General features: G+C 39.1%; 7 protein-coding genes and 5 pseudogenes across 8 annotated transcripts; 8 read left to right on the plus strand and 4 right to left on the minus strand.

Annotated features, from left to right (window-relative positions):
- The first annotated feature begins 10,265 nt into the window (after nucleotides 1-10,265).
- Nucleotides 10,266-14,105, plus strand: LOC148739394 (uncharacterized; annotated as a pseudogene).
- A 7,880-nt stretch (nucleotides 14,106-21,985) lies between these two features.
- On the minus strand, nucleotides 21,986-23,357 carry LOC148739395 (uncharacterized protein KIAA1958-like; annotated as a pseudogene).
- Nucleotides 23,358-24,040: 683 nt separating this feature from the next.
- Nucleotides 24,041-26,615, plus strand: LOC148739396 (uncharacterized). The gene has a single exon (XM_088751140.1). It carries the CDS (start codon nucleotides 24,913-24,915, stop codon nucleotides 26,557-26,559), a length of 1,647 nt encoding a protein of 548 aa, XP_088607266.1. The 5' UTR covers nucleotides 24,041-24,912; the 3' UTR covers nucleotides 26,560-26,615.
- Nucleotides 26,616-29,146: 2,531 nt separating this feature from the next.
- Nucleotides 29,147-115,767, plus strand: LOC148739397 (uncharacterized; annotated as a pseudogene).
- LOC148739398 (uncharacterized) lies at nucleotides 58,298-67,260 on the plus strand (annotated as a pseudogene).
- LOC148739399 (P2X purinoceptor 7-like) lies at nucleotides 61,135-62,529 on the plus strand. Its single transcript, XM_088751244.1, has 3 exons — nucleotides 61,135-61,371; nucleotides 61,778-61,910; nucleotides 62,292-62,529. The coding sequence occupies exons 1-3, from the start codon at nucleotides 61,146-61,148 to the stop codon at nucleotides 62,512-62,514; spliced, it is 582 nt and encodes a 193-aa protein (XP_088607370.1). The 5' UTR covers nucleotides 61,135-61,145; the 3' UTR covers nucleotides 62,515-62,529.
- LOC148739400 (uncharacterized) lies at nucleotides 62,563-64,293 on the minus strand. The gene is made up of 2 exons (XM_088751165.1): nucleotides 63,514-64,293; nucleotides 62,563-63,196 (listed from the first exon to the last, which is right to left on the minus strand). The coding sequence occupies exons 1-2, from the start codon at nucleotides 64,153-64,155 to the stop codon at nucleotides 62,912-62,914; spliced, it is 927 nt and encodes a 308-aa protein (XP_088607291.1). The 5' UTR covers nucleotides 64,156-64,293; the 3' UTR covers nucleotides 62,563-62,911.
- Nucleotides 74,990-81,411, minus strand: LOC148739401 (uncharacterized; annotated as a pseudogene). Its single transcript, XR_015996384.1, has 6 exons — nucleotides 81,121-81,411; nucleotides 80,713-81,020; nucleotides 77,591-77,701; nucleotides 77,156-77,279; nucleotides 76,299-76,532; nucleotides 74,990-75,426 (listed from the first exon to the last, which is right to left on the minus strand). The product of XR_015996384.1 is annotated as an uncharacterized LOC148739401 (transcript).
- Nucleotides 115,768-115,878: 111 nt separating the features above from the next.
- Nucleotides 115,879-117,063, plus strand: LOC148739402 (lactadherin-like). Its single transcript, XM_088751265.1, has 2 exons — nucleotides 115,879-116,184; nucleotides 116,862-117,063. Exons 1-2 carry the CDS (start codon nucleotides 115,921-115,923, stop codon nucleotides 117,000-117,002), a joined length of 405 nt encoding a protein of 134 aa, XP_088607391.1. The 5' UTR covers nucleotides 115,879-115,920; the 3' UTR covers nucleotides 117,003-117,063.
- Nucleotides 117,064-133,939: 16,876 nt separating this feature from the next.
- LOC148739403 (uncharacterized) lies at nucleotides 133,940-135,472 on the plus strand. The gene has a single exon (XM_088749471.1). It carries the CDS (start codon nucleotides 133,940-133,942, stop codon nucleotides 135,470-135,472), a length of 1,533 nt encoding a protein of 510 aa, XP_088605597.1.
- A 327-nt stretch (nucleotides 135,473-135,799) lies between these two features.
- On the minus strand, nucleotides 135,800-138,589 carry LOC148739404 (uncharacterized). The gene is made up of 2 exons (XM_088749472.1): nucleotides 137,327-138,589; nucleotides 135,800-136,975 (listed from the first exon to the last, which is right to left on the minus strand). The coding sequence occupies exons 1-2, from the start codon at nucleotides 138,587-138,589 to the stop codon at nucleotides 135,800-135,802; spliced, it is 2,439 nt and encodes an 812-aa protein (XP_088605598.1).
- A 115-nt stretch (nucleotides 138,590-138,704) lies between these two features.
- Nucleotides 138,705-142,356, plus strand: LOC148739405 (lactadherin-like). The gene is made up of 4 exons (XM_088751239.1): nucleotides 138,705-138,911; nucleotides 139,227-139,349; nucleotides 139,948-140,276; nucleotides 140,955-142,356. The coding sequence occupies exons 1-4, from the start codon at nucleotides 138,827-138,829 to the stop codon at nucleotides 141,093-141,095; spliced, it is 678 nt and encodes a 225-aa protein (XP_088607365.1). The 5' UTR covers nucleotides 138,705-138,826; the 3' UTR covers nucleotides 141,096-142,356.
- The last annotated feature ends 1,823 nt before the right edge of the window (nucleotides 142,357-144,179 follow it).

Raw genomic sequence — 144,179 nt, forward strand, 5'->3', positions numbered from 1 at the left:
GCAACAAAGCCGATACCTTTGCTTATTTTCATGGAAATGTAGTTAATATGGTGCTTCCAGGAGAGATTAATGTCAATTAGAACACCTAGGTATTTAACATATGTCTTACGTTCAAGAGATACCAATTGTTCCGAGTTATTATCAAGTATTTTAAGGTTTACTTCTCGGTATAGTTTGTGTTGATAAGGATGAGAAATAACGAAATTAGATTTAGATACGTTAAGAGATAATTTATTTGAATTCAGCCATTCACACAGCTTTAATAACTCTTCATTGACGATAACTTCAAGTTTGTTTAGATCTTTTTCTGCATATAGTAAATTGGTATCATTAGCAAATAGGTAAAAGTCAAACTTTTTAGAGGAACGATGCATGCCATTGACATAAATTAAGAAAAGAAGCAAACCAAGTACAGAACCTTGAGGGACTCCACCCACTATTCTCTCTTTGCTAGAGACAACAGAACCGCTTTGGGTTGATCGCATCCTGACAGACAAGTATGACGACAACCAGTCATTAATCAATCCTCTAATTCCATAGTGGCGAAATTTATTTAACAAAATCGAATGATCAACCGGGTCGAAGGCCTTTTTCAAGTCAATGAAAGTGCCACAGGAATATAATTTTTTATCAATGTTGTTTTGAATTGTATTTAGAATATCTAGAATTGCATGTTGAGTTGAGCAGTTCTCTCTAAATCCATATTGCGATGTGAAAAAATATATCATTCTTATTTATAAAAGATTTTAGGCGTTTGTACATTAGCTTTTCGAAAATTAGATTAAACACGGACAGTAACGATACTGGGCGATAATTGTTTGAGTCAGTTTCATCACCCGCTTTATAAATTGGAATTACTATAGCGTGCTTTAATTTGTGGGGATAGATACCAGTTGAAATGGACATGTTCATTAGTTCAGCTAGGGTATGAGATTTAGCTTGATGTGCGGACTTCAAAAGACGAACTGGACATGAATAAAGTCCGTAGGCTTTTTTTGATGGAGTACTCAAAATTTCCATTTCAATTTCAGTAAAAGTGACAGGGTCAAAGAAGAAAGAATTGGTGTAATTTGAATTCCCTTGGTAATCCTTAAAGTCCCTGGTGGATAATGGTATGCTATTTGCAAGTTTAGGTCCGATGGATGCGAAATGATAATTCAATGCATTAGCCATTTCTGACTGGTTTTGTGTTGTACCCCGGTTGTCTGGAAGCTGGGGCGATAATACGAGCTTAGTCTTTTTGTGCTTATTAATTAAAGTGTTAATCCCCTCCCAAGTTTTTTTCATATTATTTAGGTTTCTACTAAAATAGGATTGATAGTAAAGTCTTTTACTTTGGCGAGTAAGGCTTAAAATTGTGTTCCTGTACAGCTTGTATGTAGCCATGTCACCAGAGTAAAAGAGATCGTTCTTTATTTTTATTGATCTACGTAAACCTCTAGTTATCCACGGTTTAGATAGTTGCTTGGCTTTGCGTTTTAATAGAATTTTGAGAGGAGCATGTCCATTAACAAGTTTATTCAATTTGTTGTAGAACGAAGAAAAGCGTTTGTCAAGAGAGCCATTAGAGATCAAACCGGTCCAGTCAGTTTGAGAAATATCACTAATAAAGTTTTCTTCCGAAAATCTCGAATAGTCACGGATTTTAGTCCCCTGATAGCGAGATTTTAAAGATGAAGAATGGATGATGCAAAATTGAGAGTAGTGGTCACTTATATCTGAGACAATGTTGCCGCTGGAGAGTTTAAAGCCAATTCTGTTAACAAGAATATTGTCAATAAGTGTGGCAGAATTATTATGGACTCTTGTAGGCTTGTCAATTGCTGGAAAAAAAAGGAGTAACTTTGCAGGGATAGCAGAAAGTTATGAGAAAAATCACAGTTTTCAGATTTGAGGAGATCAATGTTGAAGTCGCCCATGACATATATCGGTTTATTAGTAGAGCTTAGTCTTTCTATTGTCATATCGAAATACGATTGAAATTGTTCAGGAGAAGTATGTTGCCGATAGATTACACCACATATAACATTTTCACCATTTAAAAACTCGAGTTCAATCCATGAGGCCTGGTAAGCCTCGTTAGAGGTTTTTTCGAGGACTGTGTAATTTAAACTGGCGTCAACATACATACCGACACCTCCACAAGAAAGAGGAGTTGGCAACTGTTCGAATTGGTAATTAGGTATAGGTGGATTAAAGTCTATTCTGGCCGAATTTGTAATTTGTAATTAATTGCTGCAGGGGAATTTGTGCGAAGAGGCACAGGTTCAAAACTGTTTCATTCTACTTTTGCATGATAACCTGTGGAACTTTCGTTAATGGGCGGCAATTACTCTCGGCAGGTGAGTGATCATAAATATTTAAATCGATGTTCTTAAAAGAACCTGAGCACTTGAGAATTCTTCTTGCCTTCCTCCTCGACAAGAAATATTAAGGGCGAAGTGCGACATATCATTGATTCATAAGAAAGTATAACTCTTCATGATTAATTAAATTTACAAAAGAAAAGAGAGTACATTTTATTGCGCCCAGGACACGCCATATTAGCTTACAAAACAATGAGGAAGAGCCGGGTTTTGAGCACGAAAGCCTGGGCCGAGTTTCTATAAGCGCGATTACTGCAGAGTATAACTGCCAATCAGAGGGCCTCAAAGGGGCGATAGCTTTCACAGTTGACGGTTACGATTTGGGCCATTTTACAACCAACAGTTAATATCATTCTATTATTGTCACTAGAAGTCTTTTTTGCAGTTAATTTCTTTTTACGACGAACGTTTACAATTTGTCAATTTCTACGCCTATTGGCCGAATTGGTTAGCCGTTTTACGCTGTATCGGTTAGCCCCATTAAAGGTAGATATCTTAAAACTCCAACAATCCCTCAGGAAAAGCCACTTAGTGTCCTCAAGCATGAAAAACGCAAATGACTAAGGAGTCATCGACTTTCCGGCAAGTTTGCATCTGGTTGCAATTGGTTAAAAGAGAAATCAATGAAATTCTCGATCACTTAAGCTCACCATATGAAATTTCCTTTATGTCACCGACGTTCACAGGCTGGCGATATTAAAAATACAGGTGCCACCTTAATTTAAATTGAAATTCATCTTTTTCAGTGGAGAAGTCCAATTGCTGATGTGTGAAGAAGAACAAGATACATCAAACATACAATTGATCTGCGCACAATTTACCTGAATAAGAGGTTTAGTGACGAATAAATGTCAAAATGAATCCAATAAGGGATTGCCGTGGTTGTAAAAATTGGGGGCAGAGTCTCTCATATCTTCGTTGTGCTTTACAATGAGATTCTAACTTCACTAGCATAGAGCGAATTGCACCATTTCTTTTTGTCTCTTGGATTTACGTCCACGCATGCTCACTTCGAATTACTATCATAGACCATCATGATATTCAAGATTTTTACAAAGTGACGCTCTGTTATGAGCAAGCTTGAACTTCTCTCTCTTTACTCAAGTCTCTTTCGAACCGCTTCTTGAGGTGTCACGCCTCTGGGCGATGCGAGACATCTTGAGGAATGGCAGCGAAGAACCTAATCTCTTTTGAGCATGCGGTGTTGATTTTCTCGTAAAGTCGATTCGAGTGCCCCTATCCTATTCTATCTTACCCTGCTCCCCTGGGGGAAACACCAGCGTGGTTTCCGTAAAAAGAGTAGGTTTGTTTCGAGTGCCCCTTTTCCTATTTTATCCCTCCTACTCCTTTGGGGCAAGCACTGGCGTGAGAGCTCAAAATTATGTCTATATGCGCTGATCGTTTCCGCCTAGAGGAGGAGAAAACAATAGACGTAAACTTTAATTTGCTTCCTATTACGGCTTTGTTCCTTATCAGCCCTGAAAAGAACATGGGCTGTAGTATTTTTACAGCTTCCTATTTATTTGGTAACAGATATGTTTAAAAAGAATCAAATGCGGTTCAGCCCAGCGAAAAGAATAAAGGAAAATATAGTATTTTGATGTACTAGGCAGGCACACCAGTTTCCTCTTGTAAAAATTTTGTCTTTTGGCCCTCGATTGTCGTTTTTGTTTGTAATTTAAGGCGGAAGAATTATTTTTAAAACAGAATTTTGTTTTTTAAATCGATTGGTCAGTGCGCGTTTTTCTTTGAGGAGATCTAGACTTGGATCAAAGAATGTCATGCGACTTAAAAGGGATCGGTTTGTTTTTCTCCTTTGAAGTGCTTTGCGTGATGCAGAATGTGAGTAGACGTATGAATATTGTAAACGATCTCCAATCGTTTTTCGGCGAGGGTGGGTTCTGCATACATTGCCACTTAAAATGCCATACCTTTTTCTGTTCAGTTGTAAGCGATTGTGACAGTCTCCGCTACGCCTGAGGGCAAATAATCCATCAGCAAAATTTAATTAATGAGATAAATCAACCAATTCCTCAATCACAATTCCTCAACCATGTACTGGTGCTAGCGAGTGCAACCAAACGCCAGTCAAATTGTAATGAACAATTTCCCACCACTGACGTGCTGTTAACCCGACAGAAGATAAAGGTATTATGTTACCAATTTAATTTGGTAAAACTTTGCTCGACAACCTTCCTTCCAAAGGTTCTCCCATCGAAAAACAAATTGTCGCCCATTTTTTATCCTTTATTAAACGAAGGGATAGAGAGAGATAGAGAGAGAAAGAGAGAGAGAGAGAGAGAGAGAGAGAGAGAGAGAGAGAGAGAGAGAGAGAGAGAGAGAGAGAGAGAGAGAGAGAGAGAGAGAGAGAGAGAGAGAGAGAGAGAGAGAGAGAGAGAGAGAGGGAGAGAGAGAGAGAGAGAGAGAGAGAGAGAGAGAGAGAGAGAGAGAGAGAGAGAGAGAGAGAGAAGAGAGAGAGAGAGAGAGTCCGATTCGAGTGGGTATTTGCTACATTGATTGCGTATTTGCTACCGTAGCAACTACCCACTGAGTATTTGCTACGGTAGCAAATACCCACTAGTGCGTATTTGCTACCATTGATGGGTATTTGCTACCGTAGCAACTACCCACTGAGTGTTTGCTACGGTAGCAAATACCCGCTAGTGCGTATTTGCCACCATTAATGAGTATTTGCTACGGTAACAAATACTCAGTAGGTAGTTGAGTATTTGCAACGGTAGTAAATACTCAAATTAAATTCTAACTACTACCAAACTGCTCAATACCTGAAAAACACACATCTACGTCGTTTTATCGTATTTCTATTTTAAATGGATAGTTTGCCCTCTTCTCGGTGCCCCTGTGTCCATGTTAATTGTATACGTCCTACGTTTTAGTTCCTCTGAGAGTGTTCTATCCTTTACGGTTGTAAACGCACGATTTAACAATAAGCTTCTAGAAACATGAAAGTTTAATGAAAAGGTTGATAACGTGCACATTTCAAAGCTATAACGCGGAGTCTTATTTTGCTCTGAAATGCTCTCCACTACACTAAAATACTCTGAACTGTTAAAGAATGTCAACTAGAGGTTAATCCTTGGAAAAGGTGTGCGCGAGATGGTTTTGCACGAGTTGAGAAGTATCAAGCCGGGTTAAACGTTCCAACTTTCTTCGATAAAATTTGTTGATCTGACATTATTGGGGCGTTAAACATCCATGTTTGTTCAACATTAATTGTTGGACGAACGTTTCATAAGTTCTCAAACATTAGTCCTACAAAAAATGTTGGACAAGCATATATGCTAAATGCTTTAACATTATTGAGTCAACAAGTCTTCGATGACAATGTTGGAACGTTTAGCAGGGGCCTCAGAAAAAGAATGAGGGTGCGAAAAGAACGAGAGAGTTTTCTGAAAAATTTTAACGAGTGAAATATTGAGAATCGTACAAGATTAGTTCGTGCCATAATAAACCGTCCGCATTGTCACCTCAAAGCGCAAAGGTGGTAGATGGTTGAAGTAAAATAAGCAAATAATTTGAAACGTGATCGTCAGATCGAAGAAATCGCAATGGAGATAAACGATTATTTCTCAAGAACAAAGACTTACAGTCACAGGTAGCGTCGCAACTAAAAAAATTCTTAAATATTTTCTAAGCAGTGCAATGCATTGTATGCTGAGCTGTTCACAACTATCAAATGTTACTCAGCAGTGCGCCATACTGTACAGACTGCACTTACAGAACATCTGAACTGAGTAACAACACCGAACTGGGAAAAAACTCTTAAATATTACTATATAGGGCGCTACACTGTACTATTCAGTGTATTGTTGTTCGGTACAGTGAAGTACACTGCATAGTAAGATTAAATGTTACTATGCAGTCCTTTGCATTGTGCTCAAGAACACGACACTGAACTGTTGGAACTGCTAAATCTTACTGTGCAGTGGGCTGCACTGTACACTGAACTGTTGAAAACTGTTACATGGTACTATGCAGTAGGCTGCACTGTACATTTGACGCCAAAACTATGAGAACTTTTCTCGTATGAAAGTAGTTCTACTTTATGGATTCTTATTTTAGCGTTCACGAATATAAAAAAAAAAAATCACTACGAGGTGGGTAACATGTGGTTAGCCTGCAGAAAGTCAGGTATAAGTTTAAGATACATTTCGGCTCCTACTGAATTTGGATATAACGACGCTCCAATTTCAACTAAATAGCGCTCCACGGTTTTTGAAGTTGTTTTTTCAAGAAGATCGAGATATTGTTGTTCTTATCAGTAAGCGTTTGAAATTCTAGTCGGTTTTTAGTAAAATGATTTATTTGGTCGTTCTCGTTCATATATGTATAGTTGCAATATTCTATCGATTTTGTTAAGAAATCATCTTTTCACAATGGTAAAGGAAATAGAAGTTCATAAAAAACGGGAAACCCTATAAGTGAAAGGGATAACAATTATGATGATTACATGTAATAATATCTGACTAAGAGTTAAAGGACTGGAACTGTTTTCTTCAGATAATTTCAATTCTATTCTTAGATTTCAACTTGAATTTCGTTTCAAAAATCAGTTGCGTTTAATCCCAATGATATATCAATTTGTATGACGTAAAGTAGCTAACGAATACATTGTTACTGGTGTTATTGTTGTTGCAGTCCTGTGTTTGTTGTTTCTCCCTAGCCCAGCTTGGGAATACCCTTACCTAGGAAGATAAATGCCCAATACCCATGTTGGTTGAAGACTGCGTTCGTTTGTTGGTATAACTAAGGGAATAGTTGGTGTTTATCATTTAAAAAGGGACCCTTCGATTACTATCAGCCTGTAAAATCAGCCCTAAAATACAAGCTTTCTACGACTATCTTTTCTTAATACTTTATTGCTTAATGTATCTTAAAGGAAACAAGTTCGTTAGATACGACTCTCTGTGGCCCTGTTTTTCTGCACTTGCTAAATGCTATCTAAAGTATAGTACGTAGCAAATAAAGACCATAACGAAATGTAAAGAGTGAATGAATCAAGCATCAGGCGAAAAACAAGTATTTGTGAATGAAGCAGTACGTTATTATTAAGTGTTGCAGTCATACAGGAAAAAGAACTCATGAACTATATGTGTTCATCTGAAACTGGGTGTGTTGGAAACTAGGCTAAGGCCTGAAACTAAGCCCGCATTGGAACTGACTTACACACAAGAATTTAAAACTGAACTAGGAGTACACTGCATACAAAACTAAACTCACATTCTAACTGAGCAATATTCACATTTAAAACTGAACTAGGCATGGACTGATGAAGCTCATATGATATTAAAATAATAATAATAATAGTATGGTATTTATATCACTATCTAGCGCTATTTCTATCACTATCCAATAGCGCTGTACAGTAATTTTATAAATCGGACCGATAAGATTAAAAAACCATAAAAATCTCTAAAACATGAGTAAAAGAAAGTAGCTAATAAGGTAGTCTGTAATAATGAGGGTAAAAACTTGAAACTTATATTGAAATTAACTAATTTCCTAGCCAATTAACCAGCTCACCAACTAATCAACTAATTTACTAGTTAACTGGGTTATGCACACAAAAAACTAAGTTTGCATTGTAATTGAGTTGTAAGCTCATTTAAAACTTAACTTGATACACCCTAGAGACAAACTAAACTCACATTGTAATATATGATTTATGCAAGTAGTTAAAACGGAACTTGGTTGACACAGTAAACAAAACTAAGCCCACGTTGTAGCTAAGTTTTACATGCATTTAAAATTAAAATCAAGGGTATATTAGAAACAACACTAAGTTTACATTATAACAGAGTAATGCCTACCTTTGAAACTGAACAAGGCGTATACCAGAATGACTTAGATCCCGACGTATCTTAGTAATGTGTACAATTAACACTGAACTTAGCGCACATTGGAAGTAAAACTAAGCTTGCATTGTTAGAGAGTTATGTGTGTATTTTAAACTGGACTAGGTGCATACTGGATACAAAAACTAGCCCACACTGTAACAGAGTTATGCACGCATTAAAAACTGATCACAATAGAGACAAAAGTAAACTTGTATTGTGACAAAGCTATGCGTACCGCTTAAAACTCAACTAAACTAAGCATAAACTAGACAGAATACCAAGCTCATATTGTAAGTGAGGTACGAGTCCATCTAAAGCTATATCACACATAGACTGGAAATAGGCTAAAGTCACAATGTGAGTTATTTTCGCGCATATAGAACAGAACAAGGCTTTTACAAAAAGGCAACTAAACTTGTATGAATAGAGTCGTACGGGCATTTAAAACTGAACTAAGTTTAAACATGAATGAAAACTAAGATTACATTGTAACAAAGCTTTGCGCGATTTAAAATTCAATTAGTTAATATAAGTTAACGTTAGGTCTACACTAGAAAAAAGAATAAGGTTCACATTCCAACAGAGTTATAAATGCAGTAAAAGCAGAACAAGGGTAACACTGGAAAAAATTTGTCCCTTTCAGATTTGAATAAGGATTGATTGCTGATGCATGTTATGCTATCTAAAGTAACACTTGAAGGAAATTTTTCACACCACAATAAGCGCTCGTAATCGTTCAAACTACCTACGTAAAGTGCAGCGTTTATAAGATTAAGATGCTATCATGATTTAACTAACATAAACATAACAAAATCCTTTCCACAACACTTTTAATTGCTTAATATTTCAGCCATTTGGAAACGAAACTATTTCTTAGAAAAATGCGCGTGTACGCTTTTTTAAATTGAAAAATACAGAGGGATAGATTGTTCTCAAGCAATACCCAAATAGTTCCTTAAAACTTAATCTTTTACCAAAGAAAATGTTTCTCTGGAGCAAAAGAAGTAGAAATGGGTATTTGCTATATAAAGTGGGTACTTGCTACGTTAAATGGTTATTTGCTACGGAGTGGTTTTTGTGCAATAAAATCTTTTAATTGTGACATATAATTGAAAAACAGGTTTAACATGTTTTCTTTCACAAGCGCAGAACTTTCCTTCCATAAAAACGAATTTAAAGTAAAATATAATGATTTTATGAAGAAAAAAGATAATTGACCTTCTCAAAAAATCTGTCTTGTTAAGTCAAGTTGATACTATATGTGGGAACGCAGTTTTGTTCTAAAATTAAGATGGTGTAGAAAGTAAAATATTCCGGATCCCAGAGGGGTTTTACGGCAATAAAAAAGAACTTGAAGACCTTTAAAGTCCGTCAAAATTTTTTATTTTCGTGATTTTTTCGATATGTGTACCAAAGATTGAGTATTTGCTACATTGGTCGTGTTTAGATTGATATACTGACTAAAGATTTCGTATTGGTCGGTAACTTTGAACAGAAGTATTCTAAGTGAAAAATAGACTGATATATTCCACTGTAAAAACGGGAAAATATTGGAAAATTTTATATCAAAAAAAGAAGAGGAGAAAAGGTAGCAGATACTCAGCCTTGAATCTGGAGAGAGAGAGGGAGAGAGCGTTTTCCTCATAGAAGCTCAGTCTAAAGCCTAGCGAGATGAAATAATAATCATTAAGCTTACTTTTCAAGCAGTTTCTGCTCACCACAGGCATAGAAAATGATCGGGTAACAGTGTGGAGAATTGGAATGTTAATCTAGAGGTTAATATTGAACTCGACAGGCCGCGCTTTAAGGCAAGATTCTTGTGTCTATTTCAGTATCCATTATTACCCTATGGGTATGGAAATTTAGAATTCTAAAATATGGATTTTTAATGGCTCAATTCCCCCGTGTGTTGACTTTTGATGTCAACGTGACAGAAAGGAAGTTAATCTGCACTTTGGTCAACAAGCGATTCGTATGTCAGTATTACATTTCGCGATCGTACGTGTCTCGGCTGGTTTTCAAAACATGTTGGAGCGTTACAAGTCGGTTCAATCCTAACAGCGTTTTATTATGTTTCAAAAACAAGATCGCCCTTCTGTTGGTGATGTGCCCAGCTGTTCATCCAAGTTTGCTTTTCCAGTATACTACCGCCTTGGTTCGTGTTGAGATCATAAACCAGCGAGTTCATAATGTTGAAGATGTTATGGCGGAAGTGGGGCGAATACATGAATCCATGAGGGATTCTACCGAAGCAGCAGGTACTCAACCTTCTGAAAGCACTGGTTTTGTCGGGAACTTTGATGGCAATATTGCTCAGGAGAGTAGAGATATGACCGAAGGTAGTATGCTTTCTCTCGTCAACTTATAACTTAGTAAAGGACCCTCGCTTCGACAACGATACGAAATACAATTTTCCTGGCGAACTCTTTTCGATCCTTTGAATTTTGCCGAGGCTTACTTTGGTGAAAAAATTGGGAGTCACAATGGTGCTTAAAGTGGCTAATGAATTTGTCTATTTTAGTAACTACATAAACTCACTTCTGAGGGGTCGATAGCGAAAAAGTAATAGCGGTCATCGTTGTAAAAGTTCAAGAGAGCAATCATATGAGTAACATTATGCAATTGATCATTCAAAGATATTCCTTTTTCCCTAGCTTGGATTAATATATTTGATGTATTGTTGGCCAGATAAACCCTTCAGGAATATGAAGGGTCCATCGTTGAATGACTAAAACAACAGTGCGACGTCTGCTGTTTATCATAATAACAGCACAAAAAGGTCTTGGATAGCTAAACGTTTTGAAACGTGAGGAATGGGTGTGGGGGGGGGGGGGGTGGGGGGTGGAAAAACGTGAAGTACTCTTGCGTGCCACAAGGAAAGGTTGAGCTTAATTTAGGTTCTCGTTTAAACGAGGCGATCGTACACGTAAAAGCGAGCGAAAGAAAATCAGTGTTTGCTCGAGAATAAGGCAGCCTCCTTTCATTATTTGCCTGCACAAATTTTCAGTGACGGAAAGCTTAGTAAGAACCTGGTAACCGTCATTTAGACGAATCTGGTTTGGAGCCAAAGGTTGTATAAATAAACCACTGTTGAGATTATTGTCTGGTAAGGAGATTTAAAAGTGTTACCGCTTTAATTTTCAAACACTTTTTGAAAAAAAAAAAACTATTTCCAGTTAACGCCAGAAGCCGTCGCCATTTCAAGTTACCTGAGAAAGGAGCCAACCCTGGTAAAGTTACGATAGAGGTGGTTAGAAGTGAGATAAACAAGACCATGAATTCATGGTCACCACGATCATTTTGTTCGCCCAAAGAACAAATTTGCGTACAGGAGCTACCAGGATTGCAAGGACCAAAAGGATCACGGGGAAGGAGAGGTCCGCGTGGATCTACAGGAAGGAAAGGGTCACGTGGTTTTAGAGGAGAACCAGGGCCTTCCGGAAAGCAGGGAAATATCGGACCACCAGGTCAAAAGGGTGCACAGGGTATCACACGGGTTCCGGGTCCCAGGGGGCCACCCGGAGTTAAGGGAGAACCTGGGGAACCTATCTCTCTCCCTCTAGTTGTTGTTTCTCCAATGAAGCAAACACTCAGAGAAAATCAAAGTGCAGTGTTCCAATGTTCGGTGAGTGGAAATCCTCAACCGACTATGACGTGGGTGGGGACAAATGGCACTCATCTCCAAAGTAATTCTCACCTTGGCGCTCGGGGTGGGAGATTAGAATTCCATCACGTGACTCTTAGCGACGCTGGAAATTACACTTGCGTTGGAAGAAATGTTCTTGGTTCCGAGAGTCAGTCTGCGAAGCTAATCGTTGAAAGTAGGAATGGGCATGCAGAAGAAACTGGGTGTGAATTTATTTCATCATCTGTTTTTTACTATTCTTTAATATCAACTATTTAAATCAACTCCATTTAGCCAAACCACATGTTCAACTTGCTTCAGGTCCCACTCATGCAAGGGTGGGACAAAATATTACGCTACCTAAATGTCACGTGACCGGCTTTCCAAAACCAGTCGTGTCGTGGAAGAGATTGACCGGTGCCTTGGCTCAAAAGAGGGCAGATTACAATCAGCAGGACTTGACACTGCTTGATGTGGAAAAAAAGGACACTGGAGCGTACGAATGCAGAGCCAGAAACCATCTTGGAGAAGGTTCTGCAGTTACGACCTTGTTTGTTTGGTCGGCACCAAAATTTGTCTCAAAGCCACCCGACATGCTCACCAATGGGGTTGGTGGGTCAGTGTCTCTGAACTGTTCTGCCACAGGGGAGACTGTTCCTCTCGTCTCTTGGAAGCGAGCAAGAGGGGCCTGGGACGAAAAGAGAATGAAAGTAGACAAAGGAACCCTAACTATTTCGGTTCTGAGAGAATCAGACTCAGGAATTTATGTGTGTGAAGCCAGAAGTCCGCAATTTACAATCGAGGCAAGAACATCGCTGAAGGTGAAAGGTTGGTTGAACAGTGTGATTGTTTGTCTTTTTTTTGCATCCATGTTCGATACAAACTTTCTGGCCGTATCACACGATTATGATCACTTCTCCGTCTGTAAAGGTAGGAACTTTATAAACATTTTATTTTCGGTTATGCACTGAATTTTGGCCAAAACAATGAAATTTTTCTAACTGCCTCTTAAACGAAGCCTTCTTAACTAAGTAACGACTAAGAACTCAGTAACTGGAATAACTTTTCCGACAGGAGTCCGATTAACGTATTTGTTAAAACACTGTATCCTTTTTACCCTAATTACCGAGATCTCAGCGTTACGACCTCGAGCCGAATAGTTTCCCGTCCGGCCCTCCCATTACGTCAGTAAGTACATATTACGTCATTTTCTTATAGCTCTCCTTTCGTTTACGCCTGATGGCCGCAAAGGGAGACTCGGTATCATTCAGAATTTCACCGTTACAAGAACAGCTAAATATCTCATCAAAGCCTTTGGTGCTCGGGGAGGGACACATTCTTACAATTATGGATACAGACCAGGAACTTATTACGGCGGTTATGGTGCAGCGATAGAGGGGACATTTCGACTGACCAAAGGTACTGTTCTAATTATTATTGTGGGGCAGAGAGGAGGAGATTCAGTGGAGGTGAAAGGTGGCCAAAGCACGACCATGACAGCAGCTGAGCTCGGACTGTCTGTCGAAGACAACGCTGGCACTGGGGGAGGGGGAGGAAGTTTTGTTTATACCACAAATGATTTGCTGTTTTTAGCTGCTGGAGGAGGAGGGGGCGCGTCTGGTGGATATCATGGTGTGGATGGTCAGGCAGGAACAAGTGGAACCAGTAGTGAGGGGAACGATCCATCACATGCAAAGAAGGGTGGTACCATGGGTCAGCCAGGAGAATGTAACAATTATGACGCTAGTTACCATGGGGGAGTGGGTGCGGGCTGGAATGGCCGAAGTTGTTCCAGAAAAGGATCTGAGCACGGAGAGGGAGGTGGGTCGCGTGCTCAAGGCTGGATAGGAGGTCAAGCAGGAGCTATGAACAGTGGAAGTAACGGCGGACCAGCACCAGGAGCAGTAGGAGGGTTTGGTGGTGGAGGAGGAGGAGCGGAGGATAACGGCGCATCGGGTGGAGGTGGAGGGTACTCTGGAGGAGGCAGCGGTATCAAAGATAAACAAGCCGGGGGGGAGGTGGTTCGTATTGCGCCGGGGAAAATTGCCATGGTGTGACTGGAGGCAACGTGGAAGAAGACGGCTTGGTGCAAATTATAGAACAATGAAAGAGCTTCCTTCAATTGTTCTTCAAGAAAGCAAGGATTAAGCGACATTACTTACGGATTAGATAACGTTATTTTAAAGCGATTGGGTCTCTTTCATAACTTCTTCGCGAAGAAGTTTTAACATAAACAGATAAAAGCAAATCAAGATATGTATGCCTTTTTTGTTGTTGTTGTTGATTAGTCTATTACTTCTAAAAGCGATTAAGATATAATCCTTTATTCTCCTATTTCAAGGTATGAAGGTATCGATATCACAAGGGGAAAGCCTACTTCTCCCTCTCCCCCTCCCCCGTGCGTACCAGCGCGCGGGCCCGATAATAGCTCAAATCCATCTGCCGAATGTAATCTAGACACACGTAAATTGACTCTACTTATAGCAGCCACAAGGGAAATTATGAATCACAATTTGGGCAAGTTGTAGGAGAGCCTCAATGGGGTGATGGCTTTCAGGTACGGCTAATGGTTAAATACGGATACCGGTTAATTTCTTTTCATTAGTATTAAAAAAAAAAACATATATCTATATATATATATATATAAATAGAATAAATGTTTGAAAAGAAAATTTGCCCTGAGCGGGATATATATATTTATTAAAAGCTGGATCATTGGATAATGCAAGTCAAGACCTTTCATTGGCTTAGCCTTTATGGTATATGAGCCAATATACCATAAACTACGATATGGTAAGCGTACGAATAAGCTTAAAATTGAAAGGGAGCTAAAATGTAATAAAATTTAATAATTTAATGTAGCGACTTTAATAAGACAATTATTCCACTCGCGTTTGTTGGATATGAGATGATTATGGCCAACTTGGCGCTACGCGCCTCGTTGGCAATCTATCATCTCATATCCAGCGCGCGCTCGTGGAATAATTGTTAAATATATATATATATATATATATATATATATATATATATATATATATATATATTTATATCTAATAGATATAAACGAATAAACAAGAAATAAAGTTGTTTCACTTATCCTTGAAGTGCTTGATGCAGAAATGTGCAGAGCAAAATACAAATGTGAAAGAAGGAAGTTATTACTAGTTACTCGAGTTTCACGCTCTGTCCGATGATCGCCTAGAGCGTGAAACTCGAGTAACTAGTAATAATTTCCTTACGTATGATGCACGATCCTCGCAGTAGAGAGCGCTATTTATGCAGTAGCGAAAATCAGACCTGAGAAAATCAGGCCTGTACGAGATTCGAACCACTGACCTCTGCGATACTAGTGCAGCGCTCTACCATTGAGCTAACAAGCCAACTGGGAGCAGGCCGTTAAGTTGATTCGTAATAAACCCGTAATGCATAAATAGCGCTCTCTACCTGTATTGCATAAATAGCGTATTGCATAAATAGCGCTCTTTACTGCGAGGATCGTGCATCATACGTATCTATAACCGCAGTTCAAAATATATGGAACTTCATATATTCATCGTAACCAAATAATCTCCTTGATAACCATTAGCCGATTAGGACAGTGCGCAGTGGACAGAATAAAAAAGAAGGGCATTTTTATACCTTAAACTTTCTTCTATAAACCATTGTATACTCTGAGTCAACACAAAGTACTTGGGTTGATTGAAAAACATGGCTTTTACACCATAGAGGACCTGCTTGTGGCTTTAAGGTTACCGTGCACCTTCAGGGGTGTCTGGCATGCAAGGATGTAGCGCGTCCGGTTTAAACTGTAGATATCTAAACCCCTAAATCAAATTAAAGCTTATAGGACTGGCTATAAGACTATTGTTGTAGAGCGTTTTCAAGGCTCGATATTTCAAGCATTTTTAGGTTTAGCTTTTGTTTTATTAAGTCTCGCCTTTTCGCCCCTACGTGCTATTTTGATGAATCTATAGTTTTGATGATTTATTTTTAGTGTGTGCTTGAACTTGGCTCAGCACTTACCGTGCTAGACATTTTAATCCCTTGTTATGGTTGAAGATAACTAGTTTGCTAGGTGGTCATGTTTGAGTTGGTAAAACTGACCTTGAGTTTTACCCACACTGAACATCCTGTTTTGGAAGTTCCCACGGTTAGCTAACCCAAACATGTCTGTGATTTTTGTATTTAATACTGGAGCACTCCTTGCTGAAAGTAGTAGAAATAAGTAGTAGGAATAAGTAGTAGAAATAAGCAGTGGAACAAGGGAGAGAATAAAGAAGAAAATTACAGAGTCTCAGTACCTCTTGTTAATTTGCCAAGCGAGTGGTAAAACCCCTCAACACTATACCAAAAAAATTGAAAAAAGTTAAATTGTCGAATTTTTCACGACTTTTAAATGGGAGCGCCCGAATCACCTTTTGAACGTCACATGTTAAAGCGAATTTTTTTTTCGCTTATTGAATGTGTTCCTCCATTTCTGGGGCCAAAGTGCTAAAAAACGTGTCTGCGATTTGCCATATTTAATTTCAGTGAAAATTTACAGAACGTTTTTGAAATAGGATTAAAAAAGTGTGGAGTGATCGTACAAAAATCGCTCTTGAAAAAAAAGTATTTAGAAATAAAAAATTCGGAGTCACAGTTTTGTTGTTTATATGTAAAACTAGCCACTGTCAAAATTTGAGAGCAATCGAACAAATTCCCTTTGACTTGTAGCTCTTAAAAGGTGATCCGGGCGCTCGCCGTTTAGGAGTCGTGAAAAATTCAACAATTAATTTTTTCAAAATTTTTGGTATAGTCCGATAGCCAGTTTTATAAGCTTTAATTTAATATAGTGGTTTAGATATCTACAGTTGAAAGCGCACGCGCTACGTACATCGCTTGCACGCGAGAGACCCATTAAGGTGCACGATAACCTTAAGTATAATAAAGCTTTCAACAAATACGTCAATGCAACACGCGAAACGCTGTAAAAAAGCATGGAGATGTTGTGTAACCAACTTTCTACTATGGAATTCATTGGCTGAGGTTAATTATCTCCTACTTTGATCGCCTTGTTTAAGGATAAATCTCGAATTTAACATGATTAGTTCAACTGGTTAGCTTCCTTAATACTTTAGTCATACGATTTATTATATAGTTTGCAGCGCCCACGGGCATGATGGAGCAAATCCTGTACTCTGATTGCCTACCCCAGCGGTCAAGATGGGCCCGTCTTGACCACTCGGGATTCCTGCTTTGATCTTGCGCAATTTTGGATCTTAGCCTCGTTCTTTCTTCTGCGTTTTTATGGACTTCGACCATAACAACTAGATTACTATTATTACCCAACTACACTCCGTAGAGCACAAATAACACCTAAGACGAGAGCAAATATCACGCGGTATTTGTATTCCATAGAACCGGTTAGACAGGTTTTCCCGCGCAAGCGACGAATTGGATTGAAGTTCCAAAAAAATTGGCGTACAATTTAAATCATTTTTCTGAAGACGAAGAGTCAGAATGGCTAGCAAATATTGATCCAAGTTTATCAGATAAATCGAACGAAGAACGCAGTTAGACGACAATGAAATTTCATTATTTACTGAAGAAAATAGAAATAGCAACACGACAACGCGTCAATTCCGTTCCGTTTCGCATACTTCTGTCACGCACTCCTCTTAAATAAACATCCGTGAAATTGGCCCTCACTCAATTAACAATTTGGCGTGTTGAATAATAAATAACTTACTAAACGTTTCGGTCTGTCGTATCTCGGATTATTTTTAATCATCGTTGTTTGTATATTATTCATATTATTTTCGTCAAAATACGGCACAAATCGAAAAAATACTCGGCTATGCTACACAATAAAACGTCTAATAAGATGTACTCTTACTATTTCTGTTCGGTCTCCATTCACCCAGGCGGTGTGCGCACTTCGATTGCATTGCATTGTGGTAGCGTTATTTTCAATATGGCGGTAAAAGCGGTAGAAATGGATAGAGTTTGACTGAATATTCCGTAAAAGTAAGGCCATTTCTTTATCCTTTCACTATAGGTGAACATAGTTTGATATAGTCCGAACGTGTAGAAGTATTTTTCGTGCGTATTTGTCACGTATTATATCGTTCTCAAGAACAAACGCAAGCACTGTGTTTTAGCATGTAATATTAGACAGGTTTTCGAGGAGATCAAATTCGTTGTACGTCGTAGTTTAAAGCCTTTCAAAGATTTATATGGCCACTTTGATCCTTGTTCAGCAGCTCTGACCAAACGCGCTCAAACAAACTCCAATGGTACAAATGTTTTAGGCATTTTAAGTGATAGTGTTTGAGACTCTTTTGTGGAGCGAAAAGGCCCATTGTTGCGTTAAGTGTGTTGCGTTACATAGCGTTACTACTGCAAGGGCATTTATCAATCGTGTTGTAAATCCACTTTCCTAAGTTAAGGAAAATTAAATAATAGCGAGTGTTGTGGGGTAAATCTTCTATCTTGATAACTGAATGAAGGACAGTTTAATTAGAGCAATGAAAAGAGTCTCTTGATCCATAAAAACCCCTACCTTGCATGAGGCGACACGGCGGAAAGCCGGAAAGCAAAACGCAGACGACTGTTGAAAGGTGTTGATAGGCCAGTGCGTCTCCTACCATTTGCTAGCGCTTTTAAACCTTCTACTCTCAACGTTTAGCTCTTATTAGGATATCTTTTGATGACTTTCCTTTGCGATGTGATAATATGGGTCAGTTTTGAGGTGTCATAATTCTCTTTGGCGAAGCCGGATGAGATTGTGTTACAAAAGGCAATATTTTCTTTTGTGCGCGCGCTATTTTCTTTGAAGTAATGACTCTAGAGATACGTTCTCAAAACCCTCATGTAGGTTCCTCTATTCTCGAAGGGTATTTTGAAACTCTACGTTTTTACTAAACGTGGAGCGCGACAAATTCGTTCTTAGGAGACGTGGGGCTTCTCCTTTTACAAATCCCGTATTTACGCTCAGTGGAAAAAGTTCGTCTAGTACAAGGTCTTTTTCTCTCTAATATGCGTTTGCATGTCAAGGGTTAATTCACAGTTGAATAACTCGCGTCTTGGAATATAACTACTGACTTTGAAATTACTCATCCCGCCATCGGTTGTGAACGTAACTGTTGCCATTTGTGTCGAGATTCTTAGGCAGATTGCAGTTTCGAATCTTTCTAACTAACGTCTGTTGCCTCCTAAGAACGAATTCGTCACGGAAGAAGTACAGGAGTCGCACAGGCCCGTCAAACGATTTAACTTTCGAAGGAGTGGCAACAGACAGTGAATCCCCATCAAAATCCACGCATATTCACGCCGCATCTCGCTGCCACTAAAGATGTTTACTCTAACGCGCAATGCTCAATTTTTGTTTTACGACCATGATGCAACGCAATCAGAGTGCGCACACCACCGGTCAAGAGGGGCAGAGGGAAACTGGTAATAACCTTTTGTCAACATGGCGGACGAAGCTGATGAAATAATTGCGAATGTGATCGTGTGAACCGTTATTGGTTTCCTTACACGTAATAATGAGGTCAGAGTGTATATTCAATTTAAAACAACATGAGTGAGCAACAAGCAATTTCTGACCGTCGAACAGCTTCAAAAACGCCTTCAATCACTCGGTTCATTCGCTACGAGCATCTTGTAGCCGGCGTGTCCGGAGGGGTCACTTCAACTCTTGTGCTGCATCCGTTGGACCTGATCAAAATTAGATTTCAAGGTAAGGCACGGTATAAAATAACATATTAGGAGACCACCATCAGTTTATTGTGAGGCGAGGTTATTTTGAAAACGGGAACATCAACAGCGATGTAAAACATTCCTGTCTGAGTTTATTTCCGCACAGATAAGCCTATTTCATTAAATTTTCACCTCTATTTAATGAACGAAAGTTTCCGCACATTTTTATATCAATTTGAACTGACGTGAGCAATTTAGATGGTCTTGAAATAATTAAATCTTCCCATATACAGAACTGTTTTCACCCTCGCTTTAGCAAAAGCATTCAAAAAAGGAATTGATTACTGCAATGCTGTGGGAAGTATTTGAAACTTCCCATTTTACGACTTACTGGAAACTTTAATTTACTGAAAACTCTTATTGTTTAAACTTCATGAATGGATGTTTTATTTCTAATTTAGAACACAGCTAGCAGAACCGCACAATCAAATTCAATAATTATTTGTAAGCGTGCTCAAAATCCCGATAGTGCACGCTGACAGCGTCAGCAAATCGCTTCGCCAGAGATTTTTTGTTTCACGCGAGCAGCCATTGTTAGCGCGGGGAAAAATAATATATTTCGGGACAATAATGGATACAAACAGAAACTTGGCCTACTAGTTGGAAAACAAAGACAATGTTTCAACCTCTTCCCTTGGGCTAGAGTTCTTAATGAGGCAGAAAAGAGAAAAACAACGGAAAAGGAGACTTGGCATCAGTGCCGTCACGATTTGCTTCAACTGATATTGTTTCCGTTTCTCACGTCGGATTTGATGCACAATTCCACCGGCTATGTTCTAAAACAATTGGTTCATGCTTTCAGCTGTGCATTATCGAGTTATGGAGCATGTGGGAAGTTCGGAGAGCACTCAAGAAGCTAGAGTTGCCCTCGGCTATCGCCTCGGGCAACTCTTACGCTTCTTTCATGGTCTCCAAACTTCCTGTGTGCTCCATAACTTGATAGTGCATGCTAAAGCATGAACCAATTGTTAATTAAAGATCCCTGTATTAGTGTTGGCTTCCTTATTAATTTTGATTTAGTTTATGGTGATATATGCGACAACCACTTGTTAGGAATAGGATATCATTTTTACTCACAAGTTTTTAATACTACTAAGGGAGTCTTTAGGTAGACGAGCCACAAAATTTGTATTTAAGGGCCTATCTGCACTAGCAAAAAAATTGTTTATTTGTACAAATTTTAATTACTTTACAAGTGTGGATGGTTTGTTGTGGCTTGACAAATTTTGGCTGAAGCAAACAAATTTTCAATGGCATTGCTGATAAAATTTGTCCTGGGTAAAACCTTGGCAAAATCATTTAAATAAACAAAACTGTTATAAACTGGTTGACCATTTTGTTATAAACACCACCAGTGTGGTAATTGAACTGAGTTTACTTTACCAAAAAGTTGCAATAATTGTCTTTCATTGCAAAACTCACGGATTTTACAACTTTGAACAACTTAAGATGAATCCTGGTGATTGGCCAGGAGTTTTAATCCATTGGCAAATTATAGCAGCCAGTCTTATGAGCAGGTCAGGCACTGGATGCAGCTAGGGTAAGATTATAATAATGGTGGAATAATTTTCCAGTTGCCACTTTATCAGTCCAACAATGAAGCAGTAGATGTGGCACAAGATTCCGAAGTGCCCACTCCAAGCAAAGGGAAGGGAAAAGCTAAATAGAATAAGATTACTTAGTTCTTATTAACCGAGTGGGAGGTCTGTATGGGAGAATCTTGACTGAGGTCACCCGTACAGACCGAACGCAGTGAGGTCTGTACCAGCGACCGAGGTCAAGATTCTCCCATACAGACCAACCTAGCTCGGTTGATAAGATGTTTATTATATGGTCGTGTCTAATATGCCAATTTTTTATATTCTTTGTACCTTTTTTTTCTAGACCGGTCTAGATGCCGAAAAATCTAGACCGCTTTAAATATTGTTTTCAGCCAATCAAATTTGTGAATTCGGTAGTTCCCAGTCCTTGTGAGACACAGCCATATAATAAATAATGGTAATTGAACTCGAGTGGAGTGCAATTTGGGCTGAAATCATACGCGTGATTTCAAAATCGAACTAGCGCGCAGCGCGAGTTCAATTTGAAATCACAAGTATGATTTCAGACCAAAATTGCACGACACGAGGTTCAATTACCACTTTATTACATCCATTTTGAAATCGCCAAAATACAGAACTTGGTCAATTCAAATATTTTATTGGTGCAGAACTGAGCCGGTTTTTAAATAAAAAGCGGAAACGGAAACACATTTACATCTTATTTTGTATGCAAAACAGAAAGACTTTGACGTCATGTGTCAAAAACTCAGTCAAGCGTATCTAAAGAAAGACAAGTATCATTCAACAAATTCGAGAAGTCCTCAATAACTCAGAAAAATAGTGAAGCGTTAAAGTTCAATCCTCGTCGTGTGATTCAATGATGTAAGCCCTTCGTTTCTTCTGTGGTTGGGGTGGAGAATTCTGGCTGTCTCTGGAGAAGAAATTGAAGGTTCAGCCTGTGTTATTCTGCGATGGAACGGGAGCAGCACAACTGAAGGCTTCCATGCGGTACTGCGGAGACTGTAATGGAAAACGTGGTTGAAATCCTGAAAATTCAGCTGGCTGAAAACCACGATTGGAACCCATGGCCTGATACATTTGGCCTTGTTGTTGGACGTGATAAATAGGAACCAGAGGTGTTCGTTTATTTTGGACTGCAATCTCCTGATTTAAGGCTTGATATGCAGTGTTTTGGCGGGTGACTTCGTTTGCTTGATTTTCGTTTGACACGTCTTTATATCCACTGATAATGTGAGACAGTTCTTTCCTGTGATTCTTGTCTATTTTATCGTAGTCGTCTAACGAAGATTCACGTACATGGCCTGTTATTTCACAGATGATATTGCGCGGTTGACCTGATTTCTTCGGTTTTGATACCAATGTTTTCCTCATGCTTTGGTTCGTCAGCTTCTTAATCGTCCTGAGACAAGAGGCCATAGATTTCATTTAATTGCCGATGGTGTTTTGTCCCATTTGAACTTTGGTATACCAAACATCTGCTGATTTAGGACGATTTATGATGCTTAGATAGAGTGGCCCTGTGTTCTTCATTCCTTCCGGTCGCTTGGACAACCAAAGCTTGAATAGCCGCACTGGATCGCTTTTTCCGCCATCGGTGCTGAACATTGTTTGCGGTGTTGTTCTTCGCCTGATGGTGAGACCACCGCTCCGTGTTTTAGTGGGACCATATGGTGGGACCTTCTTTGAACTCAACAACTTCAGTTCCATTTTCTCGCTGTCTTATAATTACATCTTCCACGTACGCATCGTAGTGTTCTTGGCGACCACGAAATCCCAGTTGTTCCGTCAAATTTTTAAAGTTGACATTGGTCAAGACCTTTCCATTAAAATCGCCCAACTGACCTTTTTCCCACAGGGCTGACTCTTCTTCAGATGTGATTGGCTGAGCTTTGTTGGGTCTCTTTCCCTTTCCTTGTTGACGCAGGGAAATTGCTTTCGCATTGAGGATTTCTCGTGAGGAGTGAAACTCCCTCGATTGCACGATGCTCAATGGATAGTTGTTCTCCTTTAGATATCTTTCTATGGCACTCTGCATGACTTTAAGGGATTCTGGCTCGTAATCATCTCCGTCCTTTTTTCTTACTTCGGCGTAAAACTTACTCAGGACTTTGTCAAGTTCTTCAGGCGCCATTGTTTCGATGGAGACTTATTCAAGGTGGCGGCATTGACACCAGCTTCTGAAAACATTCATCCATTGTTTTGTGGAGCGGGACGTATTTTTATTGGAAGTGACAGACTTACGCTCATGTATTTTATCGCTTGAAATGATGGGAAATCTTGCAATATCCAACTCTTGTAGTGGCTTTTGATTTTCTTCGTTTGTTGTTGACTCGGTGGACTCGGGATCGCGCGGATTTTGAGCTTGAGAAGGTACAAAATCGTCAAAATATTCACCAAAATGTAGACAAAAAGTGGGAAAGTCCCTGGCATGTTGATCTTCAGCCTGAAGAATCTCATTGTCATCATTCAAAAACTGGATGAAATTAAACTCATCCATTTTTGGGGGAAAAAAATAAGAGTTTTGGAAACAAAAGTTGCAAAATTTGCCAGATGATACTCCTTGTTTTTCATTTTCCTGCAATTTGATTGGTCACTTTAAACAAGCCTTGAAATCTGATTGGTTGTTTGTTTTAAGTGTAAATTCCTCATTCTAATCAGAGAATGTTTAGAAATACATTTGATAATAAAAATTAACGGTAAAAAACTACGACGTTTCGAAGTCTGCATGACCTCATTATCAAGTAAAATGTTAAAACTGATGTAAAATTGTAGCTCAGAGATTATATACAAATAATGTGATAACTCTGATTATATACAAATAATGTATATAATGTATATATACAAATAATGTATATAATGTGATAACTCTGATTATATACAAATAATGTATATAATCTCTGAGCTACAATTTTACATCAGTTTTAACATTTTACTTGATAATGAGGTCATGCAGACTTCGAAACGTCGTAGTTTTTTACCGTTAATTTTTATTATCAAATGTATTTCTAAACATTCTCTGATTAGAATTCTAAAACGGGAGAATCGACTGCACTTGTTCAGGCGTCTTGAACAGTTAAGCAGTAAGCAAATCAAATGTGATGGAGCCATTGAATTTCTTCGCCTTTGCCAGAATGTAGATCTTACACCAACCTTCGCCAAAGTCGACCAGACGAAGTCGAAGAACTGGCAACAATCATCGAAAGCGTTCTCAACAAATGTCATCGCCGAGGAGCTAAGATCAAAAGTGAAACAGAATGCTATGTTAAAGATGGAAATGAACACCATCTATGACGAAATCCGCCAACAATGTTCACCGCTACAGTACATGCTTACCTTACGCGTTATGACAGATCTTCGAAAGAAACTTTACGAAGACGTAATGACCAACCACACGAGCAAGATTGCAAGGTTAATTAACAAGGAATTTGACGTTGACGAACACATTACAAACATCTCATCGTACCGACTGTCATTCTTTGAAAAGTTAGTTCTCTGCCGTGGTTTGAAATTCTCCATCGCTCAACCTGTGCCAGCTCGTGATGTAAAAGCCAGCTTTGAAAAAGCTTACTGGCGACTTTGAACCCACATTACCGGAGGACCAAAAAGAATTAGCCGCCGCGACTCTTCGCTCGATTGCCCTGAATTATATTCAAAGGAGAGGCCCAAGACCACCCAAAGCACTGCAACAAGCCATAAATCAACTTAGACGAAGGGAAGACATTGTCATTACAAAACCCGACAAAGGATCTGGCGTAGTAGTAATGGACAAGACAGAGTACATCCGTCTACTAAGTGATGCTTCCATCAAAGACACAACGAAGTTCACCCCTATCAACACAGAAAGACCAAAAACACGCGGCCGGCCTCCTAAACACTACCATCCCTTACTACAAAAAGAAAAACAGCTGGAGTCCGTCGTCAGAAAAATCCTGTTAAAGCCGATTGCTGACACAGTTTGTCGCAAAGGTTCCCGGCTTGCTCACCTTTATGGTCTTCCAAAGACTCACAAACAGCAACTATCAATGCGACCGATATTATCATCGACTGGGACCTACAACTTCGCCCTGGCCAAGTGGCTTGAAGAGAAGCTTAAGCCCCTTTCATTAAATCAGCACACTATCTGCGATATCTTCTCCTTCGCCGAAGTGATAAGGGAAACACCACTCAACCCGAATGACATTCTCGTGTCGTATGACGTATGTGCTTTATTTACCAACGTGCCACTCGACGAGACTATTGAGATCATCGCTGAAAAAGCCTTTAAAAACAACTGGTTTAATGAAACGCATGGTCTCAACCTCACAAAGACAGGTCTTACCGAACTTTTAAGAATAGCAACCAAAGATCAGCTATTTCAGTTCGACGGTCAACTTTATGAGCAGGTGGACGGTGTGGCCATGGGCTCGCCCCTGGGACCCCTTATGGCAAACGTTCTCCTGTGCTCCATTGAAGAACAACTGGATCGCAACAACAAGTTACCAAGTTTCTACAAAAGGTACGTCGATGACACATTAGCCACGATGCCAAATATTCAAGCCGCAACAGCTTTCCTTTCAACATTGAACGAATGCCATCCTGCCATACAGTTCACAATGGAAATTGCTGAAAACAACAAGCTTACATTCCTCGGTATGATGATTGAGAAAAACGGTTGCCACCTGACAACAAGCGTATATCATAAACCAACTGATACAGGACTGCTCTTACATTACCAGAGCCATGTCGATCAGCGTTACAAAAGATCTCTGCTGAATACAATGCTGAACCGAGCTTACCGCCTGTCATCAACGAAAGAATCTTTTACGAAGGAATGCCAGCATCTCAAGCGGATGTTTACTAAGCTTAAGTACCCAGTGAAACTCATCAACTCAGCTATCGCCTGGTACACGAGTTCTACGATCCAAAGCCGTCACGAAACCCCAACTGAACTTGACGCGGCTACACAACAACCTGTCAGAATAACTTTACCATTTAAAGACCAAAAATCGGCCGACACAGTAAGACATCAGCTGAAAGATCTTGGCCGGAAAATCGGAACTGTCCTACAACCAGTTTTCACGAGTCGTAAGATCGAGGGAAAGCTCAAGATACAAGAAGAGAAGCCCGCTTTAATTAACCACCAATGCGTTGTTTACACTTTTAAATGTGATTCGTGCGATGCGGATTATATCGGTTATACCACACGCCATCTTCATCAACGCATAGAAGAACATAAAGCCTCTGTCATTGGCAAGCATCTGAAAGAAGCCCACAGTGTAGCGTCCACTAGCCTAGAGGAAATGTTTTCCGTTCTCAAGAAATGCCGCGGGAAAATGGACTGCCTAATTCACGAAATGTTATTCATTCGCGAACAAAAACCAAAGCTAAACACGCAGTCTGACTCAATACGTGCAAAAGTATTTATTTAAACATATACTGCACGATCTGACATGCTAAACACCAATACCAATGAACGCTCATTATTCTAATGAAGTTATCACATTATTTGTATATAATCTCTGAGCTACAATTTTACATCAGTTTTAACATTTTACTTGATAATGAGGTCATGCAGACTTCGAAACGTCGTAGTTTTTTACCGTTAATTTTTATTATCAAAAATTCCTCATTGGCTGGAAAAAAAGATGCGATTTAGAGCAAAAAATGGTGCGATTTGGGAATAAATCGCACCAATTAGAGCCAATCAGATTACAGGGACCACCAGTGATTTCAAAATGAATGTAATAAAGTGAAATATGGTATCGGTCTTATTTTTGGCTGTTAACCAAATTTGATAGTTTAAGCAGCTTCAACATTTTTAGTGTAGATGCAACAGAGGAGACAAAAATTTGTCATGAAAAAAAAATGTGTCCTTTGATGTTGTCAGGGAAATTCTAGTTTAGTCTCCTTGTGCAGATACTGGTCCTAATGGAAACTTGTGGATAAAAGTCAGCCTCATGCCTATAATTATTGTAAATGTGAGGTGATTGGCTTTTCTGCAAAATGTTTTAGCTTGTAAAATCTTATTGTCCATGTGTTGGTAAGTTGGTTGGGGTGACTGTTATTTCCACAATCTTATGCTGATGATGCATGTGGCAATTTTATTTGGGGATCGCAACAAATTTCATAGCTGTGATTGGCTTATTGAATCACTGATATTAGCATGTTCGAAATGCGGAGACACACCTGGTGATTTTATACGCCAATCACAGTGATCTGCAAATATCACGATTGCCATACCAAGCATACTCGGTGATTTTCGTTTTAAATGGCCCAGTGTGTCGCAGACTTTAATTGAAGTTAGCATGCGGAGTCAACTTCCATTAAGGTTGTCAAAACATCAATTACAAATACCAGGAACAGTCTTTCTCAAGAGTATTTACTGCAAGAATGTGTTTGTAGTGTACATGTATGTGACTGTATGCAATGAAACATTTTTTAAATAAATTTTTCTTAGTTAATGATGGAAGTGGAAAGTTACTAGCTTACAAAGGACTTACTGATGCAGTTAAGTCAATTGTGAGAACAAACGGCTTAAAAGGATTATATCAGGTACTTTCAGTTAAATAAAAAGTATTGTAATACTGGTACAATTTGTGAATCAACTAACTAATTTTGGAGGTTAGCAGTTTTCTTTTAATCCATGTTTACCACTTTCAAAAATTCGAGTATTGCCCTTTCTGCTCACCATACAATGCAAATTTTTTTCCTATCTGGAGAATTTGGTAATAAAGCAAGTAATGCCCCATTCATTTAAATTTTCTGCCCTGTCATCACCTTTGCTTGACAGTGTGTTGTTATTCTGAGGAGAAATTAATTTTCAAGAAATTACTTTACGCGAGACATGCGCGCCACGCGGACGTCAATGTGTTTACTTACAATGGGGGAGAGGAGGAGGGGAGTAGGCTAGCTTGAACAAAGTGCGATGAGAATTTTAAAAAATAACGAAATGATTTAAAGAAAAAAAAAACGCGCAGTGATTCCTATTTTAATGACACCGAATAAAAGGAAAAAATCAATAAACACGCAGTTCACTTTCATCCTGTGCAGAGACTGTTTTGCCAGTATTTTTGGTTGTGTCAGTAGTAGTGATAAGGGTTAAAAATGGCTTCAATGCAGTCATTTTGATTATAAAAACTTACAGGACCTTGTTCTGAGTATTGTATTTGCTAGTTATTTTAAAGATTTTCTACGTGTATTATTCATTTTGTTTCTAAAAATATCGAATTCAAATGGAATTGACGGGGAGATTTTATTTTCCTTCACTTTCTATAAAATGCAAAGTCAGCACTTTTCTCACATTTCAAAGCCAGTTATCTCGTAATATTGCGTGGCTACCACCAAATTTTTTTTGTATTGGATTCTGATAGCCCTTGATACGATACATTTTGATTGCATAGGCATTGGCTGGGGAAAGTTAGATTGATTACGAGGACGCAATACAGGGCTACTAGATCAAAATGCTTTAAGCATATCAAATTTATCATTCCACAAAAGCTGAACTTGAAGATCCTTCAAAACTAAAACATTCAAATATAGCAAATTACGAGTAATTTCGTTCTGTTCTCACAATTTAAAGTATGGAGTGTTTTTTAAAAATTTTTATAACATAACCAAAGTAAAGCGCGCGCTCTGATTGGTCAATTTAGCGTCCCCCATTTGCAGATGGGTGTACGCTGCTGACGTGAGCAAATGCAAAGACTATTTTTCCGCGCGCGCTTGTTTTTTCTGGTCGCGTAAGATTTGTTAAATAAAAGGAACTCTTTAGCTACAGTGCATCAATGTTATTTTATAAAACAAATGGTAAACACCACAGCGTACACTATTGAGTTATGGATGCACTTGGGAGGTTTGCTAAGCACTCAAGAAGCTAGAGTCGCTCTCGGCTATCGCCTTGAGCGACTCTTACGCTTCTTTCGTGCTTAGCAACCTCCCGCGTGCATCCATAACTCAATAGTGTACGCTGTGGTGTTTACCATTTGTTAATTTTAGGCAACAATTTAATGTGGAAGTAATATGACTGTTGTACGTCTTCATCTGGCACACAATCATTTCTTCTTTGAGTGAAAAAAAGATTATTTTGCTTCAGCGCAAGCACTTACAATGTATTCATGTGGTCTTATACTCAATATTTTCAGATTTAGCTCAAGAAAGGAAGTATTTGGTGGATTTTCCGCCATTTAAGACTCGCCCCTCTCGCTTCTGTGATGGAGTTTGTCACAGCTAATGATCAATGTAGGACAGAAGTAAACATACAAGGAATGGCTCTCAAGCGCTCTGTCTTCAAAAGATGGTCAGTGGCGGCTCCTCGCCTCTGCAATGTCAAATGTGGACATGAGATCACGTGCCAAAGCTATAACTACAATCGAAAATACCAAATGTGTGAACTAAATAGCCGCACCAGGGAGGCGAGACCAGGGAATTTTCTTTCAACCCCTGGATGGTTTTACATTCAGCGACTGAACGGCAAAGGTATGAAATCAAAAGTTTATCTCTATGTTTGGTTTGTATTCCTTGAATTATTCTCTATCCTGGGCCGATCCGGTTCCTTCTCACCTGAAAGAACTTATAATATAAAAAAACTAAAATATCTGCCTTTACTGCAGCTCCCTTAGGTTCTATCCCTGAATTACCGGCGCTGACTTGTCAAGAAATATAAGCAAGTAAAGGTAAATACACCATGGACAGAAAGTATTGGCTGGATCCAACTAGGAAAGCGAAGGCAGTACTGATTTACTATGTTATGGTTAACGAAGGTAGGTCCTATAAGTTTTGTTTGAGTTATTGTATTTTAATGAATAGTTATCAGTATCATGAAAGTATTATAAATTATTCATGTACTATCATTAATATCACTATCGTAATATTTGGTTTGGACCAGTTCTATGGTGGATGCCTCTCGTAAGTTACTCTACGACGCAGCCCCAAACAGTTTCTTTCGAAACTATCAGCCTTTATTACTCTAACTTAGTCACTTCTTCTCTTACTAAACTGTAGATATTGATGAATGTAAATTTAACATCAGCGGCTGCGACGTGAATGCAGACTGTACGAACACGTATGGTTCTTACATTTGCACATGTAAAGTGGGATACACTGGCGATGGACACTCATGCTCAGGTAATTTTGAGGATGATCTAGTGGATGCCTTCCGAATAACTGCCTTAGCATTGTTTTTTTTTTGGTATATCGTCCCATATCATTATACAGCATTACCCATGTATGTTTTCGTAAAGTTTCCGTGATGTGCGTCTGGCTTGTTTCAAAGTTGTTGTGTTGATAGATTTAAAAAAAATCTTTGTGCTGAAAAATACGAACAACAGATTGTATACTTGTACTTGTCACCACGGATTTACAGGAAATGGACGCAACTGTACGGGTACTAGATTCCTTCCTTGTTTTAAACCCCTCATATTAGAAAGAAAAGTACTGTCATCTTAGCAAGACTTGTTTTACCAGCATGCCTTAAAGAAAATAGCGACGGGTGTAGGCCTGAAGACAATGCCGACAATAACACATGTATATTAAACAAACATTGCGTGATAAAAAATCTTAATGACACAAATCATTGTATTAGTGGTGAAAAATCTCAACTGGTAGAGGGCAGACTAGATGATTACTAGTGGGTAAGAACTACGTATGTAAATTTCAACCTGGATATGCTGGAAATGGACAAAACTGTACAAGTGAAGTTAGTCTCATTGCAATCAAATCATGACCAGAATTTTCCAACATGACGCGTTGACTATAATGCCGCGCTATTCAGCCGCGTTACTAGAGAATTAGAAAATATATCACTCATGACCCGTTTAAGTTTAAGGAGCCGTCAGGGACTCTTAGGTTTTGTTCCTGACTTTTAAATGAAACATTTTAATAACTGATGCATTGTTATTCTGATTTGAACTTGGTCAGTAAACTAAGAGCAGAATCAGTTTATACAAAGTTTGGTTCCAGGACCTTAAACCTTCCTTTTTGTTTGAATGCTTTCTCCGTGTAATGTTTTCTTTCGACAACTCTCTAATTTGATGTCGATGAATGCAAAGGCAGCAATAACCTCTGTAACGAAATTGCAAATTGCTCCAATACTGTTGGGTCTTATAGTTGCACCTGCGAAGATGGATTTACTGGAGATGGACACTCATGCTCAGGTAAAATGAAAACCTACAGTCGTCTCGAAGTACAATACTCAAATCGTTTCGCACGAAGGCAATGGAGATTTTGAGAAACAAAAAACAAGACAAAACAAAACAAACAAAAAAACCGGGTTGCTTAACTTAATTCCTGGTCATTCACTTTATTTTTGTATCCAAAAGGTTACGTTGACATTCCTACTGCTTCCAGATATAGATGAGTGCAGCAATGGAATCCATGTTTGTGATATGAAAGCCAACTGCACCAACACTAAGGGCTCTCGTAACTGCACCTGATACAGGTTCCAAGAGACCAAAAAAAAAACAGTGGGCTTAGTATTGATTATTTCTAGTGCAACCATTGTGGGAGTTACAGGCCACGCGCGCACGACTGGAAAGAGAAGAGGAAAGCCTTAAGGTAATAGTTCAGGTCAACGAAAGAAATTCCTACTTTGTACGCATGTCATCTCAAAATGCCTGTTTCAAAACTAAGAGAAACCTAAAAATTACCTGTCATAAACATCATTTTCATTTATCAATGCTACAGGAGATATTTATTTACCTCTCTTTCTGCGTATCTTTCCGCCATCTGTCTGTCTTTTTCTATCAATAATGTATCTTTACTTTATTGTACTAAACTTGCATTTAGTGTTAATAATGAAATACTCTGTATTTTAGTTTGAACAGGAACCTGTAGGATAGAGAGGAACTATACTTGCACATTTAGTGTATCTAAACTAACCGATAGCAAAGTAAAAGTGGAGATCTGCCATACCCAAGGCTCATCATGGCCACACGAGGGACATCTAGCATGTGTGGCTACCAAAAGGAAAAAGGCAAAGGCTTACGGCAGAAATTCAACAGGGGGCTCAGAGAGAGAAAATTCTTGACAACACAAGAGATAGCGTAGTGAATGGTAAACACCTTAGCGTACACTGTTGAATTATGGTGCACGCGGGAGGTTGATAGGTACGAAAGAGGTGCAAGAATCGCGCGAGACGATAGCCGAAAGCGACTCTACCTTCTTGAGTACTTAGAAAACCTCCCAGTGCATCCATAACTCAATAGTGTACTTTGTGGCGTTTGATACATTAATACATCGTACCAAAAGAGTTTTCTTTTATTTAACAAATCTTACATGACCAGAAAAAACAAGCGCGTGCGGAGATTAGTCTTTTCATTTGCTCACGTCAGCAGCGTACACCCATGGGCAAATGGTGGACTTTGAATTGACCAATCAGAGCGCGCGCTTTACTTTGGTTATGTTATAATTAAGAATTTGTTCATGCTTAGCATGCGTGCATCCATAACTCGATATGCGCACAGCTAAAAGCATGACGAAATTCTCTTAAAACAGAGCGACAACAAGGTTTGTGCGAAGAAGCTTTTTTTTATTGTGATAGAGTGCAAAACTTTCACAACGCATAAAAAAAGTAAAGAAACGTCCCTATTGGCTGGCCAGAAACACGCCACATTTTATACTTTTGTTTGAGCGAGCGCAATTGATCCAGTTAATCGATAACTTTGAAGGAAAAGCTAAAAGTTAACGGGAAAAATGGAGAAAGTCAAAGCTAAATGAAGTCGTGTCACTATAAAATGTTTTAAAACTCAACGATCCGACAAATTTGCGAAATGTGCAACTTGCAAGTTTTTGTCGGCTTTGTTTTTGCTGCTTGTTGGATCAGGACCTTAAAGGACCTAAAAGGTCAATGTCGATAGAAAAATTTGGCAGTTTTTCGCTAGTTTCTTCCATAGTTTAAAGAGAAGGAAAACTGCATTGGAGCTAAACAGGAAGGCAACTCTAGCGATCTGCACCCAGGTAAAAAAAAGCTCACGTCATCTTATTACGCACAGGCGTGCGTAAATAAAGATTTTGTTCATAGCGGCTCAATAGGACTTAGTTGGGGCAAGCACGCGCGCTATGTTATAATTTGTTTTGGTACATGACGCGCTCGTCCTTCAAGGACGTCTTTCACCTGTAATTCTAGATGCTTGTGGTTCTTCGTTTTCATTTGTTACATATATCTTATTAGCCAAGCGCGAGGGCCGTACTTGGAGAATATCGGCCCGAGGTCTTGACAGTACGGACCGAGCGCAGCGAGGTCCGTACAAAAAAGACAGGGGGTCGATATTCTTCCGGTACGGTCCCGAGCAAGCTTGGTTGATAAGAGATCTATTATGCGACTGAAGTTGAAAGGGACACAAGTGCGGTATCATTCGGGACCATTCGGGACAGTACCCGGCCCAATACTGAGAGAATATTGACCGGCAATAGAGCATTTTGATTGGTTGACTTTAGTTATTGGCCCTCTGAATGCCCGAGTCGTGTAATAAAGTATAATAAAAAATATGCAAACTATTATTGATACGCTGAGAAACACATGCTTAAACAATCGAGGCTCTCTTGTGTTTAACCTGGAATAACTGTGATACTGGCCGCCAATAAACGATGTACATGCTATACGATTACTATGGAAACACACACTAATTTTTTCCTATTTCGATTATCGCCCATATCCAGAGAAGCCAAGAGAAGACCTCGAATTTAATCAAAGGACTTCCCATGGTTTACTCGATGTGTAGACGTTTCATCTTTAACAAGGTTTAGTTTGGTTTAGTTTATTGAGGTTCGCCAACATACAACACAAAAATATGTCTAAAAGGGTACCACAAGGGCAGGAGAAAAGAACAGGGCACGCCCCAGTTTATATTTGTTTCCCTGGCTTGAATAATAAGGATGGGAAATATTGTTATGTAAAGCAACTTTAAGAATCAGTGTGGAAAATTTTATATTAAAAATTAATATGAAAAAGTCGGGACTTTATCGCTACATTATTTTTTCTAAAAAAATAATTAAAGATGAACTTCTGTTTTGAGGGCTCCTGAGCAACAGCACTCGATTAGGTCTGTAGGCTTGTCGAAGTTCTATTTATTACAACTGTTATATTTTCGTTTAAAACTAAAAAAAAAAGTGTTTACTGCAGTGAAATCATATGTTTTGTTTTATGTCTATCGCAAGACTGATTCATTAACGATCTGTTTAAGAAAGTTTATCAGCTGCAAACTAGGGTGAAGTAAGACTCAAGACGTAGAAGATTTGAATGGAAAAACATAAGCAATGTTTAACGGTGCAAACTTAAAAGGTGAAGGAAGCATCGTCCGGCAAAAAATGTATTAAATTATCAGCTCTCAAAAAATAGTCTACTCTTTCGAAAATTGTCTTCATATGGGCTTGAGGCTGCCATTTTTACAGTTGCTTGGCAACCTAACAGATCAGCTAACAAGTTCTAGCTAAATTAAAGACATTTGTATTGTAGAGGATTTAATGGAAATTATTGCTAAATAAAGACATTTAGAAAATTGTGGGAATATAGACTAAGTAATAACACAAAAACAAAAACAAAATGAAGTAAACAAGTTTTAACCGTAGATAAGCGAAGACTCTGCTCGTCTGATGGGATGACCACGAGTTCAAAAAAGATGTTTACCATCATCACGTAGTGACATAAAACAACCCTCCATGTCCTGAGTTCTGATAAAACATCTTTCACATATCACGGCCAAATGTGATTGGCGAACACGTTTCTAGGAAGTGTAGCCTTAAATTGGAGTTACATCTTAGTCAACAAACTGCTGTTATAAACTACTTGGTGTGCTTGATAGCTCCAAAACATCGAAAGTATTTCTTTTTAGCTGGTTTTGTGCGGACATGAGACTTTTTCTCCACTTGTTCCTTGTCTCTGTGGTGCTTCCCCTCAGACAATTTCAGTCCTGCCCAGATAGTATGTATTAAAGCTTGCATTTGTTGATAAGAAACCTTTATGTTTCTGTTCTTCATTTTCCAGCTAAGCAATATACCAAAAACAAAAAGGAAACGCAAATTTTCGAGGACTGAAAGTCTCGTGCATAGAGGCCTCACTAACAAAATGGCTAGTGAAACTCGTCGTCCATTTTAATACGCTGGTATCTTTTGTTCATTCAAAATTATTTTAGATCCTTTTTCACAATATGTGAAAGTGTGTTTGCAAAGTTTTTTAGTTATAACTGAACAATATCCGCAATTACTTAATTGGTCATCTATTTAACAGCTTAGAGCCTCGAATTCTTTTCAGACACTCATTTGAATCCATAAAGTTCTATCGAGGTCACTCAAAATTAATTAATATATATTCGCAAGTTCCTTTTGTTTGTCTGGTGCTTGCACGAACTAAAGTAAGAGCCTAACGTTAGCCTCGCACTTAGGGAAATAAAAATTGATATCTTAACTAGTTGGAAAAATTTTTTTTCTAAATTCGAGAGATTTCCTTCCCTTCTTTGTTGTTTTTACATGCTGCTGTGGAATAAGAATCTCTCTTTGGATACGTGATTATTCGCTGGTGTAATATTTAGTTGACATCGGAAACATGTTACCGACAGGTGTTAAATATATACCAAAACGACTTTCTAGTAATTTTTGGAACTCGGCATTCGAGGAAGACTGTTTTCTTCATAGCACCCTTTCTGTGTTATGTATTACGCAATTTTTGGGAGCCCGATGAGTGGGTTTTTTCAAAGCTAATAAAAACGTAGAGAAAGTTGTTGAAATGCAGACAGAGCAATTATGTTTCCAATAATGCAAAAGGAATACTGGCTGCGAATGAGTGGGAACATCAAAACTTCTCACTTGACGGGTGGCTAAAAGATAGATGACATGAATGTCTAAACATGAACATACTGAATTTAGTTATATTTAAAAACTCTTTCTTGGAACATTCTCGCAATTCAATTAAAATCGACGCACAATGAAGGGACAGGATGATTTTAAAGTTCAATGGCGGTTTCTAAAGCTTTTTGAATATTAATTTTCTATGGAAACGTTTTATCTCAAACAAGTTTAATTTATATCGATAATGAGAAAAACAAGTTCTAGCTAAATTAAAGACATTTGTATTGTAGAGGATTTAATGGAAATTATTGCTAAATAAAGACATTTAGAAAATTGTGGGAATATAGACTAAGTAATAACACAAAAACAAAAACAAAATGAAGTAAACAAGTTTTAACCGTAGATAAGCGAAGACTCTGCTCATCTGATGGGATGACCACGAGTTCAAAAAAGATGTTTACCATCATCACGTAGTGACATAAAACAACCCTCCATGTCCTGAGTTTCATAATTCAATAATTGTCAATGCACAATGAAGCGAAAGGAAGATCTATAGCGGTTTCAAAGGTCTTTTCAAAGCCATTCATTTCATATCTAAGAGTTTTGTCCCAAACAAGTTGAATTTTTGTGGCAGATATTATCATATAGACCAGTTTTCAAGAAAAGATGCGGAACATACCAGTTAGGGTATTTTACAGTTCAGTTTGCATGTATCGGTTTGGCAAGGTATGCTTTTCTCTCTTAGGGGGGGCCGTCTCGACTTCCCGTCGAAAGAAGGTTCTCTTTTTTCTTTGCCCATGAAAAGTGTTTGGTGGAACATTCAGCTTTCATAGTTTGGTTGTTCTCCAATTCTCCTGTTTTTGTGTCGCCACAAGCTAAAACTGATTTCTGGCCAGACCGCCCGTGTGGACAGCGATCAAAATAAGAGGAGAACCTTTTTTTGGACTTAATTTGCATATCAAAAACTCACTAAATTAGAGGAAAGAATACTTAAAATGCAGGTGCAAGTCGGGCTGAAACAAAAACTCTCAGTGAGAACGACACTTGACAAAAGAGTTTACCTCATTGAAGCCATGATCTCTAAAATTGTGTTCTAAATTTCTTAAGAACTTTGGTCAAAATGCCACAGAGATATCAATTTGAATCTTAAAAAAATAATAATAAATAAGATTTCTTATGTGCTTGCTTCCTTTTCGCAGAGTTTAACTAATAATTTCTTTTCTGGTTTGATGCTACTTCTAATCACTGAAACAGGTACAAGAAGAGTCCTTAAGGACAGAGGGCGAACGATGGAAATAACTGCCTGAGGAGAAAACTAACCAAATTAACTGTTTCAGAACAGCGTCTCCGTGACGGGCGATAAAACATCTTTCACATATCACGGCCAAATGTGATTGGCGAACACGTTTCTAGGAAGTGTAGCCTTAAATTGGAGTTACATCTTAGTCAACAAATTGCTGTTATAAACTACTTGGTGTGCTCAATAGCTCCAAAACATCCAAAGTATTCCTTTTTGGCTGGTTTTGTGCGGACATGAGAGTTTTTCTCCACTTGTTCCTTGTCTCTGTGGTGCTTCCCCTCAGACAATTTCAGTCCTGCCCAGATGGTATGTATTGAAGCTTGCATTTGTTGATAAGAAACCTTTATTTTTCTGCTCTTCATTTTCCAGCTAAGCATAATACCAAAAACAAAAAGGAAACGCAAATTTTTAAAGACTGAAAGTCTCGTGCATAGAGGCCTCACTAACAAAATGGCTAGTGAAACTCGTCGTCCATTTTAGTACGCTGGTATCTTTTGTTCATTCAAAATTATTTTAGATCCTTTTTCACAACATATGAAAGTGTGTTTGCAAAGTTTTTTAGTTATAACTGAACAATATCCGCAATTACTTAATTGGTCATCTATTTTACAGCTTATAGCCTCGAATTCTTTTCAGACACTTATTTGAATCCATAAAGTTCTATCAAGGTTACTTAAAATTAATGACTATATTTTCGCAAATTTCTTTTGTTTGTCTGGTGCTTGCACGAACTAAAGTAAGAGCCTAACGTTAGCCTCGCACTTAGGGAAATAAAAATTGATATCTTAACTAGTTGGAAAAATTTTTTTCTAAATTCGAAAAATTTCCTTCCCTTTTTTGTTGTTTTTACATGCTGCTGTGGAATAAGAATCTCTCTTTGGATCTGTGATTATTCGCTGGTGTAATATTTAGTTGACATCGGAAACATGTTGCCGACAGGTGTTAAACATATACCAAAACGACTTTCTAGTAATTTTTGGAACTCGGCATTCGAGGAAGACTGTTTTCTTCATAGCACCCTTTCTGTGTTATGTATTACGCAATTTTTGGGAGCCCGATGAGTGGGTTTTTTCAAAGCTAATAAAAACGTAGAGAAAGTTGTTGAAATGCAGACAGAGCAATTATGTTTCCAATAATGCAAAAGGAATACTGGCTGCGAATGAGTGGGAAATTTAAAACTTCTCACTTGACGGGTGGCTAAGAGATAGATGACATGGATGTCTAAACATGAACATATTGAATGTAGTTATATTTAACAACTCTTTCTTGGAACATTCTCGCAATTCAATTAAAATCGACGCACAATGAAGGGACAGGACGATTTTAAAGTTCAATGGCGGTTTCTAAGGGTTTTTGAATATTAATTTTCTACGGACACGTTTTATCTCAAACAAGTTTAATTTATATCGATAATGAGAAAAACAAAAAGAAGAAAAACAATATAAAAATCAGAATGTAAAATCAAGAATTTGTTCGTGCTTGGCGCGTGCGTATCGTGAAACGTATGCACGCTGCAGGAAGTCTGCAGAGCACAAGGGGGGCATGAGAGTTGGTTGAGCTGAGGTCATGAGATATTTCAAGACCAAAGCTTTTCCCAAGGAGCGCTAAATCTTATTCTTGGAAGCGGAAAACTAACAAATTTCTCTCGTTTACGACGCCCGCGTAGTACAATCAGCATGCTTAAATAATTTTTACCTCGTGAATTGCGCGCATGCGCAAGAGCGAGTTGTAGATATGATGTAAAGAATGGCAGTCGGTAGCTCGCTCGATTGGTCAATTCCTGTCAACGTTTTTCGAATTTAGGCTTTTAAGTGCATTTGAAAGCATTTGGCGAGTAATAGACAAATGAAATGGCAATCTTTGTTGCTAAGAATAGTGGTGGGGTGAAAAAGAAGCCAATGATAATCTTGAAAGAGTTTAAAACTATACGTTTTTCATCCGTGAATTAAAGTTTTGCCAAATCTCTCAATATACACTTATGTCTCATGCAGCGTATATTTCTTTGGTGGCGTCAATGCTTTGAATGTATATGTACAGGAAAATGATTATTGTGTTCGAAAAAGAAAAAAAAAACCAAAGAAAGGAAATAAAGTGATAGTTACGTATTAAGTTTTAACTAAAAAATGAAGATGAAAGGTAAACATTGCTAAATAGTTTCGTAGGTGTGCCAAATAGGCACGCGGTTTATATTTTAAAAGGAATATGCGAATTTGTGCGTGAGTGGAGAGATCTCAAGTTTCATGGAATCTGTCAATTGGAAGCACGACGAAAATGACCAAGAAATATTTCGGGAAGACATTTTTATTCAAAACAGTTCTTCATTTGCTGATTATAAGCAAAAAACGTACGAATTTCTCTCAAGTACAAAGCCCACGCAGTAAATTTTATCTGATTAGATCGTTGATTACTTGACTTCACGGCCAGAAAATTGCGTAGCGTTCTGTTGAAAATTCTGAAAAACTGTGAATTAAGGCAAAATCTTCTATCAAACTATACTTTATGAACGCGTTGTTTCTCGAACATAATATTTATCGGGCCATGGAATCGTCAAATTGTCGCTAGGCCCTGCTTGAAGTCCGAAAGTTCGGTTTTCAGTCTACGTCCACAATTCGCATCGCTTTAGAGAATCGTGCTGTCGTTGACTCGAGAGCTTATTCAGTCACCTTTAAGACCTTGAAATCCATTATTTTCCAAGGAGAGTATTCTACAGCATTGCTACTTTATATTCTCAGTTCCCCAAGGTCTAACTCGATGGCAAAGGAACGAAAATTCCCACTGGAAAATTTTGAAGGTCGGCCGGGCAGACGCCATATTTTCAAATTTGATCATTTTAGTATGAACACACAGAATAATGACCCTCTAGTACCCCTAAGGCCATGAAAATATATGCGCAAACGACGGATTCTGATTTGTTTATTGATCTCCAAACTATGGAGTAAGTTTGGAGACAAAATTTTGCTTAGTAGGGGAGGTAGGAGGGAAGCGTTCTCGCGCGAACAAATCGCGCGGTTCGGGCGGTTATGCGCAGTTAAGCAAAACGAACTGAATTTACTTTCGCGCTGCGGATTTGATCCAACCTCTCCTTCGTAACAGGGAAGGTTACTATGTTTGTGGCAGTGCCACAAGGCCATCTACAAAATGACTCACTAGACAGCATAAGCATAAAAAGAACGAAAGCATGTGATAATCTTATGCATACATGCTTATTCTTATGTCCGAGCGTCCCATCCAGCGTATAAGCTTTTGTATGTTTATCCCCATGCTTAGTTTTACATAAACTTGAATTCCTTTGTTCTTTTCGGGGGGAATCGGTCGGTCAAAAGATTCTCGGTGCGTAATTTAAAATTGTCAACTGCTTTCTCGTTGTCTGCACCCGCAAATAAAGATTCGAAGTTGTTTTCCGAAACCTCAATTGAGGTGCCGCCACTAAAACTGCTTTGAGTAACAAACAGTTCTGACTCTGAATCGCTCAACATTGCTAGCCTGTTCCCAGCATTCACTACGAACGAGACGACCAACTAATTCGAAATGCGACTTTAAAAAACTAACATATAATGAAAAAGCCGAGAAACCTGTGAATCCCACTAATGCCAGCATGGAGTGTTAAAAAACAAAACAAACATGAACAATAGAGCCATTTTTCTTCAGTGTATTTTTGCATCGCTTGAGGAATCCTCGCACATGTAAAAAATGCCATTTATCGGCCTTCAGCTCGTGGTTATGTGATTTATTCCCCTCGTGCGTTTCCCTCGGGCAACGCACGAGGGAAATAAATCACATAACCACGAGCTGAAGGCCGATAACCCTTACTTACATCGCAAGTAAATACCAAGCTTAATATTGCAACGATAGTTTATCGATAAACAAAACAGCGCCATTTTGAACTTTCTTTCCACAAACCTTTACAGTTAAATCTGGAACAGTGATTGTCTTATACTAACTCCTACCCAGACCATATTTTCTGTCTTTGACGCCTAAATTAATTTTACATCATATTCCTCAAAACGTTCATTTACCAGTCCAACACTTCTTAGAACGATTCATATCCTAGTGTGGAAATCAAACATCACTTTCCATTGACGACATTGTATGGTTTTCCAATTCACAAGTTGGCTCACAGAGCCTTTGATTTGCTAGAATTTATGACGAGAATGTGTAGCTTTGAGTTAAAAATTCTGAAAGATTTTAAGAAAAAAAATAAGTAAATCAACAGTGCTCAAATAATCCTTGTTACGGCCATAACTCGTATCGCGTTTAGAAATTAGATATTTTTAGCCCCAAAGCTATTTTCGTTTAGGCGAGGAAAATGTGATTTGAAAAAATGTACGCAAGTTGAAAGTTCATAATTGAAACTTCTTGCCTCTTTTATCTTTGAACATTAATGGCAAGTATTTAGTTTTCTGAAGACAAATTTTCTTTGGAATTTGGGCTCGTCAAAGTTACACTTTTTCAATTTTCGGTATCATTTTTAACAACTGTGAAACTATGTGTTTCAGGTGTCCCGCAAAAAGTAATTAGATGAAAAAAAAAATTCTTTGATGAATATAAGAGGTGATCATGAAAATGATTTGCATTTATATAAAAGAAAGAAAAAATACATTTTCTGTCTTTTGGAGGTCATGCGATCCTTTTCTAGAGATCTATTTGGCTCGAAAAAACTAAAGAATTTATATAATTTGATGTTGGCATTTTACTGAGTATGTCATACTTATCAATATAAGTCCCAAGCGCTCGAAAAGCGAGTTTAATTAACAACGGCTGCGACCTTTAGAATTCATGACCCATATCGCTATTTAACATTTAATGATTTCAATTTTTAGATCAATGCCGTATATTAGCATTTCCACCGACTCTGTTCTTTGTGGGAAAACGTCTTGTTAACCACACCGTAAGAAATACTAGTGTGATTGACAGGGACACGTGTGAATATCGTTGCTACCTGGACTATGACTGCGTCAGTGTTAACTTTTATTTTGGAGAAAATGGAGCAGAAGAACACAACTGTGAACTGAATAACTCAACGGCTAAAGAGCATGATAAAGATCTGGTGGAAGCAGCGAACTATGTGTACCATGGAACTAAGGTACATGGACGAGCTGTTAATTGCACCTCTCTCTCTTCTAGCGATTCATGAGAGCAGAGGGGTACTTTCGTCCATTATTTGTTATTCTTAAACAATTTTAGGCAAGTGCTTTTATAAATAAGCAGTTACCAAGAACAAAAATCCTTTGAGTGCCTTGTGGACACCCAACTCTATTAACAAAAGTATGTAATTTGTCAGTTTAGAACCATGCGTCACCGGCCTTGAGTAAACTGGCAATTGATCGCTTTCTTTGTTTTAATAAAGAAAGCACATCCATGCCTCTTACATGATAATTCTCGTAGGCAAAAATAAATGGGTCATTTTAAGGCATTACCGCAAAAGTTTTTATTCAATTGGTTTTTCGAAGCTTGAATATACTACGTTTAAATTTAATCGAAATAATTAAATCCATTTCATGGCTCAGGAGAAGATCACAACGATGGATATAACGATATAGCCGACCTATGACTGGGGTTACTAAGTGCTGTTCTTAGGAACGACACTGTACTCTTTAATTCCTGTCTAAAGACGCCCCTTCCCGATTTGTTTTGTTTTTTTTTTTTTGTGCGCTCACGTTCTCTGGGCAACTACCTGTGACATCCCATTTTTTTTCTTTTTAAGAACTTTTGCGCTCAATCTCCATGCAAAAACAACGGCACCTGCCACTCGGGATTTACAAGACAACGATTTCGCTGTTTATGTGCGTCTGGATTTACTGGCCACGATTGTGACGTGGGTAAGACTTGAATTGATAGAAATTAATTTTGTATTTAATCGCAACACAGTGGGTGGTTTAAGATTCAAAGTCGGCTGTACTTCTTTCACTTGTTAACAGTGACCTAATGCCGAGGAAAAGGGGTTTAGGGGCGCAATATCCAATTTCTTTTTCTTTTTCTAATTTCTGGGTATTATGTCTTGTTTAGGGTGAACAGGAAGGAGCTGTAACCAGCTCCGTTACTTGTAAAATTCGTTTTCTTTTTTAAAGATCGTCCTGCCTTTTTCAAGTTGCAGCCTCGGGTGCACTCATGTATTATTCTCTAGATATCCCTAGGTGGAGTCTTTTGATATCAATAAGAACTCAAGCCACCTCCATTAGGACCAGTCTATTTCAGGCATTCAGTGGAAAAGTAGAACAATGGATTTGAACTCTCCTATCCAGAACACGATGCTTTGTCGTATCAGCGCGATAAAACCTTTTAGAACTGGGCGAAATTGTTGGAGGCGCGGTGGCTTCATAGTCGGTGCGCTCGACTCCGGATAGAGTGGTCCGGGCTCGAGCCCCGGCCGGAGACATTGTGTCGTGTTCTTTACTCTCACAGTGCCTCTCTTCGCTCAGGTGTTTAATTAAAAATGGCTACTGGCAAATTTAATGCTGGGGGGGGGGGAGGGGTAACCCTGCGATAGTCTAGCATCCCATCCAAGGGGGAGTAGAAATACTCCTAGTCGCTTCATGTTACAGACACCGAAGTTAAGCACCGGCGTGATGGGCCACTTGGTTGACTGGCCAAATTAATGCACCATAAATGGTAACCTGATATGATTCGGAAGATGATGGTCTAGTAGAATAATTGCTTAATGGATGACTGAATGCTTTTTTATCAACGCTGAAAATCATAAAAACTCTGCACATCATGCACAACAGCTTTAAACGTTTTATTCAATCCTCACGTGTTTTTGAGATAGATTTGATGATCTAGGACTCACCTATCTCACTCGTTTGTTATGGGACTAAGAAGAGCCTGGGCTGCACCTAAGAAATTCTTAACAGCGGCAATTCTTCTAAATCACCACATTTGAGGACCATGTGAGATTGCAACGCGCATGCGCGAGATCAGTGCACGTTAGCTTGTTAGCAAGATTGGTCACGAACGTTCGAATCAGGCGTGAAAAAATGTCAAATATTGAACATATTGAGGATTACGCCTTGAAAACCTCTTTTATAAAGAAGGCAAAGAAGCTCCCTCATGGCGGGAACGAGGTTCCCAGGTCAGAGGGCACTAGTGGTGTAGAAAACACTACTTCAAACGGTTTGTCGGAAAACGCGCCCGAAAATGACATAACACTACAGAGTGAGCTGTCAATAGTTGGCAGTATGCTAACGAATTCTATGCTTACTCTCCAAACAACTTTGACTCAGCAGTTTGAAAAACTGCAAAATACTATTGAAAGAACTTGGTCCACAGAGGAAAATAATCTGTTGGCGAGCTCCGAGGGAGAATACAGGAGTGAGAGTGACAATGAAAATGGCGATGTGACAGAAACCGCTGCAAAACGGTCGAAAAACGTAGATAAAAAATGTGATGTACTCGACGCAATTGCTCAACGCCTCACAAAGACAGAGCCGACCGATGTTGCTGTCAACGAAAAACTTGCTACAATCGTGAACGGACTCATGTTGAAATTGTAAAAACCTCAAGAATCAAAGCTCAAAGGAGAAGGGGAAAAAATCGTCCGACCACAAAACTGCGAAAGTTTGGTCGTCACAAAAGTGGACGAGCTTATTTGGAACAGATTGAGGCCGAACACGAGGTCCTTTGACTCGAGGGTACAAACAGCCCAAGGCATGTTGATCAAAGGTGTCATTGAGGTCATCAAAATGCTCAAAGAAATGCTGGACCTGAAGTCCAAAGCAAATGACGAGTCAGTGAATGATAGTATAGATTATGAGAGCAAACTTAACCAGCTGATCGACAAAGGAATGTCAGCTATAGAAATGCTTAGCAACTATAGAAACTATATAATAACTTAGAAACTATACAATAACTATCGTGTTAGTAGATGTTACTTCTTGAATTTTTGAATGCTGTTCCATCTATGAGATGAAAATGGCAATATACTGATGGCAAGTCATGTGGACACTTCTCTAGCTAGCATTTATTTTACGAAACTCACCGAAGTCGCCTATTTTTTTTTTTTTTTTTTTTTTTTTATATCACGGCTGATATACTTTTCAGCGATATACTCTTGTTCGTTTATTCCTTTGTTTGTTTGGTTTTTTGGGCTTTATTGCTTCTATTGATTGCCCCGACATCTCTTTTACTTTCAGATATCGACGAGTGCAGTAACGGAGACCATCTCTGTGACGTCAATGCGAACTGTACCAACACTGACGGTTCCCACAACTGCACCTGCAGGGAAGAATACATCGAAGATGGACAGTCATGCCAAGGTACGAGCGAATAATGAATCAGAAATATGACTTCGATCGCACGCTACATGATAGTAGCCTTAGCATTAAATAAAGCATCGTTAGCAGGAACTATTATCCTATTAAGTGCTACGTGCTGCATTTTAAGCAGCCTTACCCATGCATGTTTATGCAAGGGTTCACCATGATCTACATTTTGCCTGTTTCAGAGCCATTATAGTGGTGGGTTAAAAATAATTGTGACGAAATGTTAGTTTACAATATCTAACTCGTAAAACACAAAAAGGAGAAACCGTTGTTTTATCCTTTGCAACGATTAATAGCATCGCACGACTGAGATTCTTTATCCACTTTAAAGCAACAAAAATGAAAAAAGTGCAAAATATCTTTGTGGTGTCTCAAATATTGACGAATGTAAAGGAAATCACTCTTGTCACCTGAATGCTACCTACGCCAACGGCAACGGATCGTACGTTTGTACTTGTAAGCCCGAATGTACTGGAAATGGACGCAATTGTACAGGTATTTAATGTATTTTGTTGGTGAACCATCACATTCGAGAGAAAAGTAATACCATACGTGCCCAAAGTGTATACTTATCATATCATACTTTTCCAGATAGAAAAGGAAACACATGTGGGCCTGTTGGTGTGGCAGACAACAACACAATTCCAGATGCCAGAATGACAGCAAGCAGTGTGTTTCTTATCAAAGATGATCTTTATGCTTCATACCTCGGCCGACTGAATGAAACCAGGGGACGAGGAGGGTGGTGTCCTAAGACTAAATTTAATAGAACCGACTACCTCCAAGTAGATATGGGTTCAGTGCTGTCTGTTTGTGCTGTGGCTACTCAAGGAGGAGAGGAACTTTTGGAATGGACTACCAGCTATAAACTGCGCCTATCCATTGACGGTTTAACTTGGAACACCTACGAGGAGACGAATAAGACAAAGGTTTGGAAGTACCAGTAAATAAAGCGTTGATTTGATCAACGACTATCAGTAATGGTTATAGGGCAAGGGGAATCCAATTTGGTCTGTGAATAACGTGATTGAGTTACAACATTGTATCATTGCAAGCAAGAGTGTGAATTGTTGTTATTCACGAGTACAGTATGCATATGGTTATTTTACGGTGGGACAGAAAGTCTTGTGACTAGTGAACCAGAAATATTGCACAGTTGGAGAAACAAAATAGCCATCTGTTAAATGCATTAAAAAAGAACCACATGTCTAAAAGGTTTGGAAAGCACAACAATTGACATTTTTTAAGTAAAAATCAAAGAGTTTGTGGCGGATACGGATAGTTTGCAAGCAGATATAAAGCTAAGGAATTCGTGCCATCTTTAACATTTTCTATGAGTATAGGAGGGTGTATAAACGAGCGATCAAAACAAGAAAAGTGACAGAAAATTTTACTCCGTTTAGAAAATTCCGGCCGCAACAAAAAAGCACAACATTATGTTGATGATGTGAGCTGTTGAGACATGGTCAGATGCCCCCTCCATCCCCTCCCTTCCCTCCTTCACCTACAAGTACCTCCTTGTTTAAATGGACTTTAGAATTGGTGGACTACAACAAGGTGCTCAGTTTCTTTCTTTTTTTTTTTTTTTTTGTCGGTTTTCTTTATTCCAGGTCTTTCAAGGAAACTCAGATAGAACAAGCATCGTGAGGCATTCACTTAGACCTGACTTCAAAGCCAGATATGTTCGGTTTTATCCTGTCTCACACCATATTCATCCCTGTTTGAGGGTGGAAATATACGTGCTTAAGTAATGCATGAAAGAGTTCTATTGGAAAAAAAGTGTGTACGCATTGCGTACAGTAGGAAAATAAGCATCACCAAAAAACTAAAGAAACTTTTTAAATCTAATCTCTACACACCTTTCGCTGCAGTATAATAAAACAGTTACACAGGATAAACGTGAAGTGGAAAAGGTATTCCAGAACTGTGTTGAAAGTTGTGTTTAGTCACTGTCGCTTATTAATTCTGCATTATCGTTGCTATCGGTGTGAGTTTTCTCAATTTTCCGATAAGTTGATAGCTTATGCAAACAATATCAGAAGATACAGAGGAATCGAGAGTAAGCGCGAATACCTGCAACTTAAAGGCGGAGTAGTAAGTCCAGCCAATAACAAAACAGATCTGTGGTAGAGCAACGCCATCTTGGAGCATTAATGCATCAACAACAGTGCTCTAAGACATATCAGTGACAAGTCACTATACCACAACATTAGCGACGAGTAGCTATTCAAACGTCGTTGCCGGATGAAGACAAGCAGCACTTAAGCATTGGTAGAGTCGCAATTTGCTCTGGATAACATGTCTCCACAAATAATATATGATCTTTATAATGAGAAAAAAGGTTGCACTTAACGTTTATTTACTATCTAAGATCAGCTTTTCGAAGCCCTTGGTAATAATTAATAAATTAAAACGTATCAGATGACATGCGAAATTCCCATGGAGAAAGGTAGTGGGTGGTGGTATATATGCTAATTAATATGTACTTTGAAAGGTTTTGCACCATTTCGTCTGGAATCACTTGTGATGATTATCTTAGAAATAGAAATATCGCAACAAACGAAAACCGAGAACAACTTTCAAACTAAGTTAAGCTATAACTTTTGCAGGGATAACTCTTGGGTCCACAATTATAAATAATGTATAATAAGATAATAAAAAGAAAAACGACAAAAGAAGAAACAAACAAAGGAGAAAAAAAAAAGAAAATACGAACCGCCTCCCGGTTAGCTCAATGGGTAGAGCACCGGACTGTTGTGCGGGAGGTCGTGAGTTCAAATCCGGCCGGACCAACACGTAGGGTCTTTAAATAACTGACAAGAAAGTGCTGCTTTTGTAATAATATCTGCAAATGGTTAGACTTTCTAGTCTTCTCGGATAGGGACGATAAATGGAGGTCCCGTCTCACAAGGCCCTTGTATGTGATAAAAATTTGTGGGACGTTAAAGAAACTACACACTGTTCGAAAAGAGTAGGGCACGTAGTGCCTGGTGTTGTGGTCTATCTTTGTGTAGTGTCTATCAAATTGATGGGGGGGGGGGGGTACTGCGCCTTTGAATATTGTATAGAATGTGCGCAATGAAAAAAAGGAATTCATTCATCAACCCCCGGCCTGAAACCTGATGTTTCTTTTAGCAACAACGGCCTTGCATAGTAGCATGCAAATTGAATTAGAAATCTTCAGATCTATCAGTAATTTAATCATTATGATTGGTAGCTAATTCTCAAATCGCCAACACAAGAATCTAGATTTAATTCACTTCAAATCTTCATGAAAATGAACCTTACATGATGCAGGCCAGAGAAATCGGGATAAAACTGTGCATAACTTGGGAATACTCAGAACCTGATGCGATTGTACTTTAGAATAGTAGTCTGTTTTAAAACGATGATCCTTCAAGCTGGGTTGATCTTGAATATCGCTGTTAGAAAATATACCACTAGGGCATACATGTATTAAAACACTAAAGGTAATGTTAGTTTCTTCAAGTTGCTTTTGTGTTGCACATAGGTCAATATAAGTAACATAAGTATTGTTAACAATGCTAGTTTTGTTTGTATATTTTAGATTAAAAACCTATTAAAGAGAATTACTGGACTTTATCAGGAATCATCGTGGAATATAAACTTTAAATATAACTTTAATTTTTTTCAGTTTTGCGTCGAAATTGATTGGTTACCCATTACAGGTCAAATTCTCACCGGGAAAGCGTATAATGATCCATAGGTCTGTCAAGGTAAAGCGAGAGGACTCCATGAGCAAGTGAAGAAGAGGCGTTTAGCTTCAAATGTGAAATTAATTAAAGTTAACAATGAAAATATTTCCAGGCGCGAGGATCCCTGCTGCTTGCGCGTTAACAGTGTTAAATTAGGACTCTCTCGCAAAATTTAATCTTTAGAAATAACTACGCAATCGTAGTATAACTGGCAATTTTCACAGTTGTATAATGATTCGGTGGCGGGAACGGCCTAGCTAAGCCCAGATGTGTCATGACATTTGAGGATAGCCTGATTATACTGCGTGACGTGACTACCAAGTAATTTGCGTTGTACCCGGCATGTTTTAACCATGATCTATAGGCTTGGGACACAAAAAGGGCTCTTATCTGTTCTGCTAAGACAATGCCAAAGTTAAATTGTGACAGCTAAATACTCTGATCAGACCTTTGACTCTGAGTCACGGACCAGTCAGCATGGAGGCCGGTGAGCTTCTCGGCAAGGACCTTGTTTTCTTTCAGGATATTAAAGTGGCTGAAGTTACTTTTATGATTATCTTTAATAAATTAAAGAAATCGAAATCCGCTACAACAACAACATTGACTTTATTTTTTTTTCTTTAAATTAAAGAAATAAAGGCTTTTGTAGCCCGCAGTTAGCAAAGCTATTCTAGGCTGGCTACCTAAACAGACACTGTATAGGCTCTCACACAGACACAGACACAGACACACACACACACACACACACACACACACACACACGCACACACACACGCAACAATGAAATAAATAAATAAATGAGCAAATAAAAATAAATAATAAATAATAGTAGTGATAATCATGTTAAAGGTTTTAACTGGGCCAGTCACACAAGGGAGTTTTTAACAGGTCAAAGAGAAAGCTAATCAGTTGAAATACAAATATAAGCTAGAAAGGTCAAGGTAGCGCAAGTCAACATTCATATCCTCAATTTCAAGAATTTTCAAAAGCAAGTGAGTTAGCTCACGTTTAAAAGGTGCTTTCCTTAGCTTACGAATTTCAGGGGGGATGCCATTCCATATTTCGCACCAACTCTAGAAAAGGAAAACAACTGATGATTTGTTCTCGCCTGAGAAACGAGTAGAGTAGGAATGAACCTGTTCAGAGTGAGTAAAAAGTTCAGAAAGATTGGGAGGAGCACAGCGATTTTTGATATCATGTAACAGAGAGGCAACCAATTTGAAGTAAAGCATTTTTATCGGTAGAATTCCCGAACTACTAAAAAGAGGAGCACTGTGAGATGTATAATCGAAAAAGTACATTAGACGAAGAACCCGCTTTTGTAAAGTGACGATTTTCTTTAGATGAGTATTCGCGGCTTGGCCCCAAGCAACGAGACCATAGGAAATATACGGTTCAATGAGCGAGCGGTAAATGTTTATAAGAGTAGTGAGCGGTACCAAGTGTCTTAGCCTTGCAGTAATACCGATACCTTTGCTTATTTTCGTGGAAATGTAGTTAATATGGTGCTTCCAGGAGAGATTACCGTCAATTAGAACACCTAGGTATTTAACATATGTCTTACGTTCAAGAGATACCAATTGCTCCGAGTTATTATCAAGTATTTTAAGGTTTACTTATCGGTATAGTTTGTGTTGATAAGGATGACAAATAACGAAATTAGATTTAGATACGTTAAGAGATAATTTATTTGAATTGAGCCATTCACACAACTTTAATTACTCTTCATTGACAACAACTTCAAGTTTGTTTAGATCTTTTTCTGCATATAGTAAATTGGTATCATCAGCAAATAAGTAAAAGTCAAACTTTTTAGAGGAACGATGCATGTCATTGACATAAATTAAGAAAAGAAGCGGACCAAGTACAGAACCTTGAGGGACTCCACACACTATTCTCTCTTTGCTAGAGACAATAGAACCGCTTTGGGTTGATTGCCTCCTGACAGACAAGTATGACGAGAACCAGTCATTAATCAATCCTCTAATTCCATAATGGTGTAATTTATGCAACAAAATCAAATGATCAACCGTGTCGAAGGCCTTTTTCAAGTCAATGAAAATGCCACAGGAATATAATTTTTTATCAATGTTGTTTTGAATTGTATTTAGAATATCCAGAATTGCATGTTGAGTTGAGCAGTTCTCTCTAAATCCATATTGCGATGTGAAAGACCTGATAGCGACATTTTAAAGATGGAGAATGGATGATGCAAAATTGAGAGTAGTGGTCACTTATATCTGAGACAATGTTGCCGCTGAAGAGTTTAAAGCCAATTCTGTTATCAAGAATATTGTCAATAAGTGTGGCAGAATTATTATGGACTCTTGTAGGCTTGTCAATTGCTGGAAAAAAGGAGTAACTTTGCAGGGACAGCAGAAAGTTATGAGAAAAATCACAGGTTTCAGATTTGAGGAGATCAATGTTGAAGTCGCCCATGACATATATCGGTTTATTAGTAGAGCTTAGTCTTTCTATTGTCATATCGAAATATGTTTGAAATTGTTCAGGAGAAGTATGTTACCGATAGATTACACCACATATAACAGTTTTACCTTTTAAGAATTCGAGTTCAATCCATAAGGCCTGGAAAGCCTCGTTAGGGGTTTTTTCGAGGACTGTGTAATTTAAACTGGCGTCAACGTACATACTGACACCTCCACAAGAAAGAGGAATTGGCACCTGTTCGAATTGGTAATTAGGTATATGTGGATTAAAGTCTATTCTGGCCGAATTTGTAATTTGTAATTGATTGCTGTAGGGGAATTTGTGCGAAGAGGCACGGTTCAAAACTGTTTCATTCTACTTTTGCATGATAACCTGTGGAACTTTCGTTAATGGGCGGCAATTACTCTCGGCAGTTGAGTGATCATAAATATTGAAATCGATGTTCAGCCCTGAAAAGAACATGGGCTGTAGTATTTTTACAGCTTCCTATTTATTTGGTAACAGATGTGTTTAAAAAGAATCAAATGCTGTTCAGCCCGGCGAAAAGAATAAAGGAAAATATAGTATTTTGATGTACTAGGCAGGCACACCAGTTTTCTCTTGTAAAAATTTTGTCTTTTGGCCCTCAATTGTCGTTTTTGTTTTTAATTTAAGGCGGAAGAATTATTTTTAAAACAGAATTTTGTTTTTAAATCGGTTTAATATTAATCACCTACAATTTTACAATTATCACTCGTACTCTAAACTTATATATTTTTACCTATAAAGTTTTAAGTACTTCTAATAATATACCTTTAATTATAGTTAATTTATAGTCTACCGTTTTATACATGAGCCTCTGGCTCGGGCAATTGGGCAACCATGCCTCACGTTAGACAATAAACTTTGATTGATTGATTGATTGATTGTTGGTCAGTGCGCGTTTTTCTTTGAGGAGATCTAGACTTGGATCAAAAAATGTCATGCGACTTAAAAGAGATCGGTTTGTTTTTCTCCTTTGAAGTGCTTTGCGTGATGCAGAATGTGAGTAGACGTATGAATATTGTAAACGATCTCCAATCGTTTTTCGGCGAGGGTGGGTTCTGCATACATTGCCACTTAAAATGCCATACCCTTTTTCTGTTCAGTTGTAAGCGATTGTGACAGTCTCCGCTACGCCTGAGGGCAAATAATCCCTCAGCGAAATTTAATTAATGAGATAAATCAACCAATTCCTCAATCACAATTCCTCAACCATGGATTGGTGCTAGCGAGTGCAACAAAACGCCAGTCAAATTGTAATGAACAGTTTCCCACCACTGACGTGCTTTTAACCCGACAGAAGCTAAAGACATTATGTTACCAATCTAATTTGGTAAAACTTTGCTCGACAACCTTCCTTCCAAAAGTTTTCCCATCGAAAAACAAATTGTCGCCCATTTTTTATCCTTGATTAAACGAAGGGATAGAGAGAGAGAGAGAGAGAGAGAGAGAGAGAGAGAGAGAGAGAGAGTCCGATTCGAGTGGGTATTTACTACATTGACTGCGTATTTGCTACCGTAGCAACTACCCACTGAGTATTTGCTACGGTAGCAAATACCCACTAGTGCGTATTTGCTACCATTGATGGGTATTTGCTACGGTAACAAATACTCAGTAGGTAGCTGAGTATTTGCAACGGTGGTAAATACTCAAATTAAATTCTAACTACTACCAAACTGCTCAATACCTGAAAAACACACATCTACGTCGTTTTATCGTATTTCTATTTTAAATAGATAGTTTGTCCTCTTCTCGGTGCCCCTGTGTCCATGTTAATTGTATACGTTCTACGTTTTAGTTCCTCTGAGAGTGTTCTATCCTCTACGGTTGTAAACGCACGATTTAACAATAAGCTTCTAGAATCATGAAAGTTTAATGAAAAGGTTGATAACGTGCACATTTCAAAGCTATAACGCGGAGTCTTATTTTGCTCTGAAATGCTCTCCACTACACGAAAATACTCTGAACTGTTAAAGAATGTCAACTAGAGTTTAATCCTTGGAAAAGGCGTGCGCGAGATGGTTTTGCACGAGTTGAGAAGTATCAAGTCGGGTTAAACGTTCCAACTTTCTTCGATAACATTTGTTGATCTGACATTATTGGGGCGTAAAGCATCCATGTTTGTTCAACATTTTTTGTTTTTTTTAACGTTTCATAAGTTCTCAAACATTAGTCCTACAAAAAATGTTGGACAAGGATATATGCTAAATGTTTTAATATTATTGAGTCAACAAATCTTCGATGACAATGTTGGAACGTTTAGCACGGGCCTCAGAAAAAGACTGAGGGTGCGAAAAGAACGAGCGAGTTTTCTGAAAAATTTTAATGAGTGAAATATTGAGAATCGTACAGGATTAGTTCGTGCCATAATAAACCGTCCGCATTGTCACCTCAAAGCGCAAAGGTGGTAGATGGTTGAAGTAAAATAAGCTAATAATCTGAAACGTGATCGTCAGATCCAAGAAATCGCAATGGAGATAAACTATTATTTCTCAAGAACATAGACTTACAGTCACAGGTAGCGTTGCAACTAAAAAAATTCTTAAATATGTTCTAAGCAGTGCAATGCATTGTATGCTGAGCTGTTCACAACTATCAAATATTACTCAGCAGTGCGCCATACTGTACAGACTGCACTTACAGAACATCTGAACTGAGTAACAACACCGTACTGGGAAAAAACTCTTAAATATTACTATATAGGGCGCTACACTGTACTATTCAGTGTATTGTTGTTCGGTACAGTGAAGGACACTGCATAGTAAGATTAAATGTTACAATGCAGTCCATTGCATTGTGCTCAAGAACACGACACTGAACTGTTGGAACTGCTAAATATTACTATGCAGTGGGCTGCACTGTACACTGAACTGTTGAAAACTGTTACATGTTACTATGCAGTAGGCTGCACTGTACATTTGACGCCAAAACTATAAGAACTTTTCTCGTATGAAAGTGGTTCTACTTTATGGATTCTTATTTTAGCGTTAACGAATATAAAAAAAAAAAATCACTACGAGGTGGGTAACATGTGGTTAGCCTGCAAAAAGTCAGGTATAAGTTTAAGATACATTTCGGCTCCTACTGAATTTGGATATAACGACGCTCCAATTTCAACTAAATAGCGCTCCACGGTTTTTGAAGTTGTTTTTTCAAGAAGATCCAGATATTGTTGTTCTTATCAGTAAGCGTTTGAAATTCTAGTCGGTTTTTAGTAAAATGATTTATTTAGTCGTTCTCGTTCATATATGTATAGTTGCAATATTCTATCGATTATGTTAAGAAATCATCTTTTCACAATGGTAAAGGAAATAGAAGTTCATAAAAAACGGGAAACACTATAGGTGAAAGGGATAAGAAGTATGATGATTACATGTAATAATATCTGACTAAGAGTTAAAGGACTGGAACTGTTTTCTTGAGATAATTTCAATTTTATTCTTAGATTTCAACTTGAATTTCATTTCAAAAATCAGTTGCGTTTAATCCCAATGATATATCAATTTGTATGACGTAAAGTAGCTAACGAATACATTGTTACTGGTGTTATTGTTGTTGTAGTCCTGTTTTTGTTGTTTCTCCCTAGCCCAGCTTGGGAATACCTTTACCTAGGAAGATAAATGCCCAATACCCATGTTGGTTGAAGACTGCGTTCGTTTGCTGGTATAACTAAGGGAATAGTTGGTGTTTATCATTTAAAAAGGGACGCTTCGATTACTATCAGCCTGTAAAATCAGCCCTAAAATACAAGCTTTCTACGTCTATCTTTTCTTAATACTTTATTGCTTAATGTATCTTAAAGGAAACAAGTTCGTTAGATACGACTCTCTGTGGCCCTGTTTCTCTGCACTTGCTAAATGCTATCTAAAGTATAGTACGTAGCAAGTAAAGACCATAACGAAATGTAAAGAGTAAATGAATCAAGCATCAGGCGAAAAACAAGCAATTGTGAATGAAGCAGTACGTTATTATTAAGTGTTGCAGTCATACAGGAAAAAGAACTCATGAACTATATGTGTTCATCTGATACTGGGTGTTTTGGGAACTAGGCTAAAGCCTGAAACTAAGCCCGCATTGGAACTGACTTACACACAAGAATTTAAAACTGAACTAGGAGTACACTGCAAACAAAACTAAGCTCACATTCTAACTGAGCAATATTCACATTTAAAACTGAACTAGGCATGGACTGATGAAGCTCATATGATATTAAAACTGGGTCATGCACACAAAATTTAAGTTTGCATTGTAATTGAGTTGTAAGCTCATTTAAAACTTAACTTGATACACCCTAGAAACAAACTAGACTCACATTGTAATATATGATTTATGCAAGCAGTTAAAACTGAACTTGGTTGACACAGTAAACAAAACTAAGCCCACGTTGTAGCAAGGTTTTACACGCATTTAAAACTCAAATCAAGGGTATATTAGAAAAAGCAGTAAGTTTACATTATAACAGAGTAATGCCTACCTTTGAAACTGAACAAGGCGTATACTAGAATGACTTAGATCCCGACCTATCCTAGTAATGTGTGCAATTAACACTGGACTTAGCGCATATTGGAAGTAAAACTAAGCTTGCATTGTTAGAGAGCTATGTGTGTATTTTAAACTGGACTAGGCGCATACTGGAAACAAAAACTAGCTCACACTGTAACAGAGTTATGCACGCATTAAAAACTGATCACAATAGAGACAAAAGTAAACTTGTATTGTAACAAAGCTATGCGTACCGCTTAAAACTCAACTAAACTAAGCATAAACTAGACAGAATACCAAGCTCACATTGTAAATGAGGTATGAGTCCATCTAAAGCTATATCACACATAGACTGGAAATAGGTTAAAGTCACAATGTGAGTTATTTTCGCGCATATAGAACAGAACAAGGCTTTTACAGAAATGCAACTAAACTTGTATGAATAGAATCGTACGGGCATTTAAAACTGAACTAAGTTTAAACATGAATCAAAACTAAGATTACATCGTAACAAAGCTTTGCGCGATTTAAAACTCAATTAGTTAATATAAGTTAACGTTAGGCCTACACTAGAAAAAAGAATAAGGTTCACATTCCAACAGAGTTATAAATACAGTGAAAGCAGAACAAGGGTAACACTGGAAACATTTTTGTCCCTTTCAGATTTGAATAAGGATTGATTGCTGATGCACTTATGCTATCTAAAGTAACACTTGAAGGAAATTTTTCACACCACAATAAGCGCTCGTAATCGTTCAAACTACCTATGTAAAGTGCAGCGTTTATAAGATTAAGATGCTATCATGATTTAACTTACATAAACATAGCAAAATCCTTTTCACAACACTTTTAATTGCTTAATGTTTCAGCCATTTGGAAACGAAACTATTTCTTACAAAAATGCGCGTGTACGCTTTTTTTGTCGGTAAAGGGTGTTATATTTTAAATTGAAAAATACAGAGGGATAGATTCTTCTTAAGCAATACCCAAATAGTTCCTTAAGACTTAATCTTTTACCAAAGAAAATGTTTCTCTAGAGCAAAAGAAGTAGAAATGGGTATTTGCTACATAAAGTGGGTACTTGCTACGTTAAATGGTTATTTGCTACGGAGTGGTTTTTGTGCAATAAAATCTTTTAATTGTGACATATAATTAAAAAAAACAGGTTTAACATGTTTTCTTTCACAAGCGCAGAACTTTCCTACCAAAAAAAACAATTTAAAGTAAAATATGATGATTTTATAAAGAAAAAAGATAATTGACCTTGTCAAAAAATTCTGACTTGTTAAGTCGAGTTGATACTATATGTGGGAACGCAGTTTTGTTCTAAAATTAAGATGGTTTAGAAAGTAAAATATTCCAGATCCCAGAGGGGTTTTACGGCAATAAAAAAGGAACTTGAAGACCTTTAAAGTCCGCCAAAATTTTTTATTTTCGTGATTTTTTCGATGCGTGTACCAAAGATTGAGTATTTGCTACATTGGTCGTGTTTAGATTGATAAACTGACCAAAGATTTCTTATTGGTCGGTAACTTTGAATAGAAATATTATAAGTGAAAAATAGACTGATATTCCACTGTAGAAACGGGAAAATATTGGAAAATTTTATATCAAAAAAAGAAGAGGAGAAAATATTAGCAGATACTCAGCCATGAATCTGGAGAGAGAGAGAGAGAGAAAGAGAGAGAGAGAGAGAGAGAGAGAGAGAGAGAGAGAGAGAGAGAGAGAGAGAGAGCATTTTCCTCATAGAAGCTCAGTCTAAAGCCTAGCGAGATGAAATAATAATCATTAAGCTTACTTTTCAAGGAGTTTCTGCTTACCAGAGGCATAGAAAATGATCAGGTAACAGTGTGGAGAATTGGAATGTTAATCTAGAGGTTAATATTGAACTCGGCAGGCCGCGCTTTAAGGCAAGATGCTTGTGTCTATTTATCCATATTTACACTATGGGTATGGAAATTAAGAATTCTAAAATATGGATATTTAATGGCTTAATTTCCCGTGTGTTGACTTTTGATGTCAACGTGACAGAAAGGAAGTTAATCTGCACTTTTGTCAACAAGTGATTGGCATGTCAGTAGTACATTTCGCGATCGTACGTGTCTCGGCTGGTTTTCAAAACATGTTGGAGCGTTACAAGTCGGTTCAATCCCAATAGCGTTTTATTATGTTTCAAAAACAAGATCGCCCTTCTGTTGGTGATGTGCCCAGCTGTTCATCCAAGTTTGCTTCTCCAGTATCGTTCGTATGTTTATTGCTCTGTTCTACCGTCTTGGTTGGTGTTGAGATCATAAACCAGCGAGTTCATAATGTTGAAGATGTTATGGCGGAAGTGGGGCGAATACATGAATCCATGAGGGATTCTACCGAAGCAGCAGGTACCCAACCTTCTGAAAGCACTGGTTTTGTCGGGAACTTTGATGGCAATATTGCTCAGGAGAGCAGAGATATGACCGAAGGCAGTATGCTTTCTCTCGTCAACTTATAATTTAGTAAAGGACCCTCACTACGACAACGATACGACATACAATTTTCCTGGCGAACTCTTTTCGATCCCCTGAATTTTGCCGAGGCTTACTTTGGTGAAGAAATTGGGAGTCACAATGGTACTTAGAGAGGCTAATGAATTTGTCTATTTTAATAACTACATAAACTCACTTCTGAGGGGTCGATAGCAAAAAAGTAATAGCGATCATCGTTGTAAAAGTTCAAGAGAGCAATCATATGAGTAACATTATGCAATTGATCATTCAAAGATATCCCTTTTTCAGTAACTTGGATTAATATATTCGATGTATTGTTGGCCGGATAAACCCTCCAGGAATATGAAGGGTCCATCGTTGAATGACTAAAGCAACAGTGCGACGTCTGCTGTTTATCATAATAACAGCACAAAAAGGTCTTGGATAGCTAAACGTTTTGAAACGTGAGGAATGGGTGTGGGGGGGGGGGGTGGGGGGTGGAAAAACGTGAGGTACTCTTGCGTGCCACAAGGAAAGGTTGAGCTTAATTTAGGTTCTCGTTTAAACGAGGCGATCATACACGTAAAAGCGAGCAAAAGAAAATCAGTGTTTGCTCGAGAATAAGGCAGCCTCCTTTCATTATTTGCCCGCACAAATTTTCAGCGACGGAAAGCTTAGTAAGAACCAGGTAACCGTCATTTAGACGAATCTGGTTTGGAGCCAAACGTTGTATAAATAAACCACTGTTGAGATTATTGTCTGGTAAGGAGATTTAAAAGTGTTACCGCTTTAATTTTCAAACACTTTTTGAAAAAAAAATTAATTTCCAGTTAACGCCAGAAGCCGTCGCCATTCCAAGTTACCTGAGAAAGGAGCCAACACTGGTAAAGTTACGATAGAGGTGGTTAGAAGTGAGATAAACAAGACCATGAATTCATGGTCACCACGATCATTTTGTTCGCCCAAAGAACAAATTTGCGTACAGGGGCCACCAGGATTGCAAGGACCAAAAGGATCACGGGGAAGGAGAGGCCCGCGTGGATCTACAGGAAGGATAGGGTCACGTGGTTTTAGAGGAGAACTAGGGCCTTCCGGAAAGCAAGGAAATATCGGACCACCAGGTGAGAAGGGTGCACAGGGTATCACAGGGGTTCCGGGTCCCAGGGGGCCACCCGGAGTTAAGGGAGAACCTGGGGAACCTATCTCTCTCCCTGTAGTTGTTGTTTCTCCAATGAAGCAAACGCTCAAAGAAAATCAAACTGCAGTGTTCCAATGTTCGGTGAGTGGAAATCCTCAACCGACTATGACGTGGGTGGGGACAAATGATACTCATCTCCAAAGTAATTCTCACCTTGGCGTTCGGGGTGGGAGATTAGAATTCCATCACGTGACTCTTAGCGACGCTGGAAATTACTCTTGTGTTGGAAGAAATGTTCTTGGTTCCGAGAGTCAGTCTGCGAAGCTAATCGTTGAAAGTAGGAATGGGCATGCAGAAGAAACTGGGCGTGAATTTATTTCATCATCTGTTTTTTACTATTCTTTAATATCAATTATTTAAATCAACTCCATTTAGCCAAACCACATGTTCAACTTGCTTCAGGTCCCACTCAGGCAAGGGTGGGACAAAAAAATTACGCTACCTAAATGTCACGTGACCGGCTTTCCAAAACCAATTGTGTCGTGGAAAAGATCGACCGGTGCCTTGGCTCAAAAGAGGGCAGATTACCATCAGCAGGATTTGACAGTGGTTGATGTGGAAAGAAAGGACACTGGAGCGCACGAGTGCAGAGCCAGAAACCATCTTGGAGAAGGTTCCGCAGTTACGACCTTGTTTGTTTGGTCGGCACAAAAAATTGTCTCAAAGCCACCCGACATGCTCACCAATGGGGTTGGTGGGTCAGTGTCTCTGAACTGTTCTGCCACAGGGAAGACTGTTCCTCTCGTCTCTTGGAAGCGAGCAAGGGGGGCCTGGGACGAAAAGAGAATGAAAGTAGACAAAGGAACCCTAACTATTTCGGTTCTGAGAGAATCAGACTCAGGAATTTATGTGTGTGAAGCCAAAAGTCCGCAATTTACAATCGATGCAAGAACATCGCTGAAGGTGAAAGGTTGGTTTAACAGGGTGATTGTGTTTTTTTTTTGCATCCATGTTCGATACAAACTTTCTGGCCGTATCACACGATTATGATCACTTCTCCGTCTGTAAAGGGCGGAACTTAATAAACATTTTATTTTCGGTTTTGCTCTGAATTTTGGCCAAAACAATGAAATTTTTCTAACTGCCTCTTAAAGGGATCCTCCACTGTTTTTGAAAATATCGCTTAAAATGCTCTTTAAGTGTCCAAAAAACGATTTTTCGGACAAAAAAAATTTTCTCCCCTTAAATTTTTTGTTTTGGCCTCTCAAAGGAGGCCTTCGCGACCATTTCGAACGTCCCGCAATCGCCATTTTGATCGGCGCGCAAGGCTCTCTGGGGTGATGACGAAAAAAGGTTGCTCGTCCGGCACATGTTCCAGTCATCTGTTTTCAAACAAACTGAGTATCAGTTCTACAATGTCTATTCTGCCGTATCAGCTTGAACCAGAATATTCTTCCAGTGAGGAAGGAGAGGAAGAACAGGTTGATTCTGGGGAGGAAGAAGCTTTGTTAGATTCTTCGAGAGTTGAAAGTCGCCGAACGGATCTGTCTTGGTGTGAATGTGAGAGATGTAGTGTCATGCCAAGTGAAGTTGAATGTGTCTGCTGCAAAGAACTTCCTTTTTTGTCACAACTGGTAGAAGGTTAGTTAATTTTGTTTTAATATATAATTTAATCTCACTTTCTGTTTTCCGAAGGGGTATCAGAAACATAAACATTTATAATCCGAATAATTGTATTCTTTGCGGTAAATCCGGGTCCATGGTCTCGTGGTTGCTCGGGGCTATCTCTGAATCTCTCGCTTACTTTCTTCTAAAAGGCACTTCTTTACTCTCACAAATCGCCCGACTGTAACAAATCTCTTGTCAAAATTCGACACAGTTACTCGGACACGAGAGGATTGTTTTGAGTATGAATGAAATCTTCTGTTGTTTACAAAGGTCATTGAGAACACTAGATTTTGATGTCTTATGAAATTTTAAAGATAAACAGCATAGGCAGGAGATACCTTCTGCTTCAACTGAATGAAGTTTGTTTCTATTATTTTAGGGTTGACATGTATCACTCAAAATGAAAGCTTTCGAGCAGTTTGTTTAAACGAAGATGTGTTGTGGACAGCACTAGCGAGTCTGCACGACAGGGAAAGTGCTGGTCTTCCAGACAGACAACAAGTGCCCAACAGGTATTGACATTTTGTGGTTGTTGCCAATAAAATATATTTCGTGTTCAACAGTTTGTTATTTATTGTTTTGATTGGAAAAAAGGTTCTCAGGGGAAGGGGTGCTTAGAAGAGCTTCGTAAAAAAGGGGTGACTTATTTTATACAAGATCTACATTGCTGTTGAATGTTACTTTGCTTGTGGCCTGTCACCAAAACCCACATTAGATTTTCTATCTGAAGGGGGGGGGGGGTGCTACAGTCTGGGTTAGGATGGACTTGAAGTAACTTGAATGTGAGCCAGGAGTAAGCCAGTCAATGTCTATAAGGAAGTCTGGTATAATTAGCAGCAAACCTGTGTATTGTCTTCTGTTATCTTCTAAACATTGAATATTGTTGTTTTAAGGTCATTTCGTTATGCAGCTTATGGACAGTTTACCTGGTGGGCTCATGGGTACCTTGGCAAGAAAATTCGACGTGTTATCCCCTCTTGTGCAGTAAAAATTATCAGGGAAAATTTTCCTTGTGAAGATGGGATTTACTCTGGATATCTTCCTGGAGACGATGATGATGACAGTGCCTTTGACAGTGAGCTTCAACAAGCATGGAGGGACTTTTTAAATATTTAAAACATTCATCTTGAAAGCAAATTTTCAATCAATTACAACACACATACAATGGCTTTCTAACCAACCCATTTCACCCATTTTTACTGCTACTTTTGCACTCTGATTACTGATGCTTATGATGAATTTGAATTATGTATTATTCTCAAGGTAAATGTGTTCATTTGGGACAAGAAGTCTATTTTTTACATATTTTAACAACATAAACAAGAAACCATTATAATGTGGTCAATAAAATTATTGACTTTCACAATTGAAAGTGTATGTTTTTTTCTGTAAATCATTGGCAATCATCAGAGAAAAAGTTGTAATCCTCCTAAAAATGCATGAAAACAGAACTTGCCACTTCTCGAAAAAAAAAAAACAATGTTAAGAAGCAACTTGGGGGAATTTTAATTAGTTACTTGAACCGAGATAGCTGCTGTCGTGTTTCAATTATCTCTTTCCTGCTTGGCCTTTCCTTTGGAGCCATTATACCAGACCTGTCATTAACCCGTGCAGTAGGTTTGGTCCCTGATGCTGCCAAGTGAAATGCTGCTTGCAACATATCTTCTAGGTAATCATAATGTTTTTTTTCCAAAACTGGCTCGGCACCAAACTTCTTTGAAACCTTGCTCCATGATATTTTGAACCTTGGCTCCCCCTGTGACTCTCCAGTTTGGATTACAGCCAAGTAAAAAAATGACTACTTGTCAGAGTTTGAGGGCCTTTTTGAAGAAAATATTTCAACTAGAACCTTGTGGCACAAATTATAAATTATTATGATAATAAGTACAGTTTAGGAAAGGACAGTTACTGACACCAGTGTTAAGAAATTACTCAAATGTATGCTATTTTAAGGCTTATGACAGGGCAGTCTCAGGTATTGACTTGTTTGCACATGGATGACATAATGTGTCAATCTTATCTATATGGATCTATAATTCAATTAGGAACGTGAATTTTGCATGCCTTGAATTTTTCAAATCATACTGTACCTCTGTAATGTGAATAACAACATACCTGGGGTCTATTGACATTAAAATTGTGATCCAGGGCTGCAAGCATGGTACCAACTTTCATTACTTCATGAGAGAAATGTGTCAGTTTAGGAAGATACTTCAGGTACAAGGAATGGTAAACCTCCAGAGATGTAGTGTGGACAAAGTCTACAAGGTGAGCAAGATCCTTCAAAAGAGCCTTGTCTTTAACAATATTCACTAGTGCAGTGTGTGCAGAACTTCCCGGCTTTAGCCATTTCTTCTTTCGCTGCTGCTCAGTGGGAAGTGGATCATGTTCACACTTATGGAAGTGTTGGTTGCCTGGCCATTCATGTCTGTTGGTCACATGGTGAATGACTGATAGGCACTTCTCTCGCAAAACATCAGGATCTTTGCCACAGGATTCTGCACACCACCACAGATGATTCACAATGGAAGGAATCCATGCTGCCAACCCAGAGCAGCCTGATTTCTTTGATGCTGCAGACAGCTTCTTGCTAACAGACTTGGCAACATGCCATGGGTCAAAAGCATGCCTGATGTTACCATGGTTGACCCTCATTTCCTTTTTTATCTGAGGATGTCTGTCAGTGGAAATTACAGCAACCTTTATGCCATTGGCTTCGACATGTCCCAAGGTGTCCACAAATCCCTTCTTTTCCATTTGGTTGGAATTAGCCACTTCTGAAACACATACAACTTTGAAGTCAACCACTTTTTGACTTTCAACGTCAAGAAATGTATAAGTACAGTATTTTCCACAGTGGCCTGGTGAATCACAACGACCATCACCTGCCAAAACAGCTCCACTTTCTCTGGACTTTAAAGTGGAGAACACGTTGGCCTGTTCTTCTTCCCAAGTTGATTTAGCAACTGGAAAGATATACTGTTCTCGCAAGTTGTAGTATGTGCCTTTGCCAATAAACTTCAAGTTGATAAGACTTGAAAATGACTCAAACCTAGCAAAGGGTATACCTGAAAAAAAAATCCCAGCACTAAAGAGCAAATTTTCGGACCCTCTAATATCACCCAGTGGGGGCTGTGACTGCCACTTGTAATCACATTGTTCAAACAGTTCAAGTTCAGAGAAAGCTGGGACCCTTCATTCTGAATTTCAATGTTGCCCTCGGAAACTATAGGTGATCCGCAACTAGGACAGAAGTGCAACAGTTCCCTTAACTTGTCCTCATAAATAAGAAAGATCCGCTCCTTAGAATAGTTGCTGTCCATTACTATATCCTGCTCTTGTGAACAGAACTGTTCATCTCCATCCTCACTTGGCAAAAACTCTGACTGGCTTGATTGAAATTCACTAGAAACTGTTTCCTGTGAAAGAACAACTTCCATAGGTTCATCATTGTCTTGAGACAGAATTTCCCCTTCATAATCACTCAATTCTGAGAACAAGTCAACTTGCGACCCTTGCGAGTAACAATCATCTTTATTCATGTCTTCAGTTAATGATGGAGGGCGGTTGCTTTTACAGTAATTGTGGTCAGCAAGGGCAGCCTCGCGCATGTCAGCTGGAAACTGGCATTTTTTGTCACACACAATCACCTCATACTGAGTGGAAGCATCAACCTTTGTTGTGACTGACCAGTCAGTTTGAGTTCCCATCTCACACATAGTTGGGGGGGAGATGTTCAATTTCTTCTGCAACCTCTGGCATGCTTCCATCATCACCATGGGCCCCTGCAGAGCATGGGTCTTCTTGCAAAATGGTATCAAGAGTCTAAAAAGAGAGAAATAAATTTATCCCACTCATCTTTAAGACTGTTAAATGCAATTAAAATTACATGCATGCTTAAATTTCGAGGGCAATATCTAAAAATTAACGTAAGAATTAAAATAGGCAGATGTAACTAATCAACAGGTTCAAATGGAGGCTTGTAAACAACTAAAATACAACATCTTTTAGGAAAGAAGAATCTTACTACTGAACGTAATAAGAAAATAATGGAGATTTAAGATAAATGGAAGTTAGTTATAAAGGAAGAATTTAGGTAAAGTTGTGTGTTTTCAACGAGAGGCGAGTTGTATTTGTGTTTGATTGTTTTAATTAGTACAACTTGCCTGGAGTCGCTTTCTCTCGCGTTCTCTCTTCTCTGCACGTTGAACGCTTGATGCGCGTCCACCTTTCGGACGTTTGTGAGAAAAAAGTGTTGGAATGGCGCCAGGCTTAAGCGATTTCTTCGAATTACTTGACCCCATTAATCTTACTTCCATGAGGTAAGACTCTTCAAAACAATCCTCTTCGAAGTGTTTCGAACACAGACGTGGGTCTTTGGGCAAGGATGTCCTTCCAACAGCATGAATCCCAGCTCGTCGAATCGCTGCATCATTTGGAAAATTATGTAAACGAACTTTGGGATCGTTTTCTTTGTTTTTAGCTTGAATATTACAGTCAAACGCAACGCAATGCGGCATTTTGCTACCAATTTTACTCAGGGCAATGGAATCGAGCAACCTTTTTACGTCATCACCCCAGAGAGCCTTGCGCGCCGATCAAAATGGCGATTGCGGGACGTTCTAATATGGTCACGAAGGCCTCCTTTGAGAGGCCAAAACAAGAAATTTAAGGAGAGAAAAACTTTTTCTGTCCAAAAAATATTTTTTTGGACACTTAAAGGGCATTTTAAGCGATATTTTCGAAAACAGTGGAGGATCCCTTTAAACGAAGCCTTCTTAACTAAGTAACGACCAAGAACTCAGTAACTGGAATAACTTTTCCCACATGAGTCCGATTAACGTATTTGTTAAAACACTGTATCCTTTTTACCCTAATTACCGAGACCTCAGCGTCACGACCTCGAGCCGAATAGTTTCCTGCCCGGCCCTCCCATTTAGTCAATAGGTACATATTACGTCATTTTCTTAAAGCTTCCCTTTCGTTTACGCCTGATGGCCGCAAAGGAAGACTCGGTATCATTAAAAAATTCACCGCCCCAAGAACAGCTAAATATCTCATCAAAGCCTTTGGTGCTCGGGGAGGGACACATTCCTATAACTATGGACACAGACCAGGAACTAATCACGGCGGTTATGGTGAAGCGATAAAGAGGACATTTAAACCGACCAAAGGTACTGTTCTAAATATTGTTGTGGGGCAGAGAGGGGGAGATTCAGTGGAGGTGAAGATGTCCAAAGCACGACCATGACAGCAGCTGAGCTCGGACTGTCTGTCAAAGACAGCGCTGGCACTGGGGGAGGGAGAGGAAGTTTTGTTTATATCACAAATGATTTGCTGTTTTTAGCTGCTGGAGGAGGAGGGGGCGCGTTTGGTGGATATAATGATGTGGATGGTCAGGCAGGAACAAGTGGAACCAGTAGTGAGGGGAACGATCCATCACATGCAAGGAAGGGTGGTACCAAGGATCAGCCAGGAGAATGTAACAATGATGACCCTAGTTACCATGGGGGAGTGGGTGGGAGCTGGAATGGCCAAAGTTGTTCAAGAAAAGGACCTGAGCACGGAGAGGGGGGTGGGTCGCGTGCTTGAGGCTGGATAGGAGGTCAAGCAGGAGCTATGAACAGTGGAAGTAACGGCGGACCAGCACCAGAAGCAGTAGGAGGGTTTGGTGGTGGTGGAGGAGGAGCGGAGGAAAACGGCGCATCGGGTAGAGGTGGAGGGTACTCTGGAGGAGGCAGCGGTTCCAAAGATAAACAAGCCGGAGGGGGAGGTGGTTCGTATTGCGCCGGGGAAAATTGCCATGGTGTGACTGGAGGCAACGTGGAACAAGACGGCTTGGTGCAAATTACAGAAAAATGAAAGAGCTTCATTCAATTGTTCTTCATGAAAGCAAGGATTGAGCGATATTACTTACGGATTAGATAACGTTATTTTAAAGCGATTGGGTCTCTTTCATAAGTTCTCGGCGAAGACGTTTTAACATAAACAGATAAAAGCAAATCAAGATATGTATGCCTTTTTTTGTTGTTGATTAGTCCATTACTTCTAAAAGCGATTAAGATATGATCCTTTCTTCTCCTATTTCAAGGTATGAAGGTATTGATATCACAAGGGGAAAGCCTACTTCTCCCTCTCCCCCTCTCCCGTGCTTACCCGCGCGCGGGCCCGATAATAGCTCAAATCCATCTGGCGAATGTAATCTAGACACACGTAAATTGACTCTACTTATAGCAGCCACAAGGGAAATTATGAATCACAATTTGGGCAAGCTTTAGGAGAGCCTCAATGGGGTAATGGCTTTCAGGTACGGCTAATGGTTAAATACGGATACCGGTGAATTTCTTTTCATTATTATTAAATATATATATATATATATATAGATATAGATATAAATAGAATAAATGTTTGAAAAGAAAATTTGCCCTGAGCGGGATATTTAACAATTATTCCACGAGCGCGTGTTGGATATGAGATGATAGAGAGCCAAAGAGGCGCGTAGCGCCGAGTTGGCTATAATCATCTCATATCCAACAAGCGCAAGTGGAATAATTGTTTTATTAAAAACGTCCCCAAGATATTGGACAAATCTTACCAAATCTTAAGTTGTTCAGCTCCCTTTTAATTTTAACCCGACGCGTACGCTTACCATATTTGTAGGTTATGGTATATTGGCTCATATACCATAACAGCTAAGCCAATAGAAAGTCTTGAATTGCATTATCCAATGATCGAGTTTTTAATAAATATATACTTTTATCGCGTTCAATTTTACCTATTTTTCGCCCCGTGTACAGCACTTTTTGAGGGTGTTGCTTAAGGGACAAAAAATAAAATCACGATATAACTGTGTACGGAAAAAATTAACATAACACAAATGAATGGGAAGACTTTTTCTTAAAACGTGTGAAGTTTGGTGTTGACTGAATTAATTTTAAGCCTTTAACGGAGCTTGGGTTTTGCAGTTAATTTTGGACAATTTGCCAGGCAGAAAACCGCACTTAAACTGCGTTTTCAAATTTTCGCAAATTTCTGAAAAATTAACACTCGTCGGAACTTTTAAACTTGACTTTTGAAAACAGTTTACCAAAGGGTATCGTCGAGAAAAATATGAGCAATTCACCAAAATGTTCGCTGACGGACGATTCTCTATCCTTACAGGCAGCCATTCTTAAAGACCTGTGAAAGCGTATTGTGATCGTCCGGGTGAGTGTAGCCCTGAGAACGACTGTTGTCGGTAGTGGCCTGGTGACTGACGTTTCGATAACCTGTGCGGAAGTCATCATCAGAGTAAAAAGGTAGTAAACCAGCTTTCCAGAGTCAGTCGTTGAAAGTAGTTAGGGATATCAGGCATTGCGCACAGTCCCAGACAATATTGTGGTTCTGACTTTGAAAAGCTGGTTTACGAATCTAGAACAGACTCCCCTAAACAGGTGTTAACTACTACCGGCTCTATACAAACAACTCATTCACGACATTAACATTACAAACGAATCGAGTAGAACGACCTAACTTTACTCTCTCGGTCTTATAAAGGAAGGCTGAGAGTTTTTAAAGAAACTGTGGTGCTGCGTCGGTGGGGGTAACAAGGTAATTTGTTTATATCAACTGAGTTGAAATTGTAAATTGGCCACCCTAACGAGTTAATAAACCTGACGTTTCGAGCGTTAGCCCTTCGAAACGTCAGCTTTTTTAACTCGTTACAGTGGTAAATTTGCAATTTGAACCCAGTTGATATAACCAAATTCACTCGGTCTTACTTTTAAGTGACGCTTACAAGGAATACAGAGTTACCCTTCAATCGAGATCCAGTCTTTGTACTTCTTAGATGATCAAAGGCGGAAGAAATAAACTATAACGCACTATACATGCCGTCACTAAACTGTCAGCAACATTTTCATCAGGATAGACAGCAATCAGCTACGTTGGCAATAGGTTTCGGCTTTCCTTTCTTATCTTTTTTTACTACTTTTTCAAGTAATTTCTTTTCCGCATACATAATGAGAAGAATTGACATACCTTAAATACAATTTAAATATGTCCTCAAAAAACGCGTGCGTACATCCACACAGACACGCAAGGATGAATTTAGTCATTTCATTAAATATTTCAAGTTCTTTCACCGTAGAGGACATTTGTCAAAAAAAGAAATATAACGCATCATTGAAATGTTAACTTTTTCGAATTCCCCATAATTTGCCGCGCTTGACTGCATCGTATTTTCTAGGCAACACAGTTAAACAATAGCTCCACAGATGTTTTAGAAAAATCCCTTATTTAGGTGAGCAAAGACGAGACGTGCTCTGAGTGGAGAGCCTGAATGATTTATTGTTTTTGGCGACTTTTTATCAGTTGTGGCGTTTGTTTACCTTTGCACAATGTTTCACTCTAATTTTTTATCACTTAGGAGTGTTTGAATTTTTCTTAGCCAAATCATCGTATTCCCAACAAAAGCCAAGTCATGGAATCATGAGCTAAGCGTTTAGAAGGATAAGATATAGAAATTATTCAATCACGTACAGCTGTAAGGCGTTTCAAATGATATGATATACAAATTATTTTACCACGTAAGTCGCCAAGTAAACAGCAAGCAAACTTATGATCTCAGTTTAGCCATATTTCGTCACAATTAATTCAAAATTCAATCACAGAAAAACTGTCATATTGCCAACCATAACACTCTGTAAATGATATAACTAGATCATTGGTGATACCATGGTGTGAGACAACAAAGAGAGGAGGTCCTAACAGGTTTCGGCACTGCTTTTTACATACTATTTTGACAAATTTTTCATTCTTTTCCACGTTTATAAGCAGGACTAACCGATGTTGACGGCATCAGAATCATGTAAAATAAATTGAAAAAAAAAAGGTTGAATTTTCTCCCTCAATAAATATATAAATTTGTTTCAGTGGAAAGAAATCTAAAATATAATTCTAGGCGTGTTGGTTTCGCAATACAGTACGGTTTCGATAACAACTTTTCGACTTCATTAAAGAAATATTTTCCCTTGGGGCATTTCTCCTGCATCACGAACAATTATGAATAATATTGAACCAGATAACGTATCAAAATACTGTAATGATGAAATCGATATCCGTCTTTTTGGATAAATTTATCCAAATTGTTGTACTTGTCTGATGGAAGTAGCTCCCACCGGCCTTTTCCGGTCTCGGAAACCCTTGCCTCCAAGTTGTATGAAAAGCACTTTGGGTTATTTGCACAGACAAACCCACATTCGTCGCCGTCTTTAACTTGAAATGAACTGGTGCTACTCATGTCTAGGTAAGAAAACCTTTCTTCTACCATCATCATCAACAACACGTCTTCTGGGGAATCGCGGTTGAGACCTTTGAGAGAAAAGGTTAACGAAGATTTTAGAAACTGCCATTGACCTAGCTCTTCTAACTGCTAGATCCATTACAAATTACGAACAAAATTTGAAATTCAGACTTAAATAAACTTTGCTGTACCTTGTGAAGTATGAAGATAACCGAAAAAGCAGACCAGTTAAGGCAAACATTTTCCAAGTTTCAGTTTATTCTTTATTTTATTCTTTACTATTGTTTGTGTCATACAAGTGAATTCCTAAGATTGGCCAAAGCCAGAGGCTTAAATGGCTTATGGTCAGAAACAAAGACTAGTTTTTCAAAGAACAGTAGACTAATCTAAGTATTATAATATAATCTAATCTAATGAAATCTAGGTAATAAACACTAATCGGGGTATATTAGAAGTTCAGTATAATGTTCACTAATTTACAAAGAGCAGTAGATTAATCTAAGTAGTAAACAATAGTCCGGGTATATCAGAGGTTCAGCATAATATTCAATTTTGGTAGCTAAAAAATATAATTCAGGTTCAAGAAGTACAATTTAAGCTTCTTTTTGAAGTTACTAATGGTAAGGCTGTTACGGCAAGTCAGAGGGATATCATTCCAAATAGTTGGGGCTTGGGAACAAATGGCAAATTGATACCTACGCGAGAATTTGTGTAAGTTAAAACAAGAGCGAGTTGAATAATCATTAAACTCACGATTGAAATGTAAAAGCGAAGAAAGAGTGGCAGGCACAAGGCGATTGAAATATGAGAAAACAAAACAGGATACATGGAATTTGTAAGTGGAGCGAAAGAATGTTGAACTTAGAAAAAAGAAGTTTAGTATGTGTTAGTGGAGGAGAGAATGTAATAATGCGAATGGCTTTCTTTTGTAGTATATAAAGTGGTCCGAGGTAGGAGGCAAATGTAGACCCCCAAATCAAACTACAATAATTAATGTATGGTAGGAAAAGAGAATTATATAAAGTTTTCAGGGTATGGGAGGGAAGATCTCGTCTTGATTTACGTAAAATTCTTATAACCTTAGCGACCTTATCACAGACAGTAATAATATGATGTTTCCATAAGAGATTTTCATGAATGATAATTCCAAGAAATGTACATTTCTCCACCCGGGTTACAGGAGTGTTATTTATATAGATGTTAACTTTGGAGAGATCAATCTGTTTACGCCGTGGATGGAAGATAATGCATTTGGACTTGTCAGGGTGGATAGTAAGCTTGTTTGCATTAAACCAGGAGAAGACATGAGAAAGTTCTTGATTAACAATGTTTTCTAGAGTAGCCAAGTCTTTATGACGAAAAAAGATATTGGTATCGTCAGCAAAGAGAATGAAAGAGAGGTAACTAGAGGAGTGGAAAATATCATTAATGTATAAGAGGAAAAGGAGAGGGTCAAGACCTGAACCCTGAGGGACCCCACACTTGACTGTTTTATTGGAAGACACATGGCCATTGACCATAACATATTGCTGCCTATTAGTCAAATAACTATTGAGCCAGGCTAGAGGAGTACCACGGATACCATAAAAGTTTAATTTGTCGTTAAGTATCTGATGGTTGACTGTATCAAATGCCTTCTTTAAAGTCTAAGAAAATTCCAACAGTGCATTCATTATTTTCAAAGCCTTCATAAACATTGTTACCATATTCAAGAATAGGCATTGTAGTAGAGTGGTGTGGTCTGAAGCCATATTGAAAGCGGTTAAGGATGTTAACCGCTTTCAATATGGTTGACCGCCGGGTTCCATATCTCCTTTCTCCGAGATGTTAAATTGTTAACTTATAGACGCGATAAAAAAACGCCAACCGAATGGCTGTACCAAAGTTATATTATTTCCTAAAGAGGCTTTAAAGAGGATTGTTTTCAAAAAATTCGTTGTTATTTGACTAAAAAGAAATGCAATTAAATGATGCGAGTACGGTTTCTAGGATATTGGCGTTTGAAGTAAGTTAATTGAGCACCTGTCTCCATGAGACCAAAGAGCATATATTATCTATGGTAAACGGTTTAACAAAGCTAACTGCACCTGCATAATCAAGTAACTCAACGTTATTTTATATAGCTTCGAAAAGATGTTGTATGTTGTATGTTGAAACACTGCGTACGTGTAAACACTGCGTACGGGGAAAAACAAGAGAAGCATGCATGAGCTGCCTTTGCGCTGCCTGATTAAACCGTTTCTTTCGACATCCTTTCCGTACCTTCACCTGTTTCGAATGGTAGCAGAACTAGCTTAGACTTCCTGAGGTGTGACCTTATCACTAATAATTAAACTGAGTGATAATGTTCATGATTGTTTATTGTAATCCCTTCCTCAACATTGAGTATTAAATACAAAAACTGTTGATAAAAGTTTTGACCCCTACTTGATTTAATTCTAGTGCTCTCATTAGATCCCTTGGTCGATCCTTTTTATCAGCTTATATTCATCTTATAATTAGTAAAAATAACTTACACCGTTGCTTAGCTAGAAACGAAATCAGCGTGCATATTATTGCTAAGAATCTGTAAATATTGTTATCACCTTTATCGTTAAAACTTCCTCATTTTTTTGCCATTGATATTGTTATCACTATTTTTGTTATCATCATTACTGCTATCATTAGTAATGGTAATAGGACTGAGTGGACCGTGAGTGATAACAAAATCGGCGCGCGATCGTCCGATCTGCTTATCACCGTATGTTACAGACCGAATTGGACGATGTGAAGTCTTATTACCAATTAATTATAAAAAAAAAAAAAAGCAACAAAACAAAACAAAACAAAGCAAGAAACAAAATATAATTTCCGACAAAAGAAGAATGTCCAAGTAATTAAAGAAGAGAAAAATCTGCATTAATAAAACCAACTAGCCTGCAATCATGACTTCATTACTAGGATTACTTTGCTCACGAATAAGTTGACGGCCTTGAGCAATGTTAGCCAGAGAGAAGACTGCAAGTTGTTCTGCACTAACGTGCCAGTTTAATAGCAGAAAATTGGGGTTGATCTAGCTATATATGAAAAGTGCCTTGACTATATTTAATCTTTAACGGATTTTCCTGTGAATTCGTGGAACAGGTCAGTCACATCTAAAGCAACAAAAACAAATAAAAGTGACTATTGTGAAATCATGGTGAAATAAAAATTATTTTATCATGTATAGATAAAATAGGTGCTATCATCTGTGCGAGTTGCCTAAATCAACAATAGATCCTCTCTACATTTCACCTTATTTTACAATTAACTATGATCAAATTAACAAATAGATTCTATTTTGTTTTGCATCTGTTTAGTAATAAATCATAGATGACGTCAAAATGTAGCAGGAACAAAAAAGAGGCACACGAGGTACAAGGCAATATTTTGGTCAGAAGTTCTTTTCAGACTAATGACCAACCAGGCACTTTTAAATGCGCTCGTGCACGATGTAAAATGTTTCCTTTCATTCACAACACAGAGAAAATATCGGGACTCAAACGATCCATTAAGATCACCGATCACTTCACGTGCACCTCCGCCAATGTAAATCTATTGCATAACTTGCACTTATATCAAAAAGATTTACATCGGCGAAACAGGCAGAAGACTAGGTGACCGATTCTGAGAACACCTTCGCGACGTGGAGAGGAATGACAAGGACACATCGAAACCAATCGCTAGACATTGTAACTTACCTAATCATTCTAAGCAACGTATGGCAATCTGCGGTCTTTCCTTACACTTAGGTAGCACGGAAAGCCGTAAAACTCTTGAACAAAAGCTCATCTTTCAAACAGGCAGTCTAAATCCCACAGGTATCAACGAACGCTTTTCATTCCACTAATTTATTTGTGTTTTTCTCGTTGCCATGTTCCCACCAATCACGTAGCTCCATTTTATGCTTTTAAAAGCACACACAACCCACAATTCCTCTATTCGCTCCGACGAAGGGCTAACGCTCGAGACGTCAGCTTTTATAATCATAGCGGTGGCCAATTTACCATTTCAACTTTGTTGATATATTGAAATTACTTCGTTACCCCCACCGACGCAGCCCCAAACAGTTTCTTTAGAAACTATCAGTCTTTACACACGAGGTACAGCCTAGCTAGACTATAATTATTTTAGTATTTACAAAGCATATCCTTAATTTATCCTTCAGCAAGTTGAGTTGTAGTTACTATTAGTACTCTAAATTTCTCGGTGCAGATAAGTAGAAGCTTTCTCGATGACCTATAGGACAGTATATAAGAAGTGCTGAGACTAACAGAGAATGTTCTACTTCTATCGAAAGTAACACGGTAGGATATAAAGAGTCTTTGTGGGATAGTTATCATGGCCAATTGAATCCCAGTCTGGTAAATCGTTTTTTGATGGCAGTAATGTGGATGAAAAGGTATTTCGACCAAGATAAATCACCTCCCAGTCATCGGATGTAAAGACGAATGTACCGGCCAAGATTGCGGTTAGATCTTGTACTCCTTTTGGTGACTCGTAGTTGCCACCAGAGGCAAAGTCAGCATATGAATTGCTGCTGCTGTTGGCATTATCCGATATATAAATGTCCCAGCCACTTCCGAATGTTGGACCATAACTAGAAGTGCTTCAGTGAATGGCATATGCCGGCTGCAGCACCATGATCTTAAATGGATGAAGCTCCTCTTTGTTCCGTAAAGAAAATATAAACACATTGGAAGTGGTGGGAGAAACACTTGTAGAGTCTGAAGAACAAAAGCGTGCACATTATTGAGACGTCTTTTCGATTTGAAAATGCAACATGTGCAAACCTATTAATTTAATAGACAAATGACAAAGGGTGAATCGTAACTTCGGAATAAAATGACAACTAAAAGAAAATGGTTATTATAGTTTTGTTACAAGCGGAAGGAAAATAAGTAAACTTTTAATATTTTCTGAAATTCAAGACATATTTGAGTTTTACTTGCCAGCGATTTCTTTTGTTTTCGATTTTAATTCCATTCGTTTTGTGACAAATAATGACAAAAACAATTCATTATCTGTATGGACTGATCGATCGATTGATAAATTAAACTGATCTGAAAAATTTTCACATCAGCCGCTTAGCCACATACTGGCCATGTTATTGGAGAAAGTTCAAACAGACAAAAACAAAAATGTTCCCAGTCAGAATGTGCGGACCTTAAGCAGCAGAGTTCGAACGTCATGACTTCCAGCCAAATGTTTTCCCGTCCACCCCTCCTTCTCAGTTAACTCACAAGACGATTTCTATATTGCTGATTCTGGCATTATGCGGGATTCGTGTCACATGTGAACCGGGTGATCTCATAATAGCCTCTCTGTCTCAGTTGAACATCACTGGAGTGCGGAGTCTGAAGGTCTCACGTTAGAATCTTCTTGGGAATTCTTAATTTTCTCTTTGTCCCACGCTCACGAGAGAACGCTTTTCTGAGTCATCAAGCTCATACTCATGTACACATTTAAAAAAGTATTCAAGTCTTGAAATTATATAAAGCCAGCTTTTTCAATTGTAGAAAAAAGTTCTACCTTCGCCTCTTGTCAATGTTGGTAAAAGGAAAGCCTCGAAAATAAGTTAGATGAAAGTTATATTTACCCCAAGGAATATCAGCGTATCCTCCAAACACGTACTGGCCATTTTTGATGATGGTCACGGTGTGATCTTTATGGTCGCACCTGGTGTGGAAGATTGCAACAGCCCAGCCATGTGTGGAGGCGCGGTGACACAGCAACCAATGGGAGTTGTTTCCAACAGCAGGCTCCAGAAAATGTGAAAGGTTTCCGAGAAACATTGCGTTGTCCACCAATATTGGAGAATTGATTGAAATACCTAAGAAAGAATATAATTGTCCGTTAGGCATTAAACTGAATTAAATCTAGTCTAGTCACTTGTCTGTTGAAATTTAACCCGCCAGACAAAAACATGTGAAAAGTTCTTACTGTTGGCTGTTAGCACTCCTAGTCACAAGCAATAAAAGAGATGCCTTTTTACCTTTTTATTTTGTTTATTTTAATACGGTCAAATTGGAAGGTGGCTAGCGCTGAAATTTTCACTGTTTTCCTGTTCTTTTTTTTTTCTTTTTGTGAAAGTTTGGTCTGCTACCAGTGGAGCCCATATCCGATTGCACGGTTCTTCATCTCTTACTTTGGACTCATCCTTCGATCGAATCATGTATTTTGGGGATTGTGAGGGATGCTGTATCTTTCACAATGAAAATAATGCAATTCTTTTGTTCACTTATTTTGCAGTTGTTTTTGTTCGTTTTCTCGTCAATTCATGAGGTTTGATTTTCACGCAAGAGTAAAAATTACATCTCTCAAGCGTTATACCAGAAATACATGCACTCTTGTCTGGCAGTCATTCAACAAGAGCCACAGCATTACTGCAAGTCCTTAATCTTAGATCCTCCGTGTCTGTATAAAATTATCGTTAAAGGGCCTTTCATGACAAACCTGACGTAATATTGCATTGCCTGCCAGAAAAGTCCTTTGGACAACGGCATTCGAAGCTGTTGACTTGATCGATGCAAGTTCCACCGTTTAGATACGAATCTTTCTCGCAGTCGTTAATATCTGTAGAGAAAAAAATTAGAATTGTTATCAACACATCAGGAACGTATATAGTCAAACTCGGGGGATTGTTGGGTGATTTTTAGCATTATTCCTTTATTCTCGTTGATTTAAAATAAAGCCTCCAATGGACCACCAAGGGGTTCTAATGAAACATTAGTGTCAACACCTCCAGGCAATTGAAACCCAAGGGTCAAGATTTCGTCTAAGGAATTGGCAAGTTGAAAATCAGTCTTACGCCTCATAATATATAACGCAGATAGAATGGTTAGAGAGGACAGGAATGTTTTAAACTAATACGTAAAATTCTTTCCCTGTTTTGCAGTCTTTCCCCTCAAATCCATTTTTGCAAACGCACACATAGCTATTTTTCTTGTACTGCGGTACGCAAGTCCCATTGTTTTGACAGGGTTCTTTACTGCAAGGAGTCTAAAATGGAAGCAGAGGTAAAACAGTTAGTCAACAGTACACATGAAGTTTTCCTAAGAAACAAAAGAAAACCCCACTCGCTAATTACAAACTGGTGCCACGGTTCTATGCAGTTGTATTGGTGCTGAATTTTGTCGATTATGCGTGCTAATAAAGCAGGTTTTTATTGCAAACTCGGGCTTGTGTGATCAGGTATATATATTTCTATGAGGCTAGAATTTAATCAAAGCTATGACCATCTCCATTCTTTGGCGGGGAAAGTACGATACACCTGATTATGCAAGTGCGACTCAGTCACGAACTAATTTAATACTGAGATCAAGCATTAATTATTGAGGAAAGTGCTCCCAAGGAAAGATGGCAATCATCCTCAAAAAGAGACTTTGCTCCTCGTTAGAGCTTTGGAGGAGCTGGATATATCAGTAGACTATCTTCTTCTTATGGTGGAACAGAGAATTCACTCTGATACGCAAATTAAAGTGCTAAGTGAAACCCATGAAAAGCCCACTGAGTGTTAGCCCTAGTAAAGGGTAATAGGGAGCTACACGAGGTAAAGAGAAAATTCTTATGACCTCGGTGGGAATGGAACCCACGACCTTCGTATTAAATCTACCTTTGCTATGCCGAATAAGCTACGAGGTCGGACAAAGAAAGTTGGGGTCGATTAAGGCGGTGAATCGCGGGGAAGAGTAGAGGCCCGTTTAAACGGTTTAAACATTTGCTTCAACATGCATTCAACACTTTGTTGCATGTTCGGTGCGTTTAAACAGGTCTTCCAACATTTTTGAAAACGTAAAAATTTCGAAAGGTTGTTAAAAGCGTGTCTAATCAAGTTTAAATCGGTTTAAACTGTCATTTAACTTTTCCTTTGTAGGGCCTTTGTGAGGCCTGTCAAAGGCCTCCCAACAATTTTGTTTTCACATGATGCACGATCCGCGCAGTAGATAGCGCTATTTAAGCAATAGCGAAAATCAGGCCTGAAAAAAATCAGGCCTGTACGGGATTCGAACCACTGACCTCTGCGATACTAGTGCAGCGCTTTACCAATTGAGCTAACAAGCCAACTGGGAGCAGGCCGTTAAGTTATGAACTTCATATATTTCACTGTATCTGATTTATCACTTTCACGGGTTTCTTACCAATCAACTTAACGGCCTGCTCCCAGTTGGCTTGTTAGCTCAATTGGTAGAGCGCTGCACTAGTATCGCAGAGGTCAGTGGTTCGAATCCCGTGCGGGCCTGATTTTATTTTTCAGGTCTGATTTTCGCTATTGCTTAAATAGCGCTATCTACTGCGAAGATCGTGCATCACACGTATCTAATACCGCAGTTAAAAAATATACGAACTTCATATATTTCATTGTATCTGATTTATCACTTTCACGGGTTTATTACCAATCAACTTAACGGCCTGCTCCCAGTTGGTTTGTTAGCTCGATTGGTAGAGCACTGCACTAGTATCGCAGAGGTCAGTGGTTCGAATCCCGTACAGGCCTGATTTTTTTCAGGTCTGATTTTCGCTATTGCTTAAATAGCGCTATCTACTGCGAGGATCGTGCATCATACGTATCTAATACCGCAGTTCAAAAATATATGAACTTCATATATTTCATTGTATCTGATTCATCACTTTCACGGGTTTATTACCAATCAACTTAACGGCCTGCTCTCAGTTGGCTTGTTAGCTCAATTGGTAAAGCGCTGCACTAGTATCGCAGAGGTCAGTGGTTCGAATCCCGTACGAGCCTGATTTTTTTCAGGTCTGATTTTCGCTATTGCTTAAATAGCGCTATCTACTGCGAGGATCGTGCATCATACGTATCTAATACCGCAGTTCAAAAATATATGAACTTCATATTTTTCAGTGTATCTAATTTTGTTTTCGCGTCCAACATTTGCCCAACATCCGTTCAACTTTTGTTGAACGAATGTTGGTCAAATGTTGAAACCGTCTAAACGTGCCTTAAGGGTACATATAAATGTTTTACCGCGTACTCTGAACACAAACAGAGAAATTCGGGGTCGATTTGTGTTCATCCCTCGTAGATTAGTCGGCAGAGCAACGGGACTTTTCATAGGTCTCACTTAGCACTTCAATTTACGCTTTAGATTTAATTCGCTGTTCCACCATTTGTGTTCATAGTGCCACGCGGCACAACATTTATACGTATCTTCTTCTTAGTTGAGTAACTCCCCCTTTCCTTGTTCGAAAAATATATAGCTATATTCGCTTACCTTCTCTATTTGAAATAAATAGGTGTTAATGATAGAAAAGAGAGAGGTATGTTTTCTTTAAAGCAGTATAACTATATCATATAGAGACAAGTAGCCATAGAGTAAAAACTGTTGATTCGCGTGAAGAACAGAATATACAATTTTCTTTGACATTTTGTTCAAATTTGCATAAACATATAATTTGAATTCTTCCGTCATTAAATTGATTTGATTTTAAACAGCTGCAGCTATCACACACGAGGCTACGTAGCTGCATGAAGAAAGATAATTAAGTAAAAATAGGAGACTTTTTTCTACTTTTAACGTTCTGAATCTGTGGTAACTGTCTTCTGTGCTTTTGTTTTCTGAAAGGTTTTCTTTTGTTGTATATTTGCACTCGTGAATTTTCGTAATCAAATTGAATTCCATAAACATGTCTTGTATTCATTTTCCACGCAAAAGACGTGACTATGTAACCTCTGAAGCGAAGCCAAGAGGGAATTTTCCGCTGTCGAAACTCAAACCGCCGCAAGGAAGATGTGTTAAATTATCTCTTTACGCGTTATTTGTGCGTCTAGGGAGATCTGAAGCATTTGAGAGGTTTGGAGAGCACCCAAGATATTAGAAATACTCCAAGGGACATTAGCTCCAATTAAATCGGACAGGACTGTTGCGAAACCCTGAACGTGTGTATTGCAATCCTGTCTGATAACCACCTGTCTAATTACATGTTTCCCCTGGGGAATTTTCTCCAACAGCACGCAAAACGTTGTTCATGTTGAACACCAGACCACTCACCTGGATCCCGTAATGATGGAATCTCTGGCTGATGAGAACTTTGTCCGAGTTGTTGTACTTGTCTGATGGTAGCAGCTCACATACACGGATTCCTGTTTTGGAGACACTTGCCTCCAGGTTTTATGAAAAACACAAAGGGTCGATAAGGCAGGCAAACCCACACTCGCCGTCCTTTTGAACCTCAACTGACTTGATCTTGCTGATGTTTAAATAGGAAAACGTTTCTTCTACCATCTTCATCAGCCACAAGTTGTCTGAGGATTCTCGACTGAGACCTTTGTTAGAAAAGGTCCGGACGTTTTTATCACCTATCACAGGGAAATGATTTCGTCACTTGTAAAGCTATCCTGAACGCTCTCTAAATTGAACAAAGAAATTGAAATAAACAGAAAGTATGCTTTGTAGTACCTTGCGAGGTATGAAGACAGCAAAAAAGGAAGAGTAGTAAAGGCAAACAATAAGGGAGTCTAAGGCGAACCAGCTCCATATCTTTTTTCCTGATATATTGCGTTGTTACTTCACTCGATATGAATAATGTAACTAGGTCCATCTTCATAAGTTATAATTCTTAGTAGTTAAAGGAAGTTTTTGCTATTGGACCAGATCATGATCAATGACCATTGCGTAATTTGTAAACTGATAATGTTCAAAGGAAGTCCTTAGAGTACCTGTCTTGGTGAGATCTTGATTATTGCTCAACAATTTAACAATGAAACCAACTGCACCTGTATAAAACAATCCCTTGACGTCTTTTTATCAGAGAATGGCTTAATTGCTAAACGGATCGAAGTAGAAATTAAAGCCTTTGAAAGTACGGGGTATATAAGTAACTTTAAACAAGAAATGAATTAGATGTTACATTTTGGCAACCTAAATGCCCCCATCTGATCAATTTTAAACCCAAGTAAGCGAGTTTGAATATCAAAGAGATGGTAATGTCTGGCTCGCCGTTTGTTTCAAAATGACTCAGTTGATGACATGGAACTTAATTGCACGAGTTACTGCTAAATCCTGATGGTTTATTTTCCATTATCTACCTTGATATCGTTTTTAGCTTATTATTCCATTTGCTATCTAACTTGATGCGAGAGATTATAAATTCTCTTGCTTGATATCAATGTTATACTTCCATGATGTTAGACTCTGCCCTGATTTCATTAATCCCCGATAAGTGACATGTTACATATTCTACTTTAATTAGTACCTCGCTACTGCTAAAGAAAAGGGTTTATGTTCCATTTCAGTGTATTGATATCGAATCTTATTTTCTACAGCCACTTTTTTAACTGTATATCAATTTGAAAGGACAAAGGCATCACATAAATTGAATTTTCCTACCTCAACTTCATTTTATGTAAATTTCACGCAGTATTTTCTTTTCTTTTCTTTTTTTTTCCTTCTTCTTCTAGGTTTTGTTTTGTTTGGTCATGTTTTGTTTTGTTTTGTGACTGTTTTGTTTTGGTTTGGGTTAATTTTTTCAATTTTGAAAGAGTGAAATCAATAAGTATGTTAAAAAAATGTACTTGATTTTCCTAAAAAAAGCTCTCCTTCTCTGCATTTCACAGCCGCGAAAAGGACGGAATGTAATGCTGCGAAATATTTACCATGTAAAAGTTATTTAACAGTGTTTTTTCGTCTCAAACTGGGTCTTTTGCTCATGTGGACAACACAACCCAACTGCCACTCATGATCAGAACCAAAGACCTCACTAAATCAGCACTGAAGTCTCGGTTTTCTCACAATTTTATTTTTCTTTCCCCTTCTATTTAAATCAGTGCCAACAAGCAAGAACTGTTGGGGTGTTATACACTGACACCTAAGAGATAATTCGTCGAGAACGAAAGATAATTATTGAAGATACATGTAAAAGAAGTTTATTTCTAAATGTTTTCATTCGACTGACGCGTTACGCCGCATTTGCAATGCGTATTTCGTGATGAATAGCGATGGACTTTTATTATTGATAATGGAAACTTGTCAGCGCGCGGTGAAAAACGATAACATTTTTAGTTTCTCCTTCATCTTGTAAAATTATTTAAAGAATGGAGTTTGTAATTTTCTCGTCGCGGAAATAACGGAAACGGATTAGGATAAAGGCAGAAATTGCAGTTATTAAGGATGCAAATTGATTTCAAAGTAGAAAATGAAACACATCAGGGTGGTAAATTGATGTTCAGGCTGATAAAATAAGATACAGGAGTCACTGTCAAATATATATGTAATAAGTAAATAGTCTATTTCACTGATAAAATACATATCAAGTGTTATATATAAAGTGTAATAGGCTAAAATATGTATTAATTACTTACAGCTAAGTTATGCTTAAAACTAAGTCTATTAATAAAAGAATTTTTAAAACGCTCAGTATTGAAAACTGGATATATTGGCTTAACTTGCCTAAGACTTCCGTAAACTCCACGTTTAATTCCATTTTTCATCAGAGTTCCACAGCGTCGTAAATCAGCCTCTCTGCGAAATTCTCTGAATCTTTTGCAAAACCCTTCGCGAACTTTACAAACTTAGATACCAACTTTTCGAAAAACTAGAGTTCCAAAGTACTTATTCATAAAAAAAGAAACGAAAAATGTCATGTGCACGTGAACTTGCTGGAACTCGCATTGCTGGAATCACGTGCTATGTTCTTAAAATATTTTAGTGGGCAAACACAAATAAGACACGACAGCGGCCCCGCAGACGTCAAGGCCAGTTGAGACGTTTGCCAATCAGGATAAGTGTCTGTCCCAGCCATCCAATAAACGCAATTTAACAACGGGGCGGTGTAGCTCCGTGCTAGAAGTCTTCACCTTGGCGGATCGCACTCTTGAATCTCATCCAACAAAGACCTCAGTCACACGACCCAAATTCCACTGGTTACGGGGAACATTCTCTTCCATGATGAGCACCAGATCTCCAGCTCTAATATTTCGTTGATCTTTGAGCCACTTTTCTCTTTAAGTCAACGTCGGCAAATATTCGCTGATCCATCTTTTCCAAAAGATGTCGGTTAGGTATTGGACCTTTCTCCACTGCTTCCTTCCCAAATGGTCTTCCTTGACAAAAACCCCTGGAGGCAATCCGGTCACCTTCTTTTGCAGCAAGAAGTGGTTGGGGGTCAATGCTTCCAAATCGGCAGGGTCGTCCGAGGCTGCTACAATCGGGCGGTTGTTCATGATGAATTCCACTTCGGTGAACAAAGTTCGCAGCGCGAATTCACTTAGCAATCTATCTCCCACGATAGCCTTCAGGTGCTTCTTCGCACTCTGCACCAGCCTTTCCCAGACTCCGGACATGTGCGCCGCCGTAGGAGGGTGGAAAGGCCACTTGACTCCTTTCTGCTGCAATTCTTGGTAGATCTTAATGTTGTTCCAGCCTTTGATTGCATCTTACAATTCACGTTCCCCCCCAACAAAGTTGGTCCCTCTGTCCGATCTGATCTCCTCGGGAGGACCCCTTCGGCTGACAAACTGTCGTAAGGCCATAATGAAATTGTCAGTCTCCAATGACGGCACTAGCTCCAAGAGAACGGCTCGCGTTGTTAAACAAGTAAACAAGCATCCCCATCGTTTTGCTGAACCGCGGCCCCATTTAACCATTAGTGGCCCAAAGAAATCGACGCCGGAGAACGTGAAGGGTGGTTTGTACGGTTCTAATCTCTCTTTAGGCAAGGGGGCCATGATCTGCTTCATTGTTCTCTCATTCAACCGGTGACACTTGAAGCAATTTCTAATGATGCTCTTCGCCAATCCTCTGCCTCCGAGTATCCAGAACATTTTCCTCGTCTGCGCCAGGGTCTGCTCCTTACCAGCATGGGCCAGACGTTCGTGACAGCAGCGAACAATCAGCTGACTAACGTTGTGTTTATTTGGGAGTATGATTGGGTGCTTGTCGTTGTAAGACAGTACAACTGCTTCCTCGAGCGGGCCTCCAACACGAAGAACCCCCTCAGCCAGCACCGGTTTCAACTTCACAAACCTACTGGAGCTCTTTACTTTCTTATTGGCCTTGAGTTCTCTAAGATCTTCAGCGAAACTTTGAGCCTGGTCTAACCTCATGATTAGCGGGGTTGCTTATTGTAGCTTCTCTGTGGTTAATGCTTGTACACTAGAAGAAGTTTTCCGGTTCCTTAGCCAATGGCAAAAGCGCAATAGCCAGGCGACGCAACGTTGCAACTTCAACCACGAGCTATAGTAAGTCATCAGCTGGTAAACAGGCCGGTCGCTCGTGCATGGAGCTTCTGGGTCGAGTCCAGCGTCAGGATTTTCAGTCTTGATTGAATGAACTTTCACTTCATTCCGAACTTCTGGATCGTTTTTGTAAGACTTCGCCAACCTCTGCTTCAGGCCAGTTCTCTTCTGATTCCCATAGAAACTCTGTTCCCTTCCACCAACAATACTGATCAATCAATTTCTGGGGCTTCAAACCACGGAAAGCGTCGTCGGCTGGATTCAATTTTCCTGGGCAGTGTCTCCATTGGTCTGGGTTGGTTATCTCACGAATCTCAGCAATTCTGTTGGCTACGTAGGTGTAAAAACGTTTGCTTTCATTTTTGATGTACTGCAAGGTAGTTTGAGAGTCGGTCCAGAACACCACTCTGTCAATCCTTTAGGTTAACTCCTCTCGACAAACTTGGTAAATCCTGGCAGAAAGCGTCGCAGCCTGCAGCTCTAGTCTTGGATTGAAATCGGCCTTACCGGCATCGCCTTTGACTTGCCAATCAAGAAGGAGCACTGAATAGAACCATCTTCATAGACAAACCGCAGATAGGAGCACATGCCATATCCCTTATCTGACGCATCTGAGAACTGGTGAAGAGAAATTTCTTTGACCTCTCCGTGTCGCTGGAGATGGCATCTCGGAATCTGTACTTGCGTCAAAGCGGATAGCTCAGACTTCCATAGTTCCCAATGAGCAAGCTCACTCTCTGGGATAGGATCATCCCATGCTAACTGTAATTTCCACAGTCGCTGCGTAATTTTCTTTGCTTCCAACACAGCTGGACAGACAAAACCCATATGATCGTAAAGGGAGCTAATAGCTGACAGTATCCCTCGTTTAGTGGCCGGTTTGTCGGGTTTGAAGACCTCAAATTGGAAGACATCTTTCTCGACGTTCCACAAAACGCCCAGCGCCCGCTTAATGGGCAGCTCGTCTAAGTCCAGGCTTACAGTCGGCCGCGCCCGTTTATCTTCGGGTATGCTCGCTAACACTTCTCGGCTATTGCTCGTCCACTTAGTCAGACAAAATCCACCCTTCTCCAGTAGGGCCATCGATTCGTGTGCCAGTGAAATCGCTTTGCTAGGTGTTTCTACGGCCTTCGACAGATCGTCAACGTAAAAATCCTCTTGGACGGACTTAACAGCTTCTTCACTAAAGATCTTCTTGTTATCGTCAGCGGTTCTTTTGAGGCGGTAGTTTGCGCAGCTTGGAGAATCTTTCGCGCCAAAAATGTGAGAGACCATCTAGTTCTCTTTTGGGGGGGTACGAAAGTCAGCGTCTTCCCACCATAAAAACCGGAGGGCGTCGGCATCCTCGGCAGGTACTTTTACCTGAAGGAACATAGATTGTATGTCTGCTGCTAGTACGATGCGCTCTTGTATGAACCTCAGCAACACGCCAAGCAAACTGTTTGTTAAATCTGGTCCTCGATTCAGCTGATTGTTAAGAGAAACTCCATCATGTAATGCCGCGGCATCAAATACCACACGAATTTTTCCCAGTTTGTGTGGGTGGAAGACACCATGGTGTGGTAGATACCACGTCCTGGGGCTCCGAGCCGCAGCCTCGTCTTTCGTCAATTTTCTTGCATATCATTTTGTCAAGAGGTCATCCATAAAGTTCGGTACTTACAGTACAACTGCTCATCTGCGCATAGCCGTCTTCTCAGTGAACGAAGTCTAGCTACAGCCGTCTTTTTGTTATTTGGCTTCCACAGCATTCCGACCTCGTAGTGCCCATCTACTAGGCGAGCGGAACTATTAAACTTGCTTATGGCTTCTCGATCCTGGACTGACATCCCTTTACTACTACTGCTGATCGAATCAATGTTCTCCAAACCAAGAAACTGACTCATTTGCTGGTCTAACGTTTCGTTGCCGTACTTCAGAAAGTTTACGTTCGCTTTGTTAAATTGGCTTCTAATGTTGCCATTAAGTGGACCCATAATAGCCCACCCAAATAGAGTACGAACCGCAAATGGTTCTCCCACTCTTCCAACGCGAACTTCCTCGTGTATGTGAGCTTCAGGGACGTTTGCTCCTATTAGCAGCGTGACTTCTTCTCCACCAATCTCTGGAGGCGGTATACCATTTAAGTGCAGGCACTTCGTCAAGCCCTGCGGCCTAGACATGTTCACATGGAGGTGTTCGACAACCTTGACATCCTTAATCTCAATTCGATGGCCTTCTGGACCTCTCATCGATAAAACAGCCAGGTCTACTCTGCCCACACGTAGTGTTGACTCCCCTGTCAAGGTACAAACTGCCAAGGACTCGAAATTCTTCACCCTCAACCTTAGTTTGTCGGCGGTAGATTTAGCGATAAACGACTCCTCGCTTCCCGTGTCAAGCAATGCCCACGTGCTCACTAAGTTCCCATTCTCTCCTTCCACTCTTACAGGGACCACTTGCAGAGCAACCTTCTGCGAGGTGAATGCTGTCAGACTGCACGTCTTGTAGGAGGCGAACTTGGCAATATGTACCGTACTACTTGTCGGGGTTTCACTTTCACCACCATTTGCCGTAATTACGTTCGCAGATACTCTAACCTGGTCCTGGTTTTGACCAGAAGAGGATGCCCTACCATCGCCTATCATCGTCTTAGCAGTTACTTCGTCTTAGTCTTGGCTTTGGCAGGGGGTTTCAACACAGTCCAACGCAGCGTTGTGCAAGAGGAAGTGATGTTTCTGTGGGCATAGGTTGCACTTCGATTTGGCAAAGCATTGGGAGAGGAAATGTCCCTTCCTCAGGCAGTTAAAACAAAGACCTCTACCTCGAACAAAGATTCGTCGCTGTCTTACAGTCATGTTCTTAAATTTATCGCATTCGGCCAACTTGTGGGATGCCCCACAGTTTATACATTTAACTGGATGGCCTGTACCTCGTGGACCATTCCGGCCAGGCAGAGAAAGCTGCGTTGCTAGCGTAGTCACTCTACCGTCAGTTCTGCTGGGAGGAGGCACTCTCGAATTTCTCTTGGCAGATATATCAGCGGTTCTGCTCGTTTCGCCAACTCGTCCGAAGATTGGATCATTTACAGCATCTGCGCGTTTCTCTATGAAATCCACCAGGTCTTTAAAGCTTGGCAACATCCCTCGCTCGCGGATCCGTTGCACTTCATCTCTCCATCTAGCCTGCTGGACAGTAGGCAGTTTGCTGGACATTTTCCCCAGGTTAGAGAGGTTCACTTCTGACAGGGCGTTCATTTCTTTTGGGGTCTCGTACAAGGTCCTGCTACAATCTGCAAACTCTCTCAGGCCTTCTCTGTCACTGTTTGAAATATTTGGTCCTTCAATTAAAGCGTCAACACATGCTTTGGCTATCATGTGAGGCTGGCCAAATCTTAGCTCCAGTAATCTCATAGCTTTCTTGAATCCACCAGGCGTGCCCTCAAGACCTGCCACCGCACTTTTTGCCTTGCCCTCGAGAAACTGCAACAAACGGGTCATCTTTTGTTCATCAGACAGATTCTGAGACTCCACCATCAGATGGAAACGTGTTTTAAATTTAAAGAACTCACATAGATCTCCGGAAAACTTCATCACCTCCAGGGGAGGCAGGCTCACGCCCGTAGCAATCAGATTTATGTTAGCAACAGCCCCCTCAAGAACACTAGCACTGTCAGCATTGATAAGCTTGGATGTAGCTCCACATTCACTGTTTGGCTGAGGGAAAGGAGGAGCCCTTGGATTCAATGTTGATCTTGGGACTTCCAGAAAAATTCTCGGAGCTGGAACGATCGTACGCGGCTGAACCTCTTTCGGGCAAGACTCAGGAATAAATGGTTCAAGCTTCTCCATCACTCGCGGATCAGAGTACTGTACTACCTCCTCCAACGCAACCGGCTTAGTAGATGCTTCATCGATGATGGGCACTACTTTAGACCCTTCGCGTCCCTTGTCTGAATCCAAATGTTCATAAAAACGTGTCCTTATCCGAGCTAAATCGGCTTCGTCCTCGGCGTCAGCTATTTCATTTTCTAACAGTAACAGCTGCTGTTTCAACTTTCTCTCTTTACCTCTCTTTAATTGCGTCAATTTCGCTTCGGCCAGAACGCTATCCACCGCGGCATTTTCACGTGATCTTGCACCACGATTTGAACTACGACCTGAACGTCTGGATTTTCGAGAACCAGTCGAAACAGAACTTTTTGGATCTCCAGGAAGACTAACACACTTTTCGAAAACACCTGGCTCCTTAGCTGAGAGCGCGCTGCTTTCTGTTACTCCACTCTGAAGTTCTGCACGGGCCAGGAACTGCTCAATTAGAAACCTGTATCTTTCGTACACTCGCGTCTGATCATTGAAGCGATCTATTTTATTCGATCTTTCACTATCCCCCGGTAAATGGCTTATAATTTCATTGTACACCAAACAATACCGCGCCCATTGATCCTGTAAACGACGACTCAGCTCCGTTACTTCGCTTGTAAAACGATAATCCTTGAGCACTTCGTCTAAACGGCCAAAAGTCTTTGTCATCTCGCCGAGGTGACCAGCTTTCGACCTTTTCCAGACCGTAATTCTTTTTTGTGGCACTCCTTGTTCCCGAACGTCGTTGCTGTCGACCAAACTGTGCGACTCCATACGCAGAAATTATTTATTCATCTGCAGAATTTCGAAGAATTGTAAACTCCAAAAATCAGCCTCTCTACCTATGTCGCTCCACGTCGCTTCGAAATTCTCTGAATCTTTTGCAAAAACCCTTCGTGAACTTTACAAACTAACTTAGATACCAACTTCCCGAAAACTAGAGTTCCAAAGTACTTATTCATAAAAAAGAAACGAAAAAGGTCACGTGCACGTGAATTTGCAAGAATTCGCGTTGCTGGAATTCACGTGCTACGTTCTTGAAATATTTTAGTGGGCAAACACAAATAAGACACGACATTCACCATCAACAAAAATTTACTTCTTTGACATTCAACACAAAGATTCCGTCTTGCCGTGGGTCTGTATAGGAATACATCGCATACAGAAGACGACAAAATGTGATAAGAACATCAGTAACAACTTGGCTGTCTCCTGCTCCAACTGTTGTACTGAGCACAATTTTACGTCATCTGTGATTTATACTGAAAAGACGCACGTCCGGCAAACCGCTGAAAAAAGTGAAAAAATTCATAATGATTTTTTTTTGTTATAAAACACGAAAGTCTCCTTGCTAATGTACTGAGAGACCTATCCGTAAAAGAGAGGAGAATTGCTAATCAAATCACTTAAGTCAAAGAGTTGAACAGGTCAACGAGCTTTATTTTGTAATGAGATAGTCATCAAATCTATTCCCGGGGTGGTTTTCAAGGGAAATGAAATGTAATAGAATAAAGAGGATGGTAAAACTCTTTCTGCGTGTCTCGGCTCGTAGTTCAGCTTCGCCTCGCAGTTCGCAAGAGCGTGACAGTCAAAGCTAAGCGACTTATTAGAGCTTCGCCATTTCCGTGATACGAAACCACTCAAGCTCGTTCATTAGTGATAATCATAATAGTGATACCTGCAATGATAATAATAAATAATAATTATAACAATAACGTTACTTTAATCGCACTTATCCGGTACTGTTCTAAGCGGTCACAATCATTATGAAAAGTTAGAACTAGTGATAAAATCTGATTGCTAGTAACCGCTTCTACTAAGGTTCTTCCAGGTTTATATCACACACAAATAATTATGGTAAACGATTAAAATTCGGTACGGCGACTAAAACAGCGGGGTATTATCAATCTTGAGGATTGTTTTTTATCAATTACACTTTTTCGATTGATTGCTGACTGCATCCATATTTCCACGAGGCTCTCGATTGGATGATGGCCTTTACAGCCGACAGTTAAGATTTGGCCATTTTACGGGCACGGTGAACACAAAAGGACACAAAAAAACACGTTGTAGATAGTGAAAATTGTTAACCGCCTCGAGACCCTCTTGAAAAAAACAACAAATATTAACAAAGGTTCTGTTTTAAAGCAGTATGTAAATCCGCGTTAATACGCGTAATAAACGCGTGTCATCTTCGCTTGATTAAAATTTAATATTTATGTTCTCAATGCATCATGATCGAAATTTTATTGCGGTAGCTCTTGGTCACGATTGTAATTCAAGAGACTATTTGCGGGTACTGTGAGCAATATCTACGTTTTCATTCTGTTTATTATTCCTTTAGGGTGAGCACGAAATTTTTTTTCTTTTTTTTTTTTTACTTTTGAGAGCTCGTATTTAAGGTGGCTCGTGCCAGTTTCCTCGCGCGGGGAACAGATCACTCTTGCGTCACGCGCGAGAGAAACGTGCGAAAGAAGCCCGAGATCGCGCGAGATTAAAAGACGAAAATTTAAAACCACAGGCCGCCCAAGCTCTCTTTGAGAACCACACAAGGAACACAATTTGCATATTTATAAGGATTTGTATGGGATTTTCTACAAGAAATCCACAGAGATAGTTGAAAGTGAAAATATTAAATAAAAATGGCTCACCTTGTTCCATACGTGTGTTGTTTGCTCCTGGTGTCATTATTTTACCGATTTCACTTGATTTAAGCGGTTTTTTTTAATCCCGGTTTTCTACTACATAAGGAGAAGACAAGGCCGAACACTTCTTTCCGGACAGCCTGCCGAACGAAGTAAAAAATCCCAAGCTAAAATGTACCCACGGCCACAAATCCACCGCAGAATCCAAGGGCAAAGGTTGATCTTTCATTTCAATTCTCTAGCCACACAATTTCATCCCGGCGATCGGCGCCAGGCGGCTCTTCGTGTCCTCAGTGAAAAGCTAAAACGATGGTAGACGTCCGAGTACATTTCAACCACGACACAACGACCGTTGGAATCGGCTTGTTAACCTCGTCATGTTGGCAAACCAATACTCGCGGGGGTACTAGACCTCAACTTGTCAACAGAACTTCTTCTACAACCCGGGGTCCCCTCAGGTCCAACCTAAAATGTACCATTGTCTCAAGCACCCAATCAAAACCGCGCAGCATCTTGTTTGCACGTGCAAAATTTTCGCAAAACTCGGAGGAAACCCAGGAAGAAATGTAGCCGGTCAACTTGTTATTTCTTTTCAATCATGTAAGTATTTGAATTGGTTTACGTTGTTTTTTTTTCTCATGTATGTATGCATGTATGTGTGTATGGATGGATGAATGGATGTCTCCCGCTCTTAAAAACTTCAAGTTTTCCAATATATTCGCATGTTGTAGTTTCTTCATTACAAGCGTTCACGAAGTGATGTTGTATTTTGATTTAAAACTTCAGGGTAAAGTTGAATGTAGACCAGAGTCAAATATTGGACTTTGCGTTTGAAGGTCACAATTTATTGATTACTGGCCAGGCTGGCGTTGGTAAAAGCGAGGTCGTAAAAGCATTCATTGGAAAGGCGAAACGTGCGGGAAAGAAGATCGGTGTGATATGTTCTAGCGGCATTGCTTGTCAAGTGTATGATCGCGGCGTTGCGTCAACTGTTCATTCGTTTTATGGCTTATAGAAAATGAATGTATCTCCTCGGTTTCTGTAGAGCTTTCGCCGTTGACGTTACGTTTTTTCGGAGCCATTTCGCAAAACCGTTCTATACCAATTTTATACTTTGAATTTTGTAAACAAGATGCTGCGCGGTTGTAGAAGAAGTTTTGTTGACAAGTTGAGGTCTAGTACACCCGCGAGTCTTGGTTTGCCAACATGACGATTCCAACGGTCGTTGTGTCGTGGTTGAAATGTACTCGGACGTCTACCATCGTTTTAGCGTTTCACTGAACGCACGAAGAGCCGCCTGGCGCCGATCGCCGGGATGAAATTTTGTGGCTAGAGAATTGAAATGAAAGATCAACCTTTGCCCGTGAATTCTGCGGTGGATTCGTGGCTGCGGGTGCATTTTAGCTTGGGATTTTTTACTTCGTTCGGCAGGCTTTCCGGAAAGAAGTGTTCGGCCTTGTTATCTCTTTATGTAGTAGAAAACCAGGATTCAAAAAAACCGCTTAAATCAAGTGAAATCGGTAAAATAATGACACCAGGAGCAAACAACACACGTATGGAACAAGGTGAGCCATTTTTATTTAATATTTTCACTTTTAACTAACTCTGTGGATATCTTGTTGAAAATCCCATATTAATCCTTATAAATATGCAAATTGTGTTCCTTGTGTGGTTCTCAAAGAGAGCTTGGGCCGCCTGTGTTTGTATCGCTTTGCCTTTAGTTCGAACCACATAATCGCCACAACCATTGCTACGACCCTGCCATCTCAGTTACATCGCAATTTGTAATCTAATCATTGTATTGGTGATTCATCGCTCCCTTCAAATAAACGTTTATGATTGATTTTCTGGGATCTGGTTACTTTGAACTGATTACGTGCGTTCGAGTACTTTGAGGTCCTAAGGTCAAGCCCTAACCTACACGTGGCTTCGCTCCTGGAAAGTCACAAAAGAATGCGTGACTTGTCTTCTATTCCTTCAACGACGTCTTTCACCTGTAATTCTATATCTTTGTGACATGAGCAAAACTTTTGACTCATTACATCCGAATTTGTTACTGGCGAAGTTGAAAGCATATGGACTGTCTGACTCCGCCTTGGTATTAATGCGATCGTATTTTGATGATCGAGAAAATAGAACAAGAATTGGCAACAACTAAAGTGCTTGGAAAGCTGTCAAACGAGGCTGCCCGCCAGGGTCATCCTTGGACCGCTATTGTGGAATGTGTATCAAAATGATTTATTCTACACTGCATGGCGTTAAATCTCAGTTGTCTGCCTATGCCGATGACCATCAGATATACTGCTCCAACTTGAATCTGCACACAGCTATAGATAGAATTAAGAAAGATGGGGAAGAGGCATCGAGGTGGTATAAAACAAATTTAAACTGCAAGGCAATTATAACAAATACCAAGCAATGGCTGTGGCAAGGGACACGCAACAAATGGAGTTAGTGATTGATGATTGCAGAGTCCACTTTACCGATGCTTTCAAACTGCCAGGCGTAATTGTTGATAAAGACTTGAATTTTTCGCGCAGCATATATCAGAGTGCATAAAGACCAGCAAAATGATTGGTGTTCTACAAAGGCTAAAGAATCTAATCCCGATGAACGCAAAACTACGAAATCAATATATAAAACTGCAGTTCTACCCCATCTCACATACTGCGGCACTTTTGTCGTGCAAGTGACAGAAACAACTAGAGAGAATTAATGAAAGAGGTCTACGTACAGTCTTCAAAGATCGAGTCTCTACTTGTAGTGACCTTCTTACACAGACTGGAATGACCAGTCTATATAACATGAGATTACCAGATATCGCTATCTTTATATTGAAAATCAGGAATAGATTACTGCCTTACAATATACTAAAACTCTTCTCGCCATCGCCTTCGAGCTACAACCTGAGGAACTCGGACTTTCATGTTCAAAGGGTAAAAACTGTCAAATACGGAAAGCATTCCCTCAGATTTTTTGGGCCATTTTTATGATCAAAATTGAGTATGAAGGACAGAAACGAGACGTCCTTAAGAAGGTTTAAAGCAAATATAAGGAAAAAAGATGCGAGCGAATTGGTTAGTAAAAACGTATGCAAAAGGTGCCACCTGAATAACTCATAATTCATAAACAGAAAATATTATAACTAGTAGAATTTATATATTATAAAATTGTATAAATAGTTTTTATTGCATATGTGTATTTTTGAGTATATTGACTATTGTATATATTTAAAGAAGTTTTGAATAGTTAAATCTTATTATCTTTTAGTATTATTAATATTTATTTATAAGTAGTAGGTAATTTAAGAAGTGTCCCCGATTAGTAGGCCTGAGGGCAAGCTAGAAGATTAGACACTTAAATAAAGTTGTTGATTGATTGATTGATTGATTGATTGATGCAAACTATTATTGATGCGCAGTGAAACTCATGCGAAAACAATTGAGTCTCTCTTGTGTTTTACCTGGAATAACTGTGATACTGACCACCAATAAACGGTGTAGATGCTATACGATCACTATGGAAACAATAACAATAATTTTCTCATATTTCGATTATCGCCCATATCCAGAGAAGCCAAGAGAAGATCTCGAATTTAATCAAAGGACTTCCAATGGTTTATTCGATTTGTAGAGGTTTCAAACAAGATTAAGTGGCATGAATAATAAGGATGGGAAATATTGTTATGTAAAGCAACTTTAAGAAGTAGTATGGAAAATTTTATATTAAAAATTAATATGCAAAATTCGGGACTTTATGACTACATTATTTTTTTCTAAAAAAAAATGAAAAAATAAATAAATAAAATTATGGGGCCTACTGAGTAATAGCACTTGATCAGGTCTGTAGGCTTTTCGAAGTTCTACTTATCAAAATTGTCACATGTCTGTTTAAAAATCGAAAAAAGTGTTTACTGCGGTGAAATCATATGTTTCGTTTTATGTGTTTCGCAAGACTGATTCATTAACCATCTGCTTATGAAAAGTTTATCGGTTGCAAACTGGGGTGAAATAAGACGCAAGAAGTAGATGATTTGCATGGAAAAACATAAGCAATTTTTAACGGTGCAAACTTACAAGGTGAAGGATGCATCATCCGGAAAAAAGTATATTAAATTATAAGATCTCAAAAAGAAGCCTTCCCTTTCGTTAAATTGTCTTCATATGGGTTTGAGGCTCCCATTTTTACCGTTGCATGGCAACCTGGCAGATCAGCTGACAAGCCCTAGCAAAATTAAAGACATTTAGAAAACTGTGGCGATGTAGACTAAGTAATAACACAAAAACAAAACAAAAAAAAATGAATTAAACAAGTTTTAACCGCAGATAAGCGTAGACTCTGCTCATCTGATTGGATGACCACGAGTTCAAGAAAGATGTTTACCATCATCACGTAGTGATATAAAACACCCCTTCACGTCCTGAGTTTCATAATTCAACAATTGTCAATGCACAGTAAAGAGGAAGTAAGATCTATGGTGGTTTCAAAGGTCTTTTCAAGACCATTCGTTTCATATCTAAGAGTTTTTGTGGCAGATATTATTATATATAAACCAGTTTTCAAGAAAAGGTCAGAATATTCTGGTTGAGGCATTTCACAGTTCAGTTTGCGTACATATATATCGGTTTGGCAAGGTATGCCACTCTCTCGAAGGGCGGTCCTCTCGACTTCCCCGCGAAAGAAAGTTTTCTTGTTTTTTCTTTGCCCATGAAAAGTGTTTAGTGGAACATTCAACATTCATAATTTGGTTGTTCTCCAATTGTCCTTTTTTTGTGTCGCCGTAAGCTAAAACTGATTTCTGGCTAAATATCCCGCGTGGACAGCGATCGAAAGTGTCGAGCACGCTCACGAAGTGCTCTCTTGCTACAAGTTAAAAGGTGTACTTAGTCATTTCACAGATAAAATATGGAAACTTCACTTGGAATCAGAAGAGAACCTTCTATCCGACTTAATTTTCTTATCAAAAACTCACTAAATTGGAGGAAAGAATACTTAAAATGCAAGTGCAAGTCGGGCTTAAAAAAGAAACTCTCAGTGAGAACGACACTTGACAATAGAGTTTACCTCATTAAAGCCATGATCTCTAAAATTGTGTTTTAAAATCTCTTAAGAAATTTGGTCAAAATGTCACAGAGATATCAATTTGAATCTTAAAAAAAAAAAAAAAAAAAAAAAAAAAGATTTCTTATGTGCTTGCATTTTCGTAGAGTTTAAGTAATAATTTATTTTCTCATTTGATGCTACTTCTAATCACTGAAACAGGTACAAGAAGAGTCCTTAAGGTTAGAGGGTGAACGATGGAAATAACTGACTGAGGAGAAAACTAACCAAATTAACTGTTTCAGAACAGCGTCTCCGTGACGGGTGACCAAACATCTGTCACATATCACGGCCAAATGTGATTGGCTAACACGTTTCTACGAAGTGTAGCCTTAAATTGGAGTTACATCTTAGTCAACAAACTGCTGTTATAAACTTCTTGGTGTGCTCAATAGCTCCAAAACATCGAAAGTATTTCTTTTCATCTGGTTTTGTGCGGACATCAGAGTTTTTCTCCACTTGTTCCTTGTCTCTGTGGTGCTTCCCCTCAGACAATTTCAGTCCTGCCCAGATGGTATGTTTTAAAGCTTTCATTTTTTGATAAGAAACCGTTATTTTTCTGCTCTTCATTTTCCAGCCAAGCAATATACCAAAAACAAAAAGGAAACGCAAATTTTCGAAGATTGAAAGTCTCGTGCATAGAGGCCTCACTAACAAAATGGCTAGTGAAACTCGTCGCCCATTTTAATACGCTGGTATCTTTTGTTCATTCAAAATTATTTTAGATCCTTTTTCCCAATATATGAAAGTGAGTTTGCAAAGCTTTGTAATTATAACTTAACAATATCCGCAAGTACTTAATTGGTCATCTATTTTACAGCTTATAGCCTCGAATTCTTTTCAGACACTCATTTGAATCCATAAAGTTCTATCAAGGTCACTCAAAATTAATGACTATATGTTCGCAAGTTCCTTTTGTTTGTCTGGTGCTTTCACGAACTAAAGTAAGAGCCTAACGCTAGCCTCGCACTTAGGGAAATAAAAATTGATATCTTAACTAGTTGGAAAATTTTTTTTCTAAATTGGAAAAATTTCCTTCCCTTTTTTGTTGTTTTTACATACTCCTGTGGAATAAGAATCTCTCTTTGGATACGTGATTATTCGCTGGTGTAATATTTAGTTGACATCGGAAACATGTTGCCGACAGGTGTTAAACATATACCAAAACGAATTTCTTGTAATTTTGGAACTTGGCATTCGAGGAATACTGTTTTCTTCATAGCACCCTTTCTGTGTTATGCATTACGCAATTTTTGGGAGCCCGATGAGTGGGTTTTTTCAAAGCTAATTAAAACGTAGAGAAATTTGTTGAAATGCAGGCAGAGCAATTATGTTTCCAATAATACAAAAGAAATACTGGCTGCGAATGAGTGAGAACATCAAAACTTCTCACTGGACGGGTGGCTAAGAGATAGATGACATGAATGTCTAACCATGAACATATTGAATTTAGTTATATCTAACAAATCTTTCTTGGAACATTTTCGCAATTCAATTAACATCGAAGCACATTGAAGGGACAGGAAGACTTTAAAGTTCAACAGCGGTTTGTAGGGGTTTTAGAATATTAATTGACTATGGACACGTTTTATCTCAAACAAGTTTAATTTATATCGACAATGAGAAAAACAAAAAAGAAGAAAAACAAAATAAAAATCACAATTTAAAATTAAGAATTTGTTGGCATGTGGTATTTCACGGACTGGACTGGACTGGACTGGACTGGACTGGACTAGTAAAACGCGTACTAGTAAAGCGCAGACTAGTAAAACGCGGACTAGTAAAACGAAAATAAAGAAAAATTATCGTCGAAGAAAGTGTTTTTCGCCGATAGCCTTACACTCATCAAAACACTCGCTAAAGGTGGTAACGCTCTTCTCAATCCTGACGGAAAACCATGTAAAAGCAATCTCCCTTCTATGTATCAAGCTGTTTTTTATGAAGATTTCAACGCACACGATGCTTTGGAAGATGTACGTGCCCTCCACTGTGTCCTCTTTCCATCCCCGTTGCAGCTAACAAGCGCTGACATTGTAAACAACAGCATGTGAAATCCGTCTCCTTCGCTTTCGTAGACATGGACTTTCTTGACGGACGCCACGAACGCATGTAAACTTTCGAAGACAAGCTCTATTCACAGGGCGATAACGGGCTCCTCGTCAAAGAAAACATCACTCAGAAAATTGCAGAAAGCGGTCTGTGTTACGATGACTTAAAAGATCTTTACAACAACGGTGGGAAGGAAGGAAGCACTGGTCTCCATTCTTAGCAGATCGCCAACCACATCGCGTCGATCAGCTCTAAGAGGAACAATACATCCCGACACTTTGCACAAAATAATCCAGCACTTTGAAGGAAAATAGAGCAGCAGCCATTTTCAGGTGCAATCCACCCAGAGGGTGAACCTCGCTTAGCAAAATAAAGCTCTTTAGAAGAGCGCGAAGGACGTTCGGCGAAGAAGACGTCCAAAACCTCGTGGCGTCCGTGGCGAGTGACGTGGCGTGACACAAATGTTGCGCATGCGCAATTCCCCATCTTGTCGAGTGGAAAGTTTCGGAAATTTGAAACTTTAGACTTACGTTTTTCCGTTTCCGCTCGGCGAATTTTTTTATTTTTTACTTGTTACCTTTGAACGGCTCTCTGCGTGTTTCACAAAAATTTATTGCTACAAAGACGAATGTCATTAATATAAATCAAGAAAAGTAAGGGGCCTAACACAGATCCTTTTGGAACTCCAGTTACCGAGTTTTTCTTAGATGAAATATGGTAATTATCAATATGCGTTGTTTGCGTTCGATTAGTTAAGTGCGACGAGAACCACTCATGTACAATACCTCTTATCCCATAATGGTGCAGTTTATCAAGTAGAATAGTGTGATTGACAGTATCAAACGCTTTTTTAAAATCGAGAAAAATACCACAGGTGAACATTTTCTTGTCCATATTAGTTTGTACTGTATTCACTATTTCCAAAACTGCATGCTGAGTGGAAAATGTCTCTCTGAAGCCATACTGGGCTTCAAATAATAGTTCATTATATTCGATGCATGATTTCAATCGGTTGTAAATAATTTTTTCAAAGATTTTATTGAAGACGGAGAATAGTGAAATAGGACGGTAGTTGCTAGGGTCGGTCTCATCGTCGCCCTTATATACCGGGATAACTTTTGCATGTTTTAGCTTCGAAGGATATTTTCCACTTTGGACAGAGAGGTTGACAAGCTCAGTCAGTGGTGAAGCGAGTATGCTCTTTGCACATTTCAAAACACGAATAGGGCATGAATATAGTCCATAAGCCTTGTTTGGTGGTAAAAGCGAGATTTCTAGTTCAGTATCTGATGAATGACTTGTTCAAAGAAAAAGGAAGTGGTGAAATTGATATTTGTTAAGCATTCGTTATTGTGATAGTAAGTTTTAACTCCAAAAGAGTAAGTTTTAACTCAAAAAATGAAAATGAAAGGTAAACATTGCTAAATATTTCGTTAAGTATTCGTTATAGTGATAGTAAGTTTTAACTCATGAGTAATAATTTTTAACTCAAAAAATTCAGATGAAAGGTAAACATCGATAAATATTTTCGTATGTGTGCCAAATAGGCACGCGGGTTATATTCTAAAAGGAATATGCGAGTTTGTGCGTGAGTGAAGAGATCTCGTTTCATGAAATCTGTCAACAGGAAGCAGGACGAAAATGACCAAGAAATATTTCGGGAAGATATTTCTATTCAAAACAGTTCTTCATTTGCTGATATAAGCGAAAAACGTACGAATTTCTCTCATGCACAAAGCTCACGCGGTAAATTTCATCTGCTTAGATCGTTGATTACTTGACTTCAGAGCCGGAAAATTGCGTAGCGTTCGTTGAAAATTCTGAAAAACTGCGATTTGTACTTTTTGAGCAAGTTGTTTCTCGAACATAATATTTACCGGAGCATGGAATCGTCAAATTGTCGCTAGGCCCTGCTAGAAGTCCGAAACCTCGGTCTCCAATCTACGTCCACAATTCGCATCGCTTTAGAGAATCGTGCTGTCCGTTGACTCGAGAGCTTATTCTGTCACCTTTAAGACCTTGACATCCATTATTTTCCAAGGAGAGTATTCTATAGCATAGCTGCTTTACATTTTGAGTTTCCCAAGGTCTAACTCGATGGCAAAGGAACGAAAGATCCGATTTGAAAATTTTGAAGGTCGGCCGCGCAGAAGCCATATTCTCAAATTTGATCACTTTAGTATGAACGCACAGAATAATGACCCTCTACTACCCCTAAGACCATGAAAATATATGCGCAAACGACGGATTCTGATTCGTTTATTGATCTCCAAACTATGGAGGAATTTTGGAGACAAAATTCTGCTTAGAAGAGGAGGTAGAGGGGAAGCGTTCTCGCGCGGGCGGTTACGCACAATTAAGCAAAACGAACTGAATTTACTTTCGCGCTGCGGATTTGATCCAACCACTCCTTCGTAACAGGGAAAGTTACTATGTGGCAGTACCGCAAGGCCATCTACGGCATGACTCACTAGACAGCATAAGCATAAAAAGAACGCAACCTTGTGATAATCTGAATAAGGGCTAATAGTTACTAAAGAAACTGTTTGGGGCTGCGTCGATGGGGGTAACGAAATAATTTCAATATATCAACAAAGTTGAAATGGTAAATCGGCCACCGTTACGATTATAAAAGCTGACGTTTCGAGCGTTAGCCCTTCGTCGGAGCGAATAGAGGAATTGTGGGTTGTGTGTGCTTTTAAAGGCAGAAAATGGAGCTACGTGATTGGTGGGAACATGGCAACGAGAAAAACGCGAATAAATTAGTGGAATGAAAAGCATTCGTTGATACCTGTGGGATGTAGACTGCCGGTTTGAAAGATGAGCTTTTGTTCAAGAGTTTTGCGGCTTCCGTGCTACCTAAGTGTAAGGAAAGACCGCAGATTGCCATATGTTGCTTAGAATGATTAGGTAAATTAAAATGTCTAGCGACTGGTTTCGATGTGTCCTTGTCATTCCTCTCCATGTCGAGAAGGCGTTCTCGGAATCGGTCACCTAGTCTTCTGCCTGTTTCGCCAGTGTAAATCTTTTTGAAATAAGTGCAAGTTATGCAATAGATTACATTGGCGGAGGTGCACGTAAAGTGATCGGAGATCTTAACGGATCGTTTGGGTCCCGATATTTTCTCAGTGTTGTGAATGAAAGGACACGTTTTGCATCGTGCACGAGCGCATTTAAAAGTGCCTGGTTGGTCATTAGTCTGAAAAGAACTTCTGACCAAAAAATTGCCTATGTCTTTGTCGTGTTTGAATGAAATGAGCGGAGGCTGCGAAAAGATAGTGCTTGTCTCTGGATCGTTTTGAAGTAATGTAAAGTTTTTAAGAATGATGGATTTAACTGAGTGGTTGTGAGGGTAAAACGTGAGAGTGAATGGAATACGGTCGGAGTCTTCCTTTTGGGACGTTTGTAGTGCTGAATGTCGATCAATAAGTTGGGCGCCGTGGTAACCCGCTTGAACGACAGAATCAGGCTAACCACGTTTATCGAAAAACTGGCGAATTAAATCTGATTTATGGTGGGAATCAGAGTCATCACTACATAAACGACAGAGTCTTAGAAACTGAGAAAAAGGAATGGAATTCTTAACGTGAGATGAATGCGAAGACGAATGCAACAAGTAATTATGCGAGTCTGTAGGTTTGTAATACACATCGTTGCCTTCAATTGAAACTTTGATGTCTAGAAAGGATAAAGAATTGTCAGAAATTTCCCAGGTATATTTCAGAGCCGGGTGAAAAGAATTGACTGCGGTTATGAATTGAGTCAGCTCGTCTCTGGTAGAGGAGGTGGCGCCGATACAGTCGTCGATGTAGCGACCGTAGAGTTTAGGTTTGGAGCCGTTGTATTGGCTGAAAAAGTGGTGTTCGACAAAACCTACAAAAAGATTGGCATAGCTAGGTCCCATTTTGGTACCCATGGCTACACCATTGGCTTGTTTGAAAAAGTTTTCCCCGAATGAAAAACAATTGAGTGTGAGCACTAGTTCGGCTAAGCGTAGTAGTGTTTCAGATTTAGGTTCCTTAACAGTACGTTGATCAAAAAAATGTTTGAGGGTCAGATGACCTTCACCATTAGGAATGACAGTGTAAAGAGACGTAAAATCCATGGTGAAAAGAGGTTTGTTTTGGCCAAGGAAATTAAAATCGCGAAAAATTTGAAGGGCGTGTTGGCTGTCTTTAATATATGATGGTAAAGTTTTGACTATGGGAGGCATAATTTTGTCTAGATAGCCGGAGATAAGTTTGGTAGGGCAACTGCTAGCCGAGACAATGGGTCGACCCGGGTTGTTAGGTTTGTGAATTTTAGGTAAAAAGTAAATACAAGAAGTTCTAGGAGTGGTTATGATGAGATTTTCGCTCCAGTTTTCATGCATCTTCATTCACCAAAGAATACCATCACCAAATTAAGTGCGCCCAAAATTCTTTTTCACGTAACATCATGAGAATTACCATTAGAGCTATGTGCCGAAAACGTAATCACCTCACGGAACAAATCCTACATTGGCGCTCTGAACTTTCCAAAATCTCTCCAGCAGTTTTATTACAATCCATCCGCGCCAAAATTCAGGAAACTAATTCGAAACTTTTCAATCATTTGAACCAAATTAAGGCCCAAAAACTTGACCAAGTTATCGGTCTCCAAATCGCTAACCACTCATCACCAGAAAACCTCAAAACTGTAGTTACCATTCCAGAAAACCTCTCACTTTCCGATTCAGAAAAATCCGTCTTTAGTACGGGCTTAAATTTCGTTCCCATTTCTAAAACAACGGACGAATTCTCAATTAAACAAGACGTAAAAAAATTCCTTCGCGGCGTTCAATTAAAAGCCTTTTTCACGACAAAGAGGATTATTCTAGCACCTCGAACAAAGATAATTTTGAAACACTTCAGACTCGAAAGTCTAAATGGACTCCCCCGGAGGGCCAGTTCGCATGAATTAGACTTTTTAATCAAAAAATGTCGCCACGATATCAACAAACTTAATTTCAATCGTATTACCAAATTTTCCACTCTCTCTTCTGAAAGAGTGGTCGGCTCTAAAAAGCCTTAGAAAACGCAAAGACATAGTTATCAAAACGGCCGATAAGGGCGGCTCAGTCGTTGTTTGGCGACCTCTACCAAAAAGAAGCTTTGCGGCAACTTTCTGACACCTCTTTTTATCAAAAGGTTGACAAAGACCTCACGGCCAGCAATCAAAACACCGTCAAGAATACGATCAACCAACTCATAACTAAACAAGAATTACCGGTGACAGCAAAAAATCTCATTATAACCACTCCTAGAACTTCTTGTATTTACTTTTTACCTAAAATTCACAAACCCAACAACCCGGGTCAGTCCATTGTCTCGGTTTGCAGTTGCCCTACCGAACTGATCTCCAGCTATCTAGACAAAATTATGACTCCCATCGTCAAAAACTTTACCATCATATATTAAAGACAGCCAACACGCCCTTTAAATTTTCCGCGAGTTTAATTTCCTTGGCCAAAACAAACCTCTTTTCACCATGGATATTACGTCTCTTTACACTGTCATTCCTAATGGCGAAGGCCTTCTGGCCCTTAAACATTTTATTGATCAACGTACTGTTAAGGAACCTAGATCTGAAACACTACTACCCTTAGCCGAACTAGTGCTCACACTCAATTGTTTTTCATTCAGGGACAACTTTTTCAAACAAGCCAATGTTGTGGCCATGGGTACCAAAATGGGACCTAGCTATGCCAATCTTTTTGTAGGTTTTGTCGAACACCACTTTTTCAGCCAATACAACGGCTCCAAACCTAAACTCTACGGTCGCTACATCGACGACTGTATCGTCGCCACCTCCTCTACCAGAGACGAGCTGACTCAATTCATAACCGCAGTCAATTGTTTTCACCCAACTCTGAAATATACCTGGGAAACTTCTGACAATTCTTTATCCTTTTTAGACATCAAAGTTTCAATTGAAGGCAACGGTTTATGCACTAGTGTGTATTACAAACCTACAGACTCGTATAATTACTTGTTGTATTCGTCTTCGCATCCATCTCACGTTAAGAATTCCATTCCTTTTTCTCAGTTTCTAAGACTTCGTCGTTTATGTAGTGATGACTCTGATTTCCACCATAAATCAGAGTCAATGTGCCAGTTTTTCGATAAACGTGGTTACCCTGATTCTGCCGTTCAAGCGGGCTGCCACCGCGCCCAACTTATTGATCGACATTTAGCACCACAAACGTCACAAAAGGATCATTCCGACCGTATTCCATTCACTCTCACGTTTCGTCCTCACAACCACTCAGTTAAATTCATCATTCTTAAAAACTTTAAATTACTTCAACCAGGCACTTTTAAATGCGCTCGTGCACGATGCAAAACGTGTCCTTTCATTCACAACACTGAGAAAATATCGGGACCCAAACAATCTACCGACCTACTACCGCTACCGACAGACGACATTATGGACTTGCTAAACATTTGCCTAACGTCTACTTACTTTCAGTACAATGGTAAACACTACAAACAGTTACACGGCACTGCCATGGGGTCTCCAGTTTCTGTTGTTATAGCAGAAATTGTGATGCAGAACATCGAGGAACGCGCCCTTTCGACTTGCCGACAAACGATACCGCTTTGGTTACGTTACGTTGACGACACCTTCACCGCCGTTCGACACTACGAAATTGACGTATTCCACCGCCACCTTAATGAACAAAACACTGACATTCAGTTTACCAAAGAAGTCGAAGAAAATGGCAAACTTCCTTTTCTAGACTGCTTGGTAAGCCACAACGACAACTCATTACGGACGACAGTTTACAGGAAACCGACACTAGACGAGTCATCCTACAACCCTACATCACACAAAGCCACAACTATCAGAACTCTAACACGACGCGCACAACTAGTATGCGACTCGACAGACAGCTTATCCGACGAGAACAAATACCTTCACCGTGTTTTTACGAAGAACAACTACAACAACGACTTCATCCGACGAAACACTCACCGACCCACTACCACTACCGAAACAAACAACACCGCAACCCCTACGACTACAGCAACCATACCGTACATAAAAAGCATGTCTGAAAACATCTCGCGCATCTTACTACCCTTCAATATCCGCGTCGCCCACAAACCCATCACCACACTACGTCAGTTACTAACCAACGTTAAAGACAAAGACGAACCGAGGAACAGACAGGGAACGATTTATAAGATCAATTGTTTCGACTGCCAAGCCTCCTACATCGGTGAGACTGGCAGCCACCTCACAACAAGACTGACTGAACACAGACGGGCGACGAGGAAAGGTGATGTCAGCAATCACATTGCTGAACACCATCGACTTATCAACCACAACATTGACTGGGACTCTGCGCAATGCCTAACCTACAGCACTGACTATTTTCAACGACTGACTCTGGAAAGCTGGTTTACTAACTTAGAACAGACTCCCCTAAACAGATGTCAACAACTACCCGCTCCATACAAACGACTCATTCACGACATAAACATCACAAACGACCGAAAAAGAACGACCTAACTTTGCCGACAGATCGAAACAGACCAATCACGACCGACTTACGTCACTTGAGTCTTACAGCCAATAACATCACGGCAAAACCAACCGATCATTTCACACGAACTGGAATAAGAACATTCTACTGACAACAATCATTCACTTGACTCTGATGATGACTTCCGCACAGGTTGTCGAAACGTCAGTCACTACCACCGACAACAGTCCTTCTCAGGACTACACTCACCCGGACGATCAGACTACACCTTCACAAACTTAATATTGCAACAATAATTTTTCGATAAACAAAACAGCAACCTTTTGAACTTTCTTTCCACTAACCTTTACAGTAAAATCTGGAACTGTGATTGTCTTATACTAACTCCTACCCAGACCATATTTTCTGTCTTTGAGGCCTAATTTAATTTTACATCATATTCCTCAAAACGTTCATTTACCAGTCCAACACTTCTTAGAACGATTCATACCCTAGTGTGGAAATCAAACATCACTTTCAATTGACGACATTGCATGTCTTTTCCATTTCACAAGTTGGCTCACAGAGCCTTTGATTTGCTAGAGTTCATGACGAGAATGTGTAGCTTTGAGTTGAAAATTCTGAAAGATTTTAAGAAAAAAATAAGTAAATCAACAATGCTCAAATAATCCTTGTACACCCACCTAAATGGTACACCCACCTAAATGGAAATGGTTAAATCTGTTATGCAGCCAAGAATTCAGATAACAGCCTTAATCGTAGAAAAGCCCGTAGGTGTGAGGTTTGTTTTCTTTGCGTTTCTTAGGTCGTGTCTTGTCGTGTCGCCTCTTTCGCTCGGTGCACGAGTTCGCTGACTTAAACTGGAAAGGCTCACGGAGCCTTTGATTTGCTAGAGTTCATGACGAGAATGTGTAGCTTTGAGTTGAAAATTCTGAAAGATTTTAAGAAAAAAATAAGTAAATCAACAATGCTCAAATAATCCTTGTACACCCACCTAAAAGTACACCCAACTAAATGGAAATGGTTAAATCTGTTATGCAGCCAAGAATTCAGATAACAGCCTTAATCGTAGAAAAGCCCGTAGGTGTGAGGTTTGTTTTCTTTGCGTTTCTTAGGTCGTGTCTTGTCGCGTCGCCTCTTTCGCTCGGTGCACGAGTTCGCTGACTTAAACTGGAAACGCGATAGGTTAACTTCTGTTTTGCAGAATAATTTTGAAAGGATTATTCTTCGAATTATCATTCATTCTTGGAAAGAGGGTCAAACTTAAAGTGGTTTCTGTATTCATGGCGCCAAGAGGGTTGGTTGGCATCTCGGCAGCTCTTTACTTATTTCACCTTTTTTGCTTTATTTTGCCGGTAAACCGGCATAAAATATTTCGACATGGCAGTCTGCTTGGTGAAGAACCTTTGGAAGGATTAAACGAGCGCTGGAAAAGCGACTTCAAGGCAAAAATAGCTCAAACTGCGCTGAATGAGTTTGCAGCTCGAGCAGTCGATTTGGCGGGCAACCATAAAGACAAACTCTCAAAGCACACCACCTCTACTTTGGCCTATTGCCTATGCTTATCGCTACTCTTGTCCAGTGGCAATGTTGAGCGAAACCCTGGTCCAAAATCAACTTCTCAAAGTGGAAACTTCAAGTTGAGTACGGTAAAAGGCTTAAGAATTTGTAATTTGAATGTGCGAAGTCTTGTCAACAAGATGGATGAGATCCGAGTTTTTTGTGAGACCCGCCTACCGCACGTTCTGTCCCTAAACGAAACTTGGCTAGATTCATCAATCAGTGACAGTGAAATTCAGCTTCCCGGCTACTCACTTGTACGAAGAGATAAAACTCGCCGAAATGGTGGTGTTTTCATTTACATTTCCTCGAACCTCAATTACAAAGTTATTCAAGAATTTGAAAATGATCAACCGGATATTCAATGCCTTTGGATGGAAATAACACCTCCAAAATCTAAAGGTTTTATTTTCTGTTCCTGCTACCGCCCACCGAATGCGGACAACGTTGCAACTTACGTTGAGGGCTTGAGAAATATGTTAACAGTAATGGCTGATCGGGAAAAGGAAATTGTCATTACCGGGGATCTGAATTTCGACCTGAAACAGTCGAATAAACCTGCATCTACGAAGCGCTTTATGAACATGGCGAAAGAGTTTAGTCTGCGGCAGATTATTGACAATTTCACTCGCATAACTGAAAATTCAAAGACCCTGATCGATTTATTTTTTACCAGTCGTCCGGATCTATATGTCTCCGGGGTAATACCAGTTGGCTTTAGTGATCACTCCGCAACATATGCCGTCCGTAAATTACATCGTTTGAAACCGCCTCCCCCGAGGATAATTGATACCCGGAATTTCAAGCGTTTTAATCGTGATGCTTTCATTGAAGATCTAAATAAAGTTCCATGGTCATTGATAAATTCCTTCGCAGATGTTGAGGACGCATGGGACTCATTTAAACACCTTTTTTGTGAAGTAGCCGACACCCATGCCCCAAGAATCCGCGTGCGAGTCAGGGGAAATAAAGTACCATGGCTGACACGTGAGGTAAAACATCTAATAAATGAAAGAGACCGCTTTCATAATCTGGCATTGAGGTCAAACAATGAGCTTCATTGGAGCTCTTACAAGCGCTTACGCAATGTTGTGACTTTGAAGCTCAGAAAAGAGAAAGAAAGATATTACAACGAACTGTTCCAGGAGACAAGAGGAGATTCCCGTGGGACCTGAAAAAACCTAAAACGGCTACTCGGAAATGGCTCAAAGAGTAGCAGCGCTACTGCTCGTACAGCTAATGAAGCAAAAGACAAGTGTAACACCTTCAATAGTTTCTTTGTCTCTTGTGCCGAAGATTTAAGGTCGATCCACCGATCAACCGCGCGATCCTTTTCCAAATGGCTACCGCAAATTGTCCGCCCAGAAAAATTTAATCTACGAAAGATCACCGTGACGGAAGTTAGAAAGGCTCTTAAAGATTTAAAACCGAAGAAAGCTACAGGTGTTGATGGTATTCCATCTCGTCTACTAAAAGACGGATCAGACGCCCTGGCCTATCCACTATCGCTCATTTTTAATTTAACTATCCAACAAAACGTTATCCCTGCAGAATGGAAAAAAGCGAAGGTGACCCCTTTACATAAATCAGGTTCAAAAGATGACCCAAGAAACTACCGCCCCATATCGGTATTGCCAGTGGTATCTAAAGTCCTAGAGCGTTTAATCCACAAGCAGCTTGCAAGTTTTTTTGATGATCATAACTTGCTCTGTAAATTACAGTCCGGTTTTAGAAGAATGCACTCAACTGAGACGGCTGTAACTTATTTCGCCGACGAGATTCTCCTGAATATGGATATGGGCCTTGTTACTGGTTCTGTGTTTATTGACCTGGCAAAGGCTTTCGACACAGTTGACCATGACATTTTGCTCAGAAAATTAGAGTACTATGGTATATGCGAGGAAAGCCTTCTATGGTTTAAGGACTACTTTACGGGAAGAAAGCAGTTCGTGCAAATTGATTCTCATTCATCTGAAGAACTTGCTATAACTTCTGGAGTGCCACAAGGGTCCATCCTCGGACCCCTGTTATTCATTGTCTACATTAATGATTTACCACGTTGTGTCAAACACTGTTCTGTAAATATGTACGCTGACGACACAGTTTTATATCTTGCTGGTCCAACAGTAGACAATTTAACTTTTTACTTTAATCAAGATCTTCAATGTCTATCTGAATGGCTAGAAGACAACAATCTTGTTCTCAATGTTTCAAAAACTAAGTGTGTACTATTTACATCTCGAAGGCATAAAGAGCGCGATTGTATTTGAAATCTTAATCTTATCGGAAAGCTGATTTCTTGCGAAACTACTTTTAAATACCTAGGCGTGGTGTTCGACAATTTTATGACTTGGAAGGCTCACGCAGACTATATGTGTAAAAAGGTGGCGTCAAGAGTTAGTATTCTGGGCCGCATTAGAAGTTTCGTCACAAAAGAGGCAGCAATACTTGTTCATAATACCTTAATTCTTCCCTTATTTGATTACTGTGACATTGCCTGGAGTAACCTTTTACAACAAGATATAGATCGATTACAGCGCTTACAAAATAGATCTGCACGGATTATTACACGTTGCTCCCGGTCATCTGAAGCAATAGATCAGCTGCAATGGCCGACTCTTTCCAGTAGACGCTATTACCACAAGGCTAAACTCGTTTTTCTCTGTCTCCACTCATTAGATCCTAGTTACTTTTCATCATATTTTACCAGATTTTCGAATATTCACAATTATTCCACGAGGCAAAGTCTGAGGCTATCCCTACCAAAAGTAAAACAGAATTTTGGGAGAAGGACCTTTCTTTTTACTGGCGCAGAAATTTTTAATAAACTTCCTTTAAACATTGTGAAGAGTGAAAACATTCAAACGTTCTGTCGCCGAGCAAAACATTTCCTTTTACCGTAATTTTGATAATTTTGATATTTTATTTACTATGTTATGTTTTAATTGTGTTTTAGCTTTGTAGTTTTAGGTTAATGTAGTTGTAAAATCCTAGTCATTATATATACATATATATCTATTCTAGAAATTTGATGTAAATTATTTTCAATACAGGGCCCCTATGGATACCAGCCTTAGAGCTGAATGGGCTGCCCTGTGTAAATAAAGTTTGCTTTGCTTTGCTTTGCTTTGCGGCCATAACTCGTATCGCGTTTAGGAATTAGATATTGTCATTCCCAAAGCTATTTTCGTCTAGGCGAGGAAAATGTGATTTGAAATAATGTACACAAGTTGAAAGTACATAATTGAAACTTCTTGCCTCTTTTATCATTGAACATTAATGGCAAGTATTGAGTTTTCTGAGCACAAATTTTCTTCGGAATTTGGGCTCGTCAAAGTTACACTTTGTAATTGTCGGTATCATTTTTAACAACTGTGAAGCTATGTGTTTCAGGTGTCCCGCAAAAAGTAATTGAGATGAAAAAAAAATGTATATAAAATATTTTGATGAATGTAAGTTGGGGCAGCAGAGGTCATCATGAAAATTATTTGCATTTATATAAAAGAAATAAAAAATATATATTTTCCGGCGTTTGGAGGTCATACGATCCTTTTCTAGAGATCTATTTGGTTGGAAAAAACTAAAGAATATATATAATTTGATGATGGTATTTTACTGAGTGTGTCATAATTATCAATATAAGTCCAAAGCGCTCGGAAAGCGAGTTTAATTAACAACAGATGCGACCTTTAAAATTCATGACCCATGTCTCTATTTAACATTTAATGATTTAAATTTTTAGATCAATGCCGTATATTAGCATTTCCACCGACTCTGTTCTTTGTGGGAGAACGTCTTGTTAACCACACCGTAAGAAATACTAGTGTGATTGACAGGGACACATGTGAATATCGTTGCTACCTGGACTATGACTGCGTCAGTGTTAACTTTTATTTTGGAGAAAATGGAGCAGAAGAACACAACTGTGAACTGAATAACTCATCGGCTAAAGAGCATGATAAAGATCTGGTGGAAGCAGCGAACTATGTGTACCATGGAACTAAGGTACATGGACGAGCTGTTAATTGCACCTCTCTCTCTTCTAGCGATTCACGAGAGCAGAGGGGTACTTTCGTCCATTATTTGTTATTTTTTACACAATTTTAGGCAAGTGCTTTTATAAATAAGCAGTTGCTAAGAACAAAAATCCTTTGAGTGCCTTGTGGACACCCAACTCTATTAACAAAAGTATGTAATTTGTCAGTTTAGAACCATGCTTCACCGGCCTTGAGTAAACCGGCAATTGATCGCTTTCTTTGTTTTAATAAAGAAAGCACAACCATGCCTCTTAAATGATAATTCTCATAGGCAAAAATAAATGGGTCATTTTAAGGCATTACCGCAAAAGTTTTTATTCAATTGGTTTTTCGAAGCTTGAATATACTACGTTTAAATTTAATCGAAATAATTAAATCCATTTCATGGTTCAAGAGAAGATCACAACGATGGATATAACGATATAGTCGACCTATGACTGGGGTTACTAAGTGCTGTTCGTTGGAACGACACTGTACTCTTTAATTCCTGTCTAAAGACGCCCCTTCCCGATTTTTTTTTTGTACGCTCAAGTTCTCTGGGCAACTACCTGTGACATCCCATTTTTTTTTCTTTTTAAGAACTTTTGCGCTCAATCTCCATGCAAAAACAACGGCACCTGCCACTCGGGATTTACAAGACAACGATTTCGATGTTTATGTGCGTCTGGATTTACTGGCTACGATTGTGATGTGGGTAAGAATTGAATTGATAGAAATTAATTTTGTATTTAGTCGCAACACAGTGGGTGGTTTAAGATTCAAAGTCGGCTGTACTTATTTCACTTGTTAACAGTGACCTAATGCCGAGGAAAAGGGGTTTAGGGGCGCAATATCCAATTTCTTTTTCTTTTTCTAATTTCTGGGTATTGTGTCTTGTTTAGGGTGAACAGGAATGAGCTGTAACCAGCTCCGTTACTTGTAAAGTTCGTTTTCTTTTTTAAAGATCGTCCTGCCTTTTTCAAGTTGCAGCCTCGGGTGCACTCATGTATTATTCTCTAGATATCCCACGGTGGAGTCTTTTGATATCAAAAAGAACTCAAGCCACCTCCATTAGGACCAGTCTATTTCAGGCATTCAGTGGAAAAGTAGAACAATGAATTTGAACTCTCCTATCCAGAACACGATGCTTTGTCGTATCAGCGCGATAAAACCTGTAGAACTGGGCGAAATTGTTGGAGGCGCGGTGGCCTCATAGTTGGTGCGCTCGACTCCGGATAGAGTGGTCCGGGTTCGAGCCCGGGCCGGAGACATTGTGTTGTATTCTTAGGCTAGACACTTTACTCTCACAGTGCCTCTCTTCGCCCAGGTGTTTAATTAAAAATGGGTACCGGCAAATTTCATGCTGGGGGGTAACCCTAAGATAGTCTAGCATCCCATCCAAGGGGGAGTAGAAATACTCCTAGTCGCTTCATGTTACAGACACCGAAGTTAAGCACCGGCATGATGGGCCACTTGGCTGACTGGCCAAATTAATGCACCATAAATGGTAACCTGATATGATTCGGAAGATGATGGTCTAGTAGAATAATTGCGTAATGGATGACTGAATGCTTTTTTATCAACGCTGAAAATCATAAAAACTCTGCACATCATGCACAACAGCTTTAAAAGTTTTATTCAATCCTCACGTGTTTTTAAGATAGATTTGATGATCTAGGACTCACCTATCTCACTCGTTTGTTATGGGACTAAGAAGAACCTGGGCTGCACCTAAGAAATTCTTAACAGCCGCAATTCTTCTAAATCACCACATTTAAGGACCATGTGAGATTGCAACGCGCATGCGCGAGATCAGTGCACGTTAGCTTGCCAGCAAGATTGGTCACGAACGTTCGAATCAGGCGTGAAAAAATGTCAAATATTGAACATATTGAGGATTACGCCTTAAAAAGCTCTTCTAAAAAGAAGGCAAGAAGCTCCCTCATGGCGGGAACGAGGTTCCCAGGTCAGAGGGTGCTAGTGGTGTAGAAAACACTACTTCAATCGGTTTGTCGGAAAACGCGCCCGAAAATGACATAACACAACAGAGTGAGCTGTCAATATTTGGCAGTATGCTAACGAATTCTATGCTTACACTCCAAACAACTTTGACTCAGCAGTTTGAAAACTGCAAAATACTATTGAAAGAACTTGGTCCACAGAGGAAAATAATCTGTTGGCGAGCTCCGAGGGAGATCACAGGAGTGAGAGTGACAATAACAATAGCGACAAAACTAACGATCGCCCTCGGTGCGACGAGCCTCGGCCAAAACGCCAAAGAGTTGCCTCCCCATCAAAAATATCTGTCTTGTCAGACGATGTGACAGAAACCGCTGCAAAACGGTCGAAAAACGTAGATAAAAAATGTGATGTACTCGACGCAATTGCTCAACGCCTCACAAAGACAGAGCCGACCGACGTTGCTGTTAACGAAAAACTTGCTACAATCGTGAACGGACTCATGTTGAAATTGAAAAAACCTGAAGAATCAAAGCTCAAAGGAGAAGGGGAAAAAATCCTCCGACCACAAAACTGCGAAAGTTTGGTCGTCACAAAAGTGGACGAGCTTATTTAGAACAGACTGAGGCCGAACACGAGGTCCTTTGACTCGAGGGTACAAACAGCCCAAGGCATGTTGATCAAAGGTGTCATTGAGGTCACCAAAATGCTCAATGAAATGCTGGACCTGAAGTCCAAAGCAAATGACGAGTCAGTGAATGATAGTATAGATTATAAGAGCAAACTTAACCAGCTGATCGACAAAGGAATGTCAGCTATAGAAATGCTTAGCTACGCAAATTTCGAGATCAACATGAGACGATGAGAGTGTATAAAACCCGACCTCAATGAAGACTACCAAACCTCGCTATTCTCCTCGTCAGTCCCTGTGAACAACTTCCTTTTCATCTGATGTAGAAAACTTACCGTCATCTCGAGGTAAAATACTCAATTCTTTTCGCACAAAGGCAATAGAGATTAAAAAAAAAAGAAAAAAAAAAGAAAAACTGGGTTGCTCAACTTAATTCCTAGTCATCCACGATATTTATTTGTCCAAAAAGTTACGTTGACATTCCTAATACTTACAGATATCGATGAATGCGGTAATGGAAGCAATGCTTGTGGTATGAAAGTCAACTGTACCAACACTAAGGGCTCTTATAATTGCACATGCAAGGATGGATACAGTGGAGATGGATGGTCATGCGAAGGTAATTCAGATTAGCCTCACAAGCCGAAACTATATAATAACTATCGTCTTAGTAAATGTTACTTCTTGAATTTTTGAATGCTGTTCCATCTATGAGATGAAAATGGCAATATACCGATGGCAAGTCATGTGGACACTTCTCGAGCTAGCATTTATTTTACGAAACTCACCGAAGTCGCCTATTTTTTTTTATATCACGGCTGATATACTTTTCAGCGATATACTTTTGTTCGTTTATTCCTTTGTTTGTTTCTTTTTTTTGGGCTTTATTGCTTCTATTGAATTGCCCCGACATCTCTTTTACTTTCAGATATCGACGAGTGCAGTAACGGAGACCATCTCTGTGACGTCAATGCGAACTGTACCAACACTGACGGTTCCCACAACTGCACCTGCAGGGAAGAATACATCGGAGATGGACAGTCATGCCAAGGTACGAGCGAATAATGAATCAGAAATATGACTTCGATCGCACGCTACATCATAGTAGCCTTAGCATTCAACAAAGCATCGTTAGCTGGAACTATTATCCTATTAAGTGCTACGTGCTGCATTTTAAGCAGTCTTACCCATGCATGTTTATGCAAGGGTTCACCATGTTCTACATTTTGCCTGTTTCAGAGCCATTATAGTGGTGGGCTAAAAATAATTGTGATGAAATGTTCGTTTACAATATCTAACTCGTAAAACACAAAAAGGAGAACCGTTGTTTTATCCTTTGCAATGATTAATAGCATCGCACGACTGAGATTCTTTATCCACTTTAAAGCAACAAAAATGAAAAAAGTGCAAAATATATTTGTGGTGTCTCAAATATTGACGAATGTAAAGGAAATCACTCTTGTCACCTGAATGCTACCCACGCGAACGGCAACGGATCGTACGTTTGTACCTGTAAGCCCGAATGTACTGGAAATGGACGCAATTGTACAGGTATTTAATGTATTACATTTGTGAACGATCACATTCGAGAGAAAAGTAATACCATACGTGCCCAAAGTGTATACTTATCATATCATACTTTTCCAGATAGAAAAGGAAACACATGTGGGCCTGTTGGTGTGGCAGACCGCAACACAATTCCAGATGCCAGAATGACAGCAAGCAGTGTGTATGATGATTCTTATGCTTCATACTTCGGCCGACTGAATGAAACCAGAGAACGGGGAGGGTGGTGTCCTAGAAATAAATTTAATAGAACCGACTACCTTCAAGTAGATATGGGTTCAGTGCTGTCTGTTTGTGCTGTGGCTACTCAAGGAGAAGCGCGATTTTTGGAATGGACCACCAGCTATAAACTGCGCCTATCCATTGACGGTTTGACCTGGAACACTTACGAGGAGACAAATAAAACAAAGGTTTGGAAGTACCAGTTAAAAAAAAGAGTCGATTTGATCAACAACTATTAGTGATGGTTATAGGGCAAGGGGACTCCAATTTGGTCCGTGAATAACGTGAGTGAGTTACAACATTGTATCACTGCAAGCAAGAGTGTGAATTGTTGTTATTCACGAGTACAGTATGCATATGGTTATTTTACGGTGGGACAGAAAGTCTTGTGACCAGTGAACCAGAAATATTGCACAGCTGGAGAAACAAAATAGCCATCTGTTAAATGCATTAAAAAAGAACCACATGTCTAAAAGGTTTGGAAAGCACTACAATTGACATTTTTTAGTAAAAATCGAAGAGTTTGTGGCGAATACGGATAGTTTGCAAGCAGATATAAAGCTAAGGAATTCGTGCCATCTTTAACATTTTCTATGAGTATAGGAGGGTGTATAAACGAGCGATCAAAACAAGAAAAGTGACAGAAAATTTTACTCCGTTTATAAAATTCCGGCCGCAACAAAAAAGCACAACATTATGTTAATGATGTGAGCTGTTGAGACATGGTCAGATGCCCCCTCCATCCCCTCCCTCCCCTCCTTCACCTACAAGTACCTCCTTGTTTAAATGGAATTTAGAATTGGTGGACTACAACAAGGTGCTCAGTTTCTTTCTTTTTTTTTTTTTTCGGTTTTCTTTATTCTAGGTCCTTCAAGGAAACTCAGATAGAACAAGCATCGTGAGGCATTCACTTAGAACTGACTTCAAAGCCAGATATGTTCGGTTTTATCCTGTCTCACACCATAACCATCCCTGTTTGAGGGTGGAAATATACGTGCTTAAGTAATGCATGAAAGATTTCTATTGGAAAAAAAGTGGGTACGCATGGTGTACAGTAGGAAAATAAACATCACCACAAAACTAAGAAAACTTTTTAAATCTAATCTCTACACACCTTTCGCTGCAGCATAATAAAACAGTTACACAGGATAAACGTGAAGTGGAAAAGGTATTCCAGAACTGTGTTGAAAGTTGTGTTTAGTCACTGTCGCTTATTAATTCTGCATTATTGTTGTTATCGGTGTGAGTTTTCTCAATTTTCCGATAAGTTGATAGCTTATGCAAACAATATCAGAAGATACAGAGGAATCGAGAGTAAGCGCGAATACCTGCAACTTAAAGGCGGAGTAGTCAGTCCAGCCAATAACAAAACAGATCTGTGGCAGAGCAACGCCATCTTGGAGCATTAATGTACCAACAACAGTGCTCTAAGACATATCAGTAACAAGTCACTATACCACAACATTAGCGACGGGTAGCTATTCAAACGTCGTTGCCTGATGAAAACAAGCAGCACTTAAGAATGGCTGCCTGTAAGGATCGAGAATCGTCCGTCAGCGACCATTTTGGTGAGTTGCTCATATTTTGCTCAACGATACCCTTTGGTAAACTGTTTTCAAAAATCAAGTTTAAAAGTTCCGACGAGTGTTAATTTTTCAGAAATTTGCGAAAATTTGAAAACGCGGTTTAAGTGCAGTTTTCCGCATGGCAAATTGTCCAAAACTCACTGCGAAAAACCCAAGCTCCGGTGAAGGCTTAAAATTGATTCAATTAACACCAAACTTCACACGATTTAAGAAAAAGTCTTCCCATTCATTTGTGTTGTTAATTTTTTCCGTGCACAGTTATATTGTGATTTTTTTTTTGTCCCTTAAGCAACACCCTCAAAACGTGCTGTACATGGGGCGAAAAATAGGTAAAATTTAACGCGATAAAAGTGTACCTGGTACATAATTTTTTAAATGTTTAACTAGATATTCGTAATAAAATGTCCTTATTCAATGCCTGAGTAAAATTTGAGGCTTTGAATCGGAACGCTTCCTTTTGAAAATACCACAAATGTTTGTGTCCTGAGCGAGCAAAGATATCTGTTGTGTAAACAAACGCTAATCTAATTATTCCCTGCCAGGGTAGAAAAAGGTTTTGAAATCAACTTTAATTTTGCAAAATTTTTGCTGTTATGTCACAAGATATTAGGGGAAAGGGAAATCATACATTCAGAGTTGCGTGAGAGCAGAGAGAAAATAAAATCAGTGTCGAAAATGTACATACTGTTGTTACATCGATCACCATTATGCAAATTACTACCTCAGCTGTAGGAAAACTATGATATCTCTTGCTCATTTTGTTGAAAGACTCTTTTAACCATTTTGGTGAATTGCTAATATTTCGCCCAAAGAAACCTTTCAGTAAACCCTTTTCAAAAACCATGTTTTTAAGTTCCAGCGATTCTTAACTTTTCATAAATTTACGAAAATCTGAAAACGCGGTTTCAGGTTACCTGAGTTCAGGCTCCGCATGTCGTACAGTCAAAAATTAACTGCGAAAACCAAGCTCCGCTCAAGGCTTAAAATGAAATCAATCAACACCAAACTTCACACGTTGTAAGGAAAGCTATTCTTATTCAATTCTGGTGAGTAAATTTTTTCGGGCACATCGATTTTGGGATTACTTAAGCCCTTAAAAGAACAACCTTACAGACCATGCAAAATGGCGTTGAAAAACGATGATATTTCGCGCGAAAAAAATGTAGCTGCTACCTGACACTTTGGATTCTTAACAATATATTCGTCAAACATTGCTGTTTCCATTCACTGTGCAATTTTTGATGCTCTGTATCGCATTGCTTTCTTTCGAAAATGTCAGAAGTGTTCGTGACCTGAGCGAGCAAAATGATGGACTGTGTAAACAAATAACTAGGTAATTTAACCATATTGATACGATGAATATATGAAAGTTCATATATTTTGAACTGCGGTATTAGATAAGTATGATGTACGATCTTCACAGTAGAGAGCGCTATTTATGCAATAGCGAAAATCAGACCTGAAAAAGATCAGGCCTGTACGGGACTCGAACCACTGACCTCTGCGATACTAGTGCAGCGCTCTACCAATTGAGCTAACAAGCCAACTGGGAGCAGGCCGTTAAGTTGATTCGTAATAAACCCGTTAGGGTTAGGATGGAATAAATTACAGGATTATAATAAATTACTGGATGGAAGAGCTTAGAAAAATTTGTACTTATCCTAACCCTAACCCCTTAGGGTTAGGGCTAGGGATAAATTACGGTAAGGTTGGAGTTAGGGTTAAATTACGATTAGGGTTAGGGTTGGGGTTAGGGTTAGGATGGAATAAATTACAGGTTTATAATAAATTACTAGGGGGAATAGTCCAAAACATATGAACTTTCATATATTCATTGTATCTGATTTATCATCACGAGTTTATTACGAATCAACTTAACAGCCTGCTCCCCGTTGGCTTGTTAGCTCAATTGGTAGAGCGCCGCACTAGTATCGCAGAGGTCAGTGGTTCGAATCCCGTACAGGCCTGATCTTTTTCAGGTCTGATTTTCACTGTTGCATAAATAGCGCTCTCTACTGTGAAGATCGTGCATCATACTTAACCATAATGAGTTGTTAAATATCCAAATTAAATTGGGTCCGTTGTAATGACTTCTAGCTTGTAAAATGTAAAGAGACAGGTCAAAAATTTTTCAAGATGTTTGATAAGGTTCTCCAAAACATTTTTGGGCTGAAAAATCTGCAAGTGAAGTACACATTACATTACCACCTTCTCACATTCAAGTAAAGTCAGCATTATGATGACTTTTGGCAAGTACATTTGCTGACGATCTCTTTCAGTAGAGCCAAGTACGGGGCCTTTTTATGAATGGGCTTTGATGGTATATTGAGGCCAAGATCTTCATACATTTGCTGCAACGTGGGTAACCTCAAGATTTTCAAAGAGTCCTTTAGCGCCATTTCAGAAAGATCGTACTGATCGTAGATCAGGGGATGGTCAAGTTGTATTGACGTGACACTCTCCTTTGCCTCGCTAAAATTACTCTCCTCCTGAGCTTCTCGGATATCAGCATCATCAGCATCTCATTGGCGTACTAACACACTCTGTCTTGAGAAGAAAGAGGTGATCTGAGTAGTTGTGAGGAATTCCGATGACTTGAAAAGTCGTGCACCATCGGTGCCCCGGGCACGCCGCATATCTCGAGCAACTACCTCAGCGTCAAGCTTGTGGCCTGTCGTCTGCCCTATTCGAAATTTAGACAGAAGGTACGACTTTTGTTTTTCGTTGAATCTGTAAGCCTTCTTTATTACTCTGACAGCCCAGCCTTCTTTCAGAGATATACGAGAATCTACCTTTCCCACAGTATACTGGGTATACTGACGTACTATCCTTTGCCCTTTGTAGTAAATCTGAGATTGAAGGGTAAAAGTGTCATCGTGTGGTTATCAGACCTTGAATGAAGTTTTTGTTTTTTTCAGTCTTTGGTATATTTATGACAGCCCATTTAGGGTCTCATGTGGTGCGTGTTTGCTGGGATCGGACGTCGGTTATGATAAATAGAAATAATTCGCATTGGTACACTGAAATGCTTGTACAGAATACTGTTCTCCCCCTGCATTCTCAGGAATTATTGATCAATATATACATATTATCTCTATATATGTGAAAAACAACCATTGAATTGTTTAAGAGTCATTCAACAAACTGAGCAAGAGATATCATAGTTTTCCTACAGCTGAGGTCATAATTTGCCTAATGGTGATCGACGTAACAACTGTATGTACATTTTTGACACTGATTTTATTTTCTCTTTGCTCTCACGCAACTCTAAATGTATGATTTCCCTTTTGCCTAATATCTTGTGGCATACCAGCCAAAATTTCCAAAATTAAAGTTGATTTCAAAACCTTTTTCTACCTGGAAGGGAATAATTAGATTAGCGTTTGTTTACACAACACATATCTTCTGTTCGCTCAGGACACAAATATTCGTGGTATTTCCAAAAGGAGGCGTTCCGATTCAAAGCACCAAATTTTACTCAGGTATTGAAGAAGGACATTTTATTACGAATATCTAGCTAAAAAGTTAAAACATTATGTACCAGGTATACTTTTATCGCATTAAATTTTACCTATTTTTCGCCCCGTGTACAGCACTTTTTGAGAGTGTTGCTTAAGGGTCAAAAAAAAAATTACAACATAGCTGTGTACGGAAAAATCTAACATAACACAAATGAATGGGAAGACTTTTTCTTAACACATGTAAAGTTTGGTGTTAACTGAATTTATTTTAAGCCTTCAACGGAGCTTGGGTTTTGCAGTGAATTTTGGACAATTTACCATGCGGAAAACCGCACTTAAGCCGCGTTTTCAAATTTTCGCAAATTTCTGAAAAAATAACACTCGTCGGAGCGTTTAAAGTTGATTTTTGAAAACAGTTTACCAAGGGGTATCTTTGGGCAAAATATGAGCAATTCACCAAAATGGTCGCTGACGGACGATTCTCGATCCTAACAGGCAGCCATTCTTAAGCATTGGTAGAGTCGCAATTTGCCCTGGATACCATGTCTCCACAAATAATATATGATCTTTATAATGAGAAAAAAGGTTGCACTTAACGTTCATTTACTATCTAAGATCAGCTTTTTGAAGCACTTGATAATAATTAATGAATTAAAACGTATCAGATGACATGCGAAATTCCCATGGAGAAAGGTAGAGGGTGGTGCTATATATGCTCATTAATATGTACTTTGAAAAGTTTTGCACCATTTCGTCTGGAATCACTTGTGATGATTATCTTAGAAATAGAAATATCGCAACAAACGAAAACCGAGAACAACTTTCAAACTAAGTTAAGTTATAACTTTTGCAGGGATAACTCTTGGGTCGACAATTATAAATAATGTCAAATAAGATAATAAAAAGAAAAACGACCAAAGAAGAAACAAACAAAGGAGAAAAAAAAAAGAAAATACGAACCGCCTCCCGGTTAGCTCAATGGGTAGAGCGCCGGACTGTTGTGCGGGAGGTCGAGAGTTCAAATCCGGCCGGACCAACACGCAGGGTCTTTAAATAACTGAGAAGAAAGTGCTGCTTTTGTAATAATATCTGCAAATGGTTAGACTTTCTAGTCTTCTCGGATAGGGACGATAAATGGAGGTCCAGTCTCACAAGGCTCTTCTATGTGATAAAAAAATTTGTGGGACGTTAAAGAACTCACACACTGTTCGAAAAGAGTAGGGCACGTAGTGCCTGGTGTTGTGGTCTATCTTTGTGTAGTGTCTATCAAATTGATTGGGGGGTACTGCGCCTTTGAATATTGTATAGAATGGGCGCAATATATATAAGGAATTCAATCATCAACCCCCGGCCTGAAACCTGATGTTTCTTTTAGCAACAACGGTATTGCATAGTAGCATGCAAATTGAATTAGAAATCTATAGATCTGTCAGTAATTTAATCATTATGATTGGTAGCTAATTCTCAAATCACCAACACAAGAATTTAGATTTAATTGACTTCAAATCTTCATGAAAATGAACCTTACATGATGCAGGCTAGAGAAATCGGGATAAAACTGTTCATAATTTGGGAATACTCAGAACCTGATGCGATTGTAATTTAGAATAGTAGTCTGTTTTAAAACGATGATCTTTCAAGCTAGGTTGATCTTGAATATCGCTGTTAGAAAATATACCACTAGAGCATACATGTATTAAAACACTAAAGGTAATGTTAGTTTCTTCAAGTTGCTTTTGTGTTGCACATAGGTCAATATAAGTAACATAAGTATTGTTAACAATGCTAGTTTTTTTTTGTATATTTTAGATTAAAAACCTATTAAAGAGAATTACTGGACTTTATCAGGAATCATCGTGGAGTATAAACTTTAAATATAACTTTAATTTTTTCAGTTTTGTGTCGAAATTGATTGTTACCCATTACAGGTCAAAGTTGAATCCTCATGACGAGCTTTGCTCTGGATAAAAAATCCTCACCGGGAAAGCCTAAAATGATCCATAGGTCTGTCAAGGTAAAGCGGGAGGACTCCACGAGCAAGTGAAGGAGAGGCGTTTAGCTTCAAATGTGAAATTAATTAAAGTTAACAATGAAAATATTTCCTGGCGCGAGGATCCGTGCTGCTTCTGGGTTAACAGTGTTAAATTAGGACTCTCTCGCACAATTTTCACAGTTGTATAATGATTCGGTGGCGGGAACGGCCTAGCTAAGCCTAGATGTGTCATGACATTTGAGGATAGCCTGATTATACCGCGAAACGTGACTACCAAGTAACGTGCGTTGTACCCGGCATGTTTTAACCGTGATCTATAGGCTTGGGACACAAAAAGGGCTCTTATCTGTTCTGCTAAGACTATGCCAAAGTTAAATTGTGACAGCTAAATACTCTGATCAGACCTTTGACTCTGAGTCACGGACCAGTCAGCATGGAGGCCGGTGAGCTGCTCGCCAAGGACCTTGTTTTCATTCAGGATATTAAAGTGGCTGAAGTTGCTTTTATGATTATCTTCAATAAATTAAAGAAATCGAAATCCGCAACAATAACAACTTTGACTTTATTTTTTTTTTTTAAATTAAAGAAATAAAGGCTTTTGTAGCCCGCAGTTAGCAAAGCTATTCCAGGCTGGCTACCTAAACAGACACTGTATAGGCTCTCACATACACACACACACACACACACACACACACACACACACACACACACACACACACACACACACACACACACACACACGCACGCACACACACACACACGCAACAATGAAATAAATAAATAAATGAGCAAATAAAAATAAATAATAAATAATAGTAGTGATAATCATGTTAAAGGTTTTAACTAGGCCAGTCACACAAGGGAGTTTTTAACAGGTCAAAGAGAAAGCTAATCAGTTGAAATACAAATATAAGCTAGAAAGGTCAAGGTAGCGCAAGTCAACATTCATCTCCTCAATCTCAAGAATTTTCAAAAGCAAGTGAGTTAGCTCACGTTTAAAAGGTGCTTTCCTTAGCTTACGAACTTCAGGGGGGGTGCCATTACATATTTTCGCACCAACTCTGGAAAAGGAAAACAACTGATGATTTGTTCTCGCCTGTTTTATATAAAAGCTTTCAGCTACTGAGAAACGAGTAGAGTAGGAATGAACCTGTTCAGAGTGAGTAAAAAGTTCAGAAATATTGGAAGAAACACAGCGACTTTTGATGTCATGTAACAGAGAGGCAACCAATTTGAAGTAAAGCATTTTTATCGGTAGAATTCCCGAACTACTAAAAAGAGGAGCACCGTGAGATGTATAATCGGAAAAGTACATTAGACGAAGAACCCGGTTTTATAAAATGACGATTTTCTTTAGATGACTATTCGCGGCTTGGCCCCAACCAACGAGACCATAGGAAATATACGGTTCAATGAGCGAGCGGTAAATGTTTATAAGAGTAGTGAGCGGTACCAAGTGTCTTAGCCTTGCAACAATACCGATACCTTTGCTTATTTTCGTGGAAATGTAGTTAATATGGTACTTCCAGGAGAGATTACCGTCAATTAGAACACCTAGGTATTTAACATATGTCTTACGTTCAAGAGATACCAATTGTTCCGAGTTATTATCAAGTATTTTAAGGGTCTCGTCAGTTTTTTTTTTTTTATGTTTAAGGTGGACGGCCGGGCCCCCGATGAAGGGAGGTGCAGTGCCCGCCGACCTACATGTCTAAGCCCAACCCATGGCAGGCGTGCAATGCCTTAGGGATGGGGTCCACCAGAAACGAGGGTCACCAGACGCCAAACTCGCTGGGGAATCGAACCCCACCTCACCTAAAAATTACACACTCACTCCAAGGAAGAACGCACTCACAATAATAATAATAGACCAAAACGATAATAATAGCCCCTAGCCAGCCAAGGGGTGGCACTGGAAAAAACCAAAACGATAATCATAGCCCCTAGCCAGACAAGGGGAGGCACCAGAAAAAACCAAAACAATAATCATAGCCCCTAGCCAGCCAAGGGGAGGCACAACAAAAACCAAAACAGCTAAAAAGCAAACCGAAGGGAGTCACCATGCACGGATGCAATGACACCACGGGCACACCACTGCCGATAAAACACGCGACGACGCCTGTTAGACTTGCACCGCCTGAAGGAGACTGGTAGGTAGGACTTCAGGCGGGCCTTGATGGATGCAATCACCGCCACGGCGCTAGGACGAGTATCACGAAACCGGAAATCATTTCTACACTGCCAGATACAAAACTTAGAGACATTGAGAAGATAGACAAAAACACGCGGAACAGAAACAAGGTCACTAGAGTTAAAGCCAAAAAGGACATGACGAAGAGTGATGACAGGACACATAGGAGAGAAACAAAATAGCAAAGACTGCACCCAGGCGAGGACACTCTGAGCAAGTGGACAATAAAAGAACAGATGCTTGAGCGACTCGACCCGGGGCCCACAAAAACAAGAGAGGGGAATAGACAAACCAAACGAGGAAAGACGCCGGGCGGTGTACAGGACGCCGTGCGCGATCTTCCAATTCAGATCGATAACACAGCGATCAAGATGAAAGAAAGATAAGGCGCGCCACGTGGCAGGCCAGTCGAGATTGGGATAGATGAACATAAACTTTAGAACACAATGAGGCTGGACCATGCTCTCAGAGAGAAGGTACAGGTAACAAGACTTACTTCACTTATGAAGCTCCTGCAGTGCATCGACGTCACTTGGAGAGTTCCCCGTGGCGCAATAACAGCAATATATTTGTCACTGATTATTTTTTGACTCGTGCGATGGACTTCTCCGAAAAAAAGGGACTGCTCGTAGTTTATTGAAATGTTAGGTAATGGGAAACTCGCATCGGGATATTTATTTAAAAAATTATGGATTCCTTTTTTGTTTGTATTTTCGTTTGTTTGTTTGTTTGTTTTTTTTTTTGCGGTCAATAAGACTAGATTATTTCTTTCAAAGTTCCCATTCCATAAGAATCGTTTTTACTTCGTATATGGAACCGATACATCTGGATGGAGATAATTGAAACTTGCATACACTTGTTATTAGATCGCGTGAAGCGTTTGGAATTATCAGGAGAACACAATCTAAATCTAAATCTAAATATCGTTATGTCGGCAAAATCGTTTAGGACATCACGCCAACTCTAAGATAATAATAAGTGAAGCTATACTAAATATACAACACCATTAAAAACTATTTAAAATTGTTAAAAACTATTTCAAACTACCGATAAAATAAATCTAAGTTAGTTTGCTTTTAAAAATACGGGGGGATTGGCTGGAAACAGTTTCTTTTGGAAGTTTGTTCCATTCACTTATTGTCCTGGGAAAAAAAGAAAATCTAAAAATAGCTTTATGTCCTTTCGGTACAAAAAGTTTAAAATCATGGCTTCCTCGGGTTCTCCTTTCTTTGTTTGTTATCAAGTAATCCCCCCAATCCCCATCTAGGAGGCCGTGGCACATCTTGTTCATAGTGGAGAGCCTTGCATGTCTTCTAATTGTTTCAAGCGTATATAATATATATATAATCCCTCTGTTGCACCGGATTGTTATTTGCGTTATTGTAGCACGGACTAGTTACTTCTTATTCAGGAGCAAAACGCAGACAGCTGCAAATTTACAGTAAATACTACAAAAATATACACTAGACATTATTGAATCTTTTTGTGTTAATTTTAATTGAGTCATGAGGTCTCCGTGTTTAATTGAGTCATGAGGTCTCCGTTGTCTTTGGTAAGTTTGTTTTTTTTTGGTTAAAGTACTCTTTGACTTTCAACACTCGCGATATGAGAACAGCTTTCTCCAGCCCAGCCATACATCCTGCACAATGCGCTGAGACAACAGTTCCTTCTGTGGTTGTTATGATCCAAAGCTGCACGTAGGGGTCATTCATCATTTGCGAATGCCTTACTTTAGCGAGAACAACAAATTTATCTTGGATTATTTGACCAAGAACACCTGTAACAAAACAAGAAACCATTTGATTGTGGGCAAATAGACTTCGGAAATCCTTGAATTGATCCTTAGTGTAGAAGCTGGTCTCGAGCACAAGATATGACAAAATATCACAAGCTTCGACATGAGGAAGGCATTCCGAAGTATATTTCTGCACCGGAACGAGCAAATGATCCATGCCGATCCCTGAGATCTTTTCGACATACCTCTTAATACTGCCTTCCAGTGAATTGGCATAAGCGGAAAATATAAGCTTGGAATCCACAATCGCTTTGTCCGAAGACGCATATTTTCCCAATTCACTGACCGCTATCTCAAGAATCACTCCTCATACATGGCGGCGCCTCGTTTTCGAACATTTCTATGACGTCACGCGAACAGACTCTATACTAAAATAAATGAACAACGAAAGTCCTCTTTTACTTTGCTTTTGTGCTACGTGTTTCACCACTTTTGCGGCTCCTCAGGCATAACAAAGTGTCTTTATTGACTTATTACGTCACAGATCTATTTGTAGTTAAAATGATAATGGTTATTGTAATTCGATAATGGTTAATGTAATTTTCCTCACTTGTTTGTTAAATTCGCTGCCTCCAGCTTTTAAGCGCAATTCGTTTCAAATCCTATTCCATTGTTTTACGGCGAAATATTTAACAGAGTTCAATCCATGCTTTGTGGTATTTACTTTTGGTAGCGATAGTATACTATTGCCCCTTAAATCATACTTATTATTTCTTCTTTTAACAAGTATTTTGATGCATATGGAGGCGGTGCCTTGAAAACGAGCGTTTATAGTTATTATTATGTCCTGGACACGAAGGTTTTCTAACGTGGTTCCTAAACCTACACGCTTTAGCAAATTATGATATGCAGTGAAAGAGGGTTTTCTTTTTTCTTTGCCCATAAAAAAGTGTTTAGTAGAACATTCAACATTCATAGTTTGGTTGTTCTCCAATTCTCCTGTTTTTGAGTCGCCACAAGCTAAAGCTGATTTCTGGCCAGACCGCCCGTGTGGACAGCTATCAAAATCAGAGGAGAACCTTCTATTGGACTTAATTTGCATATCAAAAACTCACTAAATTGGAGGAAAGAATTCTTAAATTGCAGGTGCAAGTCGGGCTAAAAAAAACTCTCAGTGAGAGCGACACTTTACAAAAGAGTTTACCTCGTTGAAGCCGTAGGAAATTTGGTCAAAATGCCACAGAGATATCAATTTGAATCTTAAAAAAAAAAAAAAAAAGATTTTCTTAGGCGCTTCCATTTTCGCATATTTTAACTAAAAATGTCTTTTCTCATCTGATGCTGCTTCTAATCACTGAAATAGGTACAATAAGAGTCCCTAAGGATAGAGAGTGAAAGATGGAAATAACTGCCTGAGGAGAAAACTAACCAAATTAACTGTTTCAGAACACACCAATTGATCTCACAGCGTCTCTGTGACGGGCGGTAAAACACCTTTCATAGATCACGGCCAAATGTGATTGGCTAACACGTTTCTAGGAATTGTAACCTTAAATTGGAGGTACATCTCAGTCAACAAACTGCTGTTAAGCTCCTCGGTGTGTTCAATAGCTCCAAAACATCGAAAGTATTTCTTTTCAGCTGATTTTGTGCGGACATGAGGGTTTTTCTCCACTTGTTCCTTATCTCTGTGGTACTTCCCCTCAGACAATTTCAGTTCTGCCCAGATGGTATGTTAGCTTTCATTTTTTGATAAGAAACCTTTATTTTTCTGCTCTTAATTTTTCAGCTAAGTTCTAACAAGGTCATCCAAAATTTATGAATATATTTTTGAAAATTCCCTTAAGCATGTCTGGTGCTTGCACAAACTCAAGGAAGAGCCTGAAATTAGCCGCGCACTGAGGGAAACAAAAATTGACATATTAACAAATTGGAAAATAGTTTTTTTTATTCGAAAAATTGCCTTCCTTTTTTGTTATATTCTCCTGTGGAATAACAATCTCTCTTTGGATACACGATTATTCGCTGGTGTCATATTTAGTTGACATCATTTGTTTTTAACTGAAGACAAACTTTCGTAGTATACACCTCGAAAACATATTGCCGACAGGTTTTAAACATATACCAAAACGAATGCCTTTTAATTTTTAGAACTCGGCGTTCGAGGCATATTATTTTCTTCATAGCACCCTTCCTGTAGTATGTATTACACAATTTTTGGAAGCCTAATCAGTGGGTTTTTCAAAGCCAATAAAAACATAGAGGAAGTTGTTGAAATGCAGGCAGAGCAATTATGTTTCCAATAATGCAAAATAAATACTGGCTGTGAATGAGAGAGAACATCAAAACTTCTCACTTGACAGGTGGCTAAGAGATAGATGACATGGATGTCTAACCATGAAGAAATTGAAATTTGTTATATTTAACAACTCTTTCTTGGAACATTCTTACAATTCAATTAAAATCGAACAAACAAACAAAAATCACAAAGAAAAAAAAATCACAATGTAAAATGAAGAATTTGTTTGTGCTTGGCGCGTGCATATCGGGAAACAGATGCACGCAGCAGGAAATCTTCAAAGCACAAGGGTAGCGTAAGAGTTGGTTGAGGTGAGGCCATGAGATAATTCAAGACGAAAGCTCTTCCCAAAGGAGTGCTAAATTTTATGCTTGGAAGCGGAACCCGAACGAATTTCCCTCATTTACGACTACTGCGTAGTAGTTAGCATGCTTGGACCATTTTTTGCTAGAATTTATGACGAGAATGTGTAGTTTTGAGTTGAAAATTCTGAAAGATTTTAAGCAGAAAAAATTAAATCAACAATGCTCAAATAAGTCTTACTATTTTAAAGAGGTGTAAGAAAGCTCAGTTTGCATGTTACGGCCATAACTCGTACCGTTTTTAATAATGAAATATTTTTAACCTTAAGGCTATTTTGGTTGGGCGAGGAGGACGTGATTTGAAATAGTGTACATAAGCTGGGAGTTCATAATTGAAACCTCTTGCCTCTTTTATCATTGAATATTAATGACAGCTATTGAGTTTTCTGGGCACGAATTTTGTTCGGAGTTTGGGCTGGTCAAAGTTACACTTTGCAATTATCAGTACCATTTTTATCAACTGTGAAGCTGTGTTTTACAGGTGTTTCGCAGAAAGTATTTGAGATGAAAAAAATAAACAAAAACCAATCCTTTGTTTAATGTAAGCTGGGGCAGCAGAGGTCATCATGAAAATTATTTGCATTTCTATAAAAGAACGAAAAAGTTTATGTTCCGGCTTTTGGAGGTCATACAATCCTTTTCAGGAGATCTTTTTGACTCGAAAAAAGTAAAAGATATATATATATATTTGATCTTGGTATCTCACTGAATACGTCGTAATTATCAATATAAGTCCCAAGCGCTCGGAAAGCGAGTTTAACAACAGATGTGACCTTTAGAATTCATGACCCAGGTTGCTATTTAACTTTTAATGATTTGAATTTTTTTAGATCAATGCCGTATATTAGCATTTCCATCGACTCTGTTCTTTGTGGGAGAACGTCTTGTTAACCACACCATAACAAACATTAGTGTGACGGACAGGGACACGTGTGAATATCGTTGCTACCTGGACTATAACTGTGTCAGTGTTAACTTTTATTTTGGAGAAAAGGGAGCAGAAGAACACAACTGCGAACTGAATAACTCAACGGCTCAAGAGCATGATAAAGATCTGGTGGAAGCAGCAAACTATGTGTACCATGGAACTAAGGTACATGGACGAGCTGTTAATTACACCTCTCCCTTTTCTAGTGATTCACGAGAGCTGAGGGTTACTTTCATCCATTATTTGTTATTTTTACATAATTTTAGATAAGTGCTTTTATAAATAAGCAGTTACTAGGAACAAAAATCCTTTGAGTGCTTTGTGGACACTCAACTCTATTAATAAAAGCAAGTAATCTGTCATTTTAGAACCATGCTCACCGGCCTTGAGTAAAAAATTGATCGCTCTCCATGCCTCTTAAATACAAATTCTCGTAGGCAAAGATAAATGAAAAGGTCATTTTAAGGTATTACTGGAAAAGACATTTTTTATTCAACTGCTTTTTCGAAGCTTAAATATACTATGTTTAAATACAATCGAAATGATTAAATTCATTTCATAGCTCAGGAGAAGATCACAACTATGGAAATAACGATAAAGTCGAGCTATGACTGGGGTTACTGGGTGCTCTTCTTAGGAACCACACTATTTTCTTTAAATCCTGTCTAAAGACGCCCTTACCCGATTTTTTTTTTTTGTGCGCTCAAGTTCTCGACGAAACGTCAGAGAAGACTGTCAAGATACTGGACAACTACTTGTGACATCCCATTTTTTTTCTTTTTAAGAACTTTTGCGCTCAATGTCCATGCAAAAACAACGGCACCTGCCAGTCGGGATTTACAAGAAAACGATATCGATGTTCATGTGCGTCTGGATTTACTGGCCACGATTGTGACGTGGGTAAGAATTGAAATGATAGAAATTGATTTTGTATTTGATAGCAGCACAGTGGATTGTTTAAGGTTCAAAATCGGTTGTACTTATTTCACGTTTTAACTGTGACCTAATGCGGAGGAAAAGGAGAGTAGGGGCAAAATTTCAATTTTTTTTTCTTTTTTTATAATTTCTGGGTATTGTGTCTTGTTTAGGATGAACAGGAAGGAACTAAAGCCAGCTCCTTTTCTTGTAAAACTTGTTTTCTTTTTTGAAGACTTTCCAACCTTTTCCAAGTTGCAGCCTCGTGTGCACTCATGTTGTCACCTAAAGTGATCACCTAAACTGACCAAACAGTTTTTGTGTGTGTGTGTGAGAACTGTATTCCTGTTAACAAAACTTTAAACCAAAGAAAAATGGCGCCTAAATCAAAACCAAAACAACAACAACACGAGGTTTCCAGTTAGGTCATTATCACGTGGCCACTAACTACATCAATGTATTTATAGTCGCGACACATGTATTATTCTCTAGATATCCCTCAGTGGAGTCTTTTGAAATCAATAAGAATTCAAGCCACCTCCATTAGGACCAGTCTATTTCAGGCATTCAGTGGAAAAGTCGTCGTCGTTGGCTCCCCTTCTGTATAGAAGATAGGTGTCCATTTCACATCATTGACTGATGGTGAGTTCTGTAATGGCTGTAAAGGCCAATACGAGCCTTGAATTGTCTATCACATTCTGGACAACACAGGCCTAGTGGTAATTCTGTCCGTGGCTGTTATTGTCTTTCTTTCTTCCTTTCCCTCTTCAGCCCTATGCCTTTTGAACACCTTTCCTCAAACTTTTCCACCCCATCTCTTATTGCTTTCCTCCAAATAGTTCTGTCCATAGCCAGATTTTCCCGTTCGTTAGTGTCAATAGCGCACTGGTTAAGGTGATTTTTCAGCCCGTCCTTGAATCTTTTCTTTTGCCCTCCTACATCCCGTTTACCTTCTGTCAGTTCACTGTAAAACATCTGTTTTGGCAGTCGGTTGTTTTCCATCCTCACTACATGGCCACTCCATCTCAAGTGGTGTCTCACAAACGCACTCTCCACACTACACATAGTTGATTGTTTCAAAACACTGAGATTAGTTCTCCTATCTTGCCACTTAATGGTCATCGTTTTCCGTAAACATCGTTGCTGGAACTTTTCTAAGGCTGCTATGTGTCTGCGGTAGATTGTCCATGTTTCAGATCCGTGTAGTAAGTTGGATACAACTATGGCTTTATACACCTTGATTTTTGTGTCTAACCTGATATCTCGGTCTTGAAACACTCTAGACTGGAGTTTTCCGAAAGCTGCAGCGGCTTGCTGTATTCGATGATTGACTTCTGCGTCCACATTTGCATGAGAAGATAAAGTGCTGCCGAGATACGTAAAGTTATCCACGTTTTCCAGGACTGTTTTTCCAATTTTTATAGAAGGTGGAGTTTTAAATGTGTCTTTTGGAGAGGGTTGGAAGAGAACTTGAGTTTTCTTGGCATTTATCTTTAAGCCGAGTTGTGTATATGCATAGTTAAAAGCATCCAGTATAGTTTGTAGATCTTCCTCAGTATGTGCTGCTATGGCATTGTCATCTACATACTGGAATTCAACTATTGCAGATTTAGAGATCTTACTTTTTGCACGTAATCTTTGCAGGTTGAAGAGTTTTCCCTCATAGCGAAATGCAATTTCAATCAACTGTACCGGTAGTCTTGAGTATGCAATGAGGAGCACGACTGATATAAAGATGGAAAACAGTGTTGGCGCCTTTAGAAAACCTTGTTTCACTCCTGTCTTTACTTCAAACGGTGTGGAGGCATCATCGTTTACAAGCATAGTTGCTGTCATCTGATCATGCATTAGTTTTATCATATTAATAAATTTCCGAAGACTTCCAGATCTTGCCAATACATCCCAAAGCAGCTCTCTAGCAACGGTATCAATGCCTTTGTGAGGTCGATGAATACCACGTATAGTGGTTTGTTCTGTTCCATGCATTTTTCTTGAAGTTGTCTCAAAGAGAAAATCATGTCAGTTGTTCCCCAATTTGGTCTGAATCCTGATTGACTTTCTGGAAGGATTTTCTCTGCGATCCCCTGGAGTCTCATATTAAGTACGCTTGATAGGACCTTACCGGCAGTGCTAAAGAGTGACATTCCTCTGTAGTTACCACATTCTGACCGATCATCCTTTCGCTTGTAGATTTTAACTATATTAGTATTTTTCAGTTCAGGTGGTATTTTTTCTTTTGCCCAGATTTTGATAATAACATGATGAAGTTGTTCTTGTAACTTTTCACCACCATATTTATATATATATATCAGCTGGTATACCATCAGCTGGTATACAATAGTGTGTTTTCGCACATTCTGCTGTGACGTCACCAAAATTTAGCGTCCGCCATGTTGGTGGAGTGAAAAGGGTGACGTGCAAGTGTTTACTTAACTATTACAGTTTCATTACTTTGTTTGAAGTATGTCGCAAAATGCCTGCTTTTTGCCTAATTATAAACTGTTCCAACGACAAATCTAAACGTAAAGATCTTTCATTCTGTCGTGTACCGAAAATTATTAAAAATCAAGGCGAGGAAACGGAGATCTTGTCAACTGAACGCAGGCGAAGATGGCTGTCAGCCATACGTCGACAAGATTTAACAGACCGAATAATTGAAAACGATCGTGTGTGTGGAGACCATTTTCACTCAGGAAAAGCAGCTCCTTTGTGGGATAAGTTTAATGTTGACTGGGTGCCTTCTCTTAACATGGGACATCAAAAATCTGTGATAGACGAAGCGTCGCTGCAACGAAGCCTTGAAAAAGCAAAGAGAGTCGCAGAACGAAGGAAACGTACACATGAGAGCACAGAAGAAATGGCCAAAGAGAAGTCAAAAAGAGTGAATGAACCTGGCGTATGTGTTAAATATTTATTCCAGTCTACGACTACGGACGTTGAAATGGACGATATCGAGGACCTCGCTGAAAATTTGCCAGATAACTTGAGAAATGCCGTAACACAAACAGCAGTTTCAACGACAACAGTTGGCATTCAGACAAGTGAGACGCATAATTGTATGCTTCAAACCGAGTCTTTGTTTCTTAATAAACAATGTTCTGACTTTGATGAAGCTTTTTTTGTTGATAACAACGAGAAAGTAAAATTTTACACTGGTCTACCTTCCTTTGAAATTTTACAAAAAGTCTTCTGTTTTGTTGAACCTTATGTTGACAGACGTCCTCAGCTTTTGTCTAAGTTTCAAGAGTTTGCAATGGTTTTAGTAAAATTGAGACTTGCTGTTCCTCATCTTGACCTTGCGTATCGTTTAAAAATTCCATCTGCAGTGGTTTCTCGAATTTTGTCTGCTTGGCTGACTGTCATGGATGTTCGCTTAGGTCCTCTTGTCAAATGGCCAGATCGTGACGAATTGTACGCAACCATGCCTAGATGTTTCCTGGACTCATTCGGACGCAAAACCACAGTTATCATTGATTGCTTTGAAATTTTTATTGATAGACCGACTAATCTCCTTGCAAGAGCACAGACTTTTTCAAGTTACAAGCATCATAACACTGTTAAAGTATTAATTGGAATTACACCACAGGGTACAATTTGTTTTGTTAGTGAGGCTTGGGGAGGGAGAACTTCAGATAAATTTTTAACTGAAAACTGTGGTCTACTGGATAAACTTATACCAGGTGATTTGGTTCTTGCAGATAGGGGTTTTACCATTCATGAAAGTGTTCAATTTCAGCAAGCCCAATTGAACATTCCTGCATTCACCAAAGGTAAAGACCAACTTGATCCTGCGGACGTGGAACAGACAAGAAAAATTGCTTCTGTCCGAATACACGTTGAAAGAATCATTGGTTTGCTTAGACAGAAATATACCATTCTTCAACAAACTTTACCAACTGATTACCTAATTTGTCGAAAAGGCGAATCTGTACCTCTAGTTGACAGAATGATTAGAATTTGCTCTGCACTAGTAAACCTATGCCCTCCTACTGTACCTTTTGATTGAAAGCCTAAATAGTAACAGTGAAACTATATTAAATTTTTGGTGGTGAATTTTTCAAATTTCTAACAAATGAAAGCACCAGAATTACGGCTGTGTGACTAATAAATATAACTGTTATAGTGCACTATTCTATCCTTGCTTACACAACATGCTGTTGCCCAGTAGTAACCATGTGGAAGTTCTCAGATTTAACCACCAAAAATTTAACATAGTTTATGAAAGTCTGTAATAATAATGCAAAAAGTTTGTTTCATTTTTTATTCATGGAATGGAATGTTTAATTATTTTAAGTTAGTCAATACAATTTTAAACTGAATGTGGTATCAGATGTTATGTGCTTTCGACTGTGGGAAAAGGGGTAATGAGACAAGCTCTCAGGCAAGCATACAAATGAAGTCGCATCTTTGATACATTAAGTTGAGGAATATTTGGGTCCAATGTGTAAACAAGACTTGTTGCAAAAGCAATAGCAAATACACCACAATCTGAACCATTTGATTGTTGCTGTATTGGTACAACATTGATTCCTTGGAAATCCTCTCCAACTAGACTCTCTACTTGTTGTTCAAGATCATCAAGTATAACATCATTGAAAAGGCTGTCATACAAATTTACAACACCTTTTTCACAGCCAATTGAACTAGCACACACCCAATGGTTTCCCCCAGTATGCAAGATCTGTACAAAATCTCCATGAACCTTGTCAAAGTTGTGGCATGGACCCAAGCTTGGACGTTGAAATCCTTGAATATCTGGGTTAACTTGCTTTAAAAGGACATGAGCTTGTTGAATGACAGTATTTTCCAACCAGCCAGTAGATGATTCTATAACATCGAAGTCGTGATTTGTAAGTGTTGAAATGATACTGTATTTATCCACTTGCTCAGTTTCTCTAGTACCAAAGTAGACAATCTCATGATCATTATGAACAGAACTCTCAGAAGGTGAAAAAGGTAGATTTGAATTTGTAGCTTTAGGTTTGATAGATTTAGTGGAACGAATGCTGTCCAATTTGCAGAAGTTACATGCCCAAGAAGATTTATAATTATTTGGGTATCGCTTATATGACATGCACTGTAAATGAAAAAACTTCCCATTAGAACAACTATCATTGTGGCATTTCAGCAATTTGTCATCAGAATTTGCTTTCCTTTTACAAACACAGATACTTTCCATTGACAAAGCTTCTTCAAATAAATTAGGAACTTTATCATGTGTCTTTAACCCTTTCTTACCATGGCCAAACTTAGGTAATTTTCTACAATGTGGACATAACCATGTCTTTGCAACATTTTTCATGGAGAGACAGGCTAAATGGAATCGGGAAATGGGACACTCCGGATTTGAACATGTTGCAGTAGGTTCATTTGAGGTCCTCCTGCAGTAACATTCACCCCCACATGAGACAGAACCAAGCTCTTTCTTCAAATCCATCTTTCGCGTGTACCATCTGCCAAGGACTTCAGGTAATATGCAGGTCCTCCAAAACAAAGAAAGCTTTGCCACCTGCAAAGCAAAATGTTCAGAATCTGGAAAAATTCTCTCCTGAACTAGCTTGGAACCATTTTTTGAAATAGAAAAAACAACAAAATCACAATAGGCCCTTTTGGTTATGTGGAGTTGTTGCTGGACTTGGTAGTAGTACGAATGATTTTTCTTTAAGGAGAATTTCTCACCATTCCATTGAAGACAAGATGACTTCTTCTCACAATAGTTCTTGAAATCAGTTCCTTCAATGCAATATGGGCACTTTACCTCACCACAGCCATATCCACAACAATCACATTCACATAAAAAATCAGGGGTGGCATGAAGAAAAGGATGCTCTACATCAATAAATGTTCCACATTTTGTCACCTTAAAATTAGTATGACTCTGCTTCATATGAGTTTCATATGCTTCTATTGCAGTTTGCTCATGCTTACAACCATGGATTGTTGCTGCTGTGCTGAAACAAAAAAGATGTGGATAACAAATAGATTTAATTAGAGACTGGGATGGCTGTGATGGATCTGTATGAGAGGCAGCACGAGACTTTGAAGCACCAATCCTACAAGCTCGGTATCGATAAAAGGCATTACTTTTCGTTTGCTCCACGGTTTCTCTTTCAATCAAGGCAACTTCTTCAAGACTGATACTAACTTCAACTTTGTAGCATTCCTTTAGAAGATCAATGTAGTTAAGCTGCAGGAATTTGGGATCAAACAAATCTGAAAGAGGGTTGATGCCCCTTGTTTTAGAAATAAACATCGCTGCATATGACTTTTCCAAACTCAAGCAAACAGGCTTTACTTGGCATTGACTGAGCGATTCATAAAATGCATCAAGCTCCTTAAAAGAGGGTCTAGGTGGAGGGGCCTTTGGCTTGCGTGGCGTTGCAGAAGCACTTGCACCGCTTGATTCCAAGGAAGCACTCAAACTCTTGGTATCTGCAGCACAATTCAAAGAATTAACAGTCTTGTCAAGATCAGACTTCATTTTCTTCGCTGATGTGAAATTAATATCCTTCACTCTTAAATAATCCACGCTTTTCACTGTAGCGGGCAAAATCCAAGAGCATTTAACTTGGGTGCACGCGAGCTTCTCGTTTAACCTTGTCGAAACTTCTAAGTAAAAAAGAATACTGGCAATATGCGAACAGCACTCTCCTAAACCCGCCATACATCCATGACAATGCGCAGAAAGAACAGTCCCATCTTTAGCTGTGATTATCCAAAGCTGCACCGGTGGTTCATTCATTCGCTGTGAGTGTCGAACTTTGCCAATAACCACGTATTTACCACTAAAAATCTGACCTAAAATACTTGTAATAAAGCCGGATACCATTTGGTTGTAGGCTTGCAAGCCTCTAAAATTTTTAAATTGATCTTTGGTATAAAAACTTGTCTCTAAAACAAGATACGATACAAGATCGAGTGGTTCTACGCGGGGAAGGCATTCGGTACTCAACTTTTCCTCTGGAATAAAGAGAGGGTCTATTCCAATAACAGATATTTTCTCAATATAACGCTTTCTAACAGCACTGTCGAGAGATTTTGCATATTCAGACAAAGGGATCTCATGAATAATTCCTTTTTCTGACTCACTGTTTACGTTTTGTTCCGCATGACTAGTCGCCATATTGGGTCTTTTACTCCACCAACATGGCGGCGTATGAAATTAATATATGCCGTGACGTCACATGAAAACACACTATACTCAATTCTTTTCGCACAAAGGCAATAGAGATTTTCAAAAAAATGGGTTGCTCAACTTAATTCCTAGTCATCCACGACATTTTTTGTCCAAAAAGTTACGTTGACATTCCTAATACTTATAAATATCGATGAGTGCGATAATATAAGCCATGCTTGTGATATGAAAGCCAAATGTACCAACACTAAGGGCTCTTATAATTGCACATGCAAGGAAGGATACGGTGGATATGGATGGTCATGCCAAGGTAATTCAGATTAGCCTCACAAGGCGAAACTATATAATAACTATCGTCTTAGTAGATGTTACTTCCTGGATTTTAATTTTGAATGCTGTTCCATCTATGAGATGAAAATGGCAATATACCGATGGCAAGTCATGTGGACACCTCTCTAGCTAGCATTTATTTTACGAAACTCACCGAAGTCGCCTATTTTTTTTTGATATCACGGCTGATATACTTTTCAGCGATATACTTTTGTTCGTTTATTCCTTGCTTGTTTGGTTTTTTTGGGCTTTATTGCTTCTATTGAATTGCCCCCGACATCTCTTTTACTTCCAGATATCGATGAGTGCAGTAACGGAGACCATCTCTGTGACGTCAATGCAAACTGTACCAACACTGACGGTTCCCACAACTGCACCTGCAGGGAAGAATACATCGGTGATGGACAATCATGCCAAGGTACGAGCGAATAATGAATCAGAAATATGACTTCGATCGCACGCTACATCATAGTAGCCTTAGCATTAAACAAAGCATCGTTAGCTGGAACTATTATCCTATTAAGTGCTACGTGCTGCATTTTAAGCAGCCTTCCCCTTGCATGTTTATGCAAGGCTTCACCATGATCTACATTTTGCCTGTTTCAGAGCCATTATAGTGGTGGGTTAAAAATAATTGTGATAAAATGTTCGTTTACAATATCTAACTCGTAAAACACACAAAAAAAGAAGCCGTTGTTTTATCCTTTGCAATGATTAATAGCATCGCACGACTGAGATTCTTTATCCACTTTAAGGCAACAAAAATGAAAAAAGTGCAAAATATATTTATGGTGTCTCAAATATTGACGAATGTAAAGGAAATCACTCTTGTCACCTGAATGCTACCTACGCGAACGGCAACGGATCGTACGTTTGTACTTGTAAGCCCGAATGTACTGGAAATGGACGCAATTGTACAGGTATTTAATGTATTACATTTGTGAACCATCACATTCGAGAGAAAAGTAATACCACACGTGCCCAAAGTGTATACTTATCATATCATACTTTTCCAGATAGAAAAGGAAACACATGTGGGCCTGTTGGTGTGGCAGACAACAACACAATTCCAGATGCCAGAATGACAGCAAGCAGTATGTTTGATGATGATTATGCTTCATACCTCGGCCGACTGAATGAAACCAGAAGACGGGGAGGGTGGTGTCCTAAGACTAAATTTAATAGAACCGACTACCTTCAAGTAGATATGGGTTCAGTGTTGTCTGTTTGTGCTGTGGCTACTCAAGGAGAAGAGGAACTTTTGGAATGGACCACCAGCTATAAACTGCGCCTATCCATTGACGGTTTGACTTGGAACACTTACGAGGAGACGAATAAAACAAAGGTTTGGAAGTACCAGTAAATAAAGAGTTGATTTGATCAACAACTATTGATGATGGTTATAGGGCAAGGGGACCCCAATTTGGTCCGTGAATAACGTGAGTGAGTTACAACATTGTATCACTGCAAACAAGAGTGTGAATTGTTGTTATTCACGAGTACAGTATGCATATGGTTATTTTACGGTGGGACAGAAAGTCTTGTGACCAGTGAACCAGTAATATTGCACAGTTGGAGAAACGAAATAGCCATCTGTTAAATGCATTGAAAAAGAACCACATGTCTAAAAGGTTTGGAAAGCACTACAATTGACATTTTTAGTAAGAATCAAAGAGTTTGTGGCGAATACGGATAGTTTGCAAGCAGATATAAAGCTAAGGAAATCGTACCATCTTTAACATTTTCTATGAGTATAGGAGGGTGTATAAACGAGCGATCAAAACAAGAAAAGTGAGAGAAAATTTTATTCCGTTTAGAAATTTCCGGCCGCAACAAAAAAAGCACAACATTATGTTAATGATGTGAGATGTTGAGATATGGTCAGATGCCCCCTCCATCCCCTCCCCCTCCCCTTCTCCTACAAGTACCTCCTTTTTTAAATGGAATTTAGAATTGGTGGACTACAACAAGGTGCTCAGTTTCTTTTTTTTTTTCTTTTTTTTTTCCGTTTTCTTTATTCCAGATCTTTCAAGGAAACTCAGATAAAACAAGCATCGTGAGGCATTCACTTAAAACTGAATTCAAAGCCAGATATGTTCGGTTTTATCCTGTCTCACACCATAACCATCCCTGTTTGAGGGTGGAAATATACATGCTTAAGTAATGCATTAAATATATCTTATTAACCAAGCGCGAGGGCCGTACTGGGAGAATATCGGCCCGAGGTCTTGACAGTACGGACCGAGCGCAGCGAGGTCCGTGCAAAAAAGACCGAGGGCCGATATTCTACCAGTACGGTCCCAAGCAAGCTTGGTTAATAAGAGATTTATTATATGACTGAAGTTTAAACGGACACAAGTGCGGTATCATTAGGGACCATTCGCGACAGTGCCCGGTCCAATACTGAGAGAATATTGACCGACAATTGAGAATTTTGATTGGTTGATTTTAGTTATTGGCCCTCTGACTGCCCGAGTCGTATAATAAAGATTTCTATTGGAAAAAAAAGTATGTACGCATGGTGTACAGTAGGAAAATAAACATTACCAAAAAAGTAAAAAAACTTTTTAAATCTAATCTCTACTCACCTTTCGCTGCAGCATAATAAAACAGTTACACGGGATAAACGTGAAGTGGAAAAGGTATTCCAGAACTGTGTTGAAAGTTGTGTTTAGTCTCTGTCGCTTATTAATTCTGCATTATTGTTGCTATCGGTGTGAGTTTTCTCAATTTTCCAACAAGTTAATAGCTTAGGCAAACAATATCAGAAGATACAGAGGAATCGAGATTCCTGAACGGCGTGGGTACCTGCAACTTAAAGGCGGATTAGTCAGTCCAGCCAATAACAAAACAGATCTGTGGCAGAGCAACGCCATCTTGGAGCATTAATGTACCAACAACAGCGCTCTTAAGACATATCAGTAACAAGTCACTATACCACAACATTAGTGACGGGTAGCTATTCAACGTCGTTGCCTGATGAAGAGAAATGAACAAACCAACAAAGGAGAAAAAAAATACGAACCCCCTGAAACCTATTGTTTCTTTTAGCAACACACTACTTAATAGCATGTATATTGAATTAGAAATATTCAGATCTATCAGTGATTTAATCATTAGGATTGGTAGCTGATTCTCAAATCGCTAACACGAGAATTTAGATTTAATTCAGATTAAATCTTCATGAAAATGAACCTTACATGATGCATGCCGGAGAAATCGGGATAACACTGTGCATAATTTTAGGAATACTCAGAACCTGATGCAATTGTAATTTAGAGTAGTGGTCTGTTTTAAAACAATGATCATTCAATCTGGCTTGATCTGGTCAATATAAGTAACATAAGTATTGTCAACAATGCTAGTTTTGTTTGTACATTTTAGATCAAAAACCTATTAAAGAGAATTACTGGACTTTATTAGGAATCATAGTGGAATATAAACTTAAAATATAGCTTTAACTTTTATAGTTTCGCGTCGAAATTGATTGGTTACCCATTACAGGTCAAAGTTGAATCTTCATGAAGAGCTTTGCTCCAGAAAAGAGATTCTCACCAGTAAAGCGTAAAATGGTCCATAGGCTTGTCAATGTAAAGCGAGAGAACTTCACTGGCAAGTGAAGAAGAGGTTTTTATCTTTGAAAGTGAAATTAACCAAAGTTGACATGAAAATATTTCCAGGCGCGAGTATCCGTGCTGCTTCCGTGTTAACAAGTGCTATCAATCACCACTGTTAACAAATTGATTAATACCGCGTTAACAAGTGCTATCACCACTATCTAATCACCACTATTATAACGTGTTATTTCAAAAATTGATTGACAATTTGCCGAGCGGCCTAAAAACCGTTCGTAATTTAATGATATTTCACAAAACAGCAACTCTCTTCCAGAGAGAGGAGAGAGAGGAAGCTTTAAGACTAAAATTAAACTTCTTAAAGTAAAACTACTTCCTTAATAAGAAAACGAACTGTCAAAACCGAAAACTAGCATGACATCTCTTATGCCGGAAAATAATAATGATCATGAAAAAACGCTTGCAGTTTTCACCTGCCTGATACAAATTTATTCGGTACCCATTTGTCGATCTTGGAGCCTGTCTAAACACATGACACATTTCAAAGCCACAACTTGCAACATTGACGTGCGCGACGTGTTGCACACGTTCGGCCACCCATTACCGACATCTTGCAACACGTTGCAAGATGTTAGATAGTGTTGGATCAAGTTTGAAAATGGACTTATTTTGTTGCAGCGTCTTTTGGATGCTGCAAGATGTTGTACGAATTTGGCGAACACCTTCACAACATCTCAGTACAACACAATCGAACAATGTTGTCCAAACGCATGCAACATTTCAACGCCACAACTTGCAACATTGCGGTGCGCGACGTGTTGCACACGTATGGCCACCCGGAAATAACACCCTGCAACACGTTGCAAGATGTTGGATGGTGTTGGAGTAATTTTGAAAATGGTTATATTTTTGTTGCAGCATTTTTGGATCTTGCAAGATGATGTCGCACTTGGCCAACTGCTTCTCAACATATTACAACACGATCCAACAATGTTGTCCAAACACATGCACATTTTTCATTATTTTTGATCTTTTTAACCTCATTGCCTTAACTGATTTTTGGTATCACTTGTATATCGCAAAACAGGTCATATGACAAGGAAAAAAAATCATCCTAACACGTCACGCAAAAGATAAAGCCGGGATTGTCTAGCTGATTTTGAGGGTCGCGTACCTCACGTTTATAACAAAATACTGCAATACATCTTCCAAATTATACAAATTCTTAGAACTGCTACAACCGTTATTAAAAAATACCCACCTTATTACAAAATACCACAAAGCGCACGTTATTAGTTATTTCTCGTGTTATTAGTTAGTTCTCGTATTTATCATGAAAATGAACTAGTTTTAGTTTTTCCTTTAGCGATCCTTTTATGTATATTTGGTTTGCCTCTGGATCATTGGAGAACTTGAAGGGATATCAAGAGTTCTCCGTGGCGGGCTAACAGCAATTTATTTTTGCCACTGATTATTTTTTGACTCACGCGATGGACCTCTCCAAAAAAGAGGAACTGCAAGTAGTCTATTGAACTGTTAGATAACGGGAAACACGCTTCGGGATATTGCTTTCATAAAATGAGGATTTATTTTTTGTTTTGGTTTTTGTTTTTTGTTTTTTGTTTTTTGTTTCTTTTCTTGCGGTCAGTGAGACTAAAGTATTTCTTTCAAAG

The sequence above is a fragment of the Stylophora pistillata genome, chromosome 2 (genome assembly GCF_964205215.1).
Source record: "Stylophora pistillata chromosome 2, jaStyPist1.2, whole genome shotgun sequence".
In the NCBI taxonomy this organism is placed as follows: Eukaryota; Metazoa; Cnidaria; class Anthozoa; order Scleractinia; family Pocilloporidae; genus Stylophora; species Stylophora pistillata.

What these genes read in the sequence shown, in the direction of transcription:
- LOC148739396 (XM_088751140.1), top strand. Translation starts at nt 24,913, where the DNA reads ATGGACAAGACAGAGTACATCCGTCTACTAAGTGATGCTTCCATCAAA.
- LOC148739399 (XM_088751244.1), top strand. Translation starts at nt 61,146, where the DNA reads ATGTCTATTCTGCCGTATCAGCTTGAACCAGAATATTCTTCCAGTGAG. An exon ending in TTTGTCACAACTGGTAGAAG is followed by an intron (nt 61,372 to 61,777) that starts GTTAGTTAATTT and finishes CTATTATTTTAG; the next exon opens with GGTTGACATGTATCACTCAA. An exon ending in AGACAACAAGTGCCCAACAG is followed by an intron (nt 61,911 to 62,291) that starts GTATTGACATTT and finishes TGTTGTTTTAAG; the next exon opens with GTCATTTCGTTATGCAGCTT.
- LOC148739400 (XM_088751165.1), bottom strand. Translation starts at nt 64,155, where the DNA reads ATGGAAAAGAAGGGATTTGTGGACACCTTGGGACATGTCGAAGCCAAT. An exon ending in TTAATGTCAATAGACCCCAG is followed by an intron (nt 63,197 to 63,513) that starts GTATGTTGTTAT and finishes TCTGACAAGTAG; the next exon opens with TCATTTTTTTACTTGGCTGT.
- LOC148739402 (XM_088751265.1), top strand. Translation starts at nt 115,921, where the DNA reads ATGACAGCAAGCAGTGTGTATGATGATTCTTATGCTTCATACTTCGGC. An exon ending in AGGAGACAAATAAAACAAAG is followed by an intron (nt 116,185 to 116,861) that starts GTTTGGAAGTAC and finishes TCTTTATTCTAG; the next exon opens with GTCCTTCAAGGAAACTCAGA.
- LOC148739403 (XM_088749471.1), top strand. Translation starts at nt 133,940, where the DNA reads ATGCCTGCTTTTTGCCTAATTATAAACTGTTCCAACGACAAATCTAAA.
- LOC148739404 (XM_088749472.1), bottom strand. Translation starts at nt 138,589, where the DNA reads ATGGCGACTAGTCATGCGGAACAAAACGTAAACAGTGAGTCAGAAAAA. An exon ending in AGAGTCATACTAATTTTAAG is followed by an intron (nt 136,976 to 137,326) that starts GTGACAAAATGT and finishes TTTGCTTTGCAG; the next exon opens with GTGGCAAAGCTTTCTTTGTT.
- LOC148739405 (XM_088751239.1), top strand. Translation starts at nt 138,827, where the DNA reads ATGAAAGCCAAATGTACCAACACTAAGGGCTCTTATAATTGCACATGC. An exon ending in ATATGGATGGTCATGCCAAG is followed by an intron (nt 138,912 to 139,226) that starts GTAATTCAGATT and finishes TTTTACTTCCAG; the next exon opens with ATATCGATGAGTGCAGTAAC. An exon ending in AGGAGACGAATAAAACAAAG is followed by an intron (nt 140,277 to 140,954) that starts GTTTGGAAGTAC and finishes TCTTTATTCCAG; the next exon opens with ATCTTTCAAGGAAACTCAGA.